Consider the following 144,179-nt stretch of genomic DNA (forward strand, 5'->3'; position numbering starts at 1 on the left):
ACCAGAGCTAGGAGATCATGGTGTCTCTACCCTGGCCCCCTTTCTTTTTTTTAGGGATTTGGCTGATGCCAAGCCCCAAGATGGCTGCCAACACTTCCTTGGTAGCTTGCAGCTCTGTACACTAGCTCTTATTCTTCGTGAAGTCGCCGCAAAGAGTTCACGACCTCAGATATTCAAATTTGTATTCCCTTTAATTTCTCGAAAACTACTGAACGGATTTCCACCAAATAAGCGAATGCACAATCTGCATACCCAAAGCTAGCTTTCTGCCAAATTTGATGTAATTCCGTCCGGTGGTTCAAGCTGTAGTCCTGTCTGCAGGTCCTATGGGAATCAACTTGGTAAATGCAACTTTTTGACCCCCCCACACCTTTTTCTTGGTTGGCTTGGCAGATCACCCCAAAACTTTCCGTGCGCAACAAGAATCACCAGCACACTTTTTTTGGAACATTTCCTGAAGATTCATCAAATGATGCCAAAGGTATAGGCAAGTCAAAAAACACTTTAGGGTGGGTATGGGTTTTTAGGTGGTAAGGGAACTCTTAGAGTTTAGGGTGGCTATGGGTTTCGGGTAGCAATGAATTGTTAGGGTTTAGAGTAGGTATTGGTTTTTTGGTGGTAAGGGAACTCTTAGGGTTTAGAGTATGGGTTTTGGGGGGTAAGGGAATTTGTAGGTATTAGGGTGAGTATTTGTTTTTGGGTGATAATGGATTTTTTAGGGTTTAGGGTGGGTATGGGTTTTTGGGTGGTAAGAGAATTCTTAGGTTTTAGAGTAGGTACAGGTTTTGGATGGTAAGGACTTGTTTAGGTCGTAGGGTGGGTAGGGTTTTAGGGTGGTAAGGGAATTTTTAGGTTTTAGGGTGGATATGGGTTTTGGAGAGGTAAGGGATTTTTTAGGTTTTAGGGTCGGTATAGGCTCTAGGGTGGTAAGGAAATTCCTAGGGTTTATGGTGGCTATGGGTTTATGGGTACTACGCGAATTTTTAGGGTTTAGGGTGGGTATTGTATTTTGAGTGGTAAGGGAACTCTTAAGGTTTAAAGTAAGTCTGAATTTATGGGTGGGGAAGGATTTTTTAGGTTTTAGGGTGGTTATGGGTTTTTGGGTGGTAAGGGAATTTTTTTGCTAAGGGTAATCTTGGGGTTTATGGTGGCTATGGTTTTTTGGGTGGTAAAGGAATTTTAGGGTTTAGGGTTGGTGTGTATTTTTGGGTGGGAAGAGAATTTTGGGTCAGGAAGGATTTTTGTAGGGTTCAGAGGTAGTTGGTTCAACGGTGTATATATATATATATATATATATATATATATATATATATATATATGTATGTATAATGTGTGTGTGTGTATTTAGAAGCCTTTCCACAGAAAACTAAGTATTCTACAGGTAAAAATAAACCCATTAAAAATATCTATCTATCTATATAAAAATAATTTATACTTACCTGTTAAATACTTACATTTACGTGGTAAAGGGTTTTGTTGTAAAGACAGAATCGTTGTAATAAATTTTGTTGTAAAAGCCCTTCGTTGGAAAGGCATTTTCCTCATAAAGCTTGCGTTATATGGCCATTCATTGCAATGGTATTCGGGATTCCATCATACATCAACTCCACAGACCTCAACTGCTTGGACAACATCTGATTCAACCAACTCATCCGCGACCCCACACACACCGCAGGACACACACTCGACCCTATCTTCACTTCCAGTAATAGAATCAAATACAGCTACACCATTCAGCTCACCTGGATGGACCACTCCATTGAGCACTTCATCATCACCACCCCCACTTCATAGTGCACTTCAGCATCACCACCTCACAGGCTTCCTCCCCTAGGATGGCTCACCGAACCTGGCTGCAACTGGAGCAAAGTCATAGAGACAGACTAGATCAACACTCTCACATCCAACCAGCCTGAACCCATCGGGAGCTTGGACCTCCCCATCAGAACCTTCAAAACCTACGTCAACACTCCTGCGGCAGTCAAACACACCAAACACAGGAGAACCAACAAAAAAACATCACTACAAACAACTAGAGGGTAGATGGAGAACCAGTAAGGACACTACTGATAGGACTACATAAAAAACTCACTCATCTAATACCCCAGCCAACTTCGGGAGACATCAAAAGGAGCCCTTGAAACAAGAATCAAAGCCAGCTCCAAAAACAAGTAACTTTTTGTGATTATCAAGGAATTCTCCACAGCTGAAGCAAACAACATGAACCCTTCGCAAGAACTCTGCAACAGGGCGCTGACTTCTCCCAGAACAAGATAGCCATGATCTATAGGCACTTCAACCCTCAGCCCAGACCCTCTGACTTCATCAACCATCTCACCACCAGCACAAGAGGCACCCAAATGAACAACTGAAGCCAACGCACCCACCAAGATACAACCTCCATCATGAAGACAATACATTCAGGGTCCCCACTGACCCATGCCCCACCACATCTTCAACCTAGGTGGGTCCACCTAGGTTGAAGATGTGGTGGGGCATGGGTCGGTGGGGGGATCAACCTTAAACTCACAACCATCATCAATGCCTCAATAGCCACTCCAAACTTCCCAGAATCCTGGAACATGAAGAAGTCAATGCCCTTCTGAACAAACCATTGGACAACCTCAGTGAGCTCAAAAACTACTGACCCATCTCATTACTATCTTCCAGGCCAAAGTCATGGAGAAAGCACTCAAACAGCAACTCACCAAACACTTAGAACAAACTGAATTTGGAAGCAATCACAGCCCTCATTGCTGCCATGAACAACACCCGCGCCAGCGAAACAGCAGCACTCATCCTTGTCGACCTCTATGTGGCTTTCAACACTGTCTTACACCACACCCTTGGCTCTAGACTCCACCATATCAGCATCCAGGGATCAACACTCCTTCCTCACAGGAAGAACCTAATGAGTACACCTTCCACCTCTAAATCCAAGGAAATAATCTGCTGAGTCCCACAAGGCTTGTCACTAAGCCCCTCCTTATTCAACACTTACATGACACTGCTAGCCAGCATTGTCAGGTCCCATGGACTCAACATCATCTATTACGCTGACACACAACTCATCATCTCTCTCTCAGAAGACCCCACCATCACTCGGAACAGCTTCCACAAATGCATGACCAGCATCACTGACGGGATGAAGGAGAACTGTCTAAAGCTCAACACTGACAAGACAGAGGTTCTGATCTCCAGAGGCAAGAACTCCCCTTGCAACTCCTCCTAGTAGCCTTCAGAACCTGGCCCCGCACCAAACCTGACTAAGCACGCCAGAAACCTTAAATCATCCTGGACAGTAAACTTACTATGGCGTCTCAAATCAACATTGTCACATCCTCCTACTCCTTCACCATGAGCAAGCTAGCAAGAACTTCAGATGGGTCCCCCAGGACTCAATGCGCACCATCACCCAGACCATCACGAGCAGATTGGAATACAACAAAGCATGCTCTGCAGGAATACCAGCCCACCTCATCCAGAGACTTCAGAGCATACAGCACTCCGTTGCCTGCCCTCCACATCGAGACCTGCATGTTGCGCCTGAAATTCTGAAAGAAGCTGAAGTGCTGGCTTCTCGATTTTGCACTCTAGTCCAAACTTAGATATCACCTGCCCAGATGCAGGACGCCCTCACAGGTGATGTACTGCGCCCCAGAAATCCGCTAACTTAACATACATTAGGGTAATTGAGACAAACTTTATGCAAATCACAAAATACAAGAGAGCCCATGAAAATGGGCTTTCACGCTCAGCCCCTTGTGCAAACCTCCGAATATTGTGTTCTTATATAATGTGTGACACTCCATTTCTTCCTGGAACAGGTATTACTATTACAAAATCTATTGCCTTCTTTGGGTATTCTTATGACACTTTTCGATCGGGCCTGAAGTGCTGGCCTCAATGTAATGTCCTTGGAAGGATGTAAGCCTGAGTCAGCTTGGCTACTGTCCTGCCTCGTGACCTGTGGATCCCCGCTTAGGTCACAGGCGAGCGTTGATTCACTGAGACATCCTCCCCCTCCTCGCCGTGGCATGACGACTCTGGGGAATGCTTGCGCTATCGTGAATGCCCCATTTGGCTGTATTCCGGAGGATATGATAGGGTGACTAGACGTTCCGGATTTCCCCGGACAGTCCCGGTTTTTAGAGGACTGTCCCGGTGTCCCGACGCTTCTCTTAATTTTAAACAAATGTCCCGGTTTTGGTGACAAAGGTCATATCATTACATAAATGTCCAGGATTTTGGGACAAAGGTCAGATTATCTAGGGAAGCATAAATTCAAGGTATGCTCTCATTTAACAGACGCCTACAAATTATGCAGTAATTAAAGTAATGTATCTGTTACTGTCATGCAACACAGTCCCCTGTCTGCTCCCAGCAGAGACAAGTGGGGAGCAGAGAGAGGTGGGTGGGGGCGGGTTGGAGGTGCAGAGTGGGAGGTCAAGCCATAGCTAATTTTATATGTGTAATATTGTAAATGTGTGTGTACATGTATATATATATATATATATATATATATATATATATATATATATATATATATATATATATATATATATATATATATATATATATATATATATATATATATATATATATATATATATATATATATATAAACACACACATGTATAGGCACATTCACAACGCTATGCAAAAAACCGGGGCATGTCAGATATAAAAGTGAGTATAAAGTCGTTAGTTAGTCCTTCTTTTATGTCTGACGTGTCCCGGTTTTTGTGCCTCAAAATCTGGTCACCCTAGGATATGAACACCCTCGTTTTGGTAGCATAGAAAGCGCCTTTCTACAAAGCTCCCCACCCTACTGTTTAATATCGTCACTGCAGGCCAAGTGATGCTGTTATCTGCTCCGGACGCCTAGTTCGACCTTGCATCTGCAGGCCTCGGGTTACAGTCGCACAGATGTTGCCAGCTCCTGTCTCACAGGGCCAGGCCATCAATCAAGCTAGGCCAAAAGAAGCCTCATAAAACAGGGGGTTGTCCTCACGCGACCCCGACGGTTCGGGTGCATAGAGCCGCTTCCCCTTGAGCGCCCACTCAGTAGCAGCCAGAAATATGTGCGCCCATTCACATTTTACGAGGTGAGGTGGCAAACAGTGAGTCGGAACAGGGGCCACAGCCAAGGAACAGCCAGCCGGAGCAAAACAGTCCACGAAAACCTTGAGATAAGAGGGCAGACACAACACGAGAGTCGTGCAACATAAACCAGCAGGAATGAGGGCAAAACGAGAACTACAACAGTGAGTGACTGGCGGCGGTGCGTTAAAGACGGCTCGGGTACAGTACTGCTGTCTCGCCCGGAACCATGGAGAAGACGGTTGTGCTCATAACAGGGTGCTCGTCCGGGATAGGGCTCGGCCTGGCAGTCCGCTTGGCCTCCGACAGCGCCGGGGCTTTCAAAGGTAACGCGCTATGAGAGCACAGCTGTGGGTGGCGGTGGGTGGCTAGCAGTGACGCAGCAAGGGCACCCTGGGTCGTGATGCAAGCCAGGAAAATGGGCCCTTTTGATCTCCGGTGAGTAGGAAGCCCGCCGCATTTGGGATACAGTGGAGATGCAACACTACCAGACCCTGGCGCCCTGTACCTGCTGCACTTGCAGCATAACCCTGGTTGCAATCTTCAAATACCAACTGGAACAACAGTTGTGCTTTTCCCGGCATGTTCTGACCTGACATACGTGTGACTGTGTGTTGTGTTATTAGCATTCGTGTAGCGCAAAATCTGCCCTTGGTGTGGCATATGAGGCATCTTGGCGCTTTCCGTAGTCTGGGGAAGACTTTCCAAACAGCTTTGAGGCTCCCATGGTATACCTCAGCCACATTTGACTTCTGAATGCCTGTTGTCTGTACTGTGAAGGGGTATGTTCATATGTTAGGAGTTAGGCGAATGTGTGTACTTAAATTGCGGGTGGGGGGTGGGGAGGGGGTGATGTGTATGTTCTTGGCGTTTGATGGATGAGGCCGGAGAGCTGTACTCAATACATCATTACGCCGCTTTTAAGATGGATCTATTCTGTGCCACCAGATAGGGCTCGACCCAGTTTAACCACAGCCTGCAGTTGTTTCTGTGACACTAGTGCCGTCTTGACTTTCCTCGCACCCCACACTACAAGTGCATCAGGGATGTCCTCTAGAGAGGACCGGGGGACGGTTCTCAAGACTGGTCAGCAAACTCTGGTCTCGTGTCCAGCCTAGTCCGGCCTGCTCTCGCGTGCGCATAGAAGCCGAGCGTACCTACGTATGTCTGAGGCGCTGCAGACAGAGCGCCCAGGGTGACGTACCCCACACCCAGGCCCATATTTATACTTTTTGACGCTAAACTGCGCTAACGCAGTTTAGCGTCAAAAAGTTTTGCGCCGTCTAACGCCATTCTGAAGCGCCATGCGGGCGCCGTATTTATGGAATGGCGTTAGACGGCGCAATCAGACCGGCGCTGCCTGGTTTGCGTGGGAAGAAACCACGTAGACCAGACAGCGCCGGCGTAGGGGGAAAATGGCGCATGGGCGTCTTAAAATGGGGCAAGTCAGGTTACGCCCATCCCCCATCAACATGACTCCTATCATTGGAAAGATAGGAGTCATGCCCCCTTGCCCAATGGCCATGCCCAGGGGACTTCTGTCCCCTGGGCATGGTCATTGGGCATAGTGGCATGTAGGGGGGCACAAATAAGGCCCCCCTATGCCACCAAAATAAAATATAAAAAATAAAAAATAAAACTTACCTGAACTTACCTGAATGTCCCTGGGGTGGGTCCCTCCATCCTTGGGGGTCCTCCTGGGGTGGGCAAGGGTGGCAGGGGGGGTCCCTGGAGGCATGGGAGGGCACCTGTGGGCTCATTTTGAGCCCACAGGCCCCTTAACGCCTGCCCTGAGCAGGCGTTAAAAAGTGGCGCAAATGCGCCGTTTTTAGCCACGCCAACTCCCGGGCGTCTCTTTTGCCCGGGAGTATAAATACCACGTAAAGTCCTGGGAGTCATTTTTTAGACGGGAACGCCTCCCTTGCATATCATTAACGCAAGGAAGGGGTTCACGCTAAAAAATGACGCACATTCCGGGAACTTTGGCGCTATTCGCCTCTAACGCCATAGTATAAATATGGCGTTAGTTGGCGTTAGTTTTGCGTCGAAATTGCGTCAAAAAAAACGACGCAATTTCGGCGCAAACGGAGTATAAATATGGCCCCCAGTGCTTAATTTGTGATTGTTGTTTCTGGTGCTGAGCACCGGCACTTATTTTTGAAGGCCGGCGCTTATTCTTCTGCCTCAAGCATTTGCTGCGAGCAAATGACACATATGGGAAAGACCGAGGGAGAGAAAAACGAAAAAGCGTCATACAGTAAGAAAGCAGAAAGCTGATAGAGTGAGCAGAAGGGGCAGGGAGGGTCTTTACATGCATTGAAGAGGCCGAAGATGGCTTCAGGATTACACATTTAATTGGAGCAGCCGCGTGTTTAAGAGCAAGGGCTTTGGGCGCCGGCACTTTTGTATTCACAAATTAAGCACTGCCCATGTCGTGCGTGCTACTGGCGTAAAAAAGATCCCGACGCCCCCGCCGCCTTCACGTTGTTTGGAGGGGCCCCAATTAAGCCACCGGTGATTGCACAGGTTTGCCCCCTCCAGGAAGGACTTGCAGACCCGCCTTTACAAAATGCACGTGCAAAGCACCGCTGCGCACTCACGCGTGTGCCCACGCACACGCTTAAAAAGCATATAGCTGGACGCAGCTGGCTTGTGTCTGTGCTTTGAAGAAATATGTAATTAAACTTTACGACATTTTGGCAAATATTACCAACCCAGTGGTCATAAAATATACCATTAACAAACCGTTCTAGGCACCTTAAGTCCACTTGAAATTGATAGTTGAATTCTAAACAGTGCTTGAAATGGAAAAAAATGGAAGTTCTTATTTCTGAGAAGTTCCGGTACTCTCAAATTAAAAGTATTACGTTGTTTTTTTTAGAAGTACAGGTACTCTTTCCTCTAAAAATAAAAAAGTGCCGGCCAGTACCGGCCCATTTAAAGCACTGATTCTAAAGTGTTTTGGCCAAAAGGCAATTAACTATAATAACAATACTCCAGGGCTAATGTGGTTTGGGGTTTGAAGCTGCTGCTGGCCAGTGTAAGCGCATACAACCACCATCAATGGCAAATAAAAAATACTGATTAATCATTTGCCACTGTAGTTTCCTTCAACACCTCCTGTGCGTGCACACCTGCTTCATGTGAGCTGGAGGTTGCAGGTGGGGCCCACCGCGGACTGGCACTTATTTCTCCTCATCAAGGTTTGACCGAGAGGAAGAAAGAGAAAAAGCATAAAAGGCAAAGGAGGAAGGAGAGAACGATGGAAAAACAGTGATAAAGAAAGAAAGCAAGGTTGAAAGTACCTTGCGAAAGTGAAATCCAGAGGCAGGGAGTGTCTGGTAGTGGATGAACGTGGCACGAGGCAGTGGCGGCCAGCAGCTTTAGTAGGGAGGGGGTGGGCGGAAAGCACACACACACTCATTCTTTCACACACAAACAACTCTCATAACATTCAAACATGCACGCACACACCAAACATTCAATTTAAAAGATCACACACACACACTTACCTTCAGCTCTGAGGTCCCAGGAGGGTTGGGACTGCTGCCTTCCCAATGATGGAATGCAGTAGTCCCTGCCTCGTCACAGAGTGGGATGGGGTCAGTGAGACTGCTGACCCCACCCCACTCTGTGACGAGGTGTCACTGATTGACACTCGCCCTGTGCGCTTCAGGGCTTAAACCTGAAGCGACCCCCGGCAAAGTCAATGGGTGATGCTTTCCTCGTCACCCAGGGGAGGGCCTCAAGGCACCTTTGCTGAGCAGAGGAGGTCACGCCCATAGGAGCTGTGACCTCCTCAGCCCAGCAAAGTTCAGCTCAGGCAGCCACGAGTCTGCGCCTGATCTGAATATGAAGAGTGTCTGTCAGGCTGACCTTTGTTCAGCCTGACAGACACTCTTCATGAGCGGCAAAAGGTGGGGGGGCGTGGCCTCTCCACCCTAAAGGTTGGGCCACGCCTGGCATGAGGTGGAATCAAGACTATGCAGCCAAAGTATTCAGCATGTCAGACATCAGATGGTGCTGGCTTCGGAGCAAAACGTTTGGCACCGGCACTTACTCTTTTACAAATTGAGCAATGTGTACATTGGTTGGTCTTTCCCTGCTCCTCCCACACCCAGCCTTGCTGGCTATAACTGTTTCTCAACCTGGCAAAATTGTGATAAGCAGTGGCTGACTGTTGAAATTTCCAGCACAGTTTTTTTTCCCTAGAAAATGCATATTTCTTATTTTCCTACAGATTTCTATGGCCACGATGTTAAAAAAGACAACTTTTGCCAGTACAGTCCTGCAATTCACAAAATCAGCAGGGCCTTCCACCTTGAAGGAGTGTTTTGAAATGTGCAAAGTGGGGTCTCTCTGCTTCAAGACTGCAGTATGCTGCTCTGGAGGTTCTTAGTTTGAACCCCTCTGCAAGGCAGGCTCAGCCTTCCATCCTCCTGAAGGCCGTAAAATTATGCACCATAAATTGGGTAAAAGTAACTTTTGTTATTTACTGCGTTTACAAATGACAAAAGTGGACAATGTAGTGCGATATGAATAGTAAATACATTATTAAAAATTTACCCTGCTCGTGATTGCCTGTGCAACAGTCTTGTTGGCCTGCCAGAAAATGGGGCCTTTCGGTACCTTTTCTCTCTAGTCCGAGCAGTGCAGTGTATAGCCACCTAAAATAGCTACGGCGTATATTTCAATTAGGGCTTTATTTATTTATTTATTTATACTGTTATCCATGTCACTGATGACCAGGGAAGTTACTTCTCGTAAAGTTGTTTGAATGTTACCAAAAAGGATGAAAAGCCAGATAAATCATTTCCTGTAATGTAAGGTCGTATGGACATTAGAGGGCCTCAAACTTTCCTCATAATGCATTGGGTGCTAAAATCTTGAGACTGGCTTAGCCAGTCACAAATCAGCCTGTTTACAATGTGTACATTCCTGATTTCTAAACACGGTTAGTACATCGGCCCATTACTGCAAAAAAATTTTTTGATTTCTGTACAATTTTTTTGCAAATGTTTAAAATTTGGGAAATGTCCCACCTATTTCCTGTCTGTTTCCTGCCTGAACTTGAGCTGTTAGACGTACAAACATCCAGGACACGAAGAGATGCTGAAAACAATATATGAAAGGGAGATGCCTGATGGGGATACATACATTGATATCAGGACTCACATTAAGTTAGACTGTGTACAGGTGACAGAGACCCTACGTGTTTTAATTATGTTGTTTTCTAAAGGTTTTGAAATATTGCAAATAAATGCACAATGCAGTTTGATGTACTTTTCTAATTTAATTGGATTGCCCTTAGAAATATTTTAATCGTTCACAGCTGTTCAAAGTTTATTTTATTTTATTTCCCTGTAGAAATTTAAATATACTTCTGCAGATTTCCGCACGTTTCCACAGATTTAGACTGCCTATACTATAATGATGGTCCTCTGATATTTAAATGTTTGTCCAAATTGTGCTTGTTATTAAATGCATGGACCTGGAAGAATATTTTGAGGTGTTACTGCTGAAAACCGGTAATTCTGGGACTGAATATATTGGCCAAATGTGATCTTGGCCACCTATCTAGGTCACTAGAGAGCTATGCGGCTCCCCAGATCCGGGAAAGATGGCACTTAGTAGCCAAGGCCGCCTCTTTAACTATACTGTGCTTTTCTCTTCCTTTTGACTCTTGTACTGAAACAGGAGGCTCTAGGGGGACAAGCCTTTGGGACATGGAACTGTTCTTGGCATAGAAGTAAGGTCCCCTTTAAGAAACCTACTTTACTATCCTACATGGTTTACAACAATGATAGGTGTGGGGACATGGAAGCACTGTGGATTCTTTGAAGTCTTGTATCAAAATCTGCATCCACTGATGTAAAGTGTCAAGAAACAGGTGCTCTTATGAACACTGTTTACAACGTGAAATCCACTCTACTTAGAAACAAAGCGGACTATAAATACATATTTCAAACTGAACAGGAGGTAAGACTGCCTTCTCACCCCAGGATCAAAATCTGAAAAAAGTTTGGAAAAAGAGGGTGTCACGATGCTTTTACCTCATTGTTTTGTAAACAAAGTAGCTACAAAAAATTGGTTTTACAGACAGTTGTGAATTTGCACTCATCAAACACACCAATATGTTATGGACTGCCCTCTGACCAGGCCTTTCCACAGAAGTGTTTTGAAGGTTTCAGTACCCAATAGATATTTGAAAAATATTAGGTCCAAACTGTTCAGAAGCACACTTTTGCAATGAAATTTGATGAAAAGGTATAGTTTTTACACTTAATTCAAACTATCGTGATGTTTATTTTCAAACCACCCAGAAGCTGCAAACCTTTCACAATGAAAGGATAATAAACTATGTTTATTATCCTTTCCTTGTGAAAGGGGCGGGGTTTTGTAGGGTGACCTAGACAAGGGGAGTACAGAGTGTACTCCCCTCAGTGTGCATGTGTGTTAGTCCGGCTGTCTTAGGTCGACCAAACACACTTGCGCAGTGTGCTCTCTCCAGCCTGGCACTGTGTTGCCGGGCTGGAGACAGGAGGCACATTCTCCCAGTCTGCCTGGGAGCGCCCTGGCTGGGCGTTCCCAGCCAATCCTGACGCTGCTCTGAGCAGCATTGTCTGGGAGCCTGTGTCTGCAGCTGTGATGGAAAGAGGAGCGGCGGCACAGCGCGGATCAGGTATGTGATTTTTTAAAAAAATATTAAATGTACTCCCCCTCTCCCCCCAGCACGCCAAACCCGCCCGCCCCTTGTGAGCACAGCCTATCATTTTTTAAAAGCATTAAATGCACTTTTCACAATGTTTTAAGTATATCCCTCCAATTCTCTATTCCACTTCCTTTCAGTTCTAGAAATGTACAGCTTAGCAGATTTCAGAATCTTAGACAGTAGTGCTCAGCAGGGGCCGTATGTAGCTGGTGAACAGGGGTGTAGCTTCAGGGGGGGGGGGGTGTTTGGGGTCTTAAGCCCCCTAATAAATGTACTATTTAATAAATAGTTGGGTACAGTAGCTTTTAGTCGGGTATGGTAAGGTGTCTCTCGAATTTCATCTGGATTTTTTTTAATACTCAGACAAAAATATACACACACACAAACTCTTGTCTCTGTTGTAAAGGTCTTAAAACATGGTTATTTTACAAAATACGGGGGCAGATTTAAGAGCCCCTTCCACCATCTAACGACACATTAGGGTCATTTTTTTACACTAATGTGACTTTGGATGGCCCAAAACGCAGCTGCAGATTTACAAAGTGACACAATGCATGCATTGCACCACTTTGTAACCCTTTGTGCTACATCATGCATGCGCCATGCTTAATGTATGCAAAGGGGGCGTTTCCCCATCGGGGGGGGCAAAAAATGGTGCAAAGAAAGCTAAGAAATTTCTTTACATAATTTTTTTCTGCACTTTTAACGCCTGCTCAGAGCAGGGGTGAAAAGGAGGCACACCATTATTAATAATGGGCCTCAATGGGTTTTGCAGGATTAGTGTAAAAAGTTTTGACGCTAATCCTGCAAAGCTCTGAACTAGCGTAACATTTTTTTACGCAAGTTCCCTAAATACCACCAGATACGGCACACACATGGTGGCGTTAGGAGGGCACTAAGGGGCGCAAAAAAGTGGCACTGCACTGGGTGCAGCACCACTTTTCTTAAACCTGGCCCACTGTGTTTTAGGTAACCCTAACAATCTGCACTCCTTTCCCTTTCGACTGACCCGTAAGTCCCTCTCAAGTGCTGCTTCTCAAATAATGATATGCCAGCTTGATTGTCGGAAATTCCAAAGCGCACTCCCCGCCTATTTACTGACCAAGCTACACCCCTGCTGGTGAACCTTGAAAGTGTTGTGGAGCAAATAGCCACCCCTCGTTGTACGGTGGGAGGGGCGTCCTCCCTTTGAGAAAAGTTTGGAATGCCAATAGGTCTGGCTTTAAATGAATGTTGTATGGTAATGTGAAGCTTTACAAGTAAATAGCAGGGACATAGATAGGCATTTGTGTGAAGGCAAATAACTTTAATAATATTGGTGTAGGGTAGAAGGTCAACTGACAGTTGCACTGTCAAGCGAGACCTCAAAATCCATGTAGGTTAGCGGCTGCCCTACAGATTAAAATAACATAAATGATCTGGTTATCCAAGATGCTTGTTTTGTTTGCCGACAGCAAGTTAGACATAACAAGCATTTGCAATGCAATAGGTCTTGCATTTGCTTACGTTAGAGCTATTGGAATTGTAAATTCATAACTGGACTTTTCTTGCCACATAATTTGGCCAACCCTGCCTCAAAATTTCATCTTTTCCTGCCATATAATTCCAGTGGCCCTGCATATAATTAAAGTACATCCATTTACCTTCTTCCTCTACCTGCAGCCAACAATGAAAATTTTGCCACTTAGCATCCTAATTTAAATTTGCCATGCTAATTCCTGTAGAATACCACTTTCACCACCCCACCATCAGAGTTGCTGGCTGGCTAGCACAATTCCCCCACAGAGGAGAAATAACCTAGAAGGATCACCCAAACATATCAAGAGTGTTCAAACAGTCATAGTGTCTTAAGAATGTAAAATTGGCCTGAATTATGGTCTTAATGGTAATAGGGAGAGATTATTAAAACATATACAATTATCATTCAAACCTTCAGCAGAAATAAACGTTTGGCATTAGTCTGTAATGCTCAAAACAGCCCCTAGAGGGCACCCTAATAAAAATATCATTTGTAAGAAACATGGTCATGTACCATATTGCTATCACCTAGAGAGCATAACCCCATGAAAAAAAATAAGAAAGTAATGCATACTTAGCCCCTAAAGAACATTTTGAGAACTAGCAAGCCTACTGCAACAATATTACAAAGCAGGCCTTTAAAACAAAACTTCTCCTAAATGGAAAAAAAACAAAAAGGTTCTAGCCATGAAAAAGCTTAAAAGACATTGAATGGTGGGCATGGTTATTATTTTGGAGTTCCCATTAACATAGTGTGGGGACCTGGAGATGATGGAGACAGAAAGAGAACACAGTGGTCAATGTTTTGAAGGATGTCCCATTGTCCTAGGACCACCACAGGCTGAGTTATGAGCAAAAATGTTTTGTAAAAGTAATGCCCTGCAAAGCATTATGGGACATGTTATTTTAATATGTTGATATGGCTGCAATGCTTAGAACAGCCCCTAGAGGACAACATGATGAAAATAGCATTTGTAAGAAACATGGTCATGTAACTAGATAGTTAGCCCCTAGAGGACATAACCAGATAAAAAAGGAAAATGACATCAAGTACTACAAAAAGAAAATGACAATAAACAATGCAGAGTAATCACATATGTAGCCCCTAGAGAGCATAGTGCATTACATATTTTCAAGGGTGGTAGACCTATAGCAACAATATTACAAACTATTCCCAGGTGGAAAACAAAAGTTCCAGCCAAGAGAATTCTTAGAAAGACCCTGCATGGTGGGCGGGGTTATTAGTTTGGGGTCCCCACAACCGTAGTGCGGGGACCCAGATATGACCTAGACAGAAAGAGTGCGTAATGCTGAATGTTTTGGTGGTGGCCCCATTGTCCTAGGACCACCACAGGCTGAGTTATGGGCAAACATGTTGTGAAAAAGCATGCTTGCAAAGCATTATGGGTCGAGTTTTCCAGAGTGCAGTGAATATTGTAGTATCGGCTCTTCCGCTGTGCCAGGAGAGCTGCTTTCGCTTTGAGGATTTCTGTTTTATGTAAAGCATTGATCAATTTCAAGTGTTTTAAGGTGAGAGCCACAAGAAATGACTCTGATTAGGTAACTGTGAACAATATGACCAGTGCTTCAATACCACCGATCAAGTTCACGCTATTGTGACTGTTCATGCTGTGGTTGACACGGCCGCCATGCAGCATGAAGGGGAGAGACAAAAAAAATAGTTAGTTCACGCTGAAGTATATCGGCAATCGTGCAATTATCCATATAACGGGCAGTCTGCAAGGTATGACAAAAACAGCCTCAAGGTGGGACAAACGTGAAGCATTTACCAATGACATCAAGTGATTTTTGAAAGGTAAGCACACCAACAAGTGAAAGGGATGGGCGTGACATGGGCGTGGTTAAAAGCCGCAATACTCACAACAGGTCAAAGCTCTTGCACGCTCGACCTAAAAATGGGCCTAAGGACCTCATTCTGAGTTTCCCATATTTTGTTGCTGGTTGACAGAGGGCCCAAAGTATACAATTTTGGCCGGTATCCTTGCACCAAAATAGTGCTATAACTACAAGGTCTGTCCTCAGAAAGCCACCGAATTCAGGAACAAATCTGCCTACATTTCCAGCTGCTCAGAGCAGAGGGACAGTGTTTGCAGGAGGGGCAGTGGTGGGAGTTAGCAGGTTGGTTGGCATAGCAGGGCAGGATTAGGACAGGAAAGCATGGTATACTCATCATGCAGTTCTGGTTGTGCTTCTGCCCCCGCTTCTACACTGCATTTAGTGCTGGAAATATCAGGCCCATAGATACTGGGGTACTTAAAATAGCCAGGGGCAGTATACATACCAGGATTAATGCTCTAAGAGGGGACCACCACTCCTGTGTCAAATGTATGCTAAAGAATCATCACATAAATTGGAAATAAAATCCAAGTTGTTCTACTTCAAAATCAAACTTACATTGCAATCCACTCCAAAGGCCAAATATAGTGGAAGTAATAATTGTGCAGGCATGGAATATTAATTTTTGTAGCAATGATTATCATTTAGAAATGAGATGCTACAGTGGTGAGTTATAAGGAAGACATGTTTTTGTGACTAGAAGACGCTTCTATTTATAAATCATACATTTCCAGAGAAGAAAACATTAAGTTTGTAAAACTATTAATTGAATATGGATTTTAACTGAAGGCAAAAGGTACCCAAACATTATAGATAACATACTATTTCAGATGTTAGTTACAGGCATCAATGTGAAGGATTTACTTGAAAAACATTATTGTGATTAATTGATGAATAATATTTAAAGAGGTCTGAATATTATTGATTGGCATTGAATGTACAATGTGTTCTGTATGATATCATTGTGCTGTTGCCTTCAGAATGTCCTGATGGGTGATACCCCCTAATACAAAATATATCTTGGCTTAAAGATCTTACAAAAATTACATTTGAGACTGAAAAATTCTGTCCTCATCCAATAACTATATGAAAGAAAATGAGATTATATATGTGATATAAGTGGACAAGGGAACAAATTAATACAACTATGAAAGGAGGCCAATTATACTTGTGCTAAATGATGTGTGCAACATGTTCAATGAAGATTGGGTTGAATTGCTTTTGTCAACCTCTAGCACCTTCTGGGAACAGATGCCATTCCCACCACAGCACTCATTCTACGGTAGTTAGACTGAGTTAAATTAACTATTACACCTCTTTGAGCTGTGCATTTCATATTTGCTTTCGGTTGCCTCTCTTTGTGACAGTATCTCAATACGTTACGCTCAAGACATCAAGTTGTCCTTTTTCAAGATACAGTTGCACAGTGCAAAAACCAAGTGGAAGTTCTGCATACGGCTATCCAAGATGTTCTAGTAATTAGAACAGCCATTACTGATACCCTGCTACTCAAGATGCCTTCAACTAGATTGTCAACTTAATTTAGCAACTCCCTCTCTGTGACAGAAATGTCGGCTTCCCACAGGAGGTAGGAAGCTGACTGGGACTGCGGGGCCTTCAGGCTCCCCCCGTGGTCCCCAACATTGTGACCGGGTGCTCTGGGGAGCTCCCAGGTCAAATGGCTGGGCCCTGGGGGATGAGGTCCCCTGCGGCTGAGATCAGCCCTGGGGAGGCGGGGCCACGTGGTCCCCCTCCTCCCAAACAAATTAATAGTTAGGCTGGGCCCTGGGGGATGGGGCCTCCAGGGCTGAGACTGGCCGTGGAAAGGGGGAGCCATGCGGCCTCCTCTTCAAAAAATTAATAATCAGGCGGGGCCCTGGGGGATGGGATCCCGGGGGCCAAAATCGGTCAGGAGAGGGGGTGGCATGCAAACCTGTGGCCAAACCCCACTACGCACAGCCAAAGGCTGTGCACAGCGCTGGTTTGGGTAGTTATAGGGTTTCGCCACAGGTCCTATGGGCAACCCCTGCTGCGCACGGCCAATCGCAGAGGTTGGGTGGTTGAAGGCTGAATGCCATGCACGGTGGTGGTTGGATTACCATATAGTAATTAAAATGACTTTACACTAAAAAACATAGACATTCACTTAAAAAAACAAAGGTTCATGGACGTTATAGTCAGGAAATAGAATTAAAAATACATTAGAAATTCAAGTAAAAAAACAAAAGTTATAGTGATGTTATAGTTAGGCTCACATTTTAAACGTACAAAACTATAGAAATTCAGCTGTTGTAGTTATTGTTATTTCAAGTAACTATAACTCGTGCCCTAAGGTATATACTGTATAACTCACACCCTCGCCATGCACTGCTAATTATTCCACAAATTACAGCACTCATAACATCTTTCATAACATTATTGATAATGTCACTGGAATATGTGCAGTAAAATTATCGATCAGATAACTGTGCATGGTGGGGGCGCGAGTTATAGTATCCTTAGGGCACAAGTTATAGTTCCTTGAAACAACTCTAACTAAAACAGCTGAATTTCTATGGTTTTGTACGTTTAAAGTGTAAGCCTAACTATAATGGTCCTGAAACCTTTGTTTTTTAAATTGAATATATATATATATATATATATATATATATATATATATATATACTTATATATTATTTTTCACTAAAAAAACAAAGGTGACAGGCACGTTATAGTTAGTGCTTTTTGTGATTTAGTGCAAATTCGTTCAGTAGTTTCAGAGATCTTAGAGTTAAAAAAAATATAAATATATGTATAAATATGCAGATTCGTGGATCCAGGGGAAAAGCAAAGCCCTGATTGGCTGGCCGCAACCTGACAGAAAAGTTGTAGCCACCATTTTGTCTTTCGCATTGACTGGGGGGTATTAACATATATAAATCACACCTATTATCTTTATCACAAAGTCACCAATAATTATAATCAAATGTACATTATATAATTTCATTCATTGCAATGTTTAATCAAAGTGGTTGTCATAATTTTTTTTCAATAAAGCCTTTTAAAAAAATCAATGTCTCAGTCTTTTTTCAAACATTTTTGGGTCTTTCTGTTTCTGGATGGCTGCTGCACTCCCTGCAGCCACCTCAACATTAAATAAAATGCTTGGCGGAAGCCCACCTCCAGCCCTAATTGATATTGTGATTGCGAAATCCCAAGGCAACTGAGACTTGGATACGATCTCATCCCTCTTTAATGCACCACTCGGCACTCCCTGCCCTTTTATCTCACTCTTGTAGGTGCCTTCTCCTCACTGCTTCTTGCAATGGTACCTGTTTATTTTTTATTTTTCTCTTCCTCTTCCTCCTCCTTTCCCCTTTTCCTTCCTCTGTCTTGCTCTTTGTCAGATCCTGATGATGAAAAGTGTCAGTGCCCATAAATAAGTGCTTTGCCCCCCCCCCCAGCAAACTCTGACCCAATTAAGCATTGCCCTCGAATGTCCTAAGAGTTTAGGAAGGTTAGACCTTTACCCACATCTTTCCCTACAGCTCCTCATTTATATGATCAGTGTCTTATTAGAACTACCCAGTACTCAGTCAATTAAGCTATTACACAATGTGATTACTTTGTTTAAAGGCACTTAAAAGCTTGGAAAAGGACCGTGCCAATTTGATGCAAAGCTAACTTTGAACAAAAACGTCTCTGACTGAATGAACTCTGTGAGTAATGACGCTATAAATAAACTGTCCATTAAATGATGTAGGCCAATTTGTTGGATTGAAACTAACTGGGGGGGGAGTGTTTAGATTGGAATGGAAAACAAGTGGGTGAAGGTAAAAAGTACTGTTTATTAAAATGTAGAAGTTTCACAAAATAAAAATCCGACCATGGGCCTGAGTACAGAATCCATAGTGCTTCATGTAGATTTGAAATTTGCAAACTATTTATAAACATATCAGCCAAAGTGATGGTAATATTTATGAGCTGAATCCCATTAAATTAAATATGTATAGCAATAGGCACAGAGTCCACCCGTACGGAAAGTGAAACACCCACGTCACACGAGGCATTTATTTGTTTAAAAGTAGACGCAGTACCACTTTAGCAGAGGGAATAAAGCCTTCATAAAATCAAACTACAATTATAGGTTGTAATGCACTAAATGCGGAATATCATCACAGGCAGCCGGTACACCACTGACACAGGCATACCAGTCGGTCAGACAGGAATGAAGGCAGAGGGATGTACATCCTCAGAGCTGGTGTTGTCTTCAGCTGACTTTCCCTGGCTGCCATATGCTGAGCTTTCAGTTTCACTGTGTGAACTGTGGATAATTGTGTGTGTGTGTGTAAAATACACATTTAGAGCAAACAGTTTTGTATGCAGTATTGGTAGATTGTGTGCTGTGTAAAAGCCAGACGCACACTCTTCCACAACTTTGTTGGCAAGAATGTGGTGCTTGCCTTTTCAGTGATGTTGCAGATTCTATTGAGAGTCACAATTTTAAGGTGGCAGCTTCAGTCACAACAGTCAACTAGCCAGTCACATGGAGATGACAACAATCTGCATTCAACAGGCTGGGGTGTAGTTTGGTCAGTAAGATTTTAGGGGTGTGAGTTTCAGATTTTCTGACAATCAGACTGGCATATAGGCCCTCATTACAACCCTGGTGGTCAAAGACCGCCAGGGTTGTTTTGGCGATTGTACCGCCAACAGGCTGGCGGTACAAATCGCCATATTATGACCGGACCGGCAGTTTCCCGCCATCGTTGTCCCAGCGGTTATAATCTGCCAGGGCAGGGCTGCTTGCAGCGCTGCCCTGGGGATTATGACTCCCCTTCTCGCCAGCCTGTCCATGGTGGTAGAGACCGCCATGGAAAGGCTGGCGGGAAGGGGAGTCGCGGGGCCCCTGCACTGCCTACGCACTTGGCATGGGCAGCTCAGGGGCCCCCAGGCACAGCCTCACCCTGCTTTTCAATGTCTGCACAGCAGACAGTGAAAAGTGCGACGGGTGCAGCTGCACCCGTCGCGCAGCCGCAACACCACCGGCTCCATTAGGAGCCGGCTGCAATGCTACGTCCGACATCCCCGCTGGGCCAGCGGGCGGAAACTCTGTGGCCCACCAAGGTTGTAATGAGGGCCATAATGTGTAAAACCATTTATAAGAAGGGTGCATGACAGGGGCCTAAGGGGCAGCATAAAGGTAGAGAAATGCGGATTGGTACAAGTACCAAGAGACAAACCACAATATTTTGTAAAAAAAACATAATTCTTTTTGAAGACATTCAAAGCAGAGAGTGAGAGAGTGTGTATGAATTTTTTGTCTGTTTATATAAAAATTCCTGCTAAAATCCGACTGACATCTCACAATACCCGACTAAAAGCAGCTTTACCCAACAACTTATCAAAAAATATATTTGTTAGGGGGTGTACCACCCCACACACCGCCTGAAGCTACACCCCTGTGTATGCCCGTCAACAGGATCAATGTGCCGTTTGTGCAACCATGATCCATGTAGCAGTGGTGCACGTGGAATGTTGGTGCAAATGTAAAGCATCCTTTCTCTCCGTACTCTAAGATTCACTTGTGTTATGGCACTGCAGTTTTTACCTTAGTATCACTAGAAAATCACTCTGCCAAAACAGAAGTGAAATTGTGTGGTGGGTAGATCAACAATTATTTCTTGATACATTAGATGTTATAAAATAGGGAGGGTCATGGAACTATTTTATTAATTTCTCTCATTTGTTATGAAGATACAATTCTGGATAATTCTTTCTTGGAACGGAAGAATACATATTATGCTCTTTGGTGGTCTACAGTATAAAAAGACACAATCACAGAATTAGGGAGTGATGTCTAAAAATGGTCAAATTAAAAAATATTATTTGGAGCCCTGGCTGATCCATTGTTTTGTCTGTCCATCTTGTTGCCTCCTTGAGCCAGTCTATGCCACAATGCGGAACCTGTCGAAGAAGCAGCGCCTCCTCGAGTGTGTACGGAACTGTCATTCCAGCACCCTGGAGATTCTGCAGATGGACATCACAGATCAGCAGTCAGTGATGGCAGCAGTTGATAAAATCAAGGAGCAACGGGTAGATGTGCTAGGTAAGAGCATTGTTTTAGATTTTGTTGTATTTTAATTGTATTTACATAGCACTTACTAGCCCTGTTGATGCTCCGAAGCACTTTGTGGTGAGTAACGTATCACAAGGTAACCATTAATCCAATGGTTATTGGTTGATGTTGGTCACTGGGATCAGTCTTGTGCTATCAAGTAGGGGTGAGTGATAAATTCTAATTTTTGGCCACTCCACGCTACACATATAACAGGGTGTTCTGGGCAAATTCCGCCAACCGACTTGTGGTAGTCTTATCTTGCATGCTGTTCATTAACAGTAAGTTGGGGAGCGAGAATTGGCACCCTCTAGCATGATTTTTGGGTGCTAGGAGAGCACCTGACAAGATTTTCCTGTTGCAGGTGGTCGTGACTGTTATAGTTGAGAAAGCTGCAGCTCGAGTAAAAAACCTACTTGAGTGACACCAAAACCAACTTGAGCAGCAGCTACGGTGCCATTTGTGCTGATTTTTCAGCTAGGAACAAGGTCCTGGCACTTAAAAATCAGTGCTGGCAGCCGACGTGTCGATTTCCTCCCACTCGCAGAACTCAGCGGAATCTCACAGTGTTTATGTAATTCAGCGTAATTCATCATAGTGAAATAATGCATGTTCTGCCCACCCCTATTATCAAGGAACCCATTACATGCAAGAATTCCAATCTTTTGTGATAGATTAAATTAACTGAAGTTAGGAGCGGACATTAGTGGGGGGATGTGAGTTAATGCAGATGGTTAGTGGGCTGATGAGAAATTGGGTTGTCAGTTGAAGGGGGTAAGTATTCACCTCTAATAATAATATCAGTCCTTGATAGGGAACTCCTAAAGCCTCTAAATTATACTGACCTCAACCCCCGGGTACCTATGGTACAGACCAGGCAGGCGTAACTTAGAGGCAATGTATAAAATACTAAAATAGTATAAAAGTCGAAATGCAAAACAATAAAACTCCCAAAAGTAGTAAGGATTTTTTTTTTATGAACACAACACCCATAACCCAATAAGGGGAACCAGAGATATCTATTTTTAAAGTTTTAAATAGAAATTGCACCAGGAGCCCAAAGTGCTAGTGATAGTCAATGTTCACAATAGAACTAGACCAAGGTGCAATTTGACACTGTCCGTGATGGAGCAGATCGGATAAACTAACCACTTTGTCCTGGTCATATTTATTACTTTCTCACTTTAGTCCTTTAGGTCCCAATGCATCACGGGACCACACTTCTTAAGTCCCCCAACACCTCAGGGGAGGCACTTAGAGACTCACAGGGTGGCAGGCAGAGCCCAACAGGAGAGTCCAGTTGCCGCTGGTCAGCTGAGCAGTTGAAGGAAAAGGCCCCTCATAAGTTATTGTGTCCCTACAGCTTTAACAGGAGGTCACCCTTATGGCTCTTGAAGCCCAGTTCTTTGACCTGGAGGCAAGGAGGAGAGCAGGTCCAGTCTTTTAGAATCTTCGCAGGTCTCAGACAGTAGGTTCATTCCTCTTCTGATCGTCTACAGGGCCAGGAGCGTTCTGAAGTGGGTGCCTGCTGGTGTCACATTTTTTTCTTGCACAAGATAGTGTGTGGTATTTAGCCCTTAGAATTTCATAACCAATGAGCTAGGTTCCCAGAGTTAAACCTAACCACTTTGAGCATTTTAAAGATGACTGTAGTCTCCGGCCACACGAAACTTGGGATCTGAAAGCTAGAGTCTGCTTTAGGGAGTATACTATCCTTTTTCCACCATCCTCTAGTTCCTGGCACCCCCAACAGATTCAGAACAGAAGTCTTGCAAAATCAAAGCTAAGCTTTTAGCAACCAGAGAGTGAATATACACACGGGGGGTCATTACAACCCTGGCGGACGGTGTTAAAGCGGCGGTAATACCGCAAACAGGGAATTATGACCGTGGCTGAAACCACCAACATAGACAGCCACTTTAACACTCCAACCGTCACGGCGGTACAGACAAGCAGCGCAGCGGTCACCACCAACAGACAGGCGGGAGACAAAGTACCGCCCACAGCATTACAACAGGCCAATCCGCCACCTTTTCCGGGGCGGATTCACCGTGGATAAAAACACGGCGGAAACAGCTTTTGCAATAGGAAAATGCTCACCTTAACACACTCCACGAGGAAGGAGGGCACCATGGAGCCGGAACTCCAAATACTCCCTGCGATTGTGTTCCTGCTCCTCTACGAACATCAGCAACGGCGGCGCCGAAGACAATGGTGAGTACTGCACCTACGACATAGGGGAGGGGGGAGGCAAAAGTCAGGGACACACACACGCAACACCCCCACCCCATCCCGACCCTCGCACACTACAACATACACACCAATGCATTTCCAAACATCACAGGAACAACCCCCAACCCCTCCGGAAGAATGCAAAGACAAAAGGGAATTCAGTACAACCATTGTAATGTATCAAAATACAGTAAGCTCATATATTCATAAATATATACACATTCCAAATATATACATCACGATTAGTAGTGCAGGTATGCACATTTCAATGACTGTGACCACTGGGCCCAAAATGCATGGGCGAGGCCCACACATGATACCTGTCCAGAAACGGAGAGAACACTGCTGGGGCATCAGATAGAAATACAACAGGCACCTCAGGGGGAAGGGAAGTGGGGGCACCTCAGCCGTATGACAGCACCACGCTACATCCACGACGGGGCTCCATGCCCATTGATGTATCCTGGGGAGTGCAAAGCCACAGTCTCACAAGTCTTTGCAGTGGGTGGTTTGCCCACTGTACCATCCTGGGGAGTGCAAAGCCACAGTCTCACAAGTCTTTGCAGTGGGTGGTTTGCCCACTGTACCATCCTGGGGAGTGCAAAGCCACAGTCTCTCAACTCTTTGCAGTGGGTAGTTTGCCCACTGTACCATCCTGGGGAGTGCAAAGCCACAGTCTCACAATTCTTTGCAGTGGGTGGTTTGCCCACTGTACCATCCTGGGGAGTGCAAAGCCATAGTCTCACAAGTCTTTGCAGTGGGTGGTTTGCCCACTGTACCATTCTGGGTAGTGCAAAGCCACAGTCTCTCAAGTATTTGCAGTGGGTGGTTTGCCCACTGTACCATCCTGGGGAGTGCAAAGCCACAGACTCCCAAGTGGATAACAGTCTCCATTGGTTCTGGAGGGGGACTGGTACCCAGAATGCTTCATCCTGTTAAGGACAGACGGAGTGGATGCTGTTCTCCACTGGTTCTGGAGGGGGACTGGTGCCCAGAGTGCTTCATCCTGTTAAGGACTCAGGTAGTGGATGCTGTCCTCCACTGGTTCTGGAGGGGGACTGGTGCCCAGAGTGCTTCATCCTGTTAAGGACTCAGGTAGTGGATGCTGTTCTCCACTGGTTCTGAAGGGGGACTGGTGCCCACAGTGCATCACGCTCCCCGTGACGGTCCCAGTTCCATCACTGCCCCTGCCGCACATGGGCTAACGATGCTTGAGTTGGCGGTGCTTGCTCTGTTCAGCGGTGCTTGCCATGGCGGTCTTTGCCCTGTTCAGCGGTGCTTGGCCTGTTCAGCGGTGCTTGCCATGGCGGTCTTTGCCCTGTTCAGCGGTGCTTGCCCTGTTCAGCTGTGCTTGCCATGGCGGTCTTTGCCCTGTTCAGCGGTGCTTGTCCTGTTCAGCTGTGCTTGCCCTGTTCAGCTGTGCTTGCCCTGTTCAGCGGTGCTTGCCCTGTTCAGCTGTGCTTGCCATGGCGGTCTTTGCCCTGCTCAGCGGTGCTTGCCCTGTTCAGCTGTGCTTGCCCTGTTCAGCTGTGCTTGCCCTGTTCAGCGGTGCTTGCCCTGTTCAGCAGTGCTTGCCATGGCGGTCTTTGCCCTGTTCAGCGGTGCTTGCCCTGTTCAGCGGTGCTTGGCCTGTTCAGCTGTGCTTGCCATGGCGGTCTTTGGCCTGTTCAGCGGTGCTTGCCCTGTTCAGCGGTGCTTGACTTTGCTGTCTCTGACCTGTGCAGCGGTGTGTGCCATGGCGGTCCCTCATTGCCCAGCGGGGCTGTGGCTGCCGGGGCCCTCCTAGGCACTGACTCTGGCGGTGGTCTCCGGACCAGTGACGATTGTGCTGCCCTACTGGGCACTGACTCTGGCGGTGGTCTCCGGACCAGTGACGATTTTGCTGCCCTCCTGGGCACTGACTCTGGCGGTAGTCTCCGGACCAGTGACGATGGGGCTGACGGTGGCGTCCTGGGCAGCGGGGAGGATGGCTGCCTTCCCCGCCGTGCTGCTCTTCCCAGACTTTGTCGACTTCTTCTGCCCCTTCCCCACCTTGGGAGGAGTCACAGCTGACTCGACACTCCCCCCAGGACCCTTGTGAGCGGCTTTGCCGGCAGGAGTCTTCACCCTCTCCCGTCGGGCACTGTCCAATTTCTGGTGCTTCACAGGGGGTGGACTGGCAGTGCTTTGGCTCCGTGTCACACTAGCTGCCCTGGTGCCCGGTGCACTCCACATACCTCTAACAGGCACCACTGGTACCGGACTTTTTTGGGCTGAGGTGCTAGTACGGGACCTATGAATTGGGGGGGGGGGTGGTGGGACAGAGGTCAAGGTTGCTCAGGAAAAGTTTTTGATGAACACTGGGACGGGTAGCTGAAGGGGGTCTGGGAGTGTAGGAAGAGGAGGTGGTTGTAGGAGGTGTAACTTTTGATGCTTTGGGTGCAGGTGCATGTTCTGGAGGCTGTCGTGAGGTGGATGGATGTTGGGTGTGTGTGTGCCCGCGTTTGTGTACTTTGGGAGGGGGCGTCACAGGCACACTGGGAGAGGACACAGGGGACATGTAAATGGGAGTGGGGGTGGTGAGTGCAGGTGAGCGGGGTGAGGTGCTGGGTGTTCTGGTGCGAGTCCTAGTGGCTGTAGTGGTAGTGCATGCAGGTGAGAGTGTAGACAACACTGGGAGGGAGGATGGAGACGAGGAGGGGGACACAGTGGAGGCAGTGGATGTTGCTGTGTCTGTATGTGGGTGATGCTTGTGTGAGTGCCTGTGGGATGTGTGGTGCCTATGTTTGCCTGAGCTGCCCTTGTGTGTTGACGTGTGTGCAGGCTGGTCTGATGGTGTGCTTGGGATAGGCTGAGGTACAGGGGATTGGGTCTGGGTGGAGGAAGTTGGAGGGGGGAGGCTAGACACAGGGACAATGGCTGCCATCAGTGCTGAGGCCAGAGATTGCAGGGTTCGATAATGGGCAGCCTGACCAGAATGAATGCCCTCCAGGAATGCATTAGTGTGTTGCAACTCCCTTTCTACACCCTGGATGGCATTCACAAAGGTAGACTGCCCAACAGTGAGTGACCTGAGGAGGTCAATGGCCTCCTCACTGAGGGCAGCAGGGGTGACAGGGGCAGGGGCTGAGGTGCCTGGGGCGAAGGTGATGCCCACCCTCCTGGGTGAGCGGGCATGGGGCGAAGGCTGAGGGGCTGCTGGGAGGGCGGTGCTGGTAGGGGGGGTGGCGGCTGTACCTGTAGAAGTGGGGGGCACAGGTGGTGCCGCCACCACAAGGGAGCTCCCATCGGAGGACGAGTCCGTGTCACTGTTTGCTGATCCGGTGACCGCCATGAATCTCCCCTCGCCCTCTGTCCCACTGTTGTATTCAGAGTCCGTGGTGTAGCCCTCCATGGCCATGTGGGATGCAGCCCCCTCGTGCTCCAGTGCCCCTGTACCTCCGCCTGATGATGCTGATGCACAGGGAGAGCACAAAAAGGGGGGGGGACAGAAGAAATACAAGTTGAGTGCATGGCTTACCGCTACCGTTGGCAGACAATACAGACACAGCAGCGCCATGCACTACGCCGTGCTCTTGGCCTCTACAGATGCAGTTCCTGGGATATGGCCTACATGGCTATGATGGACATCTGCACACATAGATGACACATGGGCATGTATAACTGTACTTGGCACTCTACAGGGGTGGGATGGAGTGCCACATGTCCTGCATTACGGAGGGGCCTAGCCTACGGAACTCGCCCTGGCCTAGGGAAACCCACAGCCCTCCTCCCCCACCAAGACCCCTCCACTGCACGCAAAGTCATGAGAATGTGAGTGTACTCACCCCCTTTTGTCTGCTGTGATGCCCTCATGCGCCCATCCAACTCAGGGCAGGCCACCGCCAGGATCCGGAACATCAGGGGGGTCATGGTGCGATGGGCACCCCTCCCACGGTGGGAGGCCATCCCCAGCTGAGCCTCCGCTGTCTTCTTGCTCCAGCGGCGAATGTCCTCCCATCTTTTACGGCAGTGGGTGCTCCGTCTCTGGTGGACCCCCAGGGTCCGGACGTCCTTGGCGATGGCACGCCAAATATCCTTCTTCTGGTGGGCGCTGACCTACATGACATGTACAGGGGAAGAAGAGAAGTCATTACCAACTGCACCGTCGAAGTGAGTGGCCCACATCCCTGCCCTTGCCATGTGGCACATACATTCACACTCCTTCATGCTCGCAGAACTCTGCCCCCTTCCTACTTACATCCAGCCCTCTCCACCCAGGCATAGCCCATACAACTTGCACCCTATGTACTCACCTGTTGGTCTGGAGGACCGTAGAGTAGCATGTACTGGGAGAGGACCCCGTCCACAAGCTTCTCCAACTCCTGTGCAGTGAAGGCAGGGGCCCTTTCCCCAGACGCACGTGCCATTGTCTCTTCCAGACCGAGGTCACAGCAGCACTTGCAGTGTAGGTCCTCTCCTGTCGAAGATCAGGTATCGAGATTCAACAGATAGAAAATGGCGGTGACGTCCGCGGCGGTGACGTCCGCGGCAGTGCGTATCATCACCGCCTGCGCACTTCGTCATTGGCTCCTGGGACACATAGGGTCCAATGTTAACCAATGCAGCATTGCGCCGCGGTCTACAACCGCCTACCGCGACGGTGTACAACGACAGCGCAGTTACCTCACATCCCATTGTCCTACTTTAGAGGTCAGGCATCCGCCATTTCAGGGGCCCACATGGCTTCATTTTCAACTGCGTCACACATACCTAGGCCTGGACTCAACACACATACAGAACGCTTTTTGTATTTTGTGTCGTGTTCTGTGTAGCTGTGGGTACATACCTCTGAATTGGTTGACTCTGTGGTCGCTGTTGTCCTTCCTAGGCACCGTCAGCTGGGACATGTGAGGAGATGGCGGAATCCTCCGGTGTACCGACCGCTGGTGGACCTGTTGACAATGGAGGAGCGACATTTAATCATCACCTACAGGTTTGACCGTGCCACAATCCAGGAACTGTGTACCCAGTTGGAGCCAGACCTTATGTCACCAATCCGCCATCCCACAGGAATCCCCCCTCAAGTGCAGGTGCTATCAGTGCTCCATTTCCTAGCAAGTGGGTCATTTCAAACAACAGTGGCCATGGCATCAGGGATGTCCCAGCCTATGTTTTCCAACGTGTTGTCCAGAGTGTTGTCTGCCCTGCTGAAACACATGAGGAGCTACATCGTTTTCCCTCAGGTGGAGGATTTGGCTACAGTTAAAGGTGACTTCTATGCCCTGGGACATATCCCTAACATCATAGGTGCCATTGATGGGACCCATGTAGCTCTGGTCCCCCCCCACAGGAGTGAACAGGTGTACAGGAACCGGAAAAGTTATAATTCGATGAATGTACAGATGGTATGTTTGGCAGACCAGTACATCTCGCAGGTAAATGCTATGTTCCCTGGCTCAGTGCATGACGCCTACATCCTGCGGAATAGCAGCATCCCTTATGTGATGGGTCAACTCCAGAGGCACCGGGTGTGGCTATTAGGGGACTCTGGTTACCCCAACCTGTCATGGCTACTGACCCCAGTGAGGAATCCCAGGACCAGGGCAGAGGAACGCTACAATGAGGCCCATGGGCGGACTAGGAGGGTGATCGAACGCACCTTCGGCCTCCTGAAGGCCAGGTTCAGGTGCCTGCATATGACAGGTGGTTCCCTATTCTACTCACCAAGGAAGGTGTGCCAGATCATCATCGCCTGCTCTATGCTTCACAATCTTGCTTTGCGACGCCAAGTGCCTTTTCTGCAGGAGGATGGTCCAGATGACGGTGTTGTGGCAGCTGTGGAGCCTGTTGACAGTGATGGGGAGGAAGCTGAGGAAGAAGACATTGACAACAGGGACTCTGTCATACAGCAATATTTCCAGTGACACACAGGTGAGATCAATTTCTTTACTAGTACATTTACTTTCACACTTCTACCTCTATCCTGTCTGTCAATTTGAAGCAGTATTTGGTAACTGAGTTGTACATTTCCATTACGGTTTCACAGATGTGGTTACCAACGTGTGTCATCTGCTTGCATCCTTCATGGACTTGTGATGTGTGACATAGGTATGTTTACATTACAATTTTCTAAAGGATTTTGTCATTGTCATAGATAATACACATTTTCAAAATCACAGACTGACTCCAGATTGTTTTGTGGTTCAAGGGTGTTTATTGACGTGCTAATTATTGGACGGGGTGGCAAAATGGTGATGGGTGATGGTGGAGGAATGTCCATGTCCAGTCTATTAGTCTCACAGGTGCACTGCCCATATGGGAATAAGAAGTGGAGCTGGGGCAGTTCGAATATGGACAGGGTAACAAAGTGGGACAGTGGGATGACAATCAGGGTTGTCTCATTTCTTGGCGGGGGTCTTGCCATCGTGCTCTGTCCTGTTCCTGGATCTCAGGGACCGCTTGCGGGGTGGTTCTCCGTCTGCAGGGGGTGGGGTGCTGGTGTGGTGGTCCTGTGGCGGGGCGTCCTGTCCACTAGCGCCGAGGGAGGTGGTGGGCAGTTCATCATCCAGGCTAGTGTCAGGGGCCCCTTGGAGTGTCACGGTGTCCCTCATGGTGTTCTGTATGTCCTACAGCACCCCTACGATGGTGCCCAGGGCGGAGCTGATGGTTCTGAGCTCCTCCCTGAAGCCCAAATAGTGTTCCTCCTGCATGCGCTGGGTCTCCTCAAACTTGGCCAGGACCGTAGCCATCGTCTCCTGGGAGTGGTGGTATGCTCCCATGATGGAGGAGAGGGCCTCATGGAGAGTGGGTTCCCTTGGCCTGTCCACCCCCTGTCGCACAGCAGCCCTCCCAGTTCCCCTATGTTCCTGTGCCTCCATCCCCTGGACCTTGTGCCTACTACCACTGCCCCCAGGTCCCTGTTGTTGTTGGGGTGGTGGGTTATGCTGGGTTCCCTGTAGTGGTGGACACACAGCTGATTGACGTGTCCTGGGTACGGAGGTATGGGCCCGCTGGATGGGTGCTGTGCTGGTGTTACCAGAGGGTGGAAGGTCAGTGTTGGGCTGTGCCTGTGTGAGGGGAACCGACTGTCCCGAGTCCCACGATGGTCTGGGCTGGTCATCTGGATCCAGTTGGCCAGAGCTGCTGTCATCACTGTGGGCCTCTTCTGTGGGTGGGGTAGAGATGTCTGGACCCTCCTGTCTGGTGACGTTAGATAGTGGTCCTGCAGGGGTATAAAAGCATGATTATTGCATCTGTGTGTGTCATGGTGTGCAATGGGTGGGTGAGCGTGTACCCCAGTGCTAGCATTCCTGTGTGGGGGCTTGTGTGATGATGGTTAGGGGGTATTATGGGTATGTGCAGTGGGCATGCTTTAGTGATGGGTGTCCATGCTTTGTTGTGTCATGCAGGGCTTGGTGTTGGGATGTGTGGTTTGTGTTATTAGTACATTAGTGAGGAGTTGGAGTGATAGGGGAGGGGTGAGGGTGGGGGTGTGTGATAGCATGCAGGTAGGGTGGGGGATATGATAGTTAAGATTTGACTTACCAGTGTCCATTCCTCCACCGACTCCTCCGAGGCCCTCAGGATGCATGATGGTCAAGACCTGCTCCTCCCATGTTGTTAGTTGTGGGGGAGGAGGTGGGGGTCCGCCGCCAGTCCGCTGAACCGCGATGTTGTGCCTGGATACCACGGAACGCACCTTCCCCCGTAGATTGTTCCACCTCTTCCTGATGTCCTCCCGATTTCTTGGGTGCTGTCCCACTGCGTTGACCCTGTCCACGATTCTTCGCCATAGCTCCATCTTCCTAGCTATAGAGGTGTGCTGCACCTGTGATCCAAATAGCTGTGGCTCTACCCGTACGATTTCCTCCACCATAACCCTGAGCTCCTCCTCCAAAAACCTGGGGTGTCTTTGGCGTGCCATGGGGTGGTGTAGGTGATGTGTGGGGTGGTGTATGTGGTGATGAGTGTGGTGATGTGTAGTGGTGTGGGGTGTTTTGTGCGTGGATGTTGTGTGGTTGATGGTGTTGTGTGCCTCTGTGTGGTGGGGTTGTCTATTGCTGTGCTCCCTCTCTGTCGCCTTCGTCTCAAATATTTGGTCATAGGGGTTTGTGGGTGATGTGGGTGTGTGTTTTATATTGTGTTGGGTGTGTGGGAGTGGTGTTTGTATGTGTATCAGGTGTGTGTATTTGGAATTGTCCAATGTGGCGGTGTTTTGTAGAAGTGTGTGTATTTTGAGCGCGGCGGTGTCTACCGCCAATGGAATACCGCGGTTGAAAGACCACCGCGTGGATTCGTGGGTCCTAATAGCATGGGCGTGTTTCTGTTGGCGTGACGGTGGAGGTTTTGTTTTCGCCAGTTTATCACTGACCTTTGGTGTGGCGGACTTGTGTGGGTGTCTGAATTTCGGCGGATTCCGAGATGTGGGTCATAATAGCTGTGGCGGAATTCCGCGGCCGCGGCGGTGTATTGGCGGTCTTCTGCACGGCGGTAAGCGGCTTTTACCGCCAATGTTGTAATGACCCCCATAGTGTTTTGGCATTTTGTTTCTCTCCTTTGAAGTGCACCCCAAATGTTATATATAAAACCGCAGCAGACTTGTCTAGCAGAAAGTTACATTCAATCAGATTTTGACACCCTAATTTCAAAGACACTGCTCACAGCCACACCCCGGTGGTCACTCTAAACCAATTGTGGGGAAGCTCTCCCTCCCATTGGGGTTGGTTCCTGGCTGACTAGAAGGACATAAGGGGAAGCAGGCTCAGGTATGAGCTGGATCTGCTTTGAAAGGGAGGCCCCGTATAATTATCCTGGGTGCTGTGCCCAGACTTTGGCTGCACTTCAGTCAAGGGAAAGACAACACCTCACTACAGCCAGGGCCCTCTGTCCCTGGCGTGGGAGCAGTTCACACCTCACCACATGGGAGTCATTAAGCTGCCAGGTGACAGTTAAATATTAAGTGAAAGTCTTCCATAGACTTTAGGCAGAAAAAAGGTAGCTGTAATGGTTAGACAAAACCCAACTTTACCTTTAAATTGGGCTTTGTTCAACTGTTAAAAAGAGCCCTTGAAATATTTCTTTAGCTGTTACCAATCCGAAATTACCATTATAAGGTGTTATTATGTAATCCTGCATTTCCTTATGAAAGCAGCCAGCCTTGCTGAAGTGAAAATAGCCTTCATGCTTCCACTGCTGATGCTAGTTTTTTCAATGGAATAAAGGGCCTGGATTATGAAAAGTTAGTGCCGCCTTTATGTCATTTTTTGATGCAAAAGCGGCGTAAACTTACAAAATACAATATTTTGTAAGTTTGAGCTGCTTTTGCTTAAAAAATGATGCAAAGGCAACGGTAACTTTTCATAAACCAGGTCCCAACTGTCTCATCTTTGCGAAGTAGTCTACTAATACCAATATTGTTCAATCATAATACTTGTAAAGCGCGACTAGTCACCCGCTAGGGTCTCAAGGCGCTGGGGGGGGGGGGGCAGTAAGTGAGAGGTCGTCGAAGAACGGAAGGGATCTGGTGAAGAGCCAAGTTTTGAGGTCATTTCTGAATTGTGATAGAGTTGGAGATCTTCTGAGGTGGATGGGAAGGGAATTCCAGGTCTTGGCGGCGTGGTGGGAGAAGGATCTTCCTCCTGCTGTGGCCCTCCAGACGCATGGGACGGAAGCGAGTGCGAGGTCGGTGGAGCAGAGCTTTCTGGTGGGCGTGTAAAAGTGGAGTCTTTGGTTGAGGTATTCTGGTCCGGTGTTGTGGAGGGCTTTGTAGGCGTGCGTGAGAAGCTTGAATGTGATTCTCTTGTGTTTTGGGAGCCAGTGCAGGTCTCTCCATAGAGTGGAGGTGTTGCTGTGTTTGGGGCGGTTCATGATGAGACGGGCGGAGGCGTTCTGGATGCGTTGCAGTCTTTTCTGTATCTTGGTGGTGGTTCCGGCGTAGAGTGCATTGCCATAGTCCAGGCGGTTGCTGATGAGGGCCTGGGTGACTGTTGTATAGGCATTTGATGTAGGTAGCTCAACAACAAAGTCCATGGAGTTAGTACTCTTAAGATGGTGAGGTGTTGGCAGAGGCTGACAAACCCTCACTGCAGATCTGTGTGATGTTTTAGTCCTTCCACAAAAAGAGCACCTATTTATTAAGCCCTTGATAGTGGTCCTTATCACAAGCCATCAATTGTGCCTTGGAACTAGCTTTATCATTCTTTTCTGACCAGGGCAGCCTTCTCCTGGAGAGTCATGGTACCAGTATAGACATTTAGGGGGTTGTTCTGACTAGGGCAGAAACTGAACCGCCACGCCAGCGACGATCTTTTGACCGCTGCCAGGGTGGTGATGCAGACTGTCATAGAACAAGTGGCATTTACATGACATTTGCCTGGTTGGTAAGTTTTGACATAATAGAAGCAAGAAAAGAACAGTATCCATCAAGTATGTTGAATATTAGCATATTACATGGTTGTGATGTACAACAAGTTCTAATGATCTGCTGATACTCTAACATTATTTCGAGCTCATTCAAGATGATGTCTCTGATGTGAAAGTGCCTCTTCAATCACCAGGAGTTTCCGGTCATAAACAATGTAGCTCTTCTCAGTGTCAGATAATATTGGAGAATAAAATGCCACAGGATGTAGTTAATTAGTGTCAGAATCTCCTTGTGGCAATACTGCCCCGATGATAAAGGAGGTGGCATAGTTTCTACTACAAAGGGCAGCAAGTCATTGGAATGTTTAGGTACAGACATGAAGGTTTCTTTTCATTTTTTGAAGGCATATTTCTGTTCTTCTCCACATGTGAACTTCACCCCATTTGTAGTTAATTGTAAAATGGAAAGGATGATGGATGAAAAATGATTTTTAAATTGCTGATAACAATTGGTAAAACTATACTTCCTTAACACTTCGCTAAGAAGGCCATTCTAAAACTGCCTTAACTTTTGCAGGATCCATCCCAAATCCCTGTCTGGAAATTTCAAAGCAGAGAAAGGAGATGGTCAAGATTTCAAAGAGACACTTGGTAGCTTTAGCACACAGAGAATAACTCCTTACTCGTCATTGTCATAGTACTTCTCATACTTGATATTGAAGTTCTTACAGAGTAGACGAATGAATCAGGGTATACTTAGACTTGGGCACAATTAGAATTACGCAGGAGTCATTTTTATGCTTGATTAGTGAAATTGACAAAACTATGTCAATATTCCACTTTGTGTAATTACGTGCCATTAGCTGGAAAAATGTCCAGCGAAACATGCTATCTGTGTTAAAAATAGAATGTAAGTGGCTGCTGTTTGCGGTGCTTTGTTCAAATGTACCCTTACACCAAAAACTGGAGCGGGTATGCGTTTTGTGATAAAATATAGCACAAAATGACAGATTTGCAGTTTACGTAATTATGCTTAATTTTTTGTAATTTTGATGAACTTTCACGTAATTAGGGTAAACCATATTAGGCTAATTTTGCATACCCCTAAATATCATTAAGGTATACCTCTATGTACTCATCCAAAATGTCTCTGAATATATCGTTTACAAAATAATGGAAGGCTGCAGGGTGTTACAAAGACCAAATGATATAACCAGATATTCACAATGCCCATGCCTGGTGTTAAATACTGTTTCCCACTCAACCTCCCTCACAAATACGTACTAAATTATTGCTCCTTTAGCTTCTTGGAGATTATTTTTGCAGACTTAATTTGGTCAAAAAGAGATTAACAGATTAAAATCTAATCACAAAAGAGTACAAAGACAAAAAAGAAATGTATAATCCATTAACATTCGGGAATTAAATACGGCTAAGAATATGCAGTAAAACCTCCCTTAAAAGTAAGGCTATTTATCCTAGATACCATCAAATATAAGCACACAATATAATGAACTGTCCGAGGTGATATAAAATGCAAGACAAATATGCAAAGACTAGTTACAAATGCTTTGACTAGAAAACATGGACCATAAATTATTTTCCTAAAATGGATTTGCTGCCTTGCATAATGGCTGAGTTGCCTGCTGTTTCCGTAGAGAGATAAAGTGCACTGGTAAGTAAACTAAGCCTAAAAATCAATGGCCTTACGCCAGCCTAAGGCACTTTTCAGAAAGCCTCCTACTGCAAGGTGGCCAGATGCGTCTGACATCATACGTAGAAAATAAAAAGCTGGTTTGTATTGATGGAACCCACACAATTTCAAAATGGGTACTAGATGTTTATGTCTGTCTGTTTTGTAGAATTTACAAAAGAAGAAAAAGAGAACCAGTGATTGGGAAGAAGACTTGTCACACGGGCAAAGCAGGATGGACTTTGAATCAAGTTGTCCTAAAGGGAAACAAAGATAACTTCTAATAGTTCCGAGACAACATTTAATCAAGAGCGCTCACTCACAGATATTTTTCACAAGGGACAGAAAAGGTTTGGGCCCAGGTCAATTTGGATTTCGGCTAAGTCCCTCATAAATGGTTTGGTCAGCACTCTATATTCTCTGTTGGAAGCTGTACAGCTTTCGCATCTTAGTGGCCTCTCTTCTTGTGATAGACCGGGGTGAAGGAAATAGATCATCTTTAAACAAGACTGCTGTGGTTCTCTTTACATTAAGCTCACCACGGATTCCTGACCCTAAAATCACAGATAAGGCAATCAGCAATAATTTCCTGGTTAAAAAAAACGCTTTCTGATTAATCCATATTGAGATCCCGAGTAGTAATGGAGGCAACCCTACCTGGTCCTCAACATAAGTCAGGCCCAGCTCCTCATGCATGAAATAATGTGGGCTACTTCGCCCAAGTCCCAGCAAAGCCTACAAAACTTGTTTTTCTCCTGTTTTATCCGACTACAATTGTGAAATCCCCATAAAGCGGCCCCATATGTAGTAATTGATAAGCATTTCAGTTTGTAAATATCTTAAAGGAGTAGAACAGGTTTACTGCCAACCTTGAGTGGAACATCATACAGGACACCAAGGGACTGGTTAAAGTGTAGACAGTGATTGGAGATACAGGGGAGGAAACTACTTCAGGAGTCAAAAGTGGCTCTGAGGTAGGAAAACTCAGATGCCCTGTTAATATTTTTGCCCTTGATGGAGATTGGCCTACCTTTGAGTTTTTGACACCCACAGACCATAAAGTGAGTTTTAGATGTATTGGTTTTGAGCTCCAGATTGTCCATAAAGTGGACAAAATTCTCAATAAGGTCTCGTATGACATTGGGCATGCATGAAAGAAGAACGGAAAAACCTGCATAAAGCAATGCTGGTACAGGGGTAGAGTTTACCTTGAGTAGATCTTTTCCCTTTAATGTCAGGAATGTATTTAGGCCGTTGATATATAGAAGAGTAAAATAGGCACCAGGACACATCCCTGTTGCACACCTTGAAATAATGCAAGGGTATCACTACATTCCCCTTCTGTGTCATACCTGACTATAGCTGAAAGCATACAGTGAAGTGCCCATAAAAGAATAAGCAGGAGTTTGGGCAGGCCCATATAGGTTAAAATAGCTCACAATTTGCATCGATTTACAAGATCAAAGGCACTGCCTAAATCATAAATGCAAGGAAAAGAGAGATCTTTCTAGCAACAGTGTATTTACCTATGAAAAGACTAAGAGCCTGATTTGGAGTTTGGTAGAGGGGGTTACTCTGTCACAAATGTGACAGATATCCCGTCCGCAATATTACAATTCCATTATAGCCTATGGAACTTGAATAAGGGGGAGCGGTATATCTGACACAAACGTGACAGAGTAACCCCACTGCCAAACTCTAAATCAGGCCCCAAGATTTAACCACTGTTTCTGCATTCCGAGCCCCTCTCTAAAGCCATATTGCACCCTACTGATGGCACCTGCTTTCTGGGCCCAGGACTCTGTTGTGTGCAGGATGATGCTGCCAACTTCTTTTGCCTCTGAGTCTAGTAGGGATATTGGTTAGTAGCAACGGGGATCCTGCCTGTTGCCTTTCTTGAAGGTTGGCACTATGACAGGAACCTGCCAAGAGGTGGCAATCCTATGGAGTACAACAGCATTCAGAGTATTGGCAATGATGGGGGCCCACAAGGCAATATTTTCCTTATACAAATCCAACGGGACCCCATCAGGGCCATGTGCCTTTCTAGATAGACCAGTGGTTCCCAACCTGTGGTCCGGGGACCCCTGGGGGTCTGCGAAGCCTCCTCAGGGGGTCCGTGACTGCTTAGAAAATTAAATAATATTAACAGATTAGGTCCCCAGGTTTCAGTAATGACTCATTGGGGGGTTCCCAGATTTCAATAATTATTAAATGGGAGGTCCCCGGATTCCAGTAATGATAAAGAGGGGGTCCTTGGAAGTCAAAAGGTTGGCAACCACTGAGATAGACTATTATAGATGGCAGTGGTCACTTCTTCTATGGTAAATATGATATCCATAGGGAATGAAGGAAGATTGCCAACCAAATTCTTGCTCTGGATATGATCGCAGGAGTAAATATGTCTAAGATGCTGGCCCAATTGTCAGCAGTTATATTTAACCCTAGCCCATTGCTATCAATGCCTGATGACCTTCTCCCATTCACAATGCCCCAGGAGCCCTTAGAATCCCTTTCTTTGCAGGTTCCTATGAGTTTTCCCATGTATCTTCTTTAAGGGTATGCTTTCTTTTCTTTAGTGTCATTTTATAAGCACACCTGGCATCAGCTATTGCTACTCTATCAATGGGCATGAGTTTAGGGGCAAGACACATACATTGTTTCGCTACCCAGAAATCCCTATCAAACCAGCCAGGCTGTAAGGATTTAGCAGTTCTCCCTGGCCCAGTTAAAATGTTTTTATGTACAAGTTCAAATTTTCAAATGCCTCACATGTGACATCTGTGGGGTGGTCAGTCGTTAATAGGTGGTCACGAATAAAGTTCAGATTTGCCTTAAATGTCGTCCTTAGCAGAAAAGCCATATTTGCTGCCTGCCATCTTAGCCAGAGCCTGTTATCCTTTGGAATTAAATGAGTCACAGCTTTGACCACAGGTAAATGGGGAAACTCTGTAAGTGGAGCACTAGTTCATTGGGGTTGTGATGGCTAGACGCACTTGCCATCGTCCCCTCTCAATTGCACACTCAGCCATTCCCTTGGAAATAAAAGATAATAAATAATAGTTCCATGCCCCAGCCAACAAAAGTAGGTTTTTGAAATCCCTTCCAATAATAACATGAAAATCATTCAATATTCGATCAACCCTATTTTTTTATTTAAAAACTCTTGTTTATCATTTTTGTCCAACAAAGAACAGACAAACATGGTCCGCAATGAGCCACTTACATATCAGGTACAGTGTAGATAAACATCAAATAGAAAGTAAGCATATAATACAGTATATAACATTGTGGTCGTTTTTGGGCCCTACTTTATCCATCTAAATCACTGCTTCAACTATCCGATGCTGAATCCTCACTCGCACTCCAATTGTGCCTAGCTTCAGTCAGACTCTGTGTGCCCCCTAAAAAACACTCACTTAGAGCTCTCCAAACCTCCAGATCACCTGCAGTTTCTCGTCAGTCCTCACCCACCTGAAGTGTATCTCCTCCACCAGGGACCACTCCAAGAGGTCTTGCACCCACTGTGTCTCCTCAGGAACCCACTGTCCCATCCATGTAATAGCGACCCGTCACTGTGCCAGCACCAAAGCGAGCTGCAAAAAACGATAAGCCATCTTGCGCTTTTTAGGTCTAGGAATGTTGCCCACAGACAGTGCACTGGATTCAGTTCACATCTCAAGGCTGTGATTCTGTGCAGCCTGTCCACCACAGCCACCCAGTAGGAACTGAGCCCACACAAGTCCACACCAAGTGCAAGAAGTCTGCCTCCACAGCTTTACATCAAGGGCAGACCAGGGACCGTTCCGAGACATACTTATGCTGTTTCACAGGGGTCATATAGGTGAGATGCAAGTAACTGAAGTGTATAAAGTGAAAGCGAGCATTAATAGAAACCAACTTTAGCAATGCACACATCCTGACAGACTCCATATTTGACAAAGGAGTGTCCAAATCTAACTCTCAGGTCTGCCTAACCTGTAGTTGCCCATGTAGTCCATCCGCCTGCAGTGCTTTATAGAACAGAGATACAAGGTGGTGCCCCGAGCCAAGCGTCAACACCCCCCCAACACCCCCCCTCTCCTGATGATCACCCCTAAGCTCGCCATCAATATTCGAGGAAACTCACCCTCCTCCACCAACCCAGCTAGAATGTCTTTCTCCTAGTTGTTCCCCCCTTACGCCATCCAGCGTGCTGCATTCTGTAACTGGGACACATAGTAATAATATTCAAGATTAGCGGTACCCAGTCCCCAATCCTAATATAGCTATATCAAAGTAGCTCTTGCCACTCTACTCCACCTTCCTGCACACAGCAATGATGTAAGCACGGTGTTCAACCACCGAAGAATCCCTGCTCGCAATGGACACAGCGAGTTTTGTATGGCATACAGGTAACACGTCAACAACACCATTTTAGCCACTGCTACTGTCCCCATGAGTGGTAGAAGAAAAAGAAGAGTATTCCAAAAACGCACCGACCCCTACAGCGAGGTCAAAACCCTCTGACAAAAATCGTGCTACTCTACTCTCCAGCTCTGTTGTGACCTTGGACATCTGGGCCATCTGCTGCTTAACAACAGCCACCTCCCCACACAGAGTTTCTACGTTACCCTCCTCTATATCACTTTATCTGCCACTTTCCTCAGATCTGCTCTACGTAAGTTGACATCAGTGGATACAGTCTTGATTTTATTATCCAGGGCAGTGTGTGACCCATTAATGGCCGCACGCAGCTTAGCTCACGAGGGTTAGCTCTTGCGTTTTGGGGAGGCAGGCGGGTGCCTAGACTTCTCAGGACATGGTCCCCTATGAGAGCCCAGGCACGGGTTATGTATTGGATGATGGTGTTGGAGGCTGTTGCTCTTGGGGGCCTGCCCTTCCGCATGATGGGTCTGCCTGTGAGCTGCAACCACCCCTACGGGCATCTCCGGTGACTTCAGTCACAGGTATTCACTGAAATCTGGCCTGGGCCCCCCTTAATTTGTAAGTCCACTCAAGAGCCTACCAGGTGCCGGCCCCACACACCCTCACTCTGGTCTCTCCTCAGGGTGACCCACAGTCCACACCCCCACGGCTCAAGCACCCGCCTCAGTCTCTTTATTGCTCCTGTTTTCCACTGCAGCACACAGGGACCACTCCACCATGACCAGCAGCACTCAGCACCAGCCCTCGAGATCCCCCGGTTCCAAACAAGATCCAGTGTACAGAGGACCCACCTCCATCTCAATTGTAAGTTTGCTTCTGCCCAGGGGCCCTAGGTCCACTCCCTCCAGTCCAGCGGAGGCCAATGTGCTTAAATTTGCTGATCCGATCTGGGCCCCAGCAAGAAACCCCTTCTTAAATACTCTTGGGCTCCCGGATTGTAGCTCCCGCCCTCAGCTGCACCCGCCAGCCGAGCTGGTCACTCACTAGTGCAGTATGCCCATCAGCTGGAGGCCCTGCCTCAGCACCAATTATGTACTTCTGGGCCCCTTAGCTTTGTCCCAGCCCTGCCACTCTCTGTACTCAATGGGCCCTCAGATGCTCCAGTACAGCACCAGAACTCTGCCATATATGAGACAGGAGGTCCTCTCTGCGGCACTCCAGGCCCCACGGAGCCCAGGGCAGAGGCTTCCCAGACATGGGACCAGCTTTCTCCTCCTCACGCCAGCCCAGTCAACACCTGGCTGTCCCCACTCCTACCAGCCAGGTCGGTGCATAGTTATTTGCCCTTGGCTGAAGCCTGTGGATCCCTGGACTCGCTTGGCTGATTGCTCCCGTGCCCTCCTGGGCTCAGTCTTATCCCGGCTGCCCACTGCAAAGTGCCACGATTGCACTGAACAGGCCACCGTCTACCTGCGATTTGCTGGGGGGGGGTCTCAATGTCCTACAGTGCGCTTGTTGTTTAGGACACCTCACGGACCAGGAGGAACTGGCATGCCACCTCAATGCAGCCTGTCAGCTTCCCAGCTGTCCCCGCTCCAGTCAGCCAGGATGTCATGGTTCCTCCGGGCACAGCAACACCCACAACACAGGATATCGTCATCAAACAGGCTCCTCACGCCTGCAATACTATCCCTCGTAGGCACCAGAGCCATCACGACTGCCACTGCTCAGCCTGAGTTTCTCTGTGGTTGGCAGGCCGGGTCTCGTGCGCCTTTTACTCATGGGGCCCTTGTCACTCCGTTTGAATCCAGCACTCTCCCAGGCACCCGTCCCATTCGTAGAGCTCCCTCTCATGTCTGTTGCCCCATTTGGGCTTCTTCTGCACCCGGGAACAATAAGGATTCTTAAGGATTTATAGACGGGCCGGCAGGAGCTAAGGGGTTTCTTGTCCTATCTGCCATCTTGCCAGGCCCCACCCTGCTCTACCCTAATCTTTCAGAGTTTCACAATATAAAATAAACCCTGGATTTGGCATCCCATAGGCAGCACGGAATTATAACAAGCATTGGTAAATGCATTAGGTTTTGCCTATGTGATTATTATTATTTTTTGTTTTTGTGAGTTTTAGCTTGATGAGCAGGTGTAAAACTGATATGGTAAACTAATATTTGAACAGGGGTACCTGAATGCCAGAAGGTACAGGAGTGACATGCAAAAGGTGTGCATGTTCACCTGGAGATGTAATGAAAATAATAATACCTTCCTCTCTGTTGGACTCTGTAGGAGAATAAAGGGCAACGTCACAATGGGCTGAACCAGGGAGAACAAATGGTGCAAAAATCAAATGCATGGGTAAGCAGCTTACTAAGAGTAAAGTATATATTACTGCCATGAGCATTTAAATAGCTTGTTAAATTAAGAAATAGCCACCCAGCGCTATGTGTAAAGTAGCAAATCAATTAATAAGCGAAGTTCTGAATCCAAAGTGGATGAACACAGTTCTTGGGCCTCGGGATACTGATGAGAGCCAACACACGAGGAATAAATGCAGGAAATAGTGCTACAGCCAATAGAAAAGGAGGAAATGTAAGTGGCAAGCACAGGAACAAATGAAAAGCAAGGGGTGGGAGTTAAGCCCCTTTTAAGATATATATTAACAATAGATTTCACAAGCACAGTGCAAGCGCTGTGCAGTGTGGAGACGAAACCTAAAAATGAATAAGGAGAAAATTAAACCTATTCAGAAGTACTTTCCTGGACAACTGAATTCCAGGGTGGATACAAACAATTGGAAACACCTTAAACATCTTGGAGAGTCGAACCATAGTGATCAGATCACTCCGGCTCTGCCTCCTGCCAAACATGTGGCAGGAGTGATTAAGGGCCAGATGTAGGTAGCCTTTTGCATGGTGCAAACTGCAAAAATCGCAGTTTGTGCCATGTAAACGGTCTAACGCGATGCACATTCACAAATTGCGAGTTGGTACCGACTCGCAATTTGTGAATGCGACTCGCAAATAGGAAGGGGTACCCCCTTCCTATTTGCGACTCGCATCGCAATTCAGAATTGCTTTGTGATCGCGAATGCGGTCGCAAAGCAACTTGCAGTTACCACCAGTGTCACACTGGTGGTAACTCATTCGCAAAAGGGAAGGGGTCCCCATCGGACCCCTTCCCCTTTGTGAATGTTGCCCAGATTATTTTTTCACAGCAGGCAGTGGTCGTATGGACCACTGCCTACACTGAAAAAACGAAACCAAATGGTTTCGGTATTTTTTTCATTTTGCAACTCGTTTTCCTTTAAGGAAAACGGGCTGCAAAATGAAGAAAAAACCTGCTTTATTTAAAAAGCAGTCACAGACATGGAGGTCTGCTGACTTCAGCAGGCCACCATCCCTGTGAGTGCAGGGAATCGCTATGGGGTCGCAAAATGCGACCCACCTCATTAATATGTATGCGGTGGGTCTTTGCGACCCCATAGCGATTCGCAGAAGGTGTCTGAGACACCATTCTGCATATGCTTTTGCGATTCTTAAATTGCGAGTTGCACCGACTCTCAATTTCAGAATCGCAAAAGCATATCTTGCTTCATCTGGCCCTAAAGTCTCAAACTCATCCCAAGTAATGCCACTTGTATGCCAGATTTCGTGCGGCAGCAAATTTAGAGGTGTGCTTATATCGAACCAGGTCTGACCATTTTGCCCTTACGCCAGCTACATTCCAGCATATCTCAAAGCCTACTATTCTGGGAATGAGAGCAGTCCCATCAGTTCCTTGAATTTGTTCCTTTATTGGTTTTTCCTTGACAGGGATCAGTCAAGCTGCTTGAAAACGATTGTCCATAAAATATTAAGACGCTCCAGAGTCAACAAGAGGAGTATCAGTCATAACATCTAGAAAGTATCTGTCTATAACAGGCACTTCCTTGATTCCTGAGCTGGTCCTGGGTCCATAATTCTGGGACAGGCTGAGCCATTTCTCTGCAACTGTGGGCAAGTCCTTGCTAATATCCCGCTTTTCCATACTAAAAGGAAAGCCATGATTTCTTACATCATTCTTGTTCTTCATCCAACAAAGTCTTTATGATTCCCCAATTTGCGTGGGTTCTTTAGTGAGAACTGCACTTTCACTCATTTGAAGTTGCTTGATAGGCCAGGAACAATGAGTATAAGTTGTCACCCAGATTTTCTGAGTCATTATTGTGCATCAATTTACAGTGTTAAAAACAATTATTGCTGAAGATTTGGCCGGTCGCTTCACTACTAGGGACAAAGCATTCTTTAAATAATCTCTGAGTCCCTGATAAACAACTGTGGCTACTGATTCGTCTGTCAAAGCAGCTTTAGAAGCCAAGTGTTGAAAATGGATGACAGCTGTCACTTCATAGATCCTGACTGCTTTGTTTGAGAGTCAGCAAGCAAATGTGAGATGATTGGGTTGTATGCCTCTTTCCATGAATAGTAATAAACTGCATAGTGAAATGAGTTCAGCTGGATAATAGGAAACGTTGACTCAAAATAAATGAAGTAGCCAACAACAAGTCATCTTTAGTTTTAGTAAGATACAAGAGTACAAAAGTAATCTTGGTAGAATCATTGTTAAATAATTTCGATTTTAATAAAAAAGGCAGTTAAGACTAGGCCGGAAAGTTTTTGAAACTTACCAGGATCCTATCACAATTTGTTCTAAGGGGCTAAAACCAAATTAGGAGTGACTGATAATTTGTGATTCAATCTGATATTACAACTCTTACCTTCCGTTGCCATAGAGGCACTGGCTGAGGGGGTTGTCATTACTTGGCGACAGTGTAGTAACAGTACTAGAAGTAGTTGTTAATTGATTCAGATGGTGCTGCAAAAATCTCGCTCCTAGTGACCAACCCCAAGTTCTTCATTGATCTTATTAATAGCTTGAGCCACCATTTGAATGGGACTTTCAGATGGATCCATTAAGAGGCCTAGCACACTGTCAGGTTTCTGTATTGTGGACCCACTACAAGTCCCTGCCATCTGCACTGTTGAACAAGATAGAATGTATCACCCGACACAGAAAACATGTCAGAAACAGAGAACGGAAAGATAAAAAGAAGTCCCAGGCTGGAGCTCACGCTCCGATATCTCATTTGTTTCAAAGGATTGTGCCACTCTGTCTGGATGTTACTGTAATAGGTAGATATGACCAACTGGAAGACAGGACAGCACATAGTAAGTATAATTCAACCTGCTGAGTAGCAAAGAAACAAATAACAACTGAAACAAGGCTCAATGGTTCCAGCAACTGATGCTGCTCTGACTAGCCGGGAACCAACATGGGATTTGGCCAAGGCCCCTTTACGCTGATGATCATTCACAGGTAAGACTCTACAAAGAAAGGGGACAAGACACTGCACAACCAATAATACAGAAGACTACTGGGGACCCCGGGAACCATAGGGGGAAAAACAATTGCGAAGAGATGTGAAATATAGTGAGAACCAGAAAGCTAATGCAACTACTGCGCAACACATTGCAAGGCACAGGACTAACAGCCTGACTGTAGTTTTGACAGATGGTATTTCATCTGAGAGACAAATGTATGCCAAATGTAGAGATTACTAATCTCTTAATACAACACTAAGAGACTCCTTTGTCTGAAATTCCCTCACCCACCAGAGGTGGCATTCTTCATCATCGGGAACCTCCTCAGGCCGTGACACGTTGTCACGGTGTGGGCTACAACCCCCTCTTCACACTGTAACGGAGGAGCTCTTTGGATGTTTGCAGTCGCTGCAGAGAACCCTGTATGACAAACCCTAAATCAAGCCCTAACCTTCCACTGGGGGAAAATGGACTCCCACTCTCGACCTGGAAATGACCCCAATCCCGGAACTGAGTACATGTTAGTCACTAACAGTTATCACTCTAGTGTTCCCATCTCAGCTTCTATTGACCCATTCTCCAGCACTTCCTATTCACCTGTGTATGCCTTTTAGGCTGAATCCTGATAGGTGCAGAGCTCTATCCATTACATTTTGTAGTACTGGACTTCCTTCCGGTATGCTTTGCAGGGACCTATTCATTACTGACCTTACATAGTGCTGGACTCTCACTGCTTCCCAGTGTGCAGTGCATAGCTCTGGCCACTGCTGACAGTATGCAATGCTGGTCTCGCCCTTCTCTCCGGTGTGCAGTGCGGGGCTCTACTTCTTCCCTAGAGTGAGCAGTGTTGTAAACTTAGTTCTCCCCGGTTTGCAGTTCATAGCTATGGTCATTGCTGACAGTATACACTGTTGGCCTCTCCCTTCTCTCCTGTGTGCAGTGGAGGTCTCTGCTTATTACGGAGAGAGAACAGTGCTGTACTCTAATTTCTTCCCAGTGTGCAGTGCATAGCCCTAGTAATTGCTGGCATTATACAGTGCTGGCCTCTCCCTTCTCTCCGGTGTGCAGTGCAGGGCTCTACTTATTGCTGAGAGTGAACAGTACTGTACTCTCATTTCTTCCTGGTTTGCAGTGCATAGCTCTAGTCAGTGCTGACAGTATACAGTTCAGGTCTCTCCATTCTCCCTAGGTGGAAGTGAGAGGTCTTTGAATGACCTTGTACAGTGCTGGCCTCTCCCTTCTCTCCGGTGTGTTGTGCAGGGCTGTACTCATTACTGAGAGTGAATAAGTACTTCTTCCCGATGTGCAGTGCAGAACTGTCTTACTGTGCGGGATTTTCCCTTCTTTCTGGTGTGCAGTGAACCGCTGTTCATTATTCATGCTGGGTAGACTTTAGGCCTTGATTAATTAATGCAATGTTTTTCTGTATTCGGTGAGAATAATATTCTGAGCTAAAAAGATCTTCTCAGTGTGCCTAAAAACTCTCCATTCTTCGGGCTATTAGGTCGTAGAAAAATACCCTCCCCAGAAGGGCAAACCAGGCAAAGAAACAACTCATGGTTCATGAACACATTGGACAAACTAAAAACACAGAATGTTTCATCCTAACTTTATCTTGCAGAGTACATCTTCTGCAACAGCACCAGCCCTTAAATACTCAGGAAACAGGTACCACAAGGGCATTTCAAACACTTGAAAATAGTCCTTCTCTGCGAGAGTTTGGGTAATCATAACACTAATTGATGCCTGAGAAGACTTACTCAAAGTGACAGAACAGAGTTTACTCCGCATGCTGATCTACTTCAGACTCACCTACTTCAAAACGAAGATCAAGAACACTCACACCATACCACACAAAAATCCAACCTTGAACAACAAAACCAACCATGCTCTTTATTCAAGCAGAATACCACCCCTTTGTATCTCATACATTAGTAAACTCACATCTAGGTTATGGCAACGCACTGCAAAGTACCAAATAAAAAGACTACACAAATTCCAAGACCCAGCAACTCACCTCATCTTCTTCCTAAAACATACTTGAAACATCATGTCTGCAGAACTCTGAACCAAAATTACCCACATACCTACAGGAACAATTAACTGCCATCCACTATCAAGAACATTCTGCTCCAACCAGGTCCACCTCCTAGCACTACCAAAGGCGAAATGCAAATGCAGTAGATGTAGGAGGATTCGCAGTGGCCTCCTTGTGAAGTGGGAATAAGAGTAACTTCCCTATCCTGTAACATTATAAGTGACCTATGTACCTAAGAATGTTCATGTGATGTGACCTTTGAAAGCAACTCAACACTTCTCTTTCCCTGGCAGTAAGCAGCATCTCTTTTCTTTGCAGTGTGCAGAATGTAGTATCCAGTGTGCAGTGTGGGATGGAGATCCTTCTACTCCTGCAGCAGTTCTTCTCTACTGTCCCTTCTTTCCCCATGCAGTGTGTAGACCGAGCACTGACATATTTCCTTACTTTGCAGTGTGTAACGCAGGGGTGGGCTTAATGGGCCCACTGGAGTGCCATTCCTACCAGACCATGAAGATGATCTTTGATGTAAACCTGTTTGGAACCATCAGCACCATCCAGGCCTTCTTGCCGGGGATGAAGAGCAGGAAATGTGGAAAGATTATCGTCTCCAGCAGCGTAGGAGGCCTGCAAGGTAATGTAGTTCTGATGTTGTGTGGGAGTAATGTTATAGGGTTTAAGTGCTGTTGTAGATCTAAAGCGTTGCTGGTTCAACCTTATGTTTCTGAGTTTTGTAGTTATAGTGTTGTAAGTCTGCCATTGTATGATACAATTTTGTTGCTTTAGATTGTAATGTAAGGGCCTGATTTACAAAGGCTAACCTACACTTTTCTGTAAGTCTACTATTTTTTTGATATTCGCCAACTATGAGTTTAATGTTACAAAAAGATAAGACAGGCCTATATTTTTACTTGTGAAGTCTTCGCCGCGAGTAATATTACTATTGTGAAAATGAAACTCGTATTTGGTGAATAGCACAAAAACTAGTAATTGTAAGTGTAAGTTTACCTTTGTGAATCAAGCTGTAAGGTTTTAGTATTGCAGTTATAGTGTTACTTTGGTGGTCCCAGTGCTATGTATTTCTCTGAATCATAGTGTTGCGAACTAATTGCGCACTAACACCATTATTTTAGTTGTGGTGTTTTGCTCATCACGTTTATGGGGTTATGACGTCTTGCTGCACACTATGAAGAATGTAAGTGCATCAGGCCTGGAACTGTTTCACCTGAACTAGATAATGCTACACCAAATACAAAGTGGAAGGAGCAATATGCATGTATTAAAAAAAACTTTGGTTCTATTGGCAAGAACGTTTTCAGCAACTGAGCCCTGTGATCAAGCCTAACTCTTAAGGTGTGCATAAGGCTAAACCTAGAAGTAGCCTTTTGACTAATTTTAGTTATCTTATTCGAAGATCTTCACAACTGCATATGAACTTCTGCTGGCACAGGTCGGCTGGATCTGGACTCGAAATTATACTGTAATTTAATCAATCAGTAGGGAGGCCTCTCTCTATAAAGTCATATTGACTGGATGACGAAGATGGCAAAGATTGCACAAGCCAACTGGGGCTAAAGTTGCAAGGTTGCAAGAACCTAGCAGCCTATGATGGATGCATCTCATCTAATAGATCTGGCGTAGCTTTGGAAGTCCAGAGGTGCAGCCTTGGGTCTAGCAGAATCGCCATGAAGTATACCAGGAATCAGAATTCCGTTAATATTATACCCAAGGGACAGCCAAATAATAGCTGATCTGGCAATGGCTGGCTGCCTTAGCAGCCTCCTTAAGTGGGGAAAGCCCACAAAAACAAGCAGCTGTGCTAAAGACCTGAAATTTTAGATCTCTCGAAGTAAAATCCATAGCCTACAAGGTAATGTAGTTGTGATGTAGCACTGAAATATTTTTGTAAGTAATTTAGTCATGTTGTAGTGTGGAGTTGTAATATTTCTGTCTAGGGCCCAAGTATCTAGAGTATTCAAAGCCAGGGCATAAGAGTTTGGTTGAGAGTACGCCTATGAGATGAAACATTGTCAGTATTTTAGAAATCAGCATGCATCTCTATATAACACTAAAATATAGTTCCTAATATCACTATAGAAGATTGTATAGGGACCACTGACTGATAATACCTGTTGTTCGCTTATTTTCTTGGTAAAATTGATGACAACCCAAATGGCTAATAAACTGGATAAAAACACGGCATGAGACACAGGCTCAAAGAGTTTTTCCACTCTAGATGTCAACCCTATGCTGAGATCCCAATGAGGAGAAGGGACCCGAATTGAAGGATGCAAAACCAAAAATCATCCAAATAATTCCTGTTACCCTAAATTTTCTAGCAAAAAGAGGCATAATGGAAATTAAAGTAGGCTGCAAATGCAGACATTTGCATTCAAAAGTAGGTTGCAAATGCTGACATTTGCATTTTGATTAGTATGTCTTAAAAACAAAACTTTTTTAGTAGTTAACAGAAGATTAAACTGAGCACCCACCAACCTATGCCCCCACCGACTCTTTAACCTCAGGTAAGGTGAGACAGCTAGTATGTCTTAAAAACAAAAAAAATGTTAGTAGTAAACAGAAGATTAAACTGAGCACCCACAAACCCATGCCCCCACCGACTCTAACCTCGGAAGAGACAAGGCAATTAGTATGTCTTAAAAACAAAACAAGTAGTAGTAAACAGAAGATTAAACTGAACACCGACTGACCCATGCCCCCACCAACTCTTTAACCTCAGAAGAGACCAGATCAGCCACCAGCTTACCACCATCCTCAACACCTCCATCGCCATTGCTACTGCCACCTTTCCAGATACCTGGAAACACGCTGATGTCAGACCCCTCCTCAACAAACCATCAGCAGAACCCAGTGAACTCCAGAACTACTACCTCATGACTCCGCCTCTATTCCCCGCTAAAGTCCTGGAGAATGCCATCAACCTCCAATTCACCAAACACCTGGAAAGAAACAACCAGGATTCAGAGCCAACCACAGCACAGAGACAGACCTTATTGCCGCAACTGATGACATTTGCACCCTGCTTGACAGAGGAGAATCAGCCGTCCTGATCCTGCTCGACCTCTCTGTAGCCTTCAACACCATCTCCTACTGCACACTCATCCACCATCTGATACAGCTCAGAATCACATTTGACATGCTCAAACGAATGGCGTCCTTTCTCTCGGGGCACACCCAGAGATTTTGGCTCTCTCCCTTCACCTCTCAACACAAGCACACCATCTGCGGCGTCCCTCAAGGTTCGTCCCTCAGTCCTACCCTCTTCAATATCTACATGACACCACTCACGGACATTGTCAAAACCCATGACATCAACATAGTCTCCTATGCCGATGACACCCAGCTCATTCTCTTGCTCTCAGCAGACCCCACCACGATAAAAACCAGCTTCCACAACTGCATGAAGAACATATCAGCCTGGATGAAGTACAACTGCCTGAATCTCAACAAGGACAAAACCGAAGTACTGATCTTCAGCAGACAGACCTCGCTCTGGAACAACTCTTCGTGCCATCAGAACTCAGACCAACCCAACTCCAAAAGACCACACCTGTAACCTAGGCATCATCCTGGACAGCAAACTCTCCAGGAAACGCCAGGTCAAAGCAGTTGCTTCATCCTGCTTCCACACCCTCCACTTGCTCTGCAAAGTATTTAAGTGGCTCCACATCAACACCAGAAAAACGGTGATGCAGGCTTTAATCACCAGCAGACTGGACTACGACAATGCACTCTATGCAGGCACCACCACCAAACTCATGAGAATACTCCAGATGATCCAGAACACAGCAGACAGACTTATCCTCAACCTGCCAAAAAGGACCCACATCACCTGAAAGACCTCCACTGGCCCCCCATCCAGAAAAGATGTCAATTCAAGCTCTTGGCACATGCTCACAAAGTCCTCCACAACCAAGGAACCACCTACATGAACACCACCTGAGCTTCCACCTCCACTCCCAGGAACCTCCACTCCGCTCATACCACGCATCAGATGCTGCCACACCAGAGGTTGCTCTTTCCCCTACCTCACCGCCAAGACCTCTGAGCAGGCGTTAAAAATGCCGGAAAAAATGGTGCAGTGAAATGTGAATTTCACTACACCATTTTTTCGGGCCTCCCTGCATCAAAACACCCCACCTTTCATACAATATGCCTGACGCAGGCATAATGTGGCAGAAGGGGTTGCAAAGTGGCGCAATGCAAGCACTGCACCACTTTGTAAATACTGCATGGGGGAAAGCCACCTTAGCATTAAAAAAAATGACGCTATGGCGGCGCAAGGTAAGTAAATAAAATAAATTTGGGGTAGTGGAGTCCTTTCCCCAGGCCAATCTCAGCCCCGGAAACCCATCCTCCAGGGCCTGGCCTAACGTTTTATTTTTTTGGGGGGAAGGGGTACCGCACAGCCCCCACACCCCAGGCCGATTTCAGGGCCCAGCCATGTCACCTGGGTGCACCCCGTCAAATGTTTTGGGACCACAGAGGTAGCCTGAAGGCCCCTGGGGTCCCAGCTGGCTCCCCGCCTCCTGTGGGAGCCAGCATTGCTGTCACAGACAGGGAGCTGCTAAGCATGCAGCTCCCTCTCTGTGAGCTGCTAAGCATGCAGCTCCCTCTCTGTGAGAGCAATTGTTTTGTCTGTTTCCCTGTCTGCACCTCTGCAGGCAGAGAAACAGGAAACCTCCACTTCCAGCAAGTGAGAGTTGTTTGACAGCTCTCACTTTCTGGAGCCAGAGTGTTTGCTCTGACTTGGAGGGAGCTGTCAAAGTTTCAGCCAAGTCAGAGCAAACATCCATGTCCAGGGAGTGGGCACCCCAGGACATAGCAGGAGCCAGCCCTGGGGTGTGGTGGACCCCTGGGCCATCTATGGCTCCTCATGGGGGTCTACCTCCAACCTATTTAACACCGGGGAAGTGGTGGTAACTGGGGCTGCGAGGGGGGGCACGCGGTCCCCGCATTCTTAATCTTGTCTTCTTAGCCCCAGGGAGGTGTGGCAGTCCCCAGGGCTGAGCGGGAATGGGGGGTGGATGCCCCCCTCACATTCATTTATATATTAGCCCCAGGTGTAGGTACCGGTCCCTGAGGCTGCGCAAGGGATGGGCGCCTCCATTTATAATTTGACATGCCCCCGGGCCTTGGCTCACCCAGGAGCTTCACTGAAACAAGCATGAGAGCCCTAGCTTTTTTTTTCACACGTTTCCTGACAAAAATTTAAATATAAAATGCTTTTTTTCTCTGGGGGATTCCCTTTGGGACCCCAGCACCAGAGATAAGGAGTCAGGCTGAAGCCGAGTCCCAAGATGGCTGCCAACACTTCCTTGATAAAGTGTTGGCAGCTAATCAGATCTCAGCACGAGATCTGGAGAGTTTGCAGAGCCTTCACTTATATATACAAATTTGGATTTTCTTTAATTTCTCAAAAACTACTAAACAGGTTTACACCAAATAACAAAAAGGTTGCTTTCTGGACCAAGCACTACCTTTCTGTCAAATTTGGTGTAATTCCGCCTAGTGGTTCGTTCACTATTCCTGTTAAAAAACCCTGTAGAAAAATGCATGGGTAAAAAGCATTTTGGGCCCCTCTTTTTCTTTGCCCCTGTTTGACGGATCACCCCGAAACTTTCCAGACAGATGCTGAAGTGAGTGTTGTAATTTTTGGGGAAATTCTGTGAAGATTTAGGAAACTGCGCAAAAGTTATTAGCAAAACAAAAAACGCTTTTTCTATAGAAACTAGGTCCTAACTATAACTACCTAGTGCGATATATACATATATCATATAATTTGTCCAACAGTTCAAGAAAGAAGTCTCGGCACTCCATGAGTTTAATTGCAGCTATGCTTATTCTGCAGTATGTTTTGTTGAGTATTAAGTATAAGGTAGTATTGCCCACAATACGGTTATTTATTAGGAAGAATGTTTTAGTTTAAATCAAATAAATTGGGGTTTAGTGATGATTATCTGTCAAGGGTGTATGTTATTTGCATTTGAGATATATACTTTTTGAGAGCTCTGGATACTCAAAGATGGCGCTGATTTTGAATGTAGTGCTCTTTGTCCTTTGCTTATGTCTATGTTCCCCAATTCATAGGTAATGGTATATTTATGTAAGCTTTTCACTTACTATCAATGTCATGACAAAGGCGTGTGTGAGTGCTGAAATGCGTTGAGAGACTTCACTACACAATAAACATAGCTTTAATTAAACTCAAGAAGTGCCAAGACTTCCTTCTTGAACTGTTGGGCAAGTCATATGAGATTGTGAGAAGAACACAGCATAGCGTTTTAGACAGCACCAGCGGTGGTTTGGAGCCCGCAGGCATACGCCACATTGTATTTCCTGAAAAAAAAAAAATATATTATATATATAGTTCTCTCCCAGGAAACCTGCCCCCATCCGTACACTGTTCTTCAGGCAATTCCGAGAGACGGCACAAATCCCATTCAATTCATTTGCTTTTAAAAGGGTTTATTATTCCATTCAATAAAGTGCAAAGTGCGAGAAGACTGATACATATACACAAGCATACACCCTTAACACCTAACTACCTACTCTTAACCCTAAAGTTACCCTTGCCAGCCAAAAGCCCATACCCATGGTAAACCCTAAATTTACTCTTGCCACCCAAAGACCCATACCCCCTCTAAACCCTACGAGTACCCTTGCCACCCAAAAATCCATATCCACCCTATAAAAACCCCTTACCACCCAGAAACCCATACCCATCCTAAATTCTAAAAATATCCTTGCCACCCAAAAACCCATACTCACCCTAAAACTTAAAAATCCCCTTTCAATTCGGAAACCCATACCCTCCCTTAACTCTAAAAGCCCCTTCCCACCAAAATACCCTTACCCACCCCACCCTAATACCTAAAAACAACCTTTCCTTAATATTTATATTCACTTAAAAAACGAAGCGCCTGATTTAAGAAAAGTGGAGCTGCACCCAGTGCAGCACCACTTTTATTGCCCCCCCACCTTACGCCACCATGTGTCTGCCGTATCTAAGATACGGTGTACCATTGCAGTAGGTAGGGGAACTAGCTAGTTCAGAGCTTTGCAGGATTAGCGTAAAGAATATGGACACTAATCCTGCAAAGCCCATTGAGGCCCATTGTAATGGTGCGCGTCCTTTTAACATGTGCTCTTTTATATTTCTTTGCACCATTTTTTTGCCCCCCCATGCCCCAACGGGGGAATGCCCCCTTTGCATACATTAAGCCTAGTGCAGGCATAATGTAGTGCAAAGGGTTTACAAGTAAATTTGACGCAGCTATTTTGGCCTCGTTGGGCCACATTAACGTAAAAGAAAATGACTCTAATGTGGAGCAAGGTTCTTAAATCAGCCCCTAAAGGTTACAGGGACATTATAGTTAGATTCTGAATTTACTCACACAAAAGCAGAGATATTCAGCAGTTACAGTTAGAGTTATTTCTAGTAACTTCAACTCGCGGCCTAAGGTAACTATAACTCGTGGCCCGACTTTGCACAGTTTTTTCTTCATTAATTTCACTTCTAATGTTTCAGTGATATTTTTATTGATGTTATAAAAGTTATCATGAGTGCTGTAATATCTGGGGTAATTAGCAGTGCATGGCACGAGCACGATTTATAGTTAGCTTAGGCATGAGTCTCTGAGTGGGTCTGTGAGTGAGTACATGTGTCTGAGTGGGTCTGTGAGTGGATGCATGAGTCTCTGAGTGGGTGTGGGAGTGGGTGCATGAGTCTCTGAGTGGGTCTGTGTGTCAGTAGCTGTGTGAGTGACTGTCCCACAAAGGAAACTCACATGCCCTTTTATGTAACGAGAGTCCTCAACTTTGCATGAAACATCTACCCAAATGGAGTTCTTTCTACCTCCATGGGTAAATGCTCAAGATTACAAAGACGTAAATCTCCACCAAACCAGGGCCCTTCCTCTTATCTATATGAAATAAGAGTTTCTTTGCTTTTTGGAGATGTCCTCATATTCCTCTGCATCAAGCACTTGCCACCAAAATCGGCAGGAAACGCACTTGGGGGCCCTCTTGGAAGCTGTCCATCATCCTGGCAAAAGGGGGGAAGACATATGCATACTACTGAGGTAGACGGTGTGCGGCCAAGTGGGCACAGCTTCCAGATCTGCACATTTGCATACTCTTAGCAATTTAAAGGGAGAACTATGGGGTGCGGGGGATGCCCTCCCTGGCTGATTTTGTCCCCGGGGGCCCCATCCACCGGGACTCACCTCTATTCAGTGGGGGAGGTGGGCTTCACGGCCTCCCTCCCCCTGCCTTAAAATATCTTAATTTTTACTGGGGAGGGGGGCTGCACCGACCCCCTCCTGGGTCCAGTCTTGGTCCCAGGGACTCCATCCGCCGTGGCTCACCTGCATTCAATGGGGAAAGGGGGTTCCATGGCCTCCCTCCCTGGCCTATTTTGGCCCCAGGGACCCCAACCCTGGTGGACGGCCATCTGCCATGGGTGCCCTGCAAGGCACCCTCTGTCAATGGGTCAGCAAGGGAGCCTTAAGACCCTCGCAGTCCCAGCCTGTTTGACAGCTCCTGCTTGCTGGGATCAGAGTATTTGCTCTGACTTGGCCCTGGCAGCACTCTGGGTCATAGCTGTAGCCGGCCCCTCCACCTTAAACTCAGCCCTGGGGAGGTAGTGGTTTCCAGGGCCGGGGTGCAAGACGGACCCCCTTCATCAATTTATATCAGCCCCCGGAGGTGGCAGTCCCCGGGGATGCGTGGGGGCCTCACAGGTCCCTCTTAATTGTAAGAAATTGCCCCAGGAAGGTGGCGGTCCCTGGAGCTGCAGGGTGAGGGCGCGTGTGCTCCTTGCCAAATTTCAGAATTAGCCCCAGGGAGGTGGCGGTCCCTAGGGCTGTGGGGGAAGCCTTATTGGCTTCCCCCATTTTCAATAATGATTTTTGGCCCAGGGAGACGTTGGTCCCCGGGGCTAATAGAAGCCCTAGAAGAGAGCCTGTGCACCCCCCTCCTTATTCAATCCCCCATGCACCCAGGACCTGTCCTACCCGGGGACAAAATAAAAAAAAAGGGTGGGAGACAGTCATTTTTAAAAAAAATGTTATTAAAATCTTTGGAACCGGATCCGCTGATGTTTCCACCTTTAAAAAAAAAAATGCTTTTTAGCCCTGTTGGGGTCTGTCAGGGACCCCTAGACCAAGGCTAGGGGCTAAGGGTCACCTACCCTGGCCCCTTTCTTTTTCTTTTACTTTTTTTGTGGAATGGCTGCCAATACATCCTTGTTGAAGTGTTGGCAGCCAATCAGATATCAGCATGGGGACAGTTGGATCTGCGGAGGATCCGTGTCCCTAGATATCTATATTTTGTAATCTCTAATTACTCTAAAACTACTGAACAGATTATATATATTTGAAACACTTAATACTTGCCTGTAAAACTTGTACAACATATATCCTTAACCATCTTCTCTTTACTGTGAAATTTGTTCTAAAGGCATGTGTGGTAAAGGCACTTTCATTGTAAAATCCTGTGTGGTAATGGAATGAGTGGTAAAGACCATGAGTTGAAAAGACGCATGCATGGTAAAGCCTGCGTGGAAAAGTCATGCGGGGTTCAGTAGTGGTTGTAAAGGTTGTTTCCCTCCAAGAAAATCCCAGGTGGAAGATTTTAAAGAAGTGTAGAAGACTTGCTTATCCTGGTTGGTTGTAGTGAGTAAACAGATTGGGGTGGTACGAAGCTCAGGCAAGGATAGTGTATGAGACAATAGTGGTAGCGTGACCCTGGCGATGTTGTCTATGATGTCAAGCTGAAAGACTGAAGAAGGAATAAAGAATGACAGAAATTCTGCACCGGCCATTCGATTATCAAATACTTATCTCCGATTGTGCACCAAGATATTGACTTGTCATGACAAGCTTCATGTTTCTTTAAAACTTTGCTTAATTGTTCTATCACCACCCTAGGATCCCCGTCCCCAATACTTAATTTGTAAATAAAAAGGTGCCGGTGCCCAAAGCCCTCCTCTTAAACACACGACTGCTGCAATTAAATGTGCGAGCACCGAATACTGAGGCAGAGTAATCCTGAAGCCATCTCGGGCCCCTTTAATCTATTTTCAGCCACTCCCTGCCCCTTGAGCTCACTCCCCCTTAGTGACGCTTTTTCGTTTTTCTATATGTGTCTTTTGCTCGCAGTAAATGCTTGAGGCAGAAAAATAAGCGCCGGCCCTCAAGAAGAAGTGTCGGTGCCCCTCACCGGAAACAAGAAGCACAAACTAAGCAATGCCCACCCCTAATTAGAAATGTGCTCCTCAGTTAGATTTAAATCCTGTTTTAGCCTCTGCCATGCACAGATCATTTAAGAAGATGACAGGTTTTCTAACCTGAAAGATCTTTTGGTGCCATTCATCTCTGTCTGAAAAATCTGATAACTTCAACGTCATTATTTTTTTTGCAAACACCTACCATAGCCTTGAACAATGTCAAGATTATTTTTCGATATTTCCTTCATTACGTCAATGGAGCTGTTGGAATTTCTTTTAAATCTGTAAATGACTTTTCCTGTTTTTCAAACTAACTCTCGTGCTTTCTAGGCAGAATACAGATTATACAGTCCAAACGTTTCGTTTAAATATTTACATAGAATTTTTTTTTTCAAATTCATGAACATCTGATTAGAATTTATAGCTAGAGCAACAAAAATGATGGGTGGAAAAGGCTCAGCCACGGCTATTGCTCGGGCCAGACTGGTACGTGACCCGAGTCATTATCAGTGGCCGAGATTACTTCACCATTATTTCACCCTTCTGATTTTTGTTTTTCGGTGTGATATGCCTTAGGAGAAACAGATATGGCCAGACGTAGGTCCCTCTCTCACTGTATCATAGGACTGAAGCTGCCCCTCATACATGGTCCCTTAAGGTTGAAATTGGCATGGGTGGTTTGTGGAGCAGGATCTTGGCCTGGCGGTCCGGCTGGACTGTTCCTAGTGGAGCTGGACCATGTCTGATTTGCATATGGTTGGTCTTTGTCTGGAGTGGCATAGTGGGGGAAATGTACAGCCTGCAACATGGACCAGAATAATTACTAGTAGCTGAGATTAATTCATGCATTCCAAATCATCACTTTTTGATTATCTATAATATATGATGGTTTTATAGCAGACAATGCGCTTTACATTTTTTTCTGTCACTACACAATAGGCAAGATGCAGCTTCCATCCAATAGGTTCGTCACAATCTATTTACCTCTTTTAGTCTGTGAAATATTTACATCCGGCTATCCGGGAAGGAGAGCAGGCGGTAATGGTAAGGTAAATTTAGCTTTGTGGTGGTTTCATTACACTTTTTAAGTGGGAACTGGGTGATGATGATAGAGATGCTACACCGGGGGCGAGGCACGTGCATGCAGAGGATAGACAGCCCACTGCATACTTATTTACCAGCATTATTTTATAGAAGCACTTCCACAGTGCCTGCCAGAGCCATCTAAAAGTAACACTATCACAATCTGCCTCAAGATAATCCTAACTACGCATATGATTCTCTGCTTTTTCTATTGATAATAAAGATGTACATTTATCGAACCATGTAACTCGCGTGATACTTCCGATAAACAGAGCCAGGCAGGAACTGCTGTAACCAAGGGAGTATCCAGAAAAATACCCCCTGCTTTGAGCCTGATCCCAAAGGGCAGTGAGTGAGTGAATGAAGCGAGCCAGTGCTTAATTTGTGCTTGTTGTTTCCGGTGCGGGGCACTGGCACTGATTTTTGAGGGCCGGCGCTTTTTCTTCTGCCTCAAGCATTTGCTGCGAGCAAAATACACATATGGGGAAGACGGAGGAAGAGTAAAACGAAAAAGCGTCACAAAGGGAGAAAGCAGAAAGCTGCAAGAGTGAGCTGAAGGGACAGTGAGGGGCTTTATTTGGATTGAAGAGGCCCCAGATGGCCCCAGGATTACGCTGCCTCAGTATTCAGTGTTCCCGCATTTAATTGCAGCAGCCGCTTGTTTAAGAGGAGGGCTTTGGCACTGGCACGTTTTTATTTACAAATTAAGCACTGAAGGAGCAAACCAGACACTGGTTCTGTTGCTTTCCTAAAGAAATCCTGAAAAAACTGTGACCAAATCGTGCATTTTATTCCTACTTTCTCTGTGAATTTGTTATCCATGCTTACATCATTCTGTTTGTCTGTCCTTGTTTCTTTCTCTCATCCATCCATCCTTCTCTTCATCCACCCATCATTCCCTTCATCCACGCACCAATCCTATCCATCCATCAATCTCTTTATCCTTCATTCTGTATATCCACCCCATCTGTCCATTTCCCTCCTTCCATCCTTACTTCTTTCCACCAATCCATCTTCTTTTTCTGTTGTCCATCCATTATCCTTACTTCAATGCATCTTTCTCGCCATCATTTCACCCATCCAGTCACCTCTCATCTACCGGTCTGTCCTTCCATCCGCCTCTCTGTTCACCAAATCATCCATTCATCTCTCCATTCACCCATTTATTTACCAATCTCTTCATTCACCCATTTCTCCATTCTTTTCTTTCCCCCTCCCCACAGCGTCCTCATGCTTTTCCTACCAGCGTCTCCAATCATAATTAGAGTAAACCGAGAGTTAATTTTGAAGGTTTAGTGTCAGACACACTGCCCAGTAGCAGCCAACCTCCGCTCAAACTGCTAACGTGTGGGAGATGGGTGAGGGAGATTCTGATGTGGTACTGACTGCCAAAGGTGGTGCATATTTCAGTCAGGTGTGCTGGTACACCCGATTTTGCTGTTTCGTAGATACTGTGGCTGAGGTATGGTAACAGAATCTAGTAGACTAAGGGGCATATTTAAGAGCCCCTAGTGCCAACTTAGTGCCACCACAGCGTCATTTTTTTTCCGCTAAGGTGCATTAAGTGGCTTTTTTCCCACGCCATATTTACAAAGTGGCACAATGCATGCATTGTAAACCCTTGCGCCCCATTTTGCCTGCCGCAAGCATATTGTATACAAGAGGGGCGTTCTGGCCCTAGGAGGCCCGCAAAAATGGCACAATGAAATTTAACAGATTTCACTGTGCCATTTTTGGCGTAATTTTTAACACCTGCTCAGAACAGGCTTTAAAATTACGCTCCTATAGAAAGGTGTGGGCCTCCTTGCACTTTGCTACATTAGCGTCAACATTTTTGACACTAGTGTAGGAAAGTACCACAATAGCGTAAAAAAGTTGGCACTATTGTGCTAATGGCCGCCATGGTGCACCGTATTATAAATACGGTGCAACCATGGAGTTGTTAGGTGCAGGTAGGGTGGCACAGAACAGGTGGCGCATCAGTTCTGGTGTGCCACTTTTTCTTAAATATAGGTCTAAATATTATCAGACAAAAATATTGTTTCCTAAACAGATTACACAAATACAGCGCCATTGGAGTTAATAATACACACCCTACATCCAAAGGGCTGATATGTTGGAGCACTATATTTAGAACACCATTTTCATATCAGAGATTGTTTATTGTTGCTTATTCATCTTTCCTGCCTCTCTTCTTGCATTTTTAATAAACAAATGCTCATATTCCTTAATATATTTTGGGCTTGAGTTGTTCAGATTTGTATGGGTTAGAAGATACCACAAAGGTAAGGTAAATCGATGTTGGGAAATCCAGTCATCTGGCTTCCTGCGAGCAATGCACGCATTTATACCCAAGGGTATCCAGAGGCTCTTCTCAAGGTCCCATCTTTGTCTTCCTCAGGGGTTCCCTTCAATGACGTGTACTGTGCAAGCAAATTTGCAGTTGAGGGTCTGTGCGAGAGCCTGGCTATTGTCCTGCAGCATTTCAATATTCAGTAAGTCATCCCATCTTTTAACTCAATAACAGTAAAGTAGATGAGAAATTGAGGCTCAAAACCTCACTAAATACAACTCATACAGCCAAATCTATCATTATTCCTTTTTTCATGTTGTTGCAATTAGGCAATACAATTTACAAACGTAATCGAAAAACATGTGGGCGGTCTCTGAACACATTTCCTTTTTTGTTTTCTTATTTCTTCTTCTTTTTTTGCTTTCTTTTTCTCCTAAAGGTGACATTTTTATTTGTTGACTGCTCACGGATCACACTGTACATTTTACTTATTTTTTGAATTGTACTTCATTTGCAGGTATTTGTGTTTTGATGGATCTATCTTCTAAATGGATACAAGTAACAAATATTACGATGCTTTATGTTACATTAGCACTGCCAACTCGCTTTCAATATTTAATGAAGTTTTATATAATATGGAACCAGGAGCTGATAGTCATCAGCCTGGCATTAATTAAAAATGATGCTGACGAAAAGAAGTATACCGAAATACCAAGCTGACGTGCAGAGATTCATGAAAGAGAAGTCACTAGAGTCAAGGGGTGGTGATTTGCATCAGAGATCTCAATATGAGACAAAGACAGCATTAAAACGGAATGTGTTACACTCATGGAGGGTGAAGAGTGGATCGAATTATTATTATTTCTCTGACAGCACATGGGCAAACATTGTGCTCAGCAGGAGTGAGTTACATTTGGGGAGGGATTTTTCTACCATAAATTCTCAAAGGTTTTAGAACCACAACCCAATATTGTGAACAACAAACTCTTGTGACCCACCTAGCTTTAATCAGGGCCACTGGAATTATACGGCAGGGGAGGGTCAAATTATGCGGCAGGGTTGAGTAAATTATACAGCAAGGAAAGGCAAATTATGCAGTACATTATGTGACCATATTACTTCATAATTTAGTCGTTTTTAAACATGTTAACATCGTCTGCCCATTACCTCATTAGTACCCGTTTAACATCCATATATAGCAATAAACTACAGAAAGGTGACCAGTCAGCCTTTGCAAAGGGCCTTCCAAAGCGTGGCAACATGTGTCACTGTGTTTTTATTACAATTTGAACCGTTTGAGCAAGAAACAGAATTATTTTTGTTAAAATCTGCAAATAATGCTGCAGAAGGGAAGTGTGTGGCAAATGCGTATGTAAAGAAATGGCTCCCTGTTGCAGTTACCCCCCACTTTTTGCCTGATACTGATGCTGACTTGACTGAGAAGTCTGCTGGGACCCTGCTAACCAGGCCCCAGCACCAGTGTTCCTTCACCTAAAATGTACCATTGTTTCCACAATTGGCACAACCCTGGCACCTAGGTAAGTCCCTTGTAACTGGTACCCCTGGTACCAAGGGCCCTGATGCCAGGGAAGGTCTCTAAGGGTTGCAGCAGGTCTTATGCCACCCTAGAGACCCCTCACTCAGCACAGACACACTGCTTACAAGCCTGTGTGTGCTGGTGAGAACAAAATGAGTAAGTCGACATGGCACTCCCCTCAGGGTGCCATGCCAGCCTCTCACTGCCTATGCAGTATAGGTAAGACACCCCTCTAGCAGGCCTTACAGCCCTAAGGCAGGGTGCACTATACCATAGGTGAGGGTACCAGTGCATGAGCACTGTGCCCCTACAGTGTCTAAGCAAAACCTTAGACATTGTAAGTGCAGGGTAGCCATAAGAGTATATGGTCTGGGAGTCTGTTTTACACGAACTCCACAGCACCATAATGGCTACACTGAAAACTGGGAAGTTTGGTATCAAACTTCTCAGCACAATAACTGCACACTGATGCCAGTGTACATTTTATTGTAAAATACACCACAGAGGGCACCTTAGAGGTGCCCCCTGAAACTTAACCGACTGTCTGTGTAGGCTGACTAGTTCCAGCAGCCTGCCACACCAGAGACATGTTGCTGGCCCCATGGGGAGAGTGTCTTTGTCACTCTGAGGCCAGTAACAAAGCCTGCACTGGGTGGAGATGCTAACACCTCCCCCAGGCAGGAGCTGTGACACCTGGCGGTGAGCCTCAAAGGCTCACCCCTTTGTCACAGCCCAGCAGGGCACTCCAGCTTAGTGGAGTTGCCCGCCCCCTCCGGCCACGGCCCCCACTTTTGGCGGCAAGGCTGGAGGGAACAAAGAAAGCAACAAGGAGGAGTCACTGGCCAGTCAGGACAGCCCCTAAGGTGTCCTGAGCTGAGGTGACTCTGACTTTTAGAAATCCTCCATCTTGCAGATGGAGGATTCCCCCAATAGGGTTAGGATTGTGACCCCCTCCCCTTGGGAGGAGGCACAAAGAGGGTGTACCCACCCTCAGGGCTAGTAGCCATTGGCTACTAACCCCCCAGACCTAAACACGCCCTTAAATTTAGTATTTAAGGGCTACCCTGAACCCTAGAAAATTAGATTCCTGCAACTACAAGAAGAAGGACTGCCTAGCTGAAAACCCCTGCAGCGGAAGACCAGAAGACGACAACTGCCTTGGCTCCAGAAACTCACCGGCCTGTCTCCTGCCTTCCAAAGATCCTGCTCCAGCGACGCCTTCCAAAGGGACCAGCGACCTCGACATCCTCTGAGGACTGCCCCTGCTTCGAAAAGACAAGAAACTCCCGAGGACAGCGGACCTGCTCCAAGAAAGGCTGCAACTTTGTTTCCCGCAGCCTTGAAAGAACCCTGCAAGCTCCCCGCAAGAAGCGTGAGACTTGCAACACTGCACCCGGCGACCCCGACTCGGCTGGTGGAGATCCGACACCTCAGGAGGGACCCCAGGACTACTCTGATACTGTGAGTACCAAAACCTGTCCCCCCTGAGCCCCCACAGCGCCGCCTGCAGAGGGAATCCCGAGGCTTCCCCTGACCGCGACTCTTTGAACCTAAAGTCCCGACGCCTGGGAGAGACCCTGCACCCGCAGCCCCCAGGACCTGAAGGACCGGACTTTCACTGGAGAAGTGACCCCCAGGAGTCCCTCTCCCTTGCCCAAGTGGAGGTTTCCCCGAGGAACCCCCCCCTTGCCTGCCTGCAGCGCTGAAGAGATCCCGAGATCTCTCATAGACTAACATTGCGAACCCGACGCTTGTTTCTACACTGCACCCGGCCGCCCCCGCGCCGCTGAGGGTGAAATTTCTGTGTGGGCTTGTGTCCCCCCCGGTGCCCTACAAAACCCCCCTGGTCTGCCCTCCGAAGACGCGGGTACTTACCTGCAAGCAGACCGGAACCGGGGCACCCCCTTCTCTCCATTCTAGCCTATGTGTTTTGGGCACCACTTTGAACTCTGCACCTGACCGGCCCTGAGCTGCTGGTGTGGTGACTTTGGGGTTGCTCTGAACCCCCAACGGTGGGCTACCTTGGACCAAGAACTGAGCCCTGTAAGTGTCTTACTTACCTGGTTAACCTAACAAATACTTACCTCCCCTAGGAACTGTGAAAATTGCACTAAGTGTCCACTTTTAAAACAGCTATTTGTGAATAACTTGAAAAGTATACATGCAATTTTGATGATTTGAAGTTCCTAAAGTACTTACCTGCAATACCTTTCGAATGAGATATTACATGTAGAATTTGAACCTGTGGTTCTTAAAATAAACTAAGAAAAGATATTTTTCTATACAAAAACCTATTGGCTGGATTTGTCTCTGAGTGTGTGTACCTCATTTATTGTCTAGGTGTATGTACAACAAATGCTTAACACTACTCCTTGGATAAGCCTACTGCTCGACCACACTACCACAAAATAGAGCATTAGTATTATCTCTTTTTGCCACTATCTTACCTCTAAGGGGAACCCTTGGACTCTGTGCATGCTATTCCTTACTTTGAAATAGCACATACAGAGCCAACTTCCTACATTGGTGGATCAGCGGTGGGGTACAAGACTTTGCATTTGCTGGACTACTCAGCCAATACCTGATCACACGACAAATTCCAAAATTGTCATTAGAAATTCATTTTTGCAATTTGAAATTTTTCTAAATTCTTAAAAGTCCTGCTAGGGCCTTGTGTGTTAAGTCCCTGTTTAGCATTGTCTTTTAGAGTTTAAAAGTTTGTTAAAAGTTTGAAATTAGATTCTAGAAACAGTTTTAGATTCTTTAAAAAGTCTTCCAACTCTTAGCAAAATAATGTCTGATACAGAGATGAATGTGGTGGAACTCGACACCACACCTTACCTCCATCTTAAGATGAGGGAGCTAAGGTCTCTCTGTAATATAAAGAAAATAACCATTGGCTCCAGACCTACCAAAATTCAGCTCCAGGAGCTGTTGGCAGAGTTTGAAAAAGCCAACCCCTCTGAGGATGACTTCACAGAGGAAGAAATTAGTGACTTGGAGGGCAATTCCCCCCTTCCAGTCCTAAATAGGGAGACCAGGGCCTCTCAAGCCCTGTCTCCAAAAATGATAGTCAGAAATGTTGCTTCCCTCACAGGAGGGTCCAGCATTTCTGAAATCACTGAGGATGCTCTCAGTGAAGATGACCCCCTGTTAGCCAGGATGGTCAAAAGATTGGCTTTGGAAAAGCAGCTCCTAGCCATAGAAAGGGAAAGAAAAGAGATGGGCCTAGGTCCCATCGATGGTGGCAGCAACTTAAATAGGGTCAGAGATTCTCCTGACATCCTAAAAATCCCCAAAGGGATTGTAACAAAATATGAAGATGGTGATGACATCACCAAATGGTTCACAGCTTTTGAGAGGGCTTGTGTAACCAGAAAAGTAAACAGATCTCACTGGGGTGCTCTCCTTTGGGAAATGTTCGCTGGAAAGTGTAGGGATAGACTCCTCACACTCTCTGGAAAAGATGCAGAATCTTATGACCTCATGAAGGGTACCCTGATTGAGGGCTTTGGATTCTCCACTGAGGAGTATAGAATTAGATTCAGGGGGGCTCAAAAATCCTCGAGCCAGACCTGGGTTGATTTTGTAGACTACTCAGTAAAAACACTAGATGGTTGGTTAACTGGAAATGAAGTGTGTGACTATGTTGGGCTTTATAATTTGTTTATGAAAGAACACATTTTAAGTAACTGCTTCAATGAAAAGTTGCATCAGTATCTGGTAGACCTAGGTCCAATTTCTCCCCAAGAATTGGGAAAGAAGGCAGACCACTGGGTCAAGACTAGGGTAACCAAAACTTCCACTGGGGGTGACCAAAAGAAAGGGGTTACAAAAACTCCCCAGGAGAAAGTGGGTGACACTAGAAACAAAGAAAAAGAGTCCTCTGTAGGCCCCCAAAAACCAGAACAGGTGGGTGGGCCCCAAGACACAACCCAAAACAAAGGTGGGTACCAGGGTAAGAACTGGGATGCCACTAAGGCATGGTGCCACAACTGTAAACAGTCTGGGCACCACACCAAGGACACTTCTTGTCCCAAAAACAAACCCCAGAACAAGATTCCAGGGGTAACCAGTGTAGCCATGGGAGATGACTCCTCAGATGAGGAGGTCTTCATAGCCTTCAACTGGAAACAGGGCCCAACAGGTGAGTTGGAGATTCCAGAGGGAAGTAGACACTTCCACCACCTACTGGTGAATGGAATCCCAACCACTGCCCTGAGAGACACTTGTGCCAGTCACACTATTGTGCATGACAGGCTGGTGCTCTCAAACCAGTACATCCCAGGTGAGACTGCCAGGGTAAGAGTTAGCCTAGACAGGGTCACTAAGAGGCCTGTGGCTTTAGTACCCATAGAAGTGGGTGGCACTCTTAGCTGGAGAAGGGTAGTAGTCAGTACAGACCTCCCCCTTGATTGTCTCCTTGGAAATGACTACCCAGAGGTTAGTCAGAGCCCAAGAGAGGAACTGGTCCAGTGCCAGTCCTCTCCCAAGGATTCTGGAAGTCCTGCCTCTGCAGTAAATGCAAGTAGGCCCCAGAAGAAAAAGAAAAGGAAACAGAGTAGGAAAGGTGGACAACCTTTAGCCAAGGTTCCAGCAAGCCAAGGAGATTCTGCTCCAGTAGGGGAGAACTCCAAAAATGGCTCTGATAAAGTCCAACCTGACCCACAAGAAGTCCTGGCTAGTCAGGCAACTGTTAAGCCTGAGTGGGTGGCTCCTCAGCTAACAGAAGAAAGAGTGGAAGAAGGGTGTTTACTACAAGATGTGGTGACCCCCCACTCTAATACAGCAGACAGGCACCCTGAACCCAAAGAAGCCTGTAACTTAGCCCCTTCCCTTGTAGGTGAAGAGCTAAAGGTGTGGTTCTGGGCACTGACAGCTGTCAGTGGCCTCTGCTGGGTGTTAGCCTTTATGGCTGCACTATCCTTGGCCTGGTGGTCTGACCCCATGCCAAATAACAAGTTAGGCCCCCTGACCCTGTTGGTCATGGTGGGGTTACTCCAGCTCTGGGTAACCTCTTTGGGTAAGCTAGGGGTGACCCTGGCTAAGATAAGATTAGCAGAGGTGGATACCTCTGACCTCAAAATAGAGAGAATGGGTGAAGACATAAAAAGCACAGACAAGAGGCAGTTCAGACTAGGTCCTATCACTGTGGAAGTGGGTCAGTTCCCCAGAGGGAATGACCTGAACAGGAGGATGTAAGGCAGAGTAGGCCCTGCAACAAACCAGCCATTTCCTCTACTCTTCCTCGCCTGACAGACTAGGAAGACTCTTCCAGCGTTGGCTGAGTCTCCTGGCCTGTGGGCTGGGGGGGGCTTGTGTAAAGAAATGGCTCCCTGTTGCAGTTACCCCCCACTTTTTGCCTGATACTGATGCTGACTTGACTGAGAAGTGTGCTGGGACCCTGCTAACCAGGCCCCAGCACCAGTGTTCTTTCACCTAAAATGTACCATTGTTTCCACAATTGGCACACCCTGGCATCCAGATAAGTCCCTTGTAACTGGTACCTCTGGTACCAAGGGCCCTGATGCCAGGGAAGGTCTCTAAGGGCTGTAGCATGTATTATGCCACCCTAGAGACCCCTCACTCAGCACAGACACACTGCTTACAAGCCTGTGTGTGCTGGTGAGAACAAAATGAGTAAGTCGACATGGCACTCCCCTCAGGGTGCCATGCCAGCCTCTCACTGCCTATGCAGTATAGGTAAGACACCCCTCTAGCAGGCCTTACAGCCCTAAGGCAGGGTGCACTATACCATAGGTGAGGGTACCAGTGCATGAGCACTGTGCCCCTACAGTGTCTAAGCAAAACCTTAGACATTGTAAGTGCAGGGTAGCCATAAGAGTATATGGTCTGGGAGTCTGTTTTACACGAACTCCACAGCACCATAATGGCTACACTGAAAACTGGGAAGTTTGGTATCAAACTTCTCAGCACAATAACTGCACACTGATGCCAGTGTACATTTTATTGTAAAATACACCACAGAGGGCACCTTAGAGGTGCCCCCTGAAACTTAACCGACTGTCTGTGTAGGCTGACTAGTTCCAGCAGCCTGCCACACCAGAGACATGTTGCTGGCCCCATGGGGAGAGTGTCTTTGTCACTCTGAGGCCAGTAACAAAGCCTGCACTGGGTGGAGATGCTAACACCTCCCCCAGGCAGGAGCTGTGACACCTGGCGGTGAGCCTCAAAGGCTCACCCCTTTGTCACAGCCCAGCAGGGCACTCCAGCTTAGTGGAGTTGCCCGCCCCCTCCGGCCACGGCCCCCACTTTTGGCGGCAAGGCTGGAGGGAACAAAGAAAGCAACAAGGAGGAGTCACTGGCCAGTCAGGACAGCCCCTAAGGTGTCCTGAGCTGAGGTGACTCTGACTTTTAGAAATCCTCCATCTTGCAGATGGAGGATTCCCCCAATAGGGTTAGGATTGTGACCCCCTCCCCTTGGGAGGAGGCACAAAGAGGGTGTACCCACCCTCAGGGCTAGTAGCCATTGGCTACTAACCCCCCAGACCTAAACACGCCCTTAAATTTAGTATTTAAGGGCTACCCTGAACCCTAGAAAATTAGATTCCTGCAACTACAAGAAGAAGGACTGCCTAGCTGAAAACCCCTGCAGCGGAAGACCAGAAGACGACAACTGCCTTGGCTCCAGAAACTCACCGGCCTGTCTCCTGCCTTCCAAAGATCCTGCTCCAGCGACGCCTTCCAAAGGGACCAGCGACCTCGACATCCTCTGAGGACTGCCCCTGCTTCGAAAAGACAAGAAACTCCCGAGGACAGCGGACCTGCTCCAAGAAAGGCTGCAACTTTGTTTCCCGCAGCCTTGAAAGAACCCTGCAAGCTCCCCGCAAGAAGCGTGAGACTTGCAACACTGCACCCGGCGACCCCGACTCGGCTGGTGGAGATCCGACACCTCAGGAGGGACCCCAGGACTACTCTGATACTGTGAGTACCAAAACCTGTCCCCCCTGAGCCCCCACAGCGCCGCCTGCAGAGGGAATCCCGAGGCTTCCCCTGACCGCGACTCTTTGAACCTAAAGTCCCGACGCCTGGGAGAGACCCTGCACCCGCAGCCCCCAGGACCTGAAGGACCGGACTTTCACTGGAGAAGTGACCCCCAGGAGTCCCTCTCCCTTGCCCAAGTGGAGGTTTCCCCGAGGAACCCCCCCCTTGCCTGCCTGCAGCGCTGAAGAGATCCCGAGATCTCTCATAGACTAACATTGCGAACCCGACGCTTGTTTCTACACTGCACCCGGCCGCCCCCGCGCTGCTGAGGGTGAAATTTCTGTGTGGGCTTGTGTCCCCCCCGGTGCCCTACAAAACCCCCCTGGTCTGCCCTCCGAAGACGCGGGTACTTACCTGCAAGCAGACCGGAACCGGGGCACCCCCTTCTCTCCATTCTAGCCTATGTGTTTTGGGCACCACTTTGAACTCTGCACCTGACCGGCCCTGAGCTGCTGGTGTGGTGACTTTGGGGTTGCTCTGAACCCCCAACGGTGGGCTACCTTGGACCAAGAACTGAGCCCTGTAAGTGTCTTACTTACCTGGTTAACCTAACAAATACTTACCTCCCCTAGGAACTGTGAAAATTGCACTGTGTCCACTTTTAAAACAGCTATTTGTGAATAACTTGAAAAGTATACATGCAATTTTGATGATTTGAAGTTCCTAAAGTACTTACCTGCAATACCTTTCGAATGAGATATTACATGTAGAATTTGAACCTGTGGTTCTTAAAATAAACTAAGAAAAGATATTTTTCTATACAAAAACCTATTGGCTGGATTTGTCTCTGAGTGTGTGTACCTCATTTATTGTCTAGGTGTATGTACAACAAATGCTTAACACTACTCCTTGGATAAGCCTACTGCTCGACCACACTACCACAAAATAGAGCATTAGTATTATCTCTTTTTGCCACTATCTTACCTCTAAGGGGAACCCTTGGACTCTGTGCATGCTATTCCTTACTTTGAAATAGCACATACAGAGCCAACTTCCTACATGTAAAATCTAAAATTAGGAGAAAATTGCCACTGTCGCACCATCACATAATTACTGTGGCTCTGGCTTTAATGAATATGACACGGGTGGTTTTATAATGTAACTAAAGCATCATGTGGTAGTGCACTCTCATATAGAAACAGCACATTTTCCATTCAAATGGCTATCCAGTTTTACTGATAAACCCATATTGCACACAAATGATAATGTGTAGAAATCAGGCTTCAGTGACTATTTATCATTTGTGCACCAACAAGTAAAGTGTCTTGTTCTTATTTGCTCCTATTAACATCTTTGTTTCCATCACCCTTCAGAATTACAAAAAATGTGCTTCATTTTAGCTTTCCTAACTGCAGAATATGTAGAGGTAATTTAGAACAAATGACATCCTACAGCCTTTCCTTTCATACTCTGTGCACCCCAGCAAGATTATCACATAATTCACTTGACTTTTCTTTTTCTGACTGCAATCCCCTTTGTTAAGTAATTAAGCAGCAATTTGTCAGACGTCATAGCCTGACATTTGAACTCTGTTTTGAAGCACAGCAAATGTGACAAAATTAATACAGACTTCAAAGGTATCTTTGTAGGAAGTTGTCTCTGTATGTGCTATTTCAAAGTAAGGAATAGCATGCACAGAGTCCAAGGGTTCCCCTTAGAGGTAAAATAGTGGTAAAAAGAGATAATACTAATGCTCTATTTTGTGGTAGTGTGGTCGAGCAATAGGCTTATCCAAGGAGTAGTGTTAAGCATTTGTTGTACATACACATAGACAATAAATGAGGTACACACACTCAGAGACAAATCCAGCCAATAGGTTTTGTTATAGGAAAATATCTTTTCTTAGTTTATTTTAAGAACCACAGGTTCAAATTTAACATGTAATATCTTGTTTGAAAGGTATTGCAGGTAAGTACATTAGGAACTTTGAATCATTTCAATTGCATGTATACTTTTCAAGTTATTCACAAATAGCTATTTTAAAAGTGGACACTGCAATTTTCACAGTTCCTGGGGGAGGTAAGTTTTTGTTAGTTTTACCAGGTAAGTAAGACACTTACAGGGTTCAGTTCTTGGTCCAAGGTAGCCCACCGTTGGGGGTTCAGAGCAACCCCAAAGTCACCACACCAGCAGCTCAGGGCCGGTCAGGTGCAGAGTTCAAAGTGGTGCCCAAAACGCATAGGCTAGAATGGAGAGAAGGGGGTGCCCCGGTTCCGGTCTGCTTGCAGGTAAGTACCCGCGTCTTCGGAGGGCAGACCAGGGGGGTTTTGTAGGGCACCGGGGGGGACACAAGCCCACACAGAAATTTCACCCTCAGCAGCGCGGGGGTGGCCGGGTGCAGTGCAGAAACAAGCGTCGGGTTTGCAATGTTAGTCTATGAGAGATCAACGGATCTCTTCAGCGCTGCAGGCAGGCAAGGGGGGGCTTCCTCGGGGAAACCTCCACTTGGGCAAGGGAGAGGGACTCCTGGGGGTCACTTCTCCAGTGAAAGTCCGGTCCTTCAGGTCCTGGGGGCTGCGGGTGCAGGGTCTTTTCCAGGCGTCGGGACTTAGGTTTCAGAGAGTCGCGGTCAGGGGAAGCCTCGGGATTCCCTCTGCAGGCGGCGCTGTGGGGGCTCAGGGGGGACAGGTTTTGGTACTCACAGTCGGAGAGTAGTCCGGGGGTCCTCCCTGAGGTGTTGGTTCTCCACCAGCCGAGTCGGGGTCGCCGGGTGCAGTGTTGCAAGTCTCACGCTTCTTGCGGGGAGTTGCAGGGTTCTTTAAAGCTGCTTCTTGAAACAAAGTTGCAGTCTTTTTGGAGCAGGTCCGCTGTCCTCGGGAGTTTCTTGTCTTTTTCGAAGCAGGGCAGTCCTCAGAGGATTCAGAGGTCGCTGGTCCCTTGGAAGGCGTCGCTGGAGCAGAGTTCTTTGGAAGGCAGGAGACAGGCCGGTGAGTTTCTGGAGCCAAGGCAGTTGTCGTCTTCTGGTCTTCCTCTGCAGGGGTTTTCAGCTAGGCAGTCCTTCTTCTTGTAGTTTGCAGGAATCTAATTTTCTAGGGTTCAGGGTAGCCCTTAAATACTAAATTTAAGGGCGTGTTTAGGTCTGGGGGGTTAGTAGCCAATGGCTACTAGCCCTGAGGGTGGGTACACCCTCTTTGTGCCTCCTCCCAAGGGGAGGGGGTCACAATCCTAACCCTATTGGGGGAATCCTCCATCTGCAAGATGGAGGATTTCTAAAAGTTAGAGTCACCTCAGCTCAGGACACCTTAGGGGCTGTCCTGACTGGCCAGTGACTCCTCCTTGTTGCTTTCTTTGTTCCCTCCAGCCTTGCCGCCAAAAGTGGGGGCCGTGGCCGGAGGGGGCGGGCAACTCCACTAAGCTGGAGTGCCCTGCTGGGCTGTGACAAAGGGGTGAGCCTTTGAGGCTCACCGCCAGGTGTTACAGCTCCTGCCTGGGGGAGGTGTTAGCATCTCCACCCAGTGCAGGCTTTGTTACTGGCCTCAGAGTGACAAAGGCACTCTCCCCATGGGGCCAGCAACATGTCTCTAGTGTGGCAGGCTGCTGGAACTAGTCAGCCTACACAGATAGTTGGTTAAGTTTCAGGGGGCACCTCTAAGGTGCCCTCTGTGGTGTATTTTACAATAAAATGTACACTGGCATCAGTGTGCATTTATTGTGCTGAGAAGTTTGATACCAAACTTCCCAGTTTTCAGTGTAGCCATTATGGTGCTGTGGAGTTCGTGTAAAACAGACTCCCAGACCATATACTCTTATGGCTACCCTGCACTTACAATGTCTAAGGTTTTGCTTGGACACTGTAGGGGCACAGTGCTCATGCACTGGTACCCTCACCTATGGTATAGTGCACCCTGCCTTAGGGCTGTAAGGCCTGCTAGAGGGGTGTCTTACCTATACTGCATAGGCAGTGAGAGGCTGGCATGGCACCCTGAGGGGAGTGCCATGTCGACTTACTCATTTTGTTCTCACTAGCACACACAAGCTGGTAAGCAGTGGGTCTGTGCTGAGTGAGGGGTCTCTAGGGTGGCATAATACATGCTGCAGCCCTTAGAGACCTTCCCTGGCATCAGGGCCCTTGGTCCCAGAGGTACCAGTTACAAGGGACTTATCTGGATGCCAGGGTGTGCCAATTGTGGAAACAATGGTACATTTTAGGTGAAAGAACACTGGTGCTGGGGCCTGGTTAGCAGGGTCCCAGCACACTTCTCAGTCAAGTCAGCATCAGTACCAGGCAAAAAGTGGGGGGTAACTGCAACAGGGAGCCATTTCTTTACACAAGCCCCCCCCAGCCCACAGGCCAGGAGACTCAGCCAAAGCTGGAAGAGTCTTCCTAGTCTGTCAGGCGAGGAAGAGTAGAGGAAATGTCTGGTTTGTTGCAGGGCCTACTCTGCCTTACATCCTCCTGTTCAGGTCATTCCCTCTGGGGAACTGACCCACTTCCACAGTGATAGGACCTAGTCTGAACTGCCTCTTGTCTGTGCTTTTTATGTCTTTACCCATTCTCTCTATTTTGAGGTCAGAGGTATTCACCTCTGCTAATCTTATCTTAGCCAGGGTCACCCCTAGCTTACCCAAAGAGGTTACCCAGAGCTGGAGTAACCCCACCATGACCAACAGGGTCAGGGGGCCTAACTTGTTATTTGGCATGGGGTCAGACCACCATGCCAAGGATAGTGCAGCCATAAAGGCTAACACCCAGCAGAGGCCACTGACAGCTGTCAGTGCCCAGAACCACACCTTTAGCTCTTCACCTACAAGGGAAGGGGCTAAGTTACAGGCTTCTTTGGGTTCAGGGTGCCTGTCTGCTGTATTAGAGTGGGGGGTTACCACATCTTGTAGTAAACACCCTTCTTCCACTCTTTCTTCTGTTAGCTGAGGAGCCACCCACTCAGGCTTAACAGTTGCCTGACTCGCCAGGACTTCTTGTGGGTCAGGTTGGACTTTATCAGAGCCACTTTTGGAGTTCTCCTCTACTGGAGCATTATCTCCTTGGCTTGCTGGAACCTTGGCTAAAGGTTGTCCACCTTTCCTACTCTGTTTCCTTTTCTTTTTCTTCTGGGGCCTACTTGCATTTACTGCAGAGGCAGGCACTCCAGAATCCTTGGGAGAGGACTGGCCCTGGACCAGTTCTTCTCTTAGGCTTTGACTAACCTCTGGGTAGTCATTTCCAAGGAGACAATCAAGGGGGAGGTCTGTACTGACTACCACCCTTCTCCAGCTAAAAGTTCCACCCACTTCTATGGGCACAAGAGCCACAGGCCTATTAGTGACCCTGTCTGGGCTAACTCTTACTCTGGCCATCTCACCTGGGATGTACTGGTTTGAGAACACCAGCCTGTTATGCACAATAGTGTGACTGGCACAAGTGTCTCTCAGGGCAGTGGCTGGGATTCCATTCACCTGTAGGTGGTGGAAGTGTCTACTTCCCTCTGGAATCTCCAACTCACCGGTTGGGCCCTTTTTCCAGTTGAAGGCTATGAAGACCTCCTCATCTGAGGAGTCATCCCCAATGGCTACACTGGTCACCCCTGGGATTTTGCTAGGGGGTTTGTTTTTGGGACAAGAAGTGTCCTTGGTGTGGTGTGTTTACAGTTATGGCACCATGCCTTAGTGGCATCCCAGCTCTTACCCTGGTACCCACCTTTGTTTTGGGTTGTGTCTCTGGGCCCACCCACCTGGTCTGGTTTTTGGGGGCCTACAGGGGACTCTTTTTCTTTGTTTCTAGTGTCACCCACTTTCTCCTGGGGAGGCTTTGTAACCCCTTTCTTTTGGTCACCCCCAGTGGAAGTTTTGGTTACCCTAGTCTTGACCCAGTGGTCTGCCTTCTTTCCCAATTCTTGGGGAGAAATTGGACCTAGGTCTACCAGATACTGATGCAACTTTTCATTGAAGCAGTTACTTAAAATGTGTTCTTTCATAAACAAATTATAAAGCCCAACATAGTCATACACTTCATTTCCAGTTACCCAACCATCCAGTGTTTTCACTGAGTAGTCAACATAATCAACCCAGGTCTGGCTCGAGGATTTTTGAGCCCCCCTGAATCTAATTCTATACTCCTCAGTGGAGAATCCAAAGCCCTCAATCAGGGTACCCTTCATGAGGTCATAAGATTCTGCATCTTTTCCAGAGAGTGTGAGGAGTCTATCCCTACACTTTCCTGTGAACATTTCCCAAAGGAGAGCACCCCAGTGAGATTTGTTCACTTTTCTGGTTACACGAGCCCTCTCAAAAGCTGGGAACCATTTGGTGATGTCATCACCATCTTCATATTTTGTTACAATCCCTTTGGGGATTTTCAACATGTCAGGAGAATCTCTGACCCTATTTATGTTGCTGCCACCATTGATGGGTCCTAGGCCCATCTCTTGTCTTTCCCTTTCTATGGCTAGGATCTGTTTTTCCAAAGCCAATCTTTTGGCCATCCTGGCTAACTGGATGTCCTCTTCACTGGAGTTATCTTCAGTGATTTCAGAGAGGCTGGACCCTCCTGTGAGGGAGCCAGCATTTCTGACTACTATTTTTGGAGTCAGGGTTTGAGAGACCCTGTTCTCCCTAGATAGGACTGGTAGGGGGGAATTTTCCTCCAAGTCACTATCCTCTTCCTCTGAGTTGCCACCCTCAGAGGGGTTGGCCTTTTCAAACTCTGCCAAAAGCTCCTGGAGCTGTATTTTGGTAGGTTTGGGGCCCATTGTTATTTTCTTTATTTTACAGAGTGACCTTAGCTCCCTCATCTTAAGATGGAGGTAAGGTGTGGTGTCGAGTTCCACCACAGTCACATCTGTGCTAGACATTTTGCTTCTAAAAGTTGGAATACTTTTTAAGAATCTACAACTGGTTCTAGAATCTAATTCAAACTTTTACAAACTTTTAAACTCTAAAAGAAATGCTAAACAGGATCTAACACAAGGCCCTAGCAGGTCTTTTTAAGAATTTAGAAAACTTTTCAAATGGCAAAAAATCAATTTCTAATGACAATTTTGGAATTTGTCGTGTGATCAGGTATTGGCTGAGTAGTCCAGCAAATGCAAAGTCTTGTACCCCACCGCTGATCCACCAATGTAGGAAGTTGTCTCTGTATGTGCTATTTCAAAGTAAGGAATAGCATGCACAGAGTCCAAGGGTTCCCCTTAGAGGTAAAATAGTGGTAAAAAGAGATAATACTAATGCTCTATTTTGTGGTAGTGTGGTCGAGCAATAGGCTTATCCAAGGAGTAGTGTTAAGCATTTGTTGTACATACACATAGACAATAAATGAGGTACACACACTCAGAGACAAATCCAGCCAATAGGTTTTGTTATAGGAAAATATCTTTTCTTAGTTTATTTTAAGAACCACAGGTTCAAATTTAACATGTAATATCTTGTTTGAAAGGTATTGCAGGTAAGTACATTAGGAACTTTGAATCATTTCAATTGCATGTATACTTTTCAAGTTATTCACAAATAGCTATTTTAAAAGTGGACACAGTGCAATTTTCACAGTTCCTGGGGGAGGTAAGTTTTTGTTAGTTTTACCAGGTAAGTAAGACACTTACAGGGTTCAGTTCTTGGTCCAAGGTAGCCCACCGTTGGGGGTTCAGATCAACCCCAAAGTCACCACACCAGCAGCTCAGGGCCGGTCAGGTGCAGAGTTCAAAGTGGTGCCCAAAACGCGAAGGCTAGAATGGAGAGAAGGGGGTGCCCCGGTTCCGGTCTGCTTGCAGGTAAGTACCCGCGTCTTCGGAGGGCAGACCAGGGGGGTTTTGTAGGGCACCGGGGGGGACACAAGCCCACACAGAAATTTCACCCTCAGCAGCGCGGGGGCGGCCGGGTGCAGTGCAGAAACAAGCGTCGGGTTTGCAATGTTAGTCTATGAGAGATCAACGGATCTCTTCAGCGCTGCAGGCAGGCAAGGGGGGGCTTCCTCGGGGAAACCTCCACTTGGGCAAGGGAGAGGGACTCCTGGGGGTCACTTCTCCAGTGAAAGTCCGGTCCTTCAGGTCCTGGGGGCTGCGGGTGCAGGGTCTTTTCCAGGCGTCGGGACTTAGGTTTCAGAGAGTCGCGGTCAGGGGAAGCCTCGGGATTCCCTCTGCAGGCGGCGCTGTGGGGGCTCAGGGGGGACAGGTTTTGGTACTCACAGTCGGAGAGTAGTCCGGGGGTCCTCCCTGAGGTGTTGGTTCTCCACCAGCCGAGTCGGGGTCGCCGGGTGCAGTGTTGCAAGTCTCACGCTTCTTGCGGGGAGTTGCAGGGTTCTTTAAAGCTGCTTCTTGAAACAAAGTTGCAGTCTTTTTGGAGCAGGTCCGCTGTCCTCGGGAGTTTCTTGTCTTTTTCGAAGCAGGGCAGTCCTCAGAGGATTCAGAGGTCGCTGGTCCCTTGGAAGGCGTCGCTGGAGCAGAGTTCTTTGGAAGGCAGGAGACAGGCCGGTGAGTTTCTGGAGCCAAGGCAGTTGTCGTCTTCTGGTCTTCCTCTGCAGGGGTTTTCAGCTAGGCAGTCCTTCTTCTTGTAGTTTGCAGGAATCTAATTTTCTAGGGTTCAGGGTAGCCCTTAAATACTAAATTTAAGGGCGTGTTTAGGTCTGGGGGGTTAGTAGCCAATGGCTACTAGCCCTGAGGGTGGGTACACCCTCTTTGTGCCTCCTCCCAAGGGGAGGGGGTCACAATCCTAACCCTATTGGGGGAATCCTCCATCTGCAAGATGGAGGATTTCTAAAAGTTAGAGTCACCTCAGCTCAGGACACCTTAGGGGCTGTCCTGACTGGCCAGTGACTCCTCCTTGTTGCTTTCTTTGTTCCCTCCAGCCTTGCCGCCAAAAGTGGGGGCCGTGGCCGGAGGGGGCGGGCAACTCCACTAAGCTGGAGTGCCCTGCTGGGCTGTGACAAAGGGGTGAGCCTTTGAGGCTCACCGCCAGGTGTTACAGCTCCTGCCTGGGGGAGGTGTTAGCATCTCCACCCAGTGCAGGCTTTGTTACTGGCCTCAGAGTGACAAAGGCACTCTCCCCATGGGGCCAGCAACATGTCTCTAGTGTGGCAGGCTGCTGGAACTAGTCAGCCTACACAGATAGTTGGTTAAGTTTCAGGGGGCACCTCTAAGGTGCCCTCTGTGGTGTATTTTACAATAAAATGTACACTGGCATCAGTGTGCATTTATTGTGCTGAGAAGTTTGATACCAAACTTCCCAGTTTTCAGTGTAGCCATTATGGTGCTGTGGAGTTCGTGTAAAACAGACTCCCAGACCATATACTCTTATGGCTACCCTGCACTTACAATGTCTAAGGTTTTGCTTGGACACTGTAGGGGCACAGTGCTCATGCACTGGTACCCTCACCTATGGTATAGTGCACCCTGCCTTAGGGCTGTAAGGCCTGCTAGAGGGGTGTCTTACCTATACTGCATAGGCAGTGAGAGGCTGGCATGGCACCCTGAGGGGAGTGCCATGTCGACTTACTCATTTTGTTCTCACTAGCACACACAAGCTGGTAAGCAGTGGGTCTGTGCTGAGTGAGGGGTCTCTAGGGTGGCATAATACATGCTGCAGCCCTTAGAGACCTTCCCTGGCATCAGGGCCCTTGGTACCAGAGGTACCAGTTACAAGGGACTTATCTGGATGCCAGGGTGTGCCAATTGTGGAAACAATGGTACATTTTAGGTGAAAGAACACTGGTGCTGGGGCCTGGTTAGCAGGGTCCCAGCACACTTCTCAGTCAAGTCAGCATCAGTACCAGGCAAAAAGTGGGGGGTAACTGCAACAGGGAGCCATTTCTTTACAATCTTTATTATTGCTTGGACAAACTTGCAACCCAGAGTTTGTGAAACACTGGTCTAGTTGGAGGATAGATTTATTTCTAACATTTCTTTGCTTCCCAGAGATAGGTAACTTCTAACTTCTGGGTGTTGAGCCTTAGGGTGTTTTATGTGAAACATGCTATTTATTTATTGGGAACAGAACTTGAAGCTACTCTCACTTGTTGGCAATAGAGTGAAGACAAAGAGAATGGAGCAAATATGTGTTTTTTGAGGTTTGAGAATATTTATCATCAGTGATGTCACAGATTATTGTTAAATTACCCTTTCAATTGGTCAATGCCTCGTGTCTGGAAAATCACAGAATGGTATTCCCATTAGGTAGCATGGAATATTATAATTTTTTACCTCTTGTTTCCTCCTCCCAAGTGCGCCTGCCAATAGTTGACATCTCAAGGTAGAATGGCACATTTTAGAAATTGCTCTGCGTCACCACACAGACCTTAGATTGTTATATGGTCACGGTTGAGCAAATAAAGCTGAGATATATGTTCTCCAAGGTGCCTCATAGTGGGCCCCCCAGCTGATTTGTTCCCAAATCCAGACGGTTTAACATATGGCTCAAACAAGTCATCCCAGCTGCAGCATGGGTACAGCATGTAGGAAATTTAAGCTTTCCCATTTTAGGTTTTCACCTATAACAACTGATAAAACATCACTGAAAGAGAAATAGATGTTAACACTTCTATACACCTGTAAATCCACAAACTAAAATGTGCACTAAGAAAATAAAGTGCAAGCGAATGTGTCATGTACTATTTCTCTCATAAGGGGCCAACAGAATGTGATTTTGTTGCACAAGCTGCAAGAAAGATTAGTCTGCTTACATTTCCTTGTTTAGGGGTAGCACTAAAATGATGTTTATTTTTCCGTGTGTTGCCTTCAGTGTTGTATGTTTGGAATGAAAAGGTGCTGGGTTTAGAAGCATGTTTTCAGATCTGATCTAATTATTTCATACACAGACCCCATTGCTTACAAGTAAGTATTGATAGCAGGTCACCTGGCAAAACTCCATGCTTTAAACATTCACTGCAAGGTGTGGTGACAGATACCTGTGAAAAGTATGTTGTCACAGTGTGCATGGTACAGTGGTAAAAGCAGTATGCAAGACATTCCACATACCAAAAGAGCATAAACAGAAACATTCATTGCTGCAAGGTGTCTCATTTTTATTTGTGACTAGTTCAGTTAATCCTGTCTTTTTATACAATTGCACTTTACTGCTAGAATTTTTGAGCCCACGTTTACAAGCTTAACGTCAAAATTTCAAATCCTAAATTGCAATTTCACGTCAGTTACAAGGTCAAGAATGAGAAAGTGTGAAATTTGACAAGGGTACCATTGCAACTATGAATCGCCATGCAACAGCAGTAGCACAACCTTCATGTAATCTATCAAACAGTACAGAAAGGCAGTGTCAGACCTGGTGGAAGCATCAGGACTGCACAATAATCTGGTGTAATTTAACATTTTACAAGTTCTGCAAGTTTCCAAGCTGTTAGCAAGGCTCATCACCTCTACTATGGTATAATATTTAAAAAAGAATAGGTTAAATACCCACCCACCTGTGTCCAGGAACTGAGTGCTGTAAACCAGACTGGGTCCCTCCATACACACACAGAATATGGGTGATAATGACATGTAAGAGAGTCTGTGAGTGTGAGTGCAATACACAGACTTTTATGTTTAGTAATCTACCAAACATCCAATGGGCACACTGCCAGTGGAAAGACACTATGGGCCTCTGACCGCCAAGTTTGTGGGTGGTGGTTGGACCGCCGCCAATAAGCCGGTCCAAGCACCACATTACAACCCTACCGATCGGGCTGCCAGGGAACCGCCGATACTGGCGACCTGAGGTGGTGGCAGCCCTAATCTGCCTGGGGATTACGACCCCCTTCTCTGCCTCTGCGGTTTTATGGAGGTACCACCGCCACGAAAAATGCTGGTGAACAGGTGCAGGGGGCCCCAGGGGGCCCCTGCCCTGCCCATGCACTTGGCATGCGCAGTGCAGGCCCCCCCCTGGCCAGCACCATTGCAATGTTCACTGTGAACATTTCGAGGGCGCTGGTGCACCCTGAAGGCGACAGGCGATTACGAGCCGGCGACAATGCTGGAGCCTGTTTCCCACTGGGCCAGAGTGTGGAAACTTAGGTTTCCGCCCGTTGACCTAGCAGGAAAGTGTTATTAACTCCTGCGGGGAGGTCGCAACGTAGGCGGCGGCCACCCTGTCAGGAGTTTGGCGGACAGGGTTTTTCATCCATCAAACTCGAAATCGGGCCCTATATATCATTCCATAACTCTCCTTTACCTTAAATATGAACACTATCACTGCAAACTAGCGATATGCTTTGTAAATCCTGAAAAAAAGCAGATCTGTTTTGGAGGTCTAGCCAAATTAACAATTGTAAAGCATTGCTTTCAAAACATTTGGAAAACCCGGAGAAAACACCAGTATGATCAAGAAAAGGTTAACACTGAAAACACGATAGCCTTGAATATTGCTATCATCAGGCAGAAAGTTTAATGAGCCACAACTGCAGTCTATATCCTAAGGGGCATATTCACGAAGGTTTTGCCACTTAAGTGGGTGAAAGGGTGACACAAAACCTATATCAGATTTTCTCTAGCCACACCTTGGCCCTGCATAGTTTGATAAATCCAGAGTAACGCAACACAGCACAAATAATTGTGTTTCTTTACTACGCCCAGGGTGGTGTTCCATGGGTGGAGTGTGGGTGGATTTTGGGGCATTCCCAGATTACCAAGAATGGTAAACCTGGGAATGCATCAAAATGCTATGATGCCCTAGGGGAACTGTAATAAGGAAAAAGCCTCAGAGGATTGTTTTTCTGCAGGAGGGTGTCCACTGTGTACAGAAGTCTGAGTTATGTTTTTTTGGATGCAGATTTTTTTAGCTGCATGCAAATGGCGTGGGCTAGAGAAATACATTTTGGTGTAAGTAGAAGGCCATTTAACCATTTTGAATCACTGCATAGTGCAAATTCGAAGGTAAATTCTATTTTAAAATAGCACCAATAGCGTTGCAGCCCCTGGAGGTGATTGTACTATGAGTTCACACACTCACAGCTTGTGAGACATCGAGTATCTTTTTTAACAAGTAGAGAAGAGCTCTTTCTTTTTTGTTTTTTAGTGTATCTTGCAAGCACACTGATTTTGCTTCTTATGTCTGTGTAGGATATCAGACACAGATATTGCAAATTGACAGGGTACAGCTGGTGTGACTTTTGACTCAGAAGTGCACCAAAAGATTCCACACCACTACTGAGAGCCTTAATTGATTCGGTCTAGTTCTCCATGTGTCCAGTTGTTGCATGAGCATTAACACAAACTATCAGTGAGTGGAGTGAGTAGGTTAGGCAAATGGCAGCCAGTGGGAAGTTGAGAATGCAGCACAAACTGATTTGTAAAATAGTCCTTTGTGCATTCCAATTGATGTTGAAACAATGCACCCAAACAGCCAGTAGCATTTAGTGGGCGATGAATACTCCAGTGGGTTGAGCCAAGACGTGATTGACTAAGTCTCAAGCCAATAGCTCAACGAGTCTGACTGTAGAAAGTCAATGTCTGAAAGATAGGGGCCCAACAATGTATATTGTTAGCAATAAGTCACTGTCAAAAGCCAGTCCTAAAAAGCCAAGAATTCTTCTTAAATGAATTTGTCCCAGGTGCCTAACCTGCTACCAGCGGCTGGCCGTTACCACTCTGTCAGCCTTGCTTCACTGCCATCAGTGCACCAGACAGACAAACCACTGCTTGTGGCACTCAGAGACACTCTGTGGTAGTCACTGTAAAATGCAACTGCAAACTGTTATGCAGAGCCACAACTGTGCTGCACAGTGCCATACTGAAAGGTGTCATGGCCTGATCCTCCAGCTCAGAAATTTCTCTTGTGACAAGTGAGTCCACTATTTCCACCACAGCACTATGGCACCCATAAAGCCAGCACATGGGATGCATCACTATGCACAGACTGGCACAGCCCGGGTGTCAAAATGACTAGTAATTTGTGGCAGCAGCACTAGGCTGGTGCCCAGCACTTGTAGTGTCCCTGGCTAGGCATATTCACATCAGCTGCTAGAGTCTAGTCACTATGAAAGTGTGAAAACTGTAAAAACACTATACGCTACGCTGAATTCAATTGTTGCATTCAACATTGATATAATTCTCATTTTTAAGTTACATGTCCCCAAAGAAATCTGAACAAAATGCCAATAGTTCTCCTTTCTTCTCAGAAACAAGTTGAACTTCCCAAAGCCCAGTTTCAGCTTAAGCACTGGTGTGCAATTGTGAGCATCCTAGATCTGTACTTTGCCTTATTGAAGTGTGGCCTCCACACACCTGCACATCTTATCAAGGGTCTTTAACAATATGGTCAGATTGCACCAATACTTGTGGAACAATTGGTATCATCTGTAAGACCTTTTTAGTTGCCAACCAAACAGTGCCCTTCAACATGCCACCATACCAGGGACATTGCCATGTTTGAGTTTAAGAATGAAATTAGCAAGAACTACATGTCAACCAGATCCAAAAAGCAACTTGTCTCCTCCATTTCATAAAGCAATTTAAGAGATACCTCTTCAAGGATCACCTAGTATAATATCCAGGGGTTATTTGTTTCTCTGGGTCCTACACTATGAAGCTTCTCGAAATGTCCTTCAAACTTACTTACCTGCAACAGATACTATGCAGGTGGACTGTATCAACTTATTAGGACACTCTACAGCTGTCATGTAAAGGAAATCATTTGACATTAGAAAGAAAGCAAAGAAGCATCGCGTTTGTTAATTGGGAGTTCAGCTTCTCCTGGAAAAAATACACATGTGACATGAAACAAGATGGCTCCTAAATGCTCCTAAACGTTAGCCATACTAAACACAGGACTACATTAAAGGGGGGAAAATTTAAACTTGAATAACACACAGTTAGCTTTTGTGTGTTTATATGTCATTGTTGGTGTAATGGAACACAATTAATATTTTTTAAAAACCTATAACGAGCACGTTTTAACTGTTTTCTGCCTTACATTTATTCTTAGAGTATTTGCACAATTTCTTCATCTGTGATTATTAAACAATGTGCAATATTTACACAGGTGCAAACACTACACATTCTTATTCATTATCTATCAAAGGAGTGCCTGGAAAAGTTGTTTGTTAACATTTTTCAGGTGCAGTCGCTCATAATGTGACTTTCTCTCTCTGGCTTGTCCTGCTAAGTGTGAGCTTGATAGAATGCGGGCCTGTGAACACCAACTTCCTGAATAATGTCCAGTGCTCGGACCCAGAAGATGGCAGTCTGGAAAGTGTGGATCCAGAGACCAGAGAACTGTATGGTCAGTATCTTCAGCACTGCCAGACACTATTTCAGGATGTTGCCCAAGACACAGAGGATGTTTTGCGGGTAAGATGTCTGAATAAATTGATCTCTTTGACATATCAAGACAAACATAAGACCAGGTCTAACAATGCCATGGATGCAGGGAAAAGGCATTTTTACTTACAGTCTGTTGTCCTTCTACATAATATCATATCAGACTGCCAGCTGTGCTTCAGTCGTTCTGTAAGTGAGGTAATCCAAGAGCTAAATCAATTCTAGGCTCTGGACAGCATAAGGTGGAGTAATTTTCCAGAAAGGGAATGGAAAGTGAGGGAGTGCAGATGTACAAGCTAAGCATGATTGAGCTCACCGTACTCCCATATACCAAAAAGGCTTGCTCCTTTTTTGGCAGTCATATTTTCTGGAAGGCGGAGTTACACCTGGCTGCCATATACCTTAATGGAATCCTGCCTGAAAAGAGCAGTTTGCCTTTAGAGAAAAAGACCACGCAAAACTGTCCATCAAAAAGCAGCACTTCTGAATAGCCGCTCAGCATCCCCTTGTCATCAATAAAAGAGAGCCAAGAATTTTCTCTGCACAACAAAACATATCCAAAAGGCATAGTACACACTAATTGTGCTGAAAGAATAGCTAGCTGAAACAGTCTACATGAGCTATTAATTCCACAGGATGTCTTGAAATATGAAAATACATTCTAGGATTGTTTGCCGATAACAGTGTATTTTAGGAATTGGTTTCAAATGCATTGCAAAGTCAAATATTAATCATAATGCTTGTAGCTTTCTGTAACCTAAGACTTTTTCTCTTCAACTTCTCTTTCCTTTTGATACTTATTCTTACCTTGTTGATTGTTCTCCTTAAGCTTTGCTGCCTTTGTGATTTGGAACAGTGTATATTTGTTCTTTTGTTGCCTTGGAATAGGATATTTAAAATGTTGTTTCTGTAGTTGTTTAGTTGTAATATCATTATTTATTTCATTATTTATTTCATTATTTATTTATTTTAAGCTGATCCAACATTTCAATTAAATGATGTCTAAAATATTTTAATAGTTTCTTTAAAACCCCATTAACAAAAAGGCTATATGGTGATGGCTTCACTCATCACATCTGCATTTTTACTTTCCACTGGTTGGATTTATTTTTTCTCCAATAGATTTCAATGGAACTGAGGAACTATACTTTCTTTGTATGCTTTCTATCCTTTAGGTTTTCATGGATGCTATCCGTGCCCCTTGCCCCCCGCTGAGGCACTTCACCACCCAGTTCTTCATGCCGCTAATGAAGCTGAAGCTGTCCTGTACCAATGGATCGGAGTACGTCCGGGCTATGCACAAATTTGTATTTGCCTCGAAAGATGACAAATCATAAACAAAGAAAGGAAAAGGGAGACCTGGGATGGATGGCATTAACAGCTTATCTGCAGCTGAAAGCTGACTACTGGTAGAATTAGGGGTGGAATGCTTAAAAGCTTTAGGAGAGGTCAACATCTGATTAATTCATGTCTGGATATTTGTACTTTGAGTAAGTTACGCAGTAGGAGGCCAATTGAGTCATAGAAACTGGGTGCAAATAATAATAGTGAAATCCATTCTACTAAGAGGCTCTTTACATTTTTCACTCTCATCCCAGGGCCAGTGTTATAACATCTTGTTACATCTTTACTCTTTCACTTCTACCTGTTCATCCATGCAGTAGTGTTGTCTACCACTGCCAGAAAAGAAAGAAAACATATATTCCTCTTCAAATTATTTGTAGGGGAATGTTCATCTGAAGGCATGTATGAAATTATATTTTTGCAAAAAAGTATGTAAGTTGGCAGTTATGCAGCAATGACAAATTTAGAAGGTAGACTAAGTTGCATAATTTGTCACTTTTCCAAAAATTAACTTTTGTGCAAAATGTCTTGGAAAAAATGAATTTGCAGGAGATTGATGTAGCAAGACCTTTTTGCAGGAACATCTTCAGACTGGAAAAGTAAGGTTTGCAAGTTTTTTCTATCACAAAACCTACATTTTGTGGGATTTCCCACCGTCTAGGTTTCTTAGAAACGTTGCCTATTTTGCAAATCTGCAAATAGAAACCTAGAATTTCTGATATTATACAAGAACAACTTTGCAAAATGTGCACCCCCCGAAGAACTCTTTTTGGAAATTTAGCACTTCTAATCCTCCCGCCTTCTCAAAGACTGAGTACAGTTGCCTACAGTTTAACTAAACTAACCACATAAATACATACATTTTCTATATCTGACATGTCAAGAAAAGCTGGTTTCATTGTTTAATACTACAACTCTGTCTGACTCTTGCATAACTAGTCGTGATTTGCATGATTCACCTAAGACGTTGTTATTTTTAATAAAGTAGTGTTCAACAAAGGGCAGCTTTCCTACCAAAAAATAATAGGCTGTCAGTAGTAGTTTGTTACCATTTGTGGGGTGGCTTTTGTAGCCTCCAGCGTTCCCTAATTCACACTCCCCCCACATCCATGTCTCTATGAGTTGTTCATTTTCTGTAAAAGATAGATTTTTTTACATTTTTCTCCTTTCCACCAAGTTGTTTCTATTGCTCTTCCACCTACGTTTGACAGTTGAATATTCCCTTTCTCTACATCCACCTGTTTATTATTGTTGTTCAAACTCTATCCTTTGTGATTTCCCACAGCTTTTAACCACCTCGTGCACTTCTTTGTCTGCCCTCTATGCTAGTAAACCTTGGCACTGCAAAGTTATTTTAGCCATACAAAGTTGATCACACTGGCCTTGAAATACAATCAGAGCAACTTGTACAGAATAAAGAGAAAATGTCGAATCAATTACTAAGCTTCCTTGCTGTGGGTGATGATTAGAAATATTTTCTACAACTGAAGTTCAACAAATGTATAAGAGGTACATTTTTCTTTTCATATGGCACAATTGAGAGAAGTTGTTGGGTCCTATTCAAAAGGCAGGCTTCTAAATTCTTGAAACTTACTCTCATATGATTACTTCCAACTTTGGAATAAATTTATGAGATTCATAAAGAATTTTAGGAGTTTTTCCCTGTGTATGAAAAATCAGCCAAAATGCATGCATGTAGACCAGATGGACATTTTGGTTGAACAAATAATGCTGAACTATGAACTTGCTATTGTCTTTTTCCACCGCCCCCACGTCTACATCTCCATTAAAAGTGTGTGTGTGGGGTGGGGAGGTACCTCTCCTTTCTACACTGGAGAGGCAACTGCTCCTACTTTTATGTCTCTGAAGTTCCTATTCAGTATGCCATGTAGTCAATGCTCCTGGAATGCACTTTGTGCCCTGACCTTATTTATACTTGTGGACTCATCTTGAATGTCCCTGCATTATTCTATAAATAATAATCTTATGTACGTGCTAAGGGAAGAGCACGAGGATACATTTCAATAACCCTGTCATTGGGAGCATATAGAGGTAGCGAATGCTGCTAGAAATCTATATGAACTGCCTGATCCACTGTTTTTTAAATGAGCTGCCTACGGATCTTCTGTTTTTAGTAACTGGTTCTATGCTATGTGCCTGCTTTATATCTCTGATTGTTAACTTGCTAGAGCCTTCATTTTTCAATAAAGATTATTTAAAAAACATTCATTTGTCCCTGCAATTGGGACTAACGTTTGTGTGCTGTCAATTCCTGTAATTTTATTGTGCATACAATTTGGTGCAATGTTATGCCATAATTTTAAGGAAAAGATGCTGCTTCCATCAAATTGTTAAAGAGAAGATTCCCTGAATGTGATTTCCTTTTGGTTATGGAAGAGTTCTCTACCAGTTGTTCCAACATTTGAGTTTGTTCCTTTATGCTGGGTATCTACTGACACTGAGAACCAATCACGAGAGACATTGGGCCACATGTACGAAATACAGCTTTTGCGACTCGCAAATTGTGAGTCAGAGCCACTCGCAATTTGCGAGTCGCAATCCTTATGTACAACAGTGTCAATGACACTGTTTGTGATTCCCAATGGGGTCGCAAATTACCTACCTCATGAATATTCATGAGGTAGGTCGCAATTTGCGACCCCATTCGGAATGGCTGCCCTCACAGGGATGGAGATGCATTTCAAAAACAAAAAAGGAAAACAACTGCCTTCTCTGAAAAAATATTTTCGCTGCCATTCACAAAGGGGAAGGGGTCCCATTGCGAATGGGTTAGCACCAGCTTGAAACTGGTGCTAACTGCAATTGTTTTGCGACGGAATTCGTGGTCACAAAACAATCATACATGGGACTGCGACTCGCAATTAGGAAGGGAACACCCCTTCCTAATTGCGACTTGCATAACCCTTTTTGCGATTCGGTAAATAGTTTACCGAATCGCAAAAATGAGTCTGTACATCCCAAATTGCATTTTTCAAGTCGCAACTTGATGGCAGCTCCTGGGCAATGTTTGGGTCTCAGCTCACAAATGATTCACTTGACAGCGCCAGTCATGTCTACCTTTCATATACGACCTTTCCGCAGTTTTCACATTATACCATTGGGCCAGCCCACTTCACGTCCTCTACTAGAGATTGCTTAACCTAAGGAAGATTCCATTGTACTACCCTTAAAGGGGAAATATTTCTCCTGCCTACCTCTGAATATACTTTTTTAGAGCTCTGTCAAGGTTACTTTGTTATCGACTGCCAGCTGAATGAGCGCTTCGATGCTCACCAGTCCCTTCCCACCGCATTATCACCCACCCCTCCATCTTGTGGAGATTTCAAGGCCTCTCGAGGGTTTTTCGCGTGTTCGTCTATGAATGGAGGTTTTTCACAACAGATTGCTTAAACCTAAATGCGTCATTAATGCAAACCGAGGTCCTGGGCCTGGAAATCGCGTTCTATTGTAAGGATAGCTCTAGTGGTTTAAATGCTTGTAGATAGGAAAACATTAATTTAAAAAACCGAGTGCCCTTGTCTGAGTAATATGCCATCGATTACTTCCATTGTGCTCCAGCTGTGGCTTATCTATAAAGATAATTTCGAAGAAAAACACACTTGAATTTGTATTTCATTCATTCGTAAATGTGACTGTCGTATTTACTGTAGCACATGAGAACACTCAAGGAAAGCTAAAGTTTTTACCTTGCATGCAAGCACTAGTATTTGCGTGTTTTGTCATTGTCTGTAATGCACAGAGCGTCTGACTGAACTTGCTTCTTTAATTTCCAGCTCACGGTATTCAGAATTCTTTTTAAATACATTTAATTTCCCCACAGTCTTGCACTGGCTTCCATATTGCCCAACAGAATGAGTTCTTCTATTACGTCTGGGGCTTCGTATGTAATTTTTTAAATATCTTTGTACTTTATAATTCACTTACTGAGGAGCTTTCTTGTTTACTGTTCTAGATTTTGATGGCTGGTGATACATGTTTATGAGGCATTGTGATGAATCACTATCACTGCTAGTCCCAGATGGGCAGATTCATCATTATTACACCTTGCTGCGCTGCGTGAACGGGTAGGAATGCACCATATTTACCATGATACAGCGCATTCCTGTCCTTTCTTTGCACTGGCGCACAATGGTCTGCTTTGGGCCAACGCAGGCACCCTTGCACCATAGTGCAAGGGTGCCTGCGTTGCAGGCAGGATTCTTTTGTGCAGGAAGGTGCCCCTTCCTGCATTCAAACAATCCTCAGAGGCATTTTTCGCTTTCTAAATGTGCTGCAGAATGCAGCACATTTAGAAAGAGGAAATAAGGTGGATAAATAATAATATTTCTCCTCGTTGTGCTTCTCCTGGGATGGCGTAGTATTTTGAAGCATCCCCAGGTTTACAAGTGTTGGTAACTCTGGGCATGCACCAAAATCCATGGGTGGATGCGTGGGAACACCCACGCTCCACCCATGAAACGCCGCCATGGGGCAGAAAAATGGAAGGCAGCTATTTGAGCTGCCTTGCGTTTCCCCAGATTTATCAAGCAACCCAGGGCCATGCAAGGTGTCCTTGCATGGCTTGATAAATCTGACTTAGATTTTGCTTCGACCTTGCACTCTTTGCGCAAGGACAACGCAAAACCATGATAAATATGCCCCAGAGTTTCTCCTAATATTTTTCCTTTTCTTATTTCACGAATTGAAATCTGCCTTATTTTATGGTATTTTCTTTTTGGAAGTGACTATTTATCTGGCCCAAATAGTACACAATCTCTGGTATTTACCCAGTGGTCAGTTGAATAGTACATGGTCTCTACGATGTAGGCAGCAGCCGGCTGATTATCCAAAACTCCACTATTTATCCAGCCACAGGCAAAAAAAGAAGAGATTATGCAATTTTGACCAGGGACCAGATAAATAGTGTGAAGGAGCTCTTTATTTAACCTCACACGAACAAACAAGCAGTGGCAAATGCAATATGTCTCTGGATTGCAAAAGCTATTGGCACTGTCCATGCCTTTTAGCCATGTAGCATAGCAGTACATCTGCTATTCAGCATGGCTGAAAGCCATGAAAAAAGTGCTATTGGACAGCCCACACTGACCACGTCATAGCTCCTTTTTGTCTGGCAGGAGGGGCAGGACAAGGAACACAACAAGAGGGGAGCGTAGCAAGCCACACAACACAAGAGGGGGTGGCTGTCTCAAGTTACTAATGCCTTACACAGTCACTAGGGTGGCCATCCAATTGAACTGGAAAATATAAACATGCTTTGTTGTTAATGGGCCAGAGTAAAAGGTGACCTAAATGTGCCTTTGAGTTTGATCGTGTTGTAGTCTTGGTGATGAATGGGTGGTGGGGCTGTTGATAGGTGCATCTGAGAGCAGCCCAGTTCATTTCATGTATTTTGAATAAATAAACAGCCACAGACTGCCTAAAATTCCCCATCAGAGCACTCTGTTCTTAATAAAATATTAAAGCCTGTAAGCAAAGTCTATTATTAGAGCATAAAGGCATATGGTTTCTTATGGTAACACTGGAAAAGGAAGTATTTAAAAAACAATGTGTGCTGTACCATGTCTAGAGAACAAGCAGCGATGTACATTCTAAATAAATTCACCATCCTAATGCGTTAGATAAACTGAGGCGAAATGTGTGTTTGTTGAATCATGTGGCAAAACTGAAAATATGAAATTTCAATGTCATAATAACGAAAGCAGGTTAATTTAACAATCAGTGCTGAGAATCGAACAAGTGAAGGGTTTCTGCACTACTGACCACAGCATTCCTACATGCTCCATCTAGGCTGTCAAAAATAAGCACAAGACTCACACAGGTTGTGATATACCTGTAGTTTTAATAGAACAGACACACAAATAAATCCATACTCGCTGAGCCCTTGCAAGAACAGGCGAACATTTGCCCCACCTGGCAACAGCAGCAGCATTCATTCCATATAGGGAAAAGAAAAGTGCCATCACCAGGGGTAAGCATAAGGTTTTGGTGCATCCCCAGGTTTACATGCTTTTGTAAATCTGAGGAAGCATCAAAATCCATGAGCACTGCGTGGGAACACCCACTGCAACGCCCATGGAATGCTTCCTGAGGGCTGAGTAAGGCAACACAGCAATTTGCACTGCCTTGCCTTACTCCATATCTATGAAGCCATTCAAAGCCATGCAAAGTGGTTTTGCGTGGCCTCATAGATATGATTTTTTAGTCTGTGCCTCCAGAGCATCACAAAAAAAGTGATGCTGCGGCAGTACAAAGAGCCCATAAATATGCCCCTAAATACATATTGACTCTAACACACACATATGAAGGCATGGCATCACCGTAAATGAAAAGAAACATCCAAGGCCCTGAGGCCTTGGATGTGAAAATGCCCGATGGAAAAGGGGCACAGAAATTGGGGTGGGCTGCTTACCTGCTAAGCTAAAATGGTGAACTGAAGTGATATTATCAACAATCCTGAAGAGAAGGCCACTCGGTTAGCTAATGTAGCCAGAAGCTAAAACACTTTCAATATTTGAGTTTTTTTCACTGGCAGCCCACTCTGTCCGACTGTAAGCACCCAATAGGACTAAAATGCATTGTTGCCCTATCTGTTTAAAGATGGCTGCTGACCTCAACCGCCAACCTTAATTAAGATAGTGAAGCCTCCCAACACAACATGGACACCCTCAGCAGCTAAATGTGTCCTGATTCAAGTAAGTTAGGGCGCTCAAAACACCCCGTTGATTGGGGATAACAGCACCAGGATTTTGGTGTTGAGCCCGCAAAATCTAGATTAATGTGACGGTTTATTGATGGCCCAATTATAAGACAGGCAGAACCCTGCCCAAAAGAAATTTTGTGAAACAGGACACCATACTGCCAGAGTGGAAGAGGTAAGCTCAACTGTGGGGTGTGAGTAACAAAAGTATTTAGAAGAACCAATACAAAAACGCACTCTACTGGTGCTGTACAACGGAAAACACAAGCACTCATATTAAGTTCTTCAACACAAATAGAAAGTAGCTCCAAAAACAAGCTCAGTAGATGGACGCAAGCAGTTGGTCCATGCTCCAGTGGAGGGCCAAATACAAGAAGAAGCATGACGCCCGTGTGCAGTGACAAACAGAAACGAAGGATACAAGAGTGATGTTGAAGCTAACAAATGGTAAGCTACGGGTGCGCTGTATGCCTACAGATTGTAAACAAAGTGTCTAGAATAGACAGCGCATGCGCTGTCAAGCTGAGACCTAAAAATGGACTCTAGGCAACGGCAATCTGGCAGTCATCTTGTAATGGGAGTGCAGGAAAGTGTGTGAAGCGTTTGAAAGTAAGTGCATATGCAAATGAACAAATGCATATTTACCATTAGACCCAGTTCAGGCGGAGATTCCCGATTTTTTAACATTTAACCAAAAAGGGCACCATTCCTATAGAAAAAGAAGAAAGGAAGAAGGTATCAGGTTGGATATAGCTTTGTAAATGGGAATCCTTAAGATCAAAATTGTATGCCCTCACAAATAGGTGGCATGCTTCATCAAAGGGCTTAGCTCCTCATCGGGCTGGTGCTAGAATGCCTGACGGGCCCCATGAGAGGGCTCTTTCCTGGAGATCTTTTTATTTAATGCCATAATGTGTGTGTGTGACGGTAGAAAGTGGGTAGGGTGGAGTGAATAAGGAAGAAAGTGAATTAAAACTATCTCAGGGACATTGAATTGCATTAATGCAGTGGTTCCCTGGACAGGGCTAAAATTGCAGGAATTAGTGCTATCACAAGGGCTCTATGTGCGAGGAAAGCCTTAGTGTGTGCTATGTAGGGTTGACATGTTTCACGCCTAAAGGTCCCACCGGATCCGTGGCATTTCTGCAAGACCAGGATAATCCCTACCCTACACCTAGATGGGATGTGAAAAAACTAAATAGAGTTCCCTAACAAAAAAATACCTAATTGAAGTATTTCTCAAAATAAAAGAGATAAATGAAATGAATGACCAATGTCTTAAATAGTGTCTTCTCAAGAGGTGCTTAGGAAGACACTCATGATCAATTCAATTTACTGCAAATGTTGCAATCCAGTGGTAAATGTTCATGCACAAAGCACTCCAGGCTGATGACCACACGTGTGTGGACTCCAAAACACATGAAAAACATAGAAAACACAGACCAACAGCACAAACACATGTAAAGTTCATATCCCAGTAGGTGAGGGTAACAATCTTACCCTATAGGGAGTATTTCTTCAGCCCCTTAGGTCAAAGCCAAAGTCTTGTGCACTGCTGCAATGATGGTGGAAAAAGATAATAGATAATAAAAGAACCACCAAGGGGCAGAGGCTACATTACAAGTTCAATGTAAAAATGCGTGTACTCATGTGGTCCAACGCTGATGGGGAGAGATACCACAAGGTTTAAGAAGGGTTCTCTAATCATGAACAGGTGCGCTCAAAAGTCGGATTGACGTGAGCCATCATGATTGCAGAAATACGTCAGCTCGGGATGGGCCGTGATATCTGAAGGAAGCTTGTAATGCTAGCGTGTCAGACCTTATTAAGTAAACTTACAAGGGAGATGCGTATAGGCCGATGGACCTATTGACTATGCTTCAAGTATTTCCCACCATATAACCCCTTACCAATACAGATCAATAGCACCAACAATCAATGACATCAATAATTAATAGGAGTCAGTAATTTCCACACACCATGACCTCTAGACCATGGTTACCCACACCTTTATATAAAGTTAGAATGTTTATTTCCCTATATTAACAATGCTAATATCACGTAACTGAGTCTCAATGTCGAATGATAAACAAACAAAAACAATACTGGCTGACCAAAGCGGTGAAAGAATCGTAATCTAATCAAAGCTTAAGCAACTACACATTTTAAGGTTACAGTACAAATTAATAGCAAGATTAACTGTGCACATAACATACATTTAGATTCAGCAAAGAAAAGACATCAACTGTTATAGCATGTAGAGAACTTCATCAGTTAGAACCCTAACAAACATCGGAGTAGAATAGCATGTTTGGACCTCATGCAAAACCATTTAGTCACACAAATTTGTAAAACCATTTAACTATGGCTCTATCAAAATTAGCAGTTGGTACCTAGAAACAAAAGCAAAATAGACATAACAATCAGTAGCATCGTCTTATACCTTGCCAAAGTATGGTTCAGCAACCTGTGACAGTCTTCGTCAATAGGACATCAGTTTGGTCAGCAAGACATCAAGATTCAGCATCAAAGTTCAGAAAAGCAACGTCTCTACATGCAATTCGGAAAGAATAGCTAAACACGAAGTGGAAAATGGAATATGGGCAAATGCTCTCCTCCTCTCGGTGCAGTCCGGCTAAGTTAGATTTCCTAAAACTACTTCCCACGTCCTTATTGGTAAAAAAATTGCATGTTTGCATGTTTACACTTAGTCCAATGAAAATAAAACCACAAATCTAAAGTTTTACTACTACACAGTTCACATGTCGGTGACTGGCTCCTTTTCTCCCATTCCCATCATTACGCTTGTCAGGTATCAATATTGTTGCAACTTATACTCCAGTCAGTACATCCATTGTCTTCTCCTGGGAAGGTCAGTCTGACACAAACTATGATATACATTGTATCCCTACTAGTACAGCATCTTCTAGCAAGCATTTTCCCATGAGAACTAACTTCAGCTACGGGCCCATGGTCAGTACATTGGAAAATCACAATTTCATTCTCTAAGCAGCCATTTTATCAGTCGCCTAAGAAATGCAGCATGACATGAGGCCGTGCAACTAGGCCAAGATCTCGCTAAGTTAAGGCCTACAGTTAATAAAGCTAATACATAATGCATAACCTTCAATATGATATATTGCTACATTAATCAAACATAACCTCAACATTTTACATTAATAAGCTATTAATAAGTACACTTCGTGAACATTGAAGGCCACTCAGGTGGGCACAACTTCAAATGCGCTCTAAGTTAAATACATCTTCTACGCAAATTTAACACTCAAAATACATGAATACTCATTAGTAAAATTCAGTGTTAACAATCCCTCCTCTAATGACTAAGGGGGTCATTACAACCTCGCGGTCTGCATGGCAGACCGCCGAGGTTGCGGGCGCCAGAATGCCGCCACTGCTGGCGGTATGGCTGGCAACCTATTTTGACATTTCCGCTGGGCCAGCGGACGGTAACACAGTTACCGTCCGCTGGCCCAGCGGAAAAGTCACATCAACATTGCCGCCGGCTCGTAATTGAGCCGGCGGCAATGCTGATGTGCAGCGGGTGCAGTAGCACCTGTCGCGCATTTCACTGCCCGAAATTCGGGCAGTGAAATGCGCAACGGGGCTCTGCCTGGGGGGCCCTGCACTGCCCATGCCAAGTGCATGGGCAGTGCAGGGGCCCCCTGAGTCCCCTTACCACCAGCCTCTTCCTGGCGGTGCAAACCGCCAGAAACAGGCTGGCGGTAGGAGAGTCATAATACCCAGGGCAGTGCTGCTTGCAGCGCTGCCCTGGCGGATTATCACCACCGGGGCTAAAATGGCGGTATACCGCTGGCCCCGGCGGTGCGACCGCGGCGCTACCGCCGCGGTCCAAATACGCCGGGAGGCACCACCAGCCTGTTGGCGGTGCTCCCGTCGTTTTGGCCCTGGCGGTCAAAGACCGCCAGGGTCATAATGACCCCCTAAATGTGTCATCACATCAAATCTTCCCACACAACTTTTTGCTTCAGCTTAAGATTCTGTCAACTTTATCCCTTTAAATCTTCGTTCCCTTTTTGAATTTTCCCTAAACAAATTTTCCCTTTTCATTTCTTCCCTCCTCTGATCATTTTTCATTTTCTTCAATTTAATCATTCTACACAATTTACATATTCCCCATGCTCCAATTATGCAAATCACAATCATCAATATCCCTTGTATTGTTTTCAATATTATCCCTTTCCCAATGTTGCTGAGCCAATTTCCCACTGAAACAAATCCTTTCCCAAATTTCACCCAGGCACCTGGTTCTTTCAACTCTTTCAAATCAGCACTCTCATTAGTCAGATTAGTAAGTATGCTTCTAATTTCTTTAGTATTATCAGGAATATACGAGCAGCAGGTATAGTGCACCCTGCCTTAGGGCTGTAAGGCCTGCTAGAGGGGTGTCTTACCTATGCCACAGGCAACATTTTGTGTGCATGGCATCCTGAGGGGATGCCATGTCGACTTTGCCTTTTTCTCCCCACCAACACACAATCTGCAATGGCAGTGTGCATGTGTTAGGTGAGGGATCCCTTAGGGTGGTACAACATATGCTGCAGCCCTTAGGGACCTTCCCTCGTCACAGGGCCTTTGGTACCACTGCAACCTTTTACAAAGGACTTATCTGTGTGCCAGGGATGTGCCAATTGTGGAAACAATGGTATATTTTAGGTGAAAAAACACTGGTGCTGGGGCCTGGTTAGCAGGGTCCCAGCACACTTCTCAGTCAAGTCAGCATCAGTATCAGGCATAAGGGGGGGTAACTGCAACAGGGAGCCATTTCCTTACAACATGTTATCCACAATAGTAGACAACGTTTGAATCTTTATAGAATTCAGAACAACTCCTACTGAAGGAATCATAACCCCAAATATATCTCCTACTATAACAGAAGGAGACTCTCGCCTTTCTCTACTGTGATGTAACTCAGTCAACTTTGGTAATCTTTTCAAGTCTCAAGTTGGAATATTTTGGGGAATACTACCCCAAGTAACATGTGCCATACCATCCTCTCGGAAGACAGTAATAAGCATTAGGTCCACAAATGTAATATATACCATGAATCGCTGGATCCTGTCCATTCAACATAAATCTCCATTTACTCTGAAACAGGAACACATGCTTACATTCACTCGTTTCCACAAACAAAGCGTCAGTACTAGATTTAGGTCTATATACACAATGCTTCCCTATGTGTTGTGCATCTAAAGCTAACTTCCCTTGTATCTTCATTTCACTAAAAGCATAATCATTTCTAAAAGTCCTTTTCTCTAAGCCCTTTTCTAACTTCTCCTTTAATGCCTTTCTCACATCATCTGTATGATCTAAGAAGCACTTTTCTAATGGTATAAGCAAGCATGTCAGGTTATTCTTGTGCGCATATGCTGACCCAAAAGTTAATAGGGTTCAAAGAAACCACTTACTAATACTATATCATTGTCCTTAGCTACTCTACTCGGGTATCTAATTATGGGGACAAACGGAAACACAACATTGTGATTGGAATAGAAATACTGAATGTGCTCCTGGTTACAGAATCTTGTTAGTAACAGACTACAACCAATCCCATAAGTAAGAGGCAAACTATGATAGGTAACTCCTTCTTCGACTGATGAAGAAATCTTTGTGCACACAAAGCAATTCCTCGCATCCATCGTCTCAACATGGTCACTCAATAAGTGATAGAAACTATTAGAAGAAAGTTCCACTTTTGCATTGTCTACGTGAAGATACTTCTCATCTAACCTAAACTTCTCTATCACTGTTAATGCAGTAGTTGTCTCTAAAGCTGAAGTATGGGAAAAAACAGTCATACTCACAATCAATATCACACACAATATCACACAAGCAATTGCCAAACCAATATTCATGTATTTACAGCACCTGTTCTTCCTGCCCTGCTGGCTAATGTCACCCATGATCTGCGAAGAATCAGAAAGCAGAAGAGAAAATTTAGTAATTATGCAGCAAAAATCAAAAACAAAAATCTTCTTTCAACAGTTATGTACAGCTCTTAGTCTCACTTCTAGAACCCCTTGTCAAATTAGGTTATCAAAGTATTTTCCAGTTACTTTTAACAGTATCTTTCTCTTTGTACTTTTCTCAATCTTGTCTCAACAGTTCAGCTCATTACTTTCTTTAAAGTGCCAAAACATTGACCTAGAATGTCTTGATCAAAACAAAAAGACAAAAATTATCTTTGCCATTCACTTGTTGTTGCATACGCCCATTCAGGACCTGAGTACCTTCAACTTGATATTCTCTTTCTTTTCAACTTTAGATCTCCATCCAATTCTCCTTCACTCAGGTCTTCTCTTCTTGTCATATCTACTTCTTCCTCGATTGTTGTCACAACAACTTCCTTTCTCTTTACTGTGTCTCCGGATACTTATGTCCTTTCAGTTGACCTTTGGTCAATGCTCTTTTCAGTGTTGAACTTGAAACTTCTTCTTGCTCTGCAGGATTTTCTCTTGATGGACCTGCAGCTGGTTCAGTATGAGTCAGATCACATTGGCTTTGATCTGCCTCAACTCCTTGCCCCTAGGGGTATGGTTTGCTCTGTTTGTCTCTCAAAATCATCTACTTCTGGAAGAGCCCTCCTCTGATGAGATTCTCCTGCTGTCTCAATTGAGATTGGCTCACTTCATCTCTCACAGGAGTGAATGAACCGTTCTCAACTCTCTCAGATCCGGTCGCAGTTCCTCTTTCTTCTCTTTCCGGCTCTGAGGTTTTTCTGGTCCTTGTTGGTACTTTCAACAACTCCTCTTCATTGTCCAAAGGACAAGCCACTTTTCTCGTATGGCTTGCTTGGATCCAGTACGGAACCCCAGCGCACTTCACAGCTGTGGTAGTGATTAGTAATACCCGGAAAGGGCCTTTTCACTGAGGTTCCAAACACGTCTTCCTCACATGTTTTCAGACCAGAACCCAGTCACCCACTCTCAGGTTGTGTCCTTGGGTTTGGCTTCCACCTACTGAGAGAAAGAGCGAACCACATCAGCCAGACCTTTGCAGTAGTCCAACATCATATCATCTGTTATGTTCACAAGAGCCTTTGCAGTAACCGCTGGCAACCTCATTCCTCTGCCCATGAGGATCTCGTGCAGTGACAATTCTGTTTTCCTGTTGGACGCATTTCTCATTGTCATCAGATCTAACGCCAGTGAATCTGGCCATTTCAGATTCGTGGACGCACACATTTTTACCATTCTTCATTTCAAGGTCCCATTTATCTGTTCCACTAGTCCTGATGTATCAGGGCGGTAACTACAATGCAACTTCTGCTCAATGTTTATGGCTGCACATAGTAATTTAATTACTTCATTGTTGACGTGACTTCCTCTATCTGATTCTAAAGAGATCGAAAACCCAAAATGTGGTATCAATTCCCTAAGCAGTAGTTTCGCTACTGGGAGGCTGTAATTTCTCCAATCCAATGACTAAAGATGCAGACAATCACCAACACATACCTCAATCCTCCACACACAGGCATCTCAATAAAATCCATTTGCATTCTGCGGAATGGACCTCCTGCTCTTCCAGTGTGGCTCAAATTGACCACTGTCCCTTTTCCCACGATCATTTGTTGACAAATGACGCAAGGTTGGCAAACTGCTCCAGCAACTTGTCTAAATTTCAGATTGAACCAATTCTGTTTGAACAATCGAATCATTGCATTCCTCCCAACATGTGCTTGAACATGATAATCCCTAGCCATTTGAGACAACAAACTGTTCGGTAAAACCAACTGCACCTCTTCTGAAACCCACAATTCATCCTGTCACTGTACACATTTCATTTTGCTCCATAATCGTTTTTCCTCCCTGACAACATTATTCTGCAGTGTTCTCAATTCCTCGCATGTATCTATTACATGCAATGCAAAACTCGAACATGTTTCATCTTCTTCAGGTAACAATTCCCACTTATATTCGGAAGATATACAGTTCAATGCGACTTGATCTGCATATCCATTTCCTATTGACACAAAATCTTGCAATTTCAGATGTGCACTGTGTTTCACCACAGCATTCTTTTCAGGCAGCTGGATAGCTTGCAACAAATCTTAAATTCTCTCACCATTTCTCACTGGTGAACCAGAAGAGGTAATGAAACCTATCTGTGACCACAAATGGCCAAAGTCATGGACTATTCCAAATCCATACTGGCTATCCATATAGATGGTAACTTTAAGCTGAGCAGAAACATGGCACGCTCTAGTAAGGGCTACCAGTTATGCTACTTGTGCAAGATATACTCCTCGAAGCCAGGACGCTTCCAGTATACCAGTAATTGTGCACACAGCATATCCTGACCTCAGTTGTCCTGTATTGTCTCTTAGACATGAACCGTCAACGAAGATGATTTGCTCATTTTCTTCCAATTGGGTGTCTCTAATATCAGGTCTTGGTTTCATGCACAGATCAGTTACTTCAAGACAATCATGCTCAATGTCTTCCAATTTTTCAATTTCAACATTTTCATTCGGAAGTAAGGTTGCCGGGTTAAGCACCGTACATCTTTTCAATGACGCATTAGGTGACCCTAAGATGCTCGTCTCACAGCAAGTCAATCTTGCACCTGTCAGGTACTGGGTTTTGGTTCTGGTAAGTAAAACTTCAACTGAGTGAGGGACCATTATGGTTAAAGGGTGTCCCATCACAATACCCTCACACTGTGTGAGGCTCTGCCCAACCGCTGTAACTACACGCAAACGGCCTGGTAAAACTGCTGTGACTGGGTCCAAAGTACCTGAAAAATATGCTACTGGCCAGTTTACACCTCCATGAACCTGCATCAAGGCAGACAAAGAACATGCATCACACTCATGACAAAACAACGTGAAGGACTTAGTGTAATCAGGCATACCCACTGCCGGAGCTTTGCACAGACTCTCTGTCAACTCAGAAAATGCTTTCATGCAAGCTTGGTATAACACTAGGGGATCAGTGACTTCTTTATGAGTCAGCTTCTGCAAGGGCTTGGAAATGGCCAGAAAATTGGGAATCCATTGGTGACAATAGCCTACCATCCCTAGGAACATCCTGACATCTCTCCGTGTGGCTGGGGGACTCATCTGCAGTAGGGCTGTGATCCTTTCTCTGGATATTTATCTTATTCCTTTTTCTATCTGGTGACCCAAATATTTCACTTCTTTCTGACAGTATTGTAATTTATGTGGAGACACTTTATGACCATTCTTTCCCAAATGGTTTAACAAGGCAATCGTGTCATACTTGCACTCTTCCTTTGTTTTGGATGCAATCAGAAAATCATCAATGTACTGTACCAATGTCGATTGGAAAGGCAATTCCAATGACTCCAAATTATTTTTCAAGATCTGATGGAATATGCAAGGGGATTCAGAAAACCCTTGAGGAATTCGACACCAACAGTAAACTCGGTCTAAAAATTTGAAACAAAAGAGAAATTGACTACATTTACAGGGAGCGGTTAAAGAAAAGGTGTGGGATTTGACAGGGAAAGAGATTGGCCTGATAAAGGGAGTTGAGCCAGTTAAACTTCATGTAAAGCCGAACACAATTTTTCCTCAGATTCCCCAGTACAACATGCCACAGTATTGTTTACATGACTGTAAATCAGGAGGAAGCTCCTTCACAGTGAATACTGGAAAGAAATTAATCAGGGGGTACTCCTCATTTATGTTCTCACACTATGTCTCTGGAGCAGGGACATCCTCATCATCACTATTCATCTGTATCTCGATTCCATTGTTTGAACAAGTAATCGAGCACCCTGTCTTACACAGCAAGTCTCTTCCCAATAGGGATACCGGACTCGAATCACAGACTACGAATTTGTGCAGTCCTTTAAAGTTGCCAATTTTAACCTGAACTGGTTCTGTAATTGGGTTGGTCAAATACTGATTCACTACTCCTACAATCTGGACAGTTTTCCCTGAAAGGGGCAAGTCTGGAACTTCTGCAGTTCTCACTGTAGAGCGTGTAGCTCCTGTGTTAACCAAGAATGAAACCTTCTGACTCATTACCTTTCCCTTCACATATGAGCCTTTCTGATCTACCTCTAGAGAAGCTGCAAGCACACATTCCTCTTCATCCGAACTCTCGCTCTCCCAATCGTCGTTTATTCCATTCTCAATGTGTAACAGGAATTGGTGAACTGTGTTATTAGTCTCGTTAAACTTCTGACCCGTGTCATGTTGAAGAAGTATCACCTGCTGCTGTTCCTTTGGGGCAAGAGGTATTTGAATTTGCTGACTAGGTACCATTTGAACCGGCTGTTGCATTGGCTGCAATTGTGTCATTTGTACACGTGGCATTTGCACCTGCTGCATGGGTTGAAAATTCTGCATTTGATTTACATAATTATGAAAATTTGGATTATGACCTCTCATTATTGGTCCTCTCAAGTTTTGGAATGAGCTGATTTAACATGTTTGCTGAACGACACCTTCCTGCACCATTATCGGACACTCCCGCTTCCAATTCTCATCTTCAAACCTGTAGCCGGATCTATCTCTTGTACTTTTGTCGGCCAATCTATACTACTCTTACACTCCATCCACAGATCAGCTAGGACTACTATCTCTAATAGTGTTCAAGTCTTCCCACAGGCATTTTGCAAATTTCACTAACCTGTCTGTCTGCTGGTACCATTCTACTGGCTTCTCTCTCAACCTGGGATAGTCATTTTATAAAAGACAGAGGCCCTCATTACAACATTGGCGGTAAAAGCCGCTTACCGCCGTGCAGAAGACAGCCAACACACCGCAGCGGCCGCGAAATTCCGCCACAGCTTTTATGACCCACAGCACGGAATCCGCCAAAATTAAGACACCCACACAAGTCCTCCACACCAAAGGTCAGTGATAAACTGGCAAAAACAAATCCTCCACCGTCACGCCAACAGAAATACGCCCACACTATCACGACACACGAATCCACGCGGCGTTCTTTCAACGCGGTATTCCATTGGCGATACACACCGCCGCGCTCAAAATACACACAGTCTTACAAAACACAGCCACATTGGACAATTCCAAATACACACACCTGATACACATACACACACCACTCCCACACACCCAATACAATATAAAACACACACCCACATCACCCACAAACCCCTACGACCACAATTACCGAGAGAAGGCCAGAGAGAGAAACCACAAACAACTACCAAGCATCCACAGGCACACAATACCATCACCCACAGAACTTCCACGCACCTCACACAACACACCACTAAATATCACCACACATATCACTATACACACCACCCCACACATCACCCACAGCACCCCATGGCACGGCAAAGACACCCCAGGTTCTCTGAGGAGGAGCTCAGGGTCATGGTGGAGGAAATCATCCGGGTAGAGCCACAGCTATTCGGATCACAGGTGCAGCACACCACCATAGCTAGGAAGATGGAGCTATGGCGAAGAATAGTGGACAGGGTCAACGCAGTGGGACAGCACACAAGAAATCGGGATGACATCAGGAAGAGGTGGAACGACCTACGGGGGAAGGTGCGTTCCGTGGTCTCAAGACACCACCTTGCGGTTCAGAGGACTGGTGGCGGACCCCCACCTCCTCCCCCACAACTAACAACATGGGAGGAGCAAGTCTTGGCGATTCTGCCTCCTGAAGGCCTCGCAGGAGTAGATGGAGGAATGGACTCTGGTAAGTCAAATCTTAACTATTACATCCCCCACCCTACCTGCATGCCATCACATACCCCCACCCTCACCCCCATCACTCCAACACCTCACAAATGTCCCACTATCCCAACCCACCCATCCCAACACCAAGCCCTGCATACAACAACAAAGCATGGATACTGTTAGACCTGACAGCCTTAGGGTAGTCACCCCTAACTTTTTGCCTGCCTCCCTCCACTTTTTGGACACTGTTTTTGCTGGTTTATAGATTCTGTGCACTTTACCCCTGCTAACCAGGGCTAAAGTGCATATGCTCTCTCCCCTAAAACATGGTAACCTGGAATCATACCTGATTGGACTATTAATTTACTTATAAGTCCCTAGTAAGGTGCACTTTATGTGCATAGGGCTGGTGAATTAAATGCTACTAGTGGGCCCGCAGCACTGGTTGTGCCACCCACTTAAGTAGCCCCTTTTCCTTGTCTCAGGCCTGCCATTGCAAGGCCTGTGTGTGCAGTTTCACTGCCACCTCGACTTGGCATTTAAAAGTACTTGCCAAGCCTAGAACTCCCCTTTTTCTACATATAAGTCACCCTTAATGTGTGCCCTAGGTAACCCCTAGAGCAGGGTGCTGTGTGAGTAAAAGGCAGGACATGTACCTGTGTAGTTATATGTCCTGGTAGTGTAAAACTCCTAAATTCGTTTTTACACTACTGTGAGGCCTGCTCCCTTCATAGGCTAACATTGGGGCTGCCCTCATACACTGTTGAAGTGGCAGCTGCTGATCTGACAGGAGCAGGAAGGTCATATTTAGTATGGCCAGAATGGTAATACAAAATCCTGCTGACAGGTGAAGTCGGATTTAATATTACTATTCTAGAAATGCCACTTTTAGAAAGTGAGCATTTCTTTGCACTTAAATCCTTCTGTGCCTTACAATCCACGTCTGGCTGGGCTTGGTTGACAGCTCCTTGTGCATTCACTCAGACACACCCCAAACACAGGGTACTCAGCCTCACTTGCATACATCTGCATTTTGAATGGGTCTTCCTGGGCTGGGAGGGTGGAGGGCCTGCTCTCACACAAAGGACTGCCACACCCCCTACTGGGACCCTGGCAGACAGGATTGAACTGAAAGGGGACCTGGTGCACTTCTTAGCCACTCTTTGAAGTCTCCCCCACTTCAAAGGCACATTTGGGTATAAAACAGGGCCTCTGCCCTACCTCATCAGACACTTGCTGGAGAAGAAACCTGAACCAGAAACTACATCCTGCCAAGAAGAACTGCCTGGCTGCTCAAAGGACTCACCTGCCTGCTTTCTACAAAGGACTGCTGCCTTGCTGTTGCCCTGCTGCCTTGCTGAACTCTTGTCTGGCTGTGAAAGTGCTCTCCAAGAGCTTGGATAGAGCTTGCCTCCTGTTCCTTGAAGTCTCAGGACCAAAAAGACTTCTCTCTTTTACTTGGACGCTCCGTGTGCCGAAAATTTCGACACACAGCTTGTTTCGCGGCGAGAAAAACGCCGCACTCCGACGCTGATCGACGCGACGCTCTTGGGACGATCGAAGATCCGACGCACGGCCTCGCAAGGACAACACCACCCGACCTCTAGAGGAGAAATCGACGCGACGCCTGCCGTGAGATCGTAATTTCAACGCGCAGCCCCGCAGATCGAAGTCTAGAGGAGAAATCGACGCGACGCCTGCCGCGAGATCGTAATTTCGACGCGCAGCCCCGCAGACCGACGCGCAGCCGGAGAACAAGCAGGAAAATCCACGCACAGACCCGGGACATCTGGTAATCCCCGCGATCCACAGAAAGAGACTGTCCGCGCGCCGGAAAACGACGCCCGACTTCCCCGCGTGGAAAATAACGACGCAAGTCCGTGTGTGCTGGGGAGAAATCGACGCACACACCCTTTTTCCACGCACCTCTTCTCTTGTGGCCCTCTGAGGAGATTTTTCCACGCTAAACCAGGTACTTGTGCTTGAAAGAGACTTTGTTTATATTCTAAAGACTTAAGACACTTTATATCACTTTTCAGTGATATCTCTACAATTTCCCATTGCAACTTTATTCTTTTTGACCTACAATTATCCTGATAAATATTATATATTTTTCTAAACACTGTGTGGTGTATTTTTGTGGTGCTATATGGTGGTATTGTATGATTTATTGCACAAATACTTTACACATTGCCTTCTAAGTTAAGCCTGACTGCTCGTGCCAAGCTACCAGAGGGTGGGCACAGGATAATCTTGGATTGTGTGTGACTTACCCTGACTAGAGTGAAGGCTTTTGCTTGGACAGGGGGTAACCTGACTGCCAACCAAAAACCCCATTTCTAACAGATACCCATCACCAAACCATGGCCACTGCACACACCCATACACCCCCCTAAACCACCATCACACAAGGTCCCACACAGGAATGCAAGCACTGGGGTACACAGTCACCCACCTATTGCACACCATGGCACACACAGATGTAATAAACATCCTTTTATACCCCTGCAGGACCCCTACCCAACGTCACCGGACAGGAGGGTCCACACATGTCCATACCACCAACAGAAGAGGCCCACAGTGATGACAGCAGCTCTGTCCAACTGGATCTAGATGGCCAGCCCGGCCCATCGGGGACCTTGGGACAGTCGGTTCCCCTGGCACAGTCACAGGCCTTCCCCCCTCTGGAAACACCAGCACAGCACCCACCCAGCAGGCCCATACCTCTGTCCCCAGGACACGTCAATCAGCTACAAGGAACCCAGGCTAACCCACCACCCCAACAACAACAGGGACCTGGGGGCAGTGGTAGTGGGCCCCAGTGCAGGGGACGGAGGCCCAGGAACACAGGGGAACTGGGAGGGCTGCTGTGCGACAGGGGGAGGACAGGCTCAGGGAACCCACTCTCCACAAGGCCCTCTCCTCCATCATGGGAGCCTACCACCACTCCCAGGAGACGATGGCAACGGTACTGGCAAAGTTTCAGGAGACCCAGCGCCTGCAGGAGGAACAGTATTTGGGCTTCAAGGAGGAACTCAGAACCATCAATTCCACCCTGGGCACCATTGTAGGGGTGCTGAAGGAAGTACTCAACACCAGGAGGGACACTGTGGCACAACAAGGGGCCCCTGACACTAGCCTGGACGATGAACTGCCCACCACCTCCGCCGGCGCTAGTGGACAGGAGGCACTACCACAGGACCACCACACCAGCACCCCACCCCCTGCAGAGGGAGAACCACCCCACAAACGGTCCCTGAGATCCAGGACAAAGACAGAGAACGATGCCAAGCCCCCGCCAAGAAATGAGACCACCCTGAATGTCATCTTTCTGTCCCACTTTGTCACCCCGTCAATCCTCAAACTGCCCCAGCTCCACTTCCTATGCCCATTTGGGCAATGCACCTGTGAGACTAATAGACTGGACTCTGCCATGGACATTCCTCCACCATCACCCCTCACCATTTTACAACCCCCTCCATTATTGAGCACTTAAATAAACACCCTTGAAGCACAAAACAATCTGGAGTCTGTCTGTGGTTTCGAAATAGTGTATTAGCAATTACAGTGACAAAATGCTCTTTCAATTGTAATGTCAACATACCTATGTCACACAGCTCTAGACCATGAGGAAACAATGCAGATGTCACACTGTGGGACCCACATCTGTGAAATCGTAAGGGAAAGTGACAACTCAGTGACCATACATTGGCTGAAAACGACAGACAGTAGAGGTAGTAGTGTTAAAGTACATGTAGTAGGCAGGTCTGTATTCTTACCTGTGTCTCACTGGAAATATTGCAGGATCACCGAGTTCCTGTTGTCCATGTCCTCTTTTTCTGCTTCCTCATCTTCACTGTCCACAGGCTCCACAGCTGCAACAACACCGGCATCTGGACCATCCTCCTGCAGAAAAGGCGCCTGTTGTCGCAAAGCTAAGTTGTGAAGCATACAGCAGGCCACGATGATCTGGCACACCTCCTTTGGTGAGTAGAATAGGGATCCACCTGTCATATGGAGGCACCTGAACCTGGCCTTCAGGAGGCCGAAGGTCCGCTCTATAATCCGCTGAGATCGCCCATGGGCCTCATTGTAGCGTTCCTCTGCCCTTGTCCTGGGATTCCTCCCTGGGGTCAGTAGCCATGACAGGTTGGGGTAACCAGAGTCACCTGCAAATGGCGAGGGACAATTGTTAGACACACACTAACTTGTAGGGATATCCCCAGACCCAGACAACCATTCCCACTAACTTGCTTGCTTCCATGTGCTCACCTAATAGCCACACACGGTGCCTCTGGAGTTGACCCATCACATAAGGGATGCTGCTATTCCGCAGGATGTAGGCGTCATGCACTGAGCCAGGGAACTTGGCATTAACATGGGAGATGTACTGGTCTGCCAAACACACCATCTGCACATTCATGGAATGATAACTCTTCCGGTTTCTGTACACCTGTTCACTCCTGCGGGGGGTACCGCATGTGTCCCATCAATGGCCCCTATGATGTTGGGGATATGTCCCAGGGCAAAGAAATCACCTTTCACTGTAGGCAAATCCTCCACCTGAGGGAAAACGATGTAGCTCTGCATGTGTTTCAGCAGGGCAGACAACACTCTGGACAACACGTTGGAAAACATAGGCTGGGACATCCCTGATGCTATGGCCACTGTTGTTTGAAATGACCCACTTGCAAGGAAATGGAGTACTGACAGCACCTGCACTTGAGGGGGGATTCCTGTGGGATGGCGGATAGCTGACATCAGGTCTGGCTCCAGCTAGGCACACAGTTCCTGGATTGTGGCACGGTCAAGCCTTTAGGTGATGATCACATGTCTTTCCTCCATTGTCGACAGGTCCACCAGCGGTCTGTACACCGGAGGATGCCGCCATCTCCTCACATGTCCCAGCGGACGGTGCCTATGAAGGACAACAGCGAGCACAAGGTCAACCAACTCAGAGGTACGTACCCACAGCTTACACAGAACACGAATCATAATCCGAAAAGTGGCCTGTATGTGCGTTGAGGCTAGGTCTAGGTATGTGTGACGCAGTTAAAAATGAAGCCATGTGGGCCCCTGAAATGGCGGCTGCCTGACCTGTAAAGTGGGACAATGGGATGTGAGGTAACTGCGCTGGCGTTGTACACCATCGCGGTAGGCGGTCGAAGACCGCGGCGCAATGCTGCATTGGTTAACATTGGAACCTATGGGTCCCAGGAGCCAATGACGATGTACCCCGGCGGTGACGGTACGCACCGCCGCGGACGTGACTGCCATTTTCTATCTGTTCAATCACTCGATACCTGATCTTCGACAGGAGAGGACCTACACTGCAAGTGCTGCTGTGACCTCGGTCTGGAGGAGACAATGGCTCGACTGTCTGGGGAAAGGGCCCCTGCCTTCACATCGGAGGAGTTGGAGAAACTCGTGGATGGGGTCCTCCCTCAGTACACGCTACTCTACAGTCCTCCAGACAAACAGGTAAGTACACTGGGAGCCTGCTGTATGGGCTATGCCTGTGTGGAGTGGGGTGGATGAAAGATGGGGGGGTGGAGATTGAGGCGTGCATGAAACGACGATGAGTGCATGTGCCACATGGCAAAGGTAGGGATGGGGGCCAATGACTGTGACGGTGCATTTGGTAATAACATTTCTTTTCCCCCTGTACAATTCATGTAGGTAAGCGCCCACCAGAAAAAATATATTTGGCGTGCCATCGCCAAGGACGTCCGGATCCTGGGGGTCTACCACAGACGGAGCACCCACTGCCGTAAGAGATGGGAGGACATTCGCCGTTGGAGCAAGAAGACGGCGGAGGCCCAGCTGGGGATGGCCTCCTAACGTGGGAGGGGTGCCCGTCGCACCATGACCACCCTGATGTTCAGGATCCTGGCGGTGGCATACCCAGAGTTGGATGGGCGCTTGGGGGCATCACAGCAGCCACAAGGGGGTGAGTACACTCTCAACCTGCTGATTTTGCGCGCAGTGGAGGTGTCTGGGTGGGGGAGGTGGGCTGTGGGTTTCCCTAGGCCAGGGCGAGTTTAGTAGGCAAGGTCCCTCCGTAATGCAGGCCATGTGGCACCCCACCCCACCTCAGTACAGTGCCAAGTACACCTAGTCATGCTCCTGTGTCATCCATGTGTGCAGATGTCGTCCATAGCCTTAGTGGTCATGTCCCAGGGATTGAACAGTGGAGCCCAAGTGCGCGGCGTAGTGCAGGGAGATTCTGTGTCTGTCGTGTCCGCCAACGGTAGCGGTAATGCATGCACTCAACATGTCTTTCTTCTGTCGTCGCCCCCCCCCTTTTTGTGGTCTCCCTGTTCTTGTGTGCATTTGTGTGCATTTGTATCATCAGGCGGCAGAGCAGTGGCACCGGAGCAGGAGGGAGCTGCATCCCACATGGCCCTGGAGGGCGAGACAACGGACTCGGAGTTCACCAGTGGGACGGAGGGCGAGGGGAGCTCCACGGTGGGGACAGGAGCTGACACCAGTGACACGGACTCGTCCTCTGATGGGAGCTCCCTTGTGGTGGCGGCAACATCTGTGCCCCCCACATATACAGGCACAGCCACCACCCCCCCTACCAGCACCGCCCTGCCAGCAGCCCCTCAGCCTTTGCCCCGTGCCCGCTCACCCAGGAGGGCGGGCATCACCTTCGCCCCAGGCACCTCAGGCCCTGCCCCAGTCACCCCTGCTGCCCTCAGTGAGGAGGCCATTGACTTCCTCAGGTCCCTCACTGTTGGGCAGTCTACCATTTTGAATGCCATCCAGGGTGTAGAAAGGCAGTTGCAACAAACAAAAGCTTTTCAGACTCTGGCCTCAGCACTGATGGCAGCCATTGTCCCTGTGTCTAGCCTCCCCCCTCCCACTTCCTCCACCCAGACCCAATCCCCTCTACCTCAGCCTAGCCCAAGCACACCTTCAGACCAGCATGCACACACGTCAACACACAAGGGAAGCTCAGGCAAACATAAGCACCACACATCCCACAGGCACTCACGCAAGCATCACACACATGCAGACACACCAACATCCACTGCCTCCACTGTGTCCCCCTCCTCCTCATCTCCCTTCTCCCTCCCAGTCTCATCTACACTCACACCTGCATGCACTACATCTACAGCCACTACTGCCGTCACCAGCACATACACCACCACACCCCGCTCACGTGCAGTCACCACCCCCACTGCCATTCATACGTCCCGTGTCCTCTCCCAGTGTGTCTGTGACACCACCTCCCAAGATACACAAACGCAGGCACACACCCACCCAACAGCCATCCACCTCACGACAGCCTCCAGTGCATGCACCTTCACCCAAAGTCACCAAACGAACATCTCCTACAACCACAACCTCTTCCTCCACTCCCAAACCCCCTCCTGCTACCCGTCCCAGTGTCTCCCAAAAACTTTTCCTGTCCAACCTTGACCTCTTTCCCACACCTCCCTCACCCCGTCCGTCTCCTAGGGCCCGACTCTCCAGGTCCCAACCTAGCACCTCAGCCACAACATCTCCGGGACCAGTGGTGCCTGTAGTCACCGGAATCTGGAGTGCACCGGCCACCAGGGCAGCCAGTGTGGCACCGGCCACCACAGCAGCCAGTGTGGCACAGAGCCACAGCATGGACAGTCCCCCACCTGTGAAGCATCAAAAGTTGGCCAGTGCCCGGCGGGAGAGGGGGAAGTCTTTAGCCACCAAAGCCGCTCCCAGGGGGTCCAGGTGGGAGTGTGGAGTCAGCTGCGACACCTTCCAAGGTAGGGAAGGGCCACAAGAAAGTCAGCAGGTCTGGGAAGAGCAGCACGTCGGAGAAGACCGCCATCAGCCCCGCTGCCCAGGAGGCCACCGCCATCATCCCTGCTGCCCAGGAGGCCACCGCCAGCACCTGCCCTGCTGCCCAAGAGGCCACCGCCATCATCCCCGCTGCCCAGGAGGCCACCGCCAGCACCTGCCCTGCTGCCCAAGAGGCCACCGCCAGCACCTGCCCTGCTGCCCAAGAGGCCACCCCCACCAGCCCCGCTGGGCCAGACACGACCACCATCACCAGCCCCGCTGGGCCATAGAGGACCGCCAGCACCAGCCCTGCTGGGCCAGACACGACCGCCAGCACCAGCCCCGCTGGGCCAGAGAGGACCGCCAGCACCAGCCCCGCTGGGCCAGAGAGGACCGCCAGCACCAGCCCAGCTGGGCCAGACACGACCGCCAGCAGCAGCCCCGCTGGGCTATGAAGGACCGCCAGCAGCTGAGTCACTGCAAAGGACCCCGCCGCCACAAGCACCGCTGAACAGGGCACCGCCGGCACAAGCACCGCTGAACAGGGCACCGCCACCACAAGCACCGCTGCACAGGGCACCGCCGCCACAAGCACCGCTGAACAGGGCACCGCCGCCACAAGCACCGCTGAACAGGGCACCGCCGCTACAAACACTGCTGAACAGGGCACCGCCGCCACAAGCACCGCTGCCAAAGACAACGCCGCCACATGCACCGCTGCCAAGGACACCGCCGCAACAAGCACCGCTGCAAAGGACACCACCGCAACAAGCACCGCAGGCCCATGAGCGCCAAAAGCTCTGACGCTACTTAGGCCAACACGAGTAGGATGAAGCACTCTGGGCACAAGGCCCCCTCCAGAACCAGTGAGAAAGACATCCACTACCTCAGTCCTTGGCAGGATGAAGCACTCTGGGCACAAGGCCCCCTCTAGAACCAGTGGAGAAAGGCACCCACTACCTCAGACCTTGGCAGGATGAAGCACTCTGGGCACAAGGCCCCCTCCAGAACCAGTGGAGATTCACATCCACTACCTCAGTCCTTGGCAGGATGAAGCACTCTGGGCACAAGGCCCCCTCCAGAACCAGTGGAGAAAGACATCCACTACCTCAGTCCTTGGCAGGATGAAGCAATCTGGGCACAAGGCCCCCTCCAGAACCAGTGGAGATTCACATCCACTACCTCAGTCCTTGGCAGAATGAAACACTCTGGGCACCAAGCCCCCTCCAGAACCAGTGGAGATTTACATCCACTACCGCAGTCCTTGGCAGGATGAAGCACTCTGGGCACCAAGCCCCCTCCAGAACCAGTGGAGACTGTTATCCACTTGAGAGACTGTGGCTTTGCACTCCAAGGATGGAACAGTGGGCAAACCACCCACTGTAGAGACTTGAGAGACTGTGGCTTTGCACTCCCCAGGATGGAACAGTGGGCAAACCACCCACTGTAGAGACTTGAGAGACTGTGGCTTTGCAGTCCCCAAGATGGAACAGTGGGCAACCCACCCACTGTAGAGACTTGAGAGACTGTGGCTTTGCACTCCCCAGGATGGAACAGTGGGCTTGTGGCCCCCTCGTGGATTTGGCGTCGTGCACTCAACCGGCTGAGGTGCCCCCCCTTTCCCTCCCCCTGAGGTGCCTGTTTTATTGCAATCTGATGTCCCTGCAGTGTTCTCTCCATCATGGTCGGGGATCTTGTGTGGGCCTCGCCCATACCGTGTGGGCCCAGTGTTCCACGGACTTCAGTGGAGCACTACCTGGACTACTATTCTCAGTGTATATTTTGTTTATAGTGTATACATGTATATTTTTGCGTACTGGATTTTAATATATTACAATGGTTACACTCATTTTCTTTGGTCTTTGCATTCTTCCGGGAGGGTTGTGGGGTGTAACTGCAATGTATCATGCTGTATTAGTGTGTGTGTTGTCGTGGGTGAGGGTGGGGGGGGTTTGCGTGTTGCGTGTGTGTATCCCTGTTTATTCCCTCCCCTGTGTCATAGGTGCATTACTCACTGTGGTCTTCGCCGCCGGCGTTGGTGCTCCTGGTAGAGGAGCAAGAAGATAAGGGCTGGCAGGATCTGCAGCTCTGGTTCCATGGCGTCCGGATTCCTCGTGGGGTGTGTAGAGGTGAGCATTTTCCCTTCCAAGTCCTGTTTCCGCCGTGTTTTTGTCTGCGGTGAATCCGCCCCGGAAAAGGTGGCGGATTGGTAGGTTGTGATACTGTGAGCGGTACATTGTCCTCCGCCTGTCTGTTGGCGGTGACCGCCGCACTGTTTGTTTGTACCGCCTTGGCGGTCGAAGTGTTAAAGTGGCTGTCTTTGTTGGCGGTTTCCGCCACAGTCATAATTCCAATTCTTTTACTGCCGGCCTGTTGGCGGTCTTACCGCCGCTTTAACACCGTCTGCCAGGGTTGTAATGACCACCAGAATGTCACTTCTGCTCCAGGAGACATGAACAAAATTCCCTTCAGGAATCTCTCTCTTTGGTAAACTTTTCACTGGATCCTTGTTCTGCTGCACATTTGTAGTCAGTGCCGCAGAATGCCTTTTTCTTTTATCTCGTTTCTTCACCCATCTGCCTTCACATTTGCCTAAGGCACCCCATGCCTGGACACTTTGGAGTAACTCCCTAAGGTGCCTTCATTCCAGCAGATCTCATGTGTTTGAAATCTTTTGTGTCAAAATCTAACCTGTAACTCCTTTTCAAGTGCTTTATTTTCTCTATTTATATGCCGTACTTCTCTGCCAGGTCTGCTAGCCTTTGACGCACATTGCTCACTTCCCTTGTAATTTTCAGGCACAGATATCTCAGTTCTGCATCTGGGCTGGACTCTAGTCTATTACTAGTCTATACTGGGAATGCTGCAATCTTTCAGTGTAAAAGCACACAATTCATTATTACAGCAAGGAAAACAACAGCATTCCCAGTCACACTAGATGCAATATAGCTAACCAAGGACAACCTGGTTGTCCCAGGCTACCTTACAAACTCGGGGGCTTAGTTACAAGCCCCTTGCGCCACCTCAGCGTCACTTTTTTGTGACACTACAGTGGCGCAAGCAGTCCCCTAAATTGTGCCACATTTACAAATTGGCACAATGGGACCATTGCACCTGTTTGTAAAGCCCTGCGCCACATTATACCTGCGCCAGCTTTAATGTATGCAGAGTGGGCGTTCCCACGGTAAAAGCCACACAGAACTGGTGCAGTGAAATGTATTACATTTCACAGTGTCATTCTGCAACTTCACTGCATCAAAAATGTAACGCTCAGAGCAGGCATTAAACTGATGCAGAGCTTTTTAACATGGGAGCCTTCCATGCATTGCTGGAGTAGCATAATTTTTGTTGATGCTAATCCAGCAATGTGTCAGTTTAGCAACACAGCTGCATCAGACTTTCTGACGCATCTGTGGAAACGTGCGCCATGGGGCGCTGTATCATAAGTACAGCTCTACCATGGCATTGTTAAGGGGCCCAGGGCTGGCCCAAGAAAACAGGTGTGTCAACTCCATTGCACCAATTTCTTGTAAATGAGGCCCTTTGTCTGAGCAACTTTTACCTGAATAGACTAAGAGAACGACTGAATCTAAAGTAATAGCACTATGAGAGATTTTTCAAATGTATTCTGTAGTAAATTATTTTGTCTTCCTCGTTCCCCAGTCCTTTGGTAAAATTCCTATAAAATTATCTGCTTCTTATCTATGTCGGGGTCCACCTTTCCTGAAGTCAAATTAATGCTGAACTTTACTGAGTTCTTTGTACTTATGATTTTTGTACTATTATACTAACTGATTGATGGTCCAGCTTATGCATTTCTGCTTTATATTATTTAAGTAAAACCTTTAATCTTTAGCTCGTGTCTGTCATTCTTATGGAGAATGTTACAGCTTTATTCTAATGTGTAAGTTTTACAAAAGAGAGACAGGTCCAGCCAGGGAGCACTAAAGTCCATACAGGAACTACACAAATCCTGGTCCGAGCTGTTGGTGTGCACTGGGCAGGTAAATATGTGATATTTTTGCACACCAACAAATCTGGTAGCAGAGTTAATTGTTTCGATTGGATCCGGTCGACAATGAATGGATCTACTAGGGTGAGGTAAATTGATTACAGAGCCAATTACTGCACCTTCATGGTTCAGGCGGTTTTGCCCCAAGATTCAAACTGACACATCTCCAATCCAATACTGACTCCCAAAGAAGAGGTGGCTATGGCCGCAACCTGAAGAGATTGACACGAGTATCAATAGGGACTTATGTGCATGCGAAGAATGAATGAGAAGTGAGGCTCAAATCAGTGTATGTTGGTGATTGTCAGAATGGTGTGGTGGAATGCAGTGGACAGATTTTGAATTCAACTATTATGTGGCATTAGTTCTTGGACTTTTGCGGATGGCAGTTATTGACCTTTTCACTATGTTTTTCGACTTTTGAGAACCACAATATGTGAATTCTCTATTAATATTGCACAGAGTTGAAGATGGGTACCCTAGATTTGTCAAATTGTTCAATTTGTCTGCTCGGGTGTAGTGGACTGTGAAGTGCTAGCTCTGGTATGAGTGTATTAAACAAGCTTCGTGTTGTTCATTCCTTAGTGCACAGCAGTAAGCATGCTAGGTATGGCAGGTCGAGAGTCTGCCATTGTGTGAAAGTAGGTAGTATTCTCGGTTTGTAGAAAACTCTATTTAGAAGAAGCAAACAAACTCTAACTCTAAGAGAGATAATTCAGGAAAGCCTGGCAGGATAGGGGTGTTTATATCATAAGGTGCTTCCTTCCCTAGGATTGGCTGACAAGCGCTGAAGCCGAACTGCATAGTGTGACCTTTAACAGAGACACGCTGGTATTGGTAGGCAGATGTGAATTCAGAAGTGCAAAGAGTGCATGAGATTGAGATGAGGGGTAACTAAAAACACTGACAAGATGGCAAATCCCTTTTTGAAACAGCAGAAAGATGCAAATAATGAAGAGAAATATCCACCTGAAGGCACAACAGCTAGGGAAATGGCAGCGAAAACATGCTCTTGTGGCGAATTTAGAGGCAAAGACAGGGAATTGCAATTCCCATTTAGCAGTTCTTTACACCTACCTAGAATAGAGAATTTGAGAAAGAGAATGCACATTGTGAGACCACAGCCTAGACCCAAACAATTTGAGGGCCTGAATCTTTGAGACCAGTTTGCAAATGAAAAACAGAAAAGAAGTTTGCATTAAAGGTCTATGATAAGGGTTATTCAAGAATAAGTGCACAGGATGATGAGAAGCAGGAGAGGTGGAGAGAGGAAGTGATTGAGACGATAGGAGCTTTCCCCATTGATATAGAGCGAAGAGAACCTATTGAGAAAAAGAAACTGAAGAACGAGGCAGAAATAGAGAGGTAGGAGGAGGACACCTTTATAGACAAACCTCTTAGAATAAGACCATCCCCCATAATAATACAGCATTGGCACAGGATGCTACAACTCTGGCAGCTTTCGAGAACGGGGCGGCCAAGGAGAGTCCTCTGCAAGTTAGCACTCCTCGGAGTCACACTGAGGCTACTGCTCCACTCCTGTTCAGACACCTACCACGTTGGCCAAATCACAATCATCAGATAAAACAAGCACATCTGAGTTGACCCCTCTGCAGGGAGAGGCCTTGGGAACTCCTGTCGCAGAAGGTAACATGACTATTTTGACTCCACAAATCACCTCACAAGGTAAAAACAGACACCTCTGAGACCTAATGTCACCCACTTAAAAGCAGAGGGTGAGGAAATTCTAAAGGGTAATGTAGAGATGGATTTCTTAGGGCACCACAGTGACAATGAAGTACTTTACATGAGCAAATAAGGCAAAAGGGTGGCGCATGATGCATATGTGAAAATGGAAAAAGTGGCAGATGTATGTGGAGTTGATCTGACACAGATAGAGAAGTTGCAAAGGAATGCCCCAGGATGACGAAGTGTGACAAGGAATTGAAGCTGTTTAAATTGTGAGGCTTAACGATGCTTTTGAGAGAAATGATCTAGAACATTAGGTGTTGGAGTGAGCTAGAAAAACTTGGGAAGTTGTGGTCTCAGAACGAAAGAGTGAAAGTGAAGCAGAAGAAACAGCCTGTGAGGAGTGACCTGGGAGGAGTCGCTGAAAATGCAATAAAGGAATTCCCCTTGAGAGAGGTACAAGGAGGAACATATCTACATGTCATCAAGTCTCAGAAAGTTCTTTTCCACTTCACAAATTCTTTTCTCAGATTGAGGGAAAATCCAGGTAAATGGTACACGCAGATAGAGCACATTGTGACCATTTGAAAGGTTTGTGGTAGGACCTTGATATACGTTTTGAAATGGCAGTTCCAAAGGACTTGTGGGCAGAATGTAAGAACGCTGTTAATTGGTGGACTCAGAAACCCCTAGAGGACAGAACATAAAAGGCACTATAACCATTGATAAAAACTAAATATGATGCAGTTATTACCCACCATAAAACCAAGGTTCCCCAAAGGGAGATAAATTGTCTCAAGGTTTTCCTAACATGCCAAGAGCCCAAGGAATCTGTGCAGTATACTTTGAGTGGCTAATGCAGGTCTACAGATAGCTTGGTGGTCTGAATGATCCACTTGGAGACAATATGGGAGGGTTTCCTGCCTCTTTCATGCAAAGGCTGTGACCTGAGATTAGCAATCAGATCGTGCAAGGTGTTCTCTTCTGGCAAAGCAAACCCATTAACAAAATTCTCCAGCATGCGAAATATTGTTGGCGTATGCTGAAAGCTAAGCAAAGAGGGCTGAAGGATAAATTCAAGCTAGCACAGACCCATCTAGCACAAAATGGAGGTGTAAGGGGGTTAACATTGCCCAGTCCAGGATTAGATATTGATCCCAGTGCAGGAATAAGTATGCAGGAAGTCCCATGTTCTACGGAGGGAATCCCAAAGGAATCCCAAAGGAATGGGAAAGAGTTCAGGATGTGCACCAGGAAATAGCATAAGCCTTTTAAAGAAGGTTACCCACATCACATCTGTAACAAGGTCTGTCATTGGAGGCGGGAATGCCACTGGAATCTTGATCACACAATAATCGATGCCCAAGCTGAGAATTTGGTTATGAAGGGAGAGCCTCCCCCAATGTCCATATCCCTATAGCGACTCCAAAGATCCCGAAACCAGGTTTGAAACCAAATCCTCTTGTACCCATGCAGATGCAAGTAAGGCATTCCCATTTTCAATACAGCAACACGGTTTCACACAACTCATTTACAAACCAGGATGCCCCGATTCCCATCATGTTTGGGAGTTCTGCAGAGTTTGAACAGAACCAATGAAGGTGTCGTAAGGGGGGGTGGAGGAGTACATGCTTGGCGATCAATGTGGCCCATATGTACATAGAAACGTAAATGGACATCCTGTGTCCTTGCTGGTTGATACAGGAGCCACTCGTTCGACTGTCAGAACAGTTGAGGTCCCAAATCTAGTCCTATCTGGAAAGGAAGTCCAAGTTGTAGGCATTACAGATTTCAGCGTATGAATTAAATTACTGTTGCAGTCCCAGTGAAACTAGCAGATGTTAAAGAACACCATCAGTTTGTTGTATGTGACTCAAGTCCTGTAAATTTATTGGGAAGGAATCTGCTTTGTAAGCTTAATTGCATCATATATTATACACCAGATGGAGTGGACTTGGAAACTCAAGCAGCAGATGCTGAGTTCAAATTGCAAACACAGGAACCTGTAGTCAGATTATACCCTGTTCTTACTAAAAACCAACTGACCCAAAGGAAACTGCCAGAGAAGATGTATGGGATTTCACAGGGAAGGAGATTGGTCTAATTAAGGGTACCTAACCCCTAAAAATAAACCTTCAGTCAGACGCTGTGTTTCCTGAAACACGCCCTTAAAAAATCACCCCAGAAGCCATTGCGGTAATAACACCTGTCACTGAGAGTACATTAGAACAGGGCATTTTGAAAATGGTAATCGGGAGTCTAGGCAGCTCCCCAATTATGGTTTTGCAAAAAGCAAACAAGGAATGGAGTGCAGAATTTAAGAAAGGTTAACCAAACAATCTTTCCATGCTATCCCATGGTACCGAACCCTGCCATGATTTTATTCCAAATTCCCCCAGAAATGTAGTGGCTCACTGTCATTGACCTTTGTCAGGCATTCTTCTCAGTCCCCTTTCACAAAGAGAGTCAGTTCTCTTCATGTTTCAGTTCCAAGAAAAAACTCCCATGTGGTGTTGTGCTCCTCAAGGTTACACAGAGAGTCCATCATATTTTAATCAGATACTCAAAAAGAATTTAGAGACCTTTCAGTTGCCATGCAGCTTTATCCTAGTTCAATACATCGATGATCTACTCATTGCATCGATGACAAAAGAAGTTTGCAGCCAAGACACCACTACCCTGCTCAACCATTAAGCTGAGAATAGGCAGAAAGTTTTCCCCTGAAAAGTTGCAGTATTGTCAAAAAGAAGTCAAGTACCTGGGACATTAAATTGAGAAGGAAGTTAGACAAGTGATCCACGAGTGCATTGAAACAGTCTTTAAGATGAAGTTTCTGACCACACAGAGAGAAATACAAATGTTTTTGGGCATGGTTGGCAATATCAGCAATGGATCCCAAATTTTTTGTTTGTGCCATAGCCTTTGTTGAGGGTGACGCTCACCAGTGTCAATGACCCAGTACCAAAAGACGACAAGAGCGTGGAAGCCTTCCGGGAGCTCAAAAACCTATTTTGCAGTGCACCTGCTCATGGAATGGCAAACTACACCAAAGAGTTCACACTCTTATATCATGAGCGAGATGGGTGTGCTTTGTCTGTGTTAACACAGATGCATGGCGAAGTCAAACACACAATTGGCTACTTTTTAGCAACCCTTGATTTCGTAGCTGCAGTATTGCCTAGTTGTCCCAAAGTGGTTGCAGCATTTCCCTAAGCATTCAGTATATCAGGGATCGTGATGGGTCATCCACGAATTGTGTTAGTGTCGCACTCAACTGAAATTCTCATGACTGGCACCCGCATACAATATTTGAACAACTGACGGTCAACCCGCCATGAGAGAACCATTTTGGCTGCAGAAAATGTGTCTGTAGAAAGTGCAGCATTTCCAACCCTGCTTCTCTACTGTCCACCCCAGATGGAGATGAAGAGTGTGATTTTGATCATGATTGTGCGAGTGTCACAGGGTTATGCACAAAGCCAAAACCAGACATACTGGAACTGAATCTGATCATACCATGTTTGTTGACGGCTCTTGTTTGAGAGACCAACATGGCATTTTGAGAACCACTTTTGCTGTATGTACCCTAAGCGAAGCATCCTACCTGTGCCATGTAACCTCTGCACAAGTAGTGGAATTGATTGTCATTACCCCAGTCTGATGTACATCAGAAGGTTTGCAAGTTACCATTTACATTCACAGCCAGTATGGATTTGGTGTTGTGCATGACTTTGGTCACTGAGATGATTCATGACCTCTGCTCGCTCACCAATCGAAAACGGGCTGTATGTCACCAACTTGTTAGAAGCCCTTCAATTGACAAAAGATTTTACCATGGTAAAGTGTGCTGCACACAACAGCAGAACTGATTGTGTTACCATAGGCAGCCACTATACAGATGAGATTGCTCAATATTGTGAGCTTGAGTCTAACACCTCAGCACCTTTCACATGGATGAGCCATGAAATTCCGAGGAAGAAATTGTGCCAAATATGCTATTGAACACTGTATAGCCTTTCCTTGAATTGAGGGAATTGCAACATGCCATCCCAGAGGTTGAAAAGGAAAGTGGGAAAAGATGGGATGTGTGAAGGATGCTAGTGACATTTGGGTATCTAGTGATGGGAAGCCGATGCTTACAGATTCCATGTTACCTGCTATGGTTAGACACATGCATAGACAGACACATGTGGGAAGAGATGGATTGTGATGCCATTTAGACAGTTCTGGTATAATCCATACTTTTGTGCGATAGCAGAAAACCTGGGCCAGTGTTCCCTGAAACAGAATGTGGGGAAAAATGTTGTAGTGTCCATTAGTCACATAGAGAAGTGTGATGGCCCCTTCCATTGTCTCCAGAATGATTTTGTGGAGATGCCTCGATGTAATAAATTTAGGTATCCTTGTGATTGTGTACTTGTTTTCTCATTGAGTACAGGCACAGCCCTCCAGGAGATGTGGCAATCGGACAGTTACCAAGCTACTGTTGTGCAAATTGATACCGCATTTTGGGAAGCCTGTTTATCTTGAGTCAGATCAAGGAAGCCACTTCAAGAACTAATTGATGCAGTTGCTATGTACAACCTTGGGATAGGTCAAATATTCCATTGTAGTTACAGACCAGAAGCTTCAGATATTGTTGAAAGACTAAACAGAACTGTTAAACCAAAATTAGCCAATGCTTGTGCCTTCACATCACTCAAATGGCTTGACACACTTCCTCTGGGTATTGATGAGTATTCGAATAACACCATGCAAATGAACAGGACTGTCTCCTCATGAGGTGTTGATGGGTAGGGCCATGATAATTCTTTCTGTTCCAGCTGCAGATCTTGTGACCATCACAGGCGATCTGGGTCTCGAGTACTGCAAGGGATTGGATGATGTGGTGCATTCTATTTCTCATCAGGTTGATTCCGCCACTCCAGCTGGGTGAGAATCTCCATGTCATGTCCTGTATCCAGGCAACTGGGCTCACATGAAGAAGCATGTTTGCAAATCATGCTTGGAAGACCAGTGAAGAGGCCCATAACAAGTGATGCTAGTCAACAGCATGGCTGTGAAGCGTGCCAGACTGCCAAAATGGATACATGCCTCATGAACCAGGAGGGTGAGAGGAGTAATGGAAGAAGCGGAGCCAACATCCACTAACTTCTTGAGTCCACCTAGGTTTGAGATTTCTGCGGCATCAGAAGAGGGAGAAGAAGACCAGTCCAAAAACTTGCAGTCTCCTCTAGCAGAGCTTCAATAGTGGTGAGAGTAGAACAATAATACCACTGAGATGCCAGACTCTGGACTAAGGCTGCATCTTCGACAAGACAGCAAGAACTCTTGACAACGGACCACCCTGGATCAGTTGCAGAGAGTAAGGTTAAAAGATAAAGGGCCTGATTCTGACCCTGGCGGTCTATGACCGCCAGGGTGGAGGCCGGGGGTAGCACCGCCAACAGGCTGGCGGTGCTACATGGGCAATTCTGACCGCGGCGGGAAAGCTGCGGTCAGAAAAGGGCAACCGGTGGTTTCCCGCCGGTTTACCCCTGCCCAAAAGAATCCTCCATGGCGGCGCTACAAGCAGCGCTGCCATGGGGATTCAGACCCCCTTCCCGCCAGCCTGGTTCTGGCGGTTTTAACCGCCAGAACCTGGCTGGCGGGAACGGGTGTCTTGGGGCCCCCTAACAGGGCCCCAACAAGATTTTCAGTGTCTGCATAGCAGACACTGAAAATTGCGACGGGTGCAACTGCACCCGTCGCACCCCAGCAAATCCGCCGGCTCCATTCGGAGCCGGCTTCATCTTTGCTGGGGCTTTCCCGCTGGGCCGGTGGGCGATCTTTTGAAGATCGCCCGCCGGCCCAGCGGGAAAGTTAAAATGGTCCCCGCGGTCATTTGACCGCGGGGCGGTGTTTGGGCGGTTTCCGCCCGGCGGGCGGCGCCCGCCGCCCGCCGGGGTCGGAATGACCCCCAAAGTTCCACCTCTGAAAGTGAATACGTTTTATCTGAACCAGAAAAAACTAGTAAATACCAGAATTAGGCATTGACAGAAGACGTTTTACCAAGGACTAGACGAAAGAGACTGTAGACAGTTACTAAAAGACCAGAACTGATAAGGGAAGCTAGTTAGCTAGAGGAACAAGACCTTCTAGAATGACATGGTACGGGTGATGAGAGCCTTGATGCAACAGTTGCTAAGAGACCAAGAAGAGAGAGAAAAGTAAACCTCAAATATTTAGGGCCTGATTGGACAGACTTTGCCAGAACTGACATTGAATCTGACAAATGTCTGACTGACATTGATGAACCTCCTTAAGTCCAACACAAAGAAAAAGGTTGCAATTGGTGCAAACTGTTGATAAAGTCAATAGGGACAAAAAGACAGATAGTGTAACGGTTAGAGGACTGCAGAGTCATTAGGCCTCCAGCTGAGGCAGAATAAAAAGCACTGTAGATTTCATGATAGGATAGAGACAATAAGGTAGTTGTAGAAGGACTAATCTCTTCAATCAACAGCAAAGATTTATTCATTGATCTGATTTGAGCTGCAAAATCGAGCTTGTAGATTTGGTAATTGCCATTTCTGTTTTTATACTTGGGTGGATGTCAGATCTTCATCTACTGGAGGGAGACGTTGCCCTTATGCAAATTAACCTAACTGTTGAAGTTGTTGCTAGCAAGCAAATGCACGAAGAAGGACTATCACATACTCCTCAATCTGAAACTACTTATAGTTATGATATTTACTTTCAAATGTTAGCCGAACATGTCAAAATAATGCAGGAACAGAATTGTTTTGTATGTTCCTTTCTTCCAGCCTCTGCAGCCAAAGGATCAGAGTACTTTCACTTACCTTTGTCCCATTCTTTCTCCTGTAGTGTCTTTCAGAATCTGTTCTATTAGCAGCACTCCATTACCTTGTTTTATACTGATGATGAAAAGCATTTAGAAGATTATGAAATGAGACAGATGGAAATATGTATTTGTGGTCTACTAACCATGCTTATTATTTCTCTAAGGAGTATAAAAAAAGGGATTAGCATGTTTATATGATGAAATTATTTACCCCTATGACTAACATGCGTGCCACTAACCAAAGCATGCATATTTTAAACTGCAAGATCAGTAAGGATGAGAGAATTTTCATAGATGACAAGACAAAGAGAAAGAACTCAGGCAGAACCTAAGAAGGGAAAGGGAACGGAAAATCTAGAGGAGCCACCCCCAAGGTTAAAGGTCAATGATGTAAAGAAAGGAAACTTATGTATGATAAGAAGACAGGAAGGAAATGAGACTGTTGAAGTAGGGGGGTGGAGTGAAGGTGAGCATAGTTACCGATTTAAAGGGAGAACATTTGATGAATTAGAGGAAAGTATTAAAGGCATATACTATATGTGTAGCAGATCAGATTACTTTCAGGTCCCACACATTTGGGTAGCTAGCTGTAATGCAGCAGTAGAATTTCCTAGAATTTACCACACTAATGAGGTACATCTACAGCTTGACCAGTACATAAAACGAAGCCGCCATAGCTTGAAGCAGATACTAAGCAACATCTATGGATCATTCATTCCATCAGTAGGAGTGGCCTTAATGATGTGAAGATTAGAAAATGATCAACCTTAGTAGACAGGCTTGCTACTAATGCTCCAGGTAATTAACAAAGAATTGCTTGCTGTGAGAGCTATATTAATTCAAAATAGACTCGCTTTAGACATGCTTCTTGCAAAGGAAGGCAGAGGCTGCAAGGTAATTTGCGCTAGGGAATGCTGCGCTTATATATCTAGAGTAGATAACCAACTTAACAGTTATATTGCTAATATTACTAACATAATGTATGAATTAACTGAATTGACAAGTACCTGGGAAGAAATGGGCTCCATATTTGGGGCTATTGAAAAGGGATTTGCTAAGGCAGGTGAATGGCTAGAGAGTGAATGTGGGGGTACACTAAGATTCTGACTCCCCTTTTTGGTTGGGCATGTGTGCTTTTCTTCCTAAAAATCTGCAAAATAATTTGGGATCAAGGAGTTATCAGCAACAAGGGGAAGATGAGAAAGAGATTTGATGTAATAGTTGAAGAAATGTAGAGCAAACTTCATGATTATAGGAAAGACTTGGAAGGATCCAAGAAAAATAATGACAGCTGTTTTGTAATAAAGACGTAGATGTGATGATTTATAATTCATCGGGAGGGGATTGTGGAAACTTGTTTTTTTAATTATAGTGTTTAATGTATTAGAAATCGAACCTATGCTAACATAAGCTAGTTTCATGCTTTCTTCCATTTTGATTTGGCATCGTAATACATCATGTAATCACCACTGCTGTTGTTTTCCTTGCTGTAATAAAGAATTTTGAGCTTTTACGCTGAAAGATTGAAGCTTTCCCAGTCACACTGGACGCAATATACCTAACCAAGGACAACCTGCTTGTCCCAGGCTCCCTTACATACTTTATATCAACTCATGCTACAAAGAATAGACTCTGAGAATAACTGAATTATGAGAGAAGTTTCAAACATATTCTGTAGTAAAATGTTTCTTCTAACTCATTCCCCATGGTGCACATCCTGAGAACTATGTTCTTGTGTAATGAATGCATAAAATCCTTTTCTTAGGTCCTATGAAAGGACCTACTTTTTCACTGTTAGGAAGCTAACTTATTCCCCACTTTAGCATGTAAATATATGCTTTATTTTCTATTCACCTTTACAGAGTTCTTTGTACTTATGATTTATGTACTATTATACTAACTGATCGATGGTCCAGCTTGCGTATTTCTGCTTTCTATTACAATGTATATATTTAAGTGACACCTTTAAACGTTAGCCCATGTCTGTCATTTTTATGGGGAATGTTACAGCTTTATTCTAAAGTTCTTGAAAAGAGAGACAGGTCCGGTTGGGGAGCACCAAAGTCCATACAGGGACAACATCGCTCCTGGTCCATCCATGGCAACGGTGCACATTGGATAGGTAAATGTGTGACAGATTTGCTCACATCTGGATGATTGAGAGAAGTGTCTAATTCACTTTGAACTGAATAAACTCACCTTTTCACACAATTCACTAACAATGGTTTTAGGCTTAGGTGCTTATGGGGTGCCATGTCATGAGTGGCCCATTTAACCACACTGCCATTTTAGTCACTGACCCAATAAGTCTTGGGAATAGTACTTTCCTTTTTAACATGCTGAGCAGTTTTTTAAGTGGGTCGCTACGGGCTTTCATTTCTGTCTTTGTCAGCTTTGTTTGCAAAAGAAATCTGGAAGCCGAAAATTAAATCTAAGTGATGGGCCTGTAGCCTTTACCCAGCTAAAATCTTTGTGAAGGGGACCTGAAGAAGAAAGGGTGAGGGATGATATAAGGAGGATGATGACCAGTAGGAGGATAAGAACCAGGGGGTGGACAACCAGGATGGCTAGGAGGGTCAGAGTCATGAGGACCAGGAGAAGGAGAAACAGAACATGGGGTACTAGTATCAGAGTGAGAAGAATCAGGAGGAATTGGAACAGAGGGATCAAGACTCGGAGAACCAGTGCCAGAAGGAACAGAAGTAGGAGGACCAGGAGTCCCTGGACCAGCAGGACGAGGAGGGCTAAAGGTGTCCAAGAGCTCTGACCAGGACCATAAGTAGTAGCAGATCCAAGAGTAGCAGATCTAGGTGGACAGACCCAAGAGGGGGAGTACCAGAAGAACAATGGAAATAAGGACCAGGGCCAGGAGGACAAGGACAACCAAGACCAGATCAGGAGGACCACAATTATGAGGACAAAGGCAGAGCGGACCAGGGTCAGAGGGACAAAAACAAGGTGGAAAAGCCAACCCAGGGGACAGTGCTAACCAAACTGTAGTTATGTATTGCGTTGTTTTTTTGATTAAAAAATTAAGAGGCGGTGTATCTGTCATCTAGAAAATTAATAATGCCTTTTCTAGCCACACCAACCACCAGTTCAAGTGCTGCTGCAGGAGGAGGGTCAGTTGGAGGGGGAGAAGCGGCGGCAGGGACAGGCGGTGGTAAGTCACATTGCTTGCTTATTGACAATTACTATGATACTCACTAGCTACAAAGGCATCATCACGATTCGTGATCGTGACCCCCCCCCCACTTTTCCAGCTACAGCGGTGGTTGAGTTATGGCCTCATCTATCTGCAACTCAGCAAAAACTCACATATTGTACTCTAAAAATGCTGGCTTGGTGGAAATGGGAAATAACGGAAGGTTAAAAGAAAGAATCAGTGAAATGAGTGAAAGGAAAGCATGCGTGGGTGGGTGAAAGGATGTGTGGTTGAATATTGAGTAAATGGATGGCTGGGTGAAAGGATGATTGAAAGAAAGGGTAGATACTAAATGGATGGATAATGGTTTGGAAATTTTGGTGAAAGACTGGAAGAGAGAAAGCAAAGCTTAAATTATGGTGGGTATGGGTGCATACAGTAGGAAGAATGAAAGGATGACTATAAACAAGGGAACTCTTCTGGAGAGGGGCATGCTGCTCGCCTACTTCACTTACTTTGTTTTATGGTTACCAAAGCTATGGCTCAAAGTGTGGGGGGGTATTTTAATTTCTGTTCTAATCCTTGACTCACTGTATTTGTTAAATGAGGCAGATATGTATCCCACCAGTCATCATTCATCAACACCCTCCCTGCCCTTGGCATTTCGCCATCCATGACCGAAATGCAGTATAGTTCAATTCGTAACTACAATGTTGGCTGTGCACTGTGCATCTGCTTCAGTTAATGCGGCATTTGCAAAGTTTTCAATGGTTTCCCATAACAGATTTATTTTGCGCCTGTTCAGATTTTTCCCTTTAGACTTTCTTCTATTACAGTGACTGAATAAGTCAAGGCTTAGGCATATGACGAATCGATAATCAGTGTCACCCCTCTATTCTGTAGCAAAAGCTCTACCTACCCACCTAATCCCTCTACTTTACCCTGCAGTAGAGTAAGTCAAGTTTCCTTCCCTTACTGGCCAGCTAATGAATGTGTTGGAAATAATTTATGGTGGTGGACCAGGCCACTGAGGAAAGTGGGACTAAGTGCCCAATAGGATTTCAAGTGTAGCATAAGGGATACTCTGTGATGAACATGCCAAATACAATTTATAAAGTCTGTTCCTTTCCATGTAGAGCAGTGCATTGTTTTCCCCACTGTCTACTTATAGCAGACAGGATAATATATCCACATTTTATATGAGACATGTGTGATGTAGTATCTTATTTATTATTCATCTGCCTCTTTGGAGTAAGGGTAGAAAGTGAAAGGCATTTGAAGAAGAAGAGGGCAATTGGAATTAAAGATAGATAATTGTCAACTACAGCTGCCCAGGCTGCAGACAGTAGCAAAGTGCCCAAAACGCTGGCTAGCATGCCTCCATTAATTTAGCACAACAACTTGTACTCCATAGTGCATAATGCCTTGTTCATAAATGAAGTATTTTTTTTTTATTTTTCCACTCAAAGTGTATGTTTAGTTCCTGGAAAAGCCTTTAAAAGAAAAAAATCAAATCACTGTTTTTTAATTTTATTTGGTGTTATTCTGACTTAATGCTTTCCTGCCAGACAGTTAGTGTTTTTTATGTGAGGCATGTGTGGGTAAACAATAAAATTGTACCTGTGACTCTCCTAATCATAATCACATCAAATTCCAATGTCCCTATGGGACCAGCAATGTACTGATACTGTGCTACCAACTACTTAATTTTAAGCAAGTGATTGCACAGAGCACTCTTTATAATTTGTCTTTGTTCTTTTTGCTTTTCTCAATATAGCTGGTCCACCGGCATTACCCACTAGGCAGGCGGTAGTGACCCGTCTGCGGCGGCAGAGGCTGAAGGCCAGTTAGGCCAAATACCGGCAGCTGGTGGTCCTGGAAAATGAAGAGGTGGAAAAAGATGCCTATGTCCCGGGCCCCGGTACAACAAGCCAGCCCAGTGTCGCGGCCATTTTATCGCCGGTGTCGCCTCCAGCTGCCCGGGTCCCAGACTGGAACTGCTGCCACTGCTTCCCGCTGTGACATGCAGAGGACATTGCTGCGGCCCATCCTGAAGCAGCTGGACTGTTTGGAGACACGAGTGGAGAGCCAGCTGGACAGGATAGAACGGAGCTCTTACCAGCTCCACACCCAAATGAACAATGCCCTCTTTTAGCTTTTTGTTTAATTTTCTTTTTTTGGTGGGCGGGACTTGTTGTGGGTGGAGAGGGTGGGTTTTCTATTTGTGAAAAATGAAAGGGGATCATTTATTTTACTTCATTTATGTCTCAAATATTTATTTTGGTGTCTTGGTTTGCACTGCTGTCTTTTAGTGTAGCTTGTTGTTTTAATCTGCTAAAAAAAGTGTATGTCATTTACTTATAGTCTTGCTCTGCTGCCCTTTCTACCTATATTGACCATGAGGGGATGATTGTCATTGCCTATTTTGCCTACAAAAACCTAGATACACACAAGCAACATCTTCTTCAGTAAAGGTTAATTACTAACTGAACAAGTTCACTTCAATCCTTAGTTCTTTTACCTGAATAGATGAAGTGAGGGCTGATACGTCAGTCTTCTTACTGCAGGGTTTTCCCAAGGTGGCATCTAACCTTAAGGGGGTGATAGTAGTAACTGCAGGATTAATAAAAGGGTTATCAATTAGATTGAAAGAAAACAGAGAGTTAGTGGGTCATACTTTATATCATAACTTTAGGAAGGCTGCGATCAGACTACCACAATGACAGTATTTGACACACAACAAAGAAGACCTCATATGATATTAAAAAATAGCAATATCAACTTCTTCTGAGCAATGGGGAGCTAGTATTTAATGAAAACTAAACTTAGGAAATGAAATCCTCGAGTCAGGAGACGTGGGCTCAGAGTCAGGCGTGGCTGGGCAAGGTTAAGCAAGGCCTTAATGATGATGCTGATGGGGCCGGTGTAGAATATTGCTCAGGTAACTGAACGTCATGCAGTGAGTTGGTGTTGCTTTCACCACACCGCCCCAGCAAGTGTGTGATCCATTAATGGTGTAAATAACCTCACCTCAATAAATCACACAGCCGGGGGAAGAAGGTTAAAGGTTTGATGAATGGATGGGAAATGGGATTTGGGGAAAGGTGTGACAAAGATATACACTACACACAAAAAACACAACAATATTCATTGGGGCACTGAGAAGAACACTATCATCAATCTGTTGTGGAAGGAAACAAAGGGATACGCATGACACAGTTCAGTTAAATTGCAAAAAGTCTTTCTGCCCCAGAGTGACCCAAGATAACATATCTCTAACTGTTATGTCTTCTAGGTTTGAAAAGTGCAAATTATGGAAGATTATAGTTAACTCACCCAATTCTAAAACTTATAATTGATAAAAGAAAAATGATAGTGTATTGCCACATGGGGCGGTGCATCTCCATTCTTTTTGGAATGTCCGTCACTCTTGGATGCCAGGGTGAACCTGGCCAGTAGGTAAGCTGGAGTGTTGAGCTTTCACCAAGTTTTGTTCATGCAGAAGAGGACTAGGAGAAGGCCTGCATAGTGAAAAACAGGACTGGATTATAGAGTAAAGGGGAAGGACAAAAGGAAACAAGGTAAGCTTCATGAGGAGTCAGGAGTGTACCAAGAAGACACTGAGGCAGAGCAAGAATATAAAGAGGAGGTTTACGTTTGAGCCAGCAATGCAGCAAACACAAACTCAGCTGCATTTCTCAAATCAATGCACCTCTCTTCAGTCCACACAGCTGAGTGAGTACTAGGCCTCAGAGTCTTCACCATCATCATGGTTTCTCTTTGAAAGCTGATAACTTTCTTCTTCTAGCTGTTGAGGTAGTGCTGGGCTGAGTCCTTCCATCCTCCTCCTCCTGATATTGAGTAACTCCGTTCCAGTCCCAAACCAAGCGAGGTAGACCTGTATAGTGCACTACTGTTGAAGAACAAATAGAGAAACAGAATGTAAGTATTTTGCGTAGATTTTTGTTTGGTAACTAAAGTGACTGGTCTTCTCTCTGAGGAACCAGAAAAGTGTAGTGGACCTGCAGGTAAATTTTGCTAAGTTTGAAAAGGCCAATCACTTTTATGAAAAAATGATCACCCCTCAGCCCCAAAACATTGCAAATTATCAAAATCAAGCTTACAAATTTGTTGAACTCCCTCTCTCACTGTCAGCCACCACATACATCATCAATCATCATTCACAATCACTCAATATATCACCACTCATTGGTGCAATAGTTGGTAGTTACCTCTTCCAATCCACTGGCAGTCTTTTAATCAATGATCTTCTGGGGCATTCCTGATAGGTGATGTAAAAAAGGATATGCAATGGCATGTGAGGGAGGCAGGCATTGTCAGCAATGCCCTGAAGGGAATGTGGAGGCTTCTTCACTGCCCATAGGTCCAACTCCATTCCAGCCATATATGTGACTAAACAATGGTGGGGCAGCATAAATTGGACACAAAAATAATGTTCCACTTTTATTTTTTGCAAAGATTGAAGTTCAACGAGAAACAATTAAAAAGTTCAATGGTGGCACTGGCATACTGGCACTTTGCTCTCAGACTCAGGTGGTTCACCAAGAAGTTGGTCAGCAAACACAGTTTGTTCTGACCAATCATCCTCTTCCTCCTCCATTGGTGTTTTTGGACAGTGTAATCAGGTGGTATAAAATGTTGGTTCATTTTGATCAAGGTTAATCTCTCCATGTTTTGAGGTAAGAGTATGGTCCTTCTTACTGTAATAACTGCACCAGCTGCACTGAACAGATTTCAACTGACATGCTGGCTACAGGACAAACCGGATACTTTATTACCAGCCTGCTGAGATGTGGCCATTGGCACATCTTCCCAGCCCAATACACCAGTGGGTTTTGATCCACATCCAGATACTCCAGATACTCCTGGGTCATCCAGATACTCCTGGAACATCCTCTGAAGTGTAATTGGTGCTGCCACGTGCTCAACCTCTTTTGCCTTTGCCTCTGCACTGGACTTAAGACCTGCCACTGGAAACCAAGCTAATGTAGAAGTTGGGTCTGATTCTTAGTATGCTGTTGTTGCCGGTGTTCTTGTTCCTGGTGTTGGCTGCTATAAGATAAAACTGCTCTCTCTGGAATTTGAAGGTGGCACCCCAGAACTGTGGAGTGGGGCTCTAAGTTCCAGCCATTCTTCTTCCAGTTCTTCGGCTTGCTCAACAGTCCACCTCTTGTATTTGGAAACATCCCCTTCAGAAAAAGGAATGAAAGTGGGAAGAATTTTTTTGTAGCGTGGATCAAGTAGGGTGGCACAGATGTACTAATGTCATTTTGCAGCCTTGCATTACAAGTGAATTGATAGCTCAGGCTCTCAACAAAGGCATGGCCTTCTGGGTTTTTGTTCACACCTCTGAGTGCAAAACATTCAGACACTTTCTTTAGCTGCTCCTGTAGCAGATGCAACAACGGGATAGCTTGGCTCATTGTACTGTCCTTCTTGCTAACTTCCCACTGGAAAATGTCAAAAGGGAGGAGCATCTGTGTCAGGCATCTGACTAGGCCCCATTTGTCAGCATCCATGGTCATAGCTTTCCTACTTGCATCCCCTCCTCTTTGAATGACACAGTCATTGATCTGTCTGTACTGCTCAAACAGACGCAACATATAATAGGTTGAGTACCAACGTGTTGGCACCAACTGTATCAGGACTTTAACAGAACTCTCTTAGCAACTGCTTTCGGGCTTTAAAAGAATGGCTGAAATGATTGCAGATTCATCTGCAGGTGGTCATTATGTTGCTGACTATGTCTTCTTTTTTGAGAAAGTCTTGCACAACCAGGTTAATGCAGTGCGCCAAACACAGGACTGGAAGTAGCCACCATCTGCCAGGGCCTTGACTATGTTACTGCCATTGTCCGTGGCAACAATCCCAATTCGGACACCCATGGGTCATCTTGCTATTAAATTCATCCAAGATGTTTGCAGCTGTATGTGAATTCTCCATGGTGAACATGGCTATGGTTGCATGCCGCCGAATGTTCTTAAAAATGTCTTCAGGGCCAAGACCTGTAGATAACTTGTGCTTTAGCCCCGCAAAACAGATCCAGTCTACAGTGATGCACGTGTAATCAGTAGCTTGACAACTAGTCCACATGTCTGTCATCAAGTGGCTAGTGTAAAAAACACTTTGCTGCAAAGATTGTCCAGCCAATTGCAGCACATTCAGATACAGCGCAGGAACAGCAACTCTGGCAAAATTGGTCCAACTTGGAACTTTCCATTTCGGGCAGATGGCTGCCACAAACTCTAAGAATCACACTCTTTCCACAAAAAAAACAGGGAGGAGGTCTAGCACTAACATTTTTGCCAGCTTCCCATTATAAAAACGCGTCATTGGGTGCTTGTGGTCATAGGGCCCCTCCTACCTAAACATGCCCGTAATAGTAGCCTGGATTTTCTTCTTTTCTGGGTCCACTGACACAGGTGACTTTTGAGAAGTAGGTGGTGGTAGAATCAATGTGCGTCGTGGTGCAGTCACTGTATGCCCTGGTATTTCCATCTGAATCTTCCTGTGCCATTGTGAGGTCACTGGGGTGGGTGATTCGGGCTCACTACTGGGGACAGGGCTGCTTTGAGTGAGAATGTCACCCTCTTCTTCTCCACCTTCCAGCCTGATTTGACCAGTTGTAACTGATGTTTCCCGGCTCTCCTAACCTTCACTACTGCAACCACATTCAGCAATCTTTTTAAGGTGCTCCTCCCGCCGGATTGCGTGATGTTTTTTCATATGGGTCATCTGGCCTCCAGTACCACAATGTGAACCAGGCTTACCTCAACGAACACTTGTGTGGCAAATGGAGCATATTGCAATGTTCTCCTCCTGATTTTAAGGCTTTCTGTAACTTTTCTTTTCCCTTGCCTCTCCTGGCACTAGGGACAAGGAGTGGGCCCCAGACTCTGCTGTGGTCCATTCCATGTCCCTATCATTGGCATCAGAAGTAGTGTTTGGAGAAGATGGTGGAGTAGTACCCTTTTTTCTTGCTGGAGAACTGGGAGCCATTGATTCTAAAAGAGGAGTTTCCTGCTCAGCAGTAAGCTAGACTACCTGTTCTGCTCCAGCTTCAGGAAGTTCTACTATTGCCGACTGCGGCTGCTGTCCACTTTGCTCTGTTCCCTGAAAAGATTGGATACTTCTTTCCAAAGGGGATAAATACACTACATCGGCACTGCTCGTCTGCGTCGCCATGATTGCAGTGGTTGTCTCACTGACAGACATGTTCTTGGGCTTAGGTTGGGGTGGTGCTGTAGATGTGTGAGTGCTGCTCCCAAGTTACTCTCCGCAGGCAGAAAAAGGGTGCAGTTGGTACGCCAATAGTGGAAAGATCTTCTCACTGACCACTTTCTTGGGAGCAGCTTTCTTTGGGGCCATCTTAAAGCTCTCAGGTTGCAGTGGCACTAAGTTGCTCTAGCGGAAGAGATTGGTGGACTGTACAGGCCTTCTCTTTGGCAATACTGCGGGTGATGTGACATCTCTTCTTTTGTGCACCTAAAAGCAACCAAGCAAGAAAAACATGTAGTTAGTGAAACGTGGCATTGTTGCAGGTTGAAATAGGACAGACAAATGCAATGTTATAGTGGTTGTTACTTATGCAATAAATACCAACTTAATCAAACATTGTAAAGCCAAACCACAACATGAAACTTCATGTCAAATCAGGCAATACAACATGAAGATATAGCTCTTTGCTTCTCCATCTGTTTTAAAGGAGACACCTGTGGTAGTCAGAGAGAGGTGCATGGATAAATGCAATAATTCTTTAAAAACCTACGGCGGCAAGGTGGTGCAGGGAAAATGGAATAATCATTAAAAAAATGAATTATGCTGCTGATCTGTCTGCAGTCCATCGCAGCCAGGGTGTCCAGGAGGAAATGGAATTATTATACGCCTGAAGAAACCAAGGGCCAGATGTATCATCATGGCCCTTTGCAAGTCGGAAATAGCGATTTTTAAGAAATCGCTATTTCCGACTCGCAAAGTGCCATGTATCACATTTGCGATTCGGTAATAGCGATTTCTTAAAATCGAATTGCAAATTGCGATACCGGCCCCATTCGCAGCTATGGGCCTGTTGGCCCATATCTGCGAATTTTTTGCATTTCCAAAATTGCGATTTCTGAAGCAGAAATCGTAATGCTGGAAATGCAAAAGCCCAGGGTGCTGGGGGCCTAAGGCCCCCTCTGCTGCACCCCAAAAATGTTTTGGGGGACATGTAAGGTGCACACATGCCAAAAGGGCATGTGTGCTTTACATGTTCAATTTAAAAATGCATTGTAAATGCATTTTTTAATTTTGCACCAGGTTACCATCTGGTTTCATTTCATGGTATTTTGCATGTGCAAAATGCCATTCTGCGAAAATCGCAATTTGCGATTTTTTGCAGCATCTCCTTGCGATGTGGATTTTGCGAATCGTAAATTGCAACTCGCAAAACCAGGTCGCAACGCAAGAAATCTAAATGTTAGCGATTTCTTATTTGTCGTCTGCGAATGCCTTTCATGCATCGCAGACCACTTTTTTGCACTCGCAAACGGTCGAATTTTGCGATTCGCACCGCTTGCGAGTGCAAAACAATTTCATACATCTGGCCCCAAATGCTGTAGTGCTGCTGTGCGTCTATGATGGATGGGTGGATGGATTGAGGGATGGATGGCTGGATCAAGAAAAACACAAATGAAAAAACGGAAATTACTTTAAAAAAAATAAGATAAAAAATTAAATAAACAAAATTAAAATTTAAATATAAATTTCAATCGATGGCCCTTTGGATATCTAGGCAACATAGTAAAACAACATTGCAAATCTTACAATCATGTAGAAAAGGTACTGAGCTGTGCAACAAAAGATGAACAATCAATGAAATGCAAAATAAATAATAACTAGGGCCATATTTAAACTCCAGGCCACTCACCACTATAAAATTAAAAAAAACAAATTAAAGTACAAATAAATACTTATGCATGCCCAAGCAAACAAACATTACCCTAGTAGAATAGTTTCTTAACTTGCTTGTGTGATTTCACAAAAACAACGTCCCATAATTCATAGGTATATCCAGGAGACAAAGACAGTGATCCTTCTACCTCGATATCTAAGTGGAAAGTGATCAGGAGATGGACAAACCACTAGGAAGAGTCTGCTGGACTGGAACAGGAAGATGGAGTTTCTGGGGCACTTCCTTCCTGGTTGGAAAAAAAAAGACTTCTCACACTTAAAAACAACTTGTAGGGTCTACTGGAGAACAAAATACACTCAAAAACCTCTTTTTGACTAGATTTAGATGCATCTCGAGTAGAAAATATGTTCTTGGTGGGTTTGCACTCATGTGTGGGACCGTTTTGGCCGTCGTCACGGCTGGAAGCAGCGTGAGTTAACGCAAAGTCTTGTGCGTGCAGCCAGAATCAGTGCAATTGAACGCAAAGTCCTGTGTGTGCGGCTGGAAGCAGCGCAATCAAGCTCGAAGTCTTGCGCTCACTCACTAACAGCCAAAGAATATCTTGGCACTCGTGAGCGAGCGCCAAAAAAACAAATCTTGTGTGCGCGAATGAACTCTGCTGCGCGTCAGATGGCAGAATTCGGTAACTCCGTGTTACTCCGTGTAGCGCAAAGTGCCCGAATTCTATAAACTTCGTGAGCGTGATGAAGTTTTCTGCCCAGGCCTACTTCTAATTCTGTACAGGCATTCATGTTTTAAAACATTTGAATAAGGCAAATTCTTGATCCATGAACAGTCCTCTGAACAGTACTTATGGCAGTGAGCATTTGAGATAGTGTGTAAGAGAGCAAGAGAGGCACTGACCATGAAAAAACTCCTTGCAAAACACAGAAATCCATTGCACACACAAGCAATGAGAACACTATACATTCTGCAATATTCCTTCTTTTTATGTTATTTGCATTCGAATAAATGCACTGCAATAAAGTCCGGTAAGCGTCTGAAAAAACAGTTTCTATATATTGTCTGGGAGGAATGGATAATCACTAATAAACACTTGTTTCCAAAAGCTGGGAAAGCACTGGAAAAGCACCACCAGAATTCTCAAAGATACTACTGAAAGTAGGGAGCCCTAATTCTTAGGTGTGCGGGGGTTTGAGTTATTGTTTTTTTAATCATGGGTTTAGGTCCATACGATCATTCCTAAGTGGGCCCTTCTTCGTTGGGAGGTGGTGCATAGGGCATAGGAATAAGGCCTGTTATAGCTCTACGTAGGTGGGTTCCTCATTTTTATCTCTCTTCTTATACATCTAGTACAAATTCTAGAGACCCAGGGGCACATTTATCAATATTTCACACAGCGCAGCAAGTCACTTTGCTGCACTACGTGAAAGGGAAAGGGCAGGAATGTGCCATATTTAACTTAATACAGCACATGTCTGTTATTTCCTTGCACTGGTGCCCTTTTTGTCTGCCTAGCACCGATGCAAGCACCATTACATCCTGGTGCAAGGGTGCCTGCATTGCAGACAGGATTGTATTTGTGCAGGAAGTGACACCTTGTTGAATAAAAACTATGCTCTGAGGCCTTTCCCTCTTTCTATGTGTGCTGCAAAACGCATCACACATAGAAAGATGAAAAAACTAGGAGAAATAAAGATATTCCTTCTCGTTACGCTTTACCTGGGGAGGTGTAGCACTTCGAAGCATTCCTAGGTCTACCAGTTATGGTAAGTCTGGGAATGTGCCAAAATCTATGGGTGGATGTGTGTGAACACCTACGCTACAACCATGAAATTCCTCCTTGGGGCAGAGTAACACAATGCAACGATTTGTGCTGAGTTGTGTTACTCTACATTTATCAAGCCATGCAGAACCATGCAAGGTTGCCTTGAGTGATTTAATAAATCTAACTTAGTACTTGCATTGCCCCTTTGCGAGGTGCAAGGGTGACGCAACTACTTGATAAATATGCCTCCAACTCTCACCTCTTGCTTCTTTAGAGCACAGGATTGCATTTCCCATTATTACATTGCAGACAGGGAGTGGAGGCTCTATGAGGAGAGCGATCTCCACAGTTGAGGTGGGAAAAATATCAGCAGGCTTGTATTGCATAACAGAAAGGTCCTAAAAAGCAAATCAGTAGAGTAAGTAAACTGCAATCTTATTTCCTCTGCTCCCAATAGTCCCCACACACTACTGTTAACCAAATGCTGCAGTCTTATGCAGTGGCGTAGCGTGGGAGGTTCAGGGGGGGCCGGCCGCACCGGGCGCAACATCTTGGAAGAGACTCGAGTGCTAAAATCCACGGGTTAGGGGGCGCAAATTACTTGCCTTGCCCTGGGTTAGGGGGCGCAAATTACTTGCCTTGCCCCGGGTGCTGACAACCCAAGCTACGCCACTGGTCTTATGACAGAAGATGACATATTTCATTGTGAGGCTTTTAGTCTATGATGCTACTGCAGAAATAGGGACCTTTTTTTCTGACTGGCTAAAAAGGTTTGATGCGTGTAATATGATTTTTGAATGGCTCTACACCGTACCAGATTGCTGACGTGTTAGCAGTTTTTTACTAGTCAGACCGTTGTGACTTAAGGACAGAGACCTTGGCGTCAGTGAGAGACTGGTATCAGGGAAGCAGCCATTCGGCTACTGACCAGGATTCTTAATGGTGGTTACAAATACTCTGTTGTGCACTGTGCTACCACGCTTTGCCTAAATTATTTGATACCATTTTGAGAGACAAGATTACAAATCTTTAAGGAGGGAGCAATTTCCTGCAATAACAATACTAACACAATCTATGTTTATATAGCACACAATACAAGTTCAAATGTCCTGAAGAATTAATAACTAGAATTACTATTAGACAACGCTCTGATGCTAATTTTATCAGTGCCAGAAAGATAACATTTTTTGGATGACCCACTTGGCTTTCAACCATTAACCTTTAGATTGCATGTATTTGTACTGTGCAAATCTAGGAAAGCAATGCGAGTCTGCTGTGCAAAATAAAACTAGAGAAGAGAATACAAGATTGGGCACAATAATTTTATCTGGGTGGATGCAGGAGGTGCGGCAGGAAGGTATCCACTTCTACTAGTGAATGAGATGTTACTTAAAGACACTGGTCTTTAGCTCATTTCTGAATAGAAGTGATCTTGCAAGGGGATATGCAGGAATGTGCTGTTCTATATATAATCTTGGCGCCTAGCTGGAGAAAAGGTCTCTTGAGTGTTTCTTTTTTGCCCAAGTGGTGCTGGAACATTTTTCAGAGCGGATGTGCTGCCATCAATGTTACATCATTGAAGTCATAGGGATTGTGAAAAATCCAAGTGTCACACAAACAAATAAGAACATGTGTAGCAAATGAGCCATGGCCATTCAGAAGTAGAGTGGAAAGGGTGTGGTGGCGCATTTTGGAGCACACTGTTTTGTGTGTTAGAAAAAAGTGGCACAGATGGGTGCTGCAAGTGGTTAATACAATGTTTGAAGGTTTTGAAGAAGCTTTGATTTTATTGGAAAAGATGTATAGTTGGTCATTTTAGCTCCAGAGATGAGAATTTACAAGATCATATGAGGTTGTTCAGTTCTTGTATGTTGTCCAGTTCATATATTTTAAGATTGTTTTCTTTTTTGTGGATGGAGTCTGTGAATTCTTTGGTGTACCAGTGCAAAGGGAGATTAAATAGTTCAGTATTTGTAGTAAACAGCTTTAATAATGTGTGGATGTCATCACTAGACACAGGGGCATTTTCAAGAAAGTAAGAACATAAACTCACGGAATGATCTTCCCTAGTTCAGTTATAAAGTAGTACATGGAAACATCATAAAAAGAAAACGTCTTTGAAAAAATAGCAGGGTCCCCCATAGTACTAAGCTTTTTTGTCTGATATTTGACTATTGAACCTGCTGGAAAATCATCAGTGATTGACGGATAGTGGATAAGTGATTTTTGACCATATCTGGTAGCCTTCAACTAGTCCTCTCCAGCTCCTCAAATACAACTGCATACTTGGTACACAACAATGAATGTAATGCTATACAAAAACCTGGAGAAAAAAACATGTTTTTAAAGTGATAAATGGAAGAGGTATAACTTGGTCACCGACCCAATAGTTCAGTGATCGAAATTAATGTACTTTGTCAGATTCAGTTAATTAGACTATAATAGTCTGGTTTCCTGGTATAACGAAGCACACTTATTCAACACTCACATTTGGAGCAACCTTGATGTTTAATGTTAAAACTTCTAACGTTGTGATGACTGTATTTCAGCAGCCTACTTTGAAGACGGTAGTCTTGCACTATGCCACAGGGTCTCCTCCATTGATGTAAGGTGTTGAAAGAGGAATTAAAAACCAGTGCAACCAGGTACTAAAGAAAGTTAAGAGGCACTCCTAGACACGTCATCAGCACGCTTAAGCCATCAGGGAGAAGGACCATCCTTCTAGATCTGCACTGACACCTCAAATGATGTTGCAAGGAGATCTGGCACCTTTCTGAAAAGATTAAAAGGCAAGATGAAAAATCAATCTGAAATGGGTCTCTGCATTGATTTTTTGTTTTTAGACGACTTCAAAACCTTGTGAAGAGCCAGGGCTGAAAGTAGCAGAGGGATGGCAAAGTGCAGTGTACAAGAAGTACTGTTGCATGGACGCTATTCCTACTCTTTTAATTAATATTGTAGCTCGCATCGATCCAACTCAGTACGGATAACACTCATTAACTATCCCAATATAAAATATGGCGTCTTCTCTTGGTTATTTTTTTTCTGGGGAAGTGGGCTATGGGGAAGCAGGGAGGATTGTGCAGCGAAGACAGCATCAGTTATGAAACCAATGGAATTACACTAACTTCCAGATCAACAGTTAGTAATTATTTCTGTTAAATCAATTTAGAAATATGGGGTGTTGAACACTGGCCAACATAGGAGCCGGATTCTGAAAGGAAATAATAGGTCTGCAACGATCACTCGTAGGTGCAAACTTAGGACTTTTATTAATTCACAAAGCTTTCCAGTAGTACGAATGGAACCTACAATAGTTGCAGGTTTCCTCATATGAAAGTCGTAGATTCCTCCATTTGTGAACTCCATTCTAATTCGAAAATATACAAATAAAAAGTTGAAAAGAGAGTTTGTAAATAACCACAAACATATGTCTTTTTGTGTTTACCAACCCTTAAAAGCTCACTCGACATCAACTGCCGACCCCAGCTGGTCGCACAAAAGCACAAAAATCTGTGTGTGACTAAGGGCCAGATGTAGCAAAGGGTTTTTCCCATTCTATGTCAATGGGAAAATGTGTTCGTACATATGGCCCTAAATTCATTCTGAAGCGCAAAACTAACCTTTCTGAAGTAGAAACATGGGTTTGCACTCGTAAAAAGGGTTATTTGCGTAAGTAAAGCCAACTTGAGATGGAAAATAAGTTTGCGAATGAGGCCTTATGCATATGCAAATAACCTTTTTCACAAGTATTATTAAAGCTAGTCAGTTTGTTGAGGGAGTACAATCCAGTCGGTCAGGTCAATTGTTAAGGTTTTAGTTGAAACCAGTTGAAACCAATAGCTACTGTAGAATCAAGTGGAATTTTCTCTTTAGAGTTTTCAGCAGGTGCTCAAACACTCCATGTGCAAACAACTGGGTGAAGCAGAAACCCTTGGAAACTGATCAATTACAATATCAAAAATATTCGGAGAAGTTGCAAACATAAACATATTAAATATCTTCTAACATGTACTCTGCTAGCACACCAAGTCCCACCGAAACTGATATTTTAAAAAAAGTGTTTTTTCGATTTAAACATTCATACTGAGGCCCATATTTATACTTTTTAGCGCCGCATTTGCGTAATTTTATGACGCAAAAGTGGCGTAAACTTGCAAAATACAATTGTATTTTGTAAGTTTGCGCCGCTTTTGCGTCAAAAAGCGACGCAAATGCGACGCTAAAAAAGTATAAATATGGGCCTGAGTACTTTGAAAAGGAAACATGTACAAGTAATTCCCATTCCGCTGATATATGGCAACATAATATCATTCTGAGGAGTAAGCATGCAATGTACTGGAGATGGCATTCTACAAAATGCGTGATTGTCTATTTAACGTCTCCCTATCTTCTTGAGCGCGTAGCCTCTTCCTCTAGCCTTCAGTGTAACACTCGCCTTTGTGGTTAACTTTCCTATTTCGTCTGTTCAATCCTCACTTGTAAGATTCTTGGTAGATTTGCGGTCCTCTGCGCTACGGTCCGGATTATGAGTTGGCCAGAGGGGTACCCTCTGGTGGGATGCCACTCACTCAATAGTGATCTTATTTTACCAACCAGAAAATCTAGTGGCGTTGGAATGGGCTTCAAGTGCATCCGGCCACAATCCCTAGACCTGCCTGGCCCCTTGGTAAGGGAACCACATCCTCCTCTTCCCTCAGCCGCCCTCCCCACATCCTTTTCCTCACCCTCTACTCACATCCCTCCTGGCTCACTTTTACCACCTTCTTAGAACTCCCATGGAACTGGGAAGTCCATGTAGAATTCTGCTTCGAAAAAACAAGTTGCACAGCGATATTTAGGGATTAATTTGTAAATAGCGGCGTTAGATGCGAAGTCACAATCCAACATTTCTGCCCACCTGATATCATTGCATCTAACTAAGCCTAACACCTTTGGGCAGCTCTTTATTCCACAGAACTGCAGACGAGAAGCTGCCAGATTGGGTTGGCAAGGGGTTTAACATACTGACAATCTTTCTGCAGGGTCAGACTAAGGCCCTCATTCTGACCCTGGCGGTCGGTGATAAAGCGGCGGCCAAGCCGCCAACAGGCCGGCGGTCTAAAATATGCAATTCTGACCCTGGCGGGAACCGCCAACACAGCCCGCCGTATTAACACTCCGCCCGCCACGGCGGTACAAACAAACAGCGCGGCGGTCCCCGCCAACAGCCAGGCGGCAGACAATGTACCGCCCACCCTATCACGACCCACCAATCCGCCACCTTTTCCGGGGCGGGAGCACCGCCGATAAGAACACGGCGGAAACAGACTACGAACGGGAAAACGCTCACCTCTACGCACTCCACGCGAGATTCCGGCAGTATGGAACCAGAGTTGCAGGTCATCCCCGCACTCCTATACCTGCTCATATACCAGGAGCACGCCCGGCGGCGCGGAAGACATCGGTGAGTACTGCACCTACGACACAGGGGAGGGAAAAGATTACCGGCACACACCCACCCACCCACACCCACTACAACACACACATCAATGCATTCCCACAGATCACTGTCACAACCCACAAACCACCCCCCTCCGAAATAATGCAAAGACCAAAATAAGAGATCATAAACGGGCAGATATATTGAAATATGTACCCCAGTAATCCCAATAAATAAATAAACTATG

General features: G+C 45.8%; 1 protein-coding gene across 1 annotated transcript; it reads left to right on the forward strand.

Moving 5' to 3' along the window:
• Positions 1-4,907: 4,907 nt before the first annotated feature.
• HSD17B1 (hydroxysteroid 17-beta dehydrogenase 1) lies at positions 4,908-88,196 on the forward strand. Its single transcript, XM_069237711.1, has 6 exons — positions 4,908-5,429; positions 21,117-21,278; positions 47,750-47,929; positions 61,032-61,125; positions 84,485-84,668; positions 85,814-88,196. Exons 1-6 carry the CDS (start codon positions 5,333-5,335, stop codon positions 85,973-85,975), a joined length of 879 nt encoding a protein of 292 aa, XP_069093812.1. The 5' UTR covers positions 4,908-5,332; the 3' UTR covers positions 85,976-88,196.
• The last annotated feature ends 55,983 nt before the right edge of the window (positions 88,197-144,179 follow it).

Source organism: Pleurodeles waltl, chromosome 6 (assembly GCF_031143425.1).
Source record: "Pleurodeles waltl isolate 20211129_DDA chromosome 6, aPleWal1.hap1.20221129, whole genome shotgun sequence".
In the NCBI taxonomy this organism is placed as follows: Eukaryota; Metazoa; Chordata; class Amphibia; order Caudata; family Salamandridae; genus Pleurodeles; species Pleurodeles waltl.

Bases quoted from the DNA above. Each gene is read 5' to 3' on its own strand.
- HSD17B1 (XM_069237711.1), top strand. From the start codon at position 5,333: ATGGAGAAGACGGTTGTGCTCATAACAGGGTGCTCGTCCGGGATAGGG. The intron at 5,430-21,116 runs GTAACGCGCTAT...TCCTTGAGCCAG, and splicing joins CAGCGCCGGGGCTTTCAAAG to TCTATGCCACAATGCGGAAC. The intron at 21,279-47,749 runs GTAAGAGCATTG...CTTACTTTGCAG, and splicing joins GCAACGGGTAGATGTGCTAG to TGTGTAACGCAGGGGTGGGC.